This window comes from Adiantum capillus-veneris, chromosome 14 (genome assembly GCF_014529385.1).
Source record: "Adiantum capillus-veneris isolate H3 chromosome 14, ASM1452938v2, whole genome shotgun sequence".
Lineage (NCBI taxonomy): Eukaryota > Viridiplantae > Streptophyta > Polypodiopsida > Polypodiales > Pteridaceae > Adiantum > Adiantum capillus-veneris.
In genome coordinates this window covers 131,983,227-132,127,405 of record NC_140944.1, presented here as the reverse complement: position 1 = coordinate 132,127,405, position 144,179 = coordinate 131,983,227, and the positions used below count along the sequence as shown (strand labels likewise).

Genomic DNA, 144,179 nt, shown 5'->3' with positions numbered 1-144,179 from the left:
CTCTTTCCAATAGTAGATAACTCTATTTCAATAGGTTTGCCTGCATCAAGGGCATCTGTAAAATTTGTAAGACAAAGACTCTGGAGTCTAGTCTTCATAGGATTACGTAATCCTGACACGAATAGAGCTACTTTGGCCTCTTGTGTCATCTCTACTGGAGCATACTTGACAAGGGTCAAGAAATGTTGATAGTATGATTACAGATCTCTCGTTCCTTGAGTACAGTCAAGAAACTCATTCATACGGTCTGAATAATAGACTTTTTCTAATGGTTCTTCTTGAGCTGGGTTTCAAGGTAATCCCAAGTTGCAACATTAGGATCAACACTATTTTTTTTGCAATGGTCTCTCCACCAACACTTGGCTGTTTTCTATCATTTGAACCTAGCGATGATAGCTTTGTTTACTACTAACGAGTGAGTCAAATCAAAGTAGTCATACATGCGCTCAATCCAGTCTTCAAGAACTTTGCCTACATCTTTGCCTTCCCCACTAAAATTCCCAGGTTGAGACTTGTGAAGCATAGAATCAATGTCTCTATCGATAATTGTGTTCTGAGGAACAATAGGTGCATTTGCGTTAGCACTAGCCGCATTTCCTCTAGGAGGCATGGTAACTTACTGCACCATATCAACCAAGGTCACACTTAATAAAATATTCTATTCTGTTCGAAGTACTTAAATCAAATAGAATGGACAACAGATGATTTTCCACTCGCAGAAGAACCGTGAGAAGTGGTTGCATTATTGTTACCACCTTTTCTTTGAGCAGCAATAAAGTCATGTTCAACTGCACGTTGTCTAGTCCTGTTTTTTTTGGAACGCAACTCTTGCAACAACAATGTGCATAATGCATCAAACTTGACAATTTCAGGATTTCCTTGGGTCATAAGTCTCTAAGTACTAGCAAAAGTTTGATAAGAATCTGGCAAGGCATGAAGGACAATTTGCATAAGGGAACTATCTGAAATGACTTCACCTGAAGAAATAAGTTGCTCATTGGTATCCTTGACACCAGCAAGGAAAGTGTCCATGTCATTTTTCTCATGCATAATCTTCGATTCCAGCTCTTTACACAGCAATTCAATTTTAGCCTCACTGCGACTTGCATAAAGACCAGCAAGAATATCCCAAGCCTGTTTTGCAGACTTCGTTAAATGAATGTGAGCAGTAACATTGTGCTTCATAGACAATAGAATCAACTCATGAGCATGTGCATCTTTTACACCCAATGAGCTTGTTCAGTTTTGTAGACAAAACAACTCTAGGAGCAGTATTTGTTGCAGCAAGACCTGCAACATCCTGAACATCGCCTATATCCTCAAAACCAGGATGTACATCAATGCCTTGCACAATATTCTAGACACTCTTTGACACAAGAACATGTTGCATCATGTAAGCCCACATAGGGTAATTTTCCCCATCCAATCTGTCCTCAGTAGAGCAGCAAACATCTTGAACACATCTGTGTTGTTGTCGGCCATGGCAAATGCCTACACCTGATGTGAAAACTTCCCAAAAAGAGAAGAAACAAAGCGGGAACAGCTCGTGCTATATAGCACAAATCATAAAATATTGTAAGAGACCTTTTATGCAGAAAACAGCACTGACAAAAATTCTGCACAAAATGAAGAAATAGCATGTGCAATACTGCCTGTAGTGGAAACGGAGGCTGAAATGAGCCCGAATCACTGTTTTCGGCTAAAAAGTCAAGGCTATAGTGTCAAGCAACACTGGGTGTGGTTTGATGATGATGCTTTGCAATTCAAAGCAAGGCGGTCATTCTATTTTGTAGCTCGACACTGCAATATGACCAATATCGAGATGATGCATAATTTCTTTTCTTATGGCCATGGGAAGGGTGAAGATGATGGGCCTGGTGCAATGATCAAAAGAGCTATCACACATGAGTAGTCAAAATATGACGGATGGGTGATGCATAACACTTCAAGCGTTGTTGCATTCCTTAATGCAACCATCAAAAAACAAAGTCCACAGATAGGCAAGAAAGTTGACCACTCATTCTGGGAGGTCAAACTCGATGATGTCGACAGAGACACGCATTGGGATTACATACGCATCAAAGGGTCTCAATTCTTTCACTTTGTCAATGGATATAGTCAAGACTCAAAAAGATACACACATGCTAAGGCACGGACTATCGTCTTTCTATTGCCATGTGTGCATCAAAGGTCAATGGAGGAGATGAAAAAATAAAGACCACGTGGAAGGGTGCAAGTACTTGCAAATACAACCCACAGCTAGGGATGAAAGCTATGGAGAAGCATCAAGAAAGGATGAGAATGAACATGTCTCCATACATGTTTGGCCACCAGAAAGACTTGAACGATGCCTTCATGGTTGGCCAAAACTTTGTAGTGAATGCGGAGGAGCCTCGCACAGACTTCGACATCCTCAAATGCACTAAGCTAAAGCGCTTTCCATAATCTTTGAAAGGGATGAATAGCACAACTGTATTAAGAGAAAAGCATTTTTTGTTGAAGGGACTATTCTATGATAGGGTAAATGGGTGAGATGATATGTATGCCCTTTTGGACAACAAGCCCACTGCTCTAATCTACTCTCACCTGGTGTGATGCATCAGGTTTCCAATGTCCTCAACATGCAGGAGATAGTAAAAATGTATGCGTAGTGTGTTTTTTTAGGCCAAGCAGGCTCCAGAATGGGCCAATTGGGATGGGAGGTCCAGGTGTCTAAAGTGCTTGGATTGAGCTTGGAGATGTGGTGTTCAAGGTGCTCTACGAATCAATCTAGACGGCCCCTCAAATGGAGCTACAATGTGGAAGTTATGGAGGTTCAAAGAAGGTTTTGCAGATCCTTGATGGATAGGGCAAGTGAACATAGATGGACAAAGCTATTGCAAGCAGATAGGATTGAAGTGGTTCAGTTTTGAAGCATGTTGGTCTTTTCGGATCATCAATCGAGCTCGGATGGAAGATATGGACAATTGCAGATTTGCAAGGGGCAAGTGTGCTCAGTTGACCGCATCGCTAGGCGTGCCATCTATAGTTTTTTTAACCTTCACAGGTTTCTAGAGGATAGTGTGCATCATGTGGAGTTGACAGGAATTGACAGCTCGTCAAGCAGATTCCCGGGCAGCAAGAACCACAAGTTGATGTTGGGGTTCGGTGTCAAGGAGGTGGGTGCAAGTTATTTTTTCCAAATTTGGGTAAAGATACAACCCCCCCCCCCCCACTAGCAAGGTCGGTAGTGCTTGGAAGGGAGTGGGCATGAGAGAGAAAGGTGATGAAGGTGAAAGTGGAGAGAGAAAGAGGATAAGGCTAGAGAGCCCCAAAACCCTAAGAGGAGCAAATTCTAAGGTGATAAAGAGGGAGAGGGAAAGAGTAAAAATGAAATCAAATTTCAATTGTGCCTAGGGGCACTAGAGATGCCACTAGTGCACCCCCCCACTCAAGAGAAGAGAGCAAAGAGAGCAAACAACCGCCTATCCAAAGTTTCCAAAAGTGCCAGATGGACCAATGAGATTGCAATCCCCAAAAATGAGTCAGACCCCCCTATAAAAGTCATTTTTGTACCATTTTTAATGCTTTTTGGCTATAGGATTTGAGCAAGTTTATCTTTGCAAAGAGGGGCTTTTGGGAAAATGAGTGTGTCTATCAATCCCAAGCAGAGTGAGTCTGATGTATGCTTTTTGGCCAAGCCATTGAGTCATTTGAGCCTATAGACATCCAAGGTGAGTGGGTGAGTTTTTTCTGGTGGGCTTCTTTGTGCAGAGGTGTGAGCCTGCAAATCCCAAGTTGTGTGTTTTTTGGCATGGTGCCCAAGTGGGTGGAGCGTTCGTTGTAAGTGTGTTGTATATGGTGCTTTTTGTATGATCGGGCTGAAGGGGATCGAGGAGCACCACAGACGGAGAGTGAGAGAGAGAGAAGGAGACACACACACGATGTGGGTGGGGAGACTCCAAAGAGTGAGCAGCTCCCTATACACTTATGCTATGTATAAGGTATACAAGTCAGTGGGCGCCCAGACTCTGGACGGCCGAGCAAGGCACAGGCGCCTATACCCCAACAACCTCCCACTTAAAGGCGACTGTGCCTTTAAGCAAGAGAACCTAGTCTAAAGACTACAAAAGGTGAGAGAAAACCACTCTCAACCGATGCCCACTGGCTGGTTGTGATCGTGTGCATCCGGCTGTCCTACTCCCGTGTAAGTCCATACACCACCAGACGTACCACACACGTACTGCAAGTATGTACGCAATACCTGCATATCTCCCTCGTGCACTATGCCATCATCAGTCAATAAACGACTGACAACCCCAACTGCAAATGCTCCCACTGCAGCTGCGATATCCAATCTCAAGATCAACATCTCATACATGAGACCACCGAATACCGATGCAATGCTATCGGGCCCTGCTAGCTCTACGGAGCATGCATCAACATATATATCCCTGGAAATAGGCATCTCTGACTGACAAGGCATGTAAGCCACATGCATCTCCTGAATGTCCGCAAAAGACGCATCAATCTGTCGTGCAACCTCAGAGCAAACCAGCTGCTCTAGATGTCTGCTGGAAGACATATCCTGCACAACTATATCCCCATGCTCACTGTCGATCATAGAAAGGAATGACTGCATAATCGCTGACATCTCAGCCTCCTCTGCAATCATCCACTGCAAACATGACCACTCAATCTGCTGTGACTCACTAGAGCTCTCATGATGTAACTCCGTATGCATAGACTCTTGCACAACATCCTCCTTTCGTGACTCACTAGAGCAAGACCGCTCTACCTGTCTATCCTGCATAGAAGTATCTCGCACAACTGACTCTCTGCTTTGCTCAGTCACTAGCAAAGCATGCATGTCTGACTCTGTCACCTCTCTGTGTGACTGCTCAAGTCGTGCCCCAACTGTGTGCACAACGAGCTCACTACTCTGCACTCCATGCAAAGCATCCTGCAACCCACAAGCAAAAGAGACTCGCCTGCTCTCTCGCTGTCTACCTAGCTGCATGATCACAGAGACAACACCGTCTCTCTCGTGATCCACATGCAATGGGTAACCTGTACCACTCCTGGCACCTCTCGCAATCACTAGAGAACCCAAATGCATCACAAAATCTCGCTCTCGTAGCGAAATCTGACATCCACTATCCCGTAACTGTCTGACTGAGATCAAATCCCGTCTCAGACCTGGCACATAACGCACATAACGTAGGGAAAATCTCATACCACTGGGCAAGGACAAACATACGTCTCCTGCACCTTCAATGTCATACACAACACCATCAGCCATGTGCACACAACCAAGTCTCCCACTAGAAAACGTGCTAAACCACTCACGATGCGACGTGACATGGAAAGTAGCATCTGAATCTAGTAACCAATGTGAAGACAATGTGCAATCCGATATGCAATCCGTAGACATAAGATCGTTTGAAGACAAGCTAGATGTAAATGTGACATCGTTGTCACAAGCATACTCAGTAACCACCGTACTGATCTCACTAGCATCTGTCATGCCCAAATCTGCATCACGCATCTGTCGCCTCCGTTGTCTCAAACGCCTGAAACATCGACGCCTAATGTGCCCTCTATGTCCACAATGCCAACATGTCAAGTCTCTATGCCGTCGAGACTTGCGTGTGGGACCAATCTCTCCCATGGACATAGAAGTGGGACTAGACTCCCCTGTAGACATGGATGTCACATACATAGCATGTAAACTCTGCCATAAAGCATGAGTTGTAGTCTCCCTCGAGACCTGCCAGTAAACAGACTCAACCAGATGTAAACGAATCGTAGACATGGCTAACTCATCAAGATCCTGCCAATCATCATCACGCATAGACTTGGGCTTCGCCGATAAACCACGCAAGGGTTTATCCTGCCCCAAATCCGCCAATGCAACAAGCATATGCTCCTTCCAAGCAACAAAATCTGCACCATCAAACTGTGTCAGACCATAACGGTGGAAGTCAAATGAAAAATCAGCCATAATGCTCTCAAAAGAGCAACCAACAATGAGTAGCAAATGTCAACCAAATCAGCCCTAAACTGGCTCGAATCGCATCAACAAAAGTCTGCAAATATGGCTGTAAGATATGGCTGCAAATCAACCCCAAAACAGCCCCAAAATTCAGCTCTTAAACAGTTGCATAAACAAGTCACAAATGTGTCCCAAATCAGCCTACAACTGAGCCATACATGGACACCTGCAAAGAGGAAACAATGGCTGAAAATTCAGCGCCCAAATAAACCCTCAAACCTGCCTGTAAACTTGTAAGCCTGTAGCTGAAACCTGTTGAAAAACCTCAAGCCATTAGTGCTCGAATCCGGCTACCTAGCTCGTAGCCACACAAGCATACAATATACTCACTCCTGTGAGTGTGCCAAGATAATTGTACGCCTGTCAAACCCGTGAGCTACTTACCAAGCCCACAATGTGCGGTATCGATGCATACACACGCACAAATCTCCCACCTGCAGAGAACACCGCACGCAAATGCTGAGTGCAACCCGCAATCTCTACCTAGATCGCATAAATGATACGCATAAAACTCTTGGGAAAATTTTGCCAGAGTTTTGACGCACAATGGCTATCATCACAAAATAACCATTGTCCTGCAAGCTCAATACAATGAGCAATCAATGCGCATCAAACTACACTCAATATACATGCATAAGCTCTGCAAAACTATGGCAAACAATGCTCCAGATCACAAGACTCTCCCACCTGAGAGAAAACCACTGTCTCAAGCAAAGAAAGATACACAACTCTTCACTCTTGCGAGAGTGGATACAAAAAACACAAAACTGTGTCCAAACTGACAAAACCTGTCAAAGTGAGAGTAAACACTCGATCACAAACTATGGCGAGAATTTGGGAAAAATCGGACAGAATTTCCCCTGAAAACTGAGCAAAAACTCAAGTACAATCTCTACCATAAACCATAACACTACTCAATGCCAATGAGTAGAAATGCCAAAATGGCTCCACATTTTCACATACAATGGCAATCCGCACTCAACGTACATCAATGGAGTGACTGCGCATAAGCAAACGCCAAAAGATTTGCAATCCGGAAACTTGATCAATGCGAAAACAATGCTCTCAAGAGAGCTTACCGGCACTTGAAAGTGCTCACCAAAATGCATATATAATGGGCATCAACCATGTGCCAGAACCATATGCAAACCATCCGCAAAGACCATGAATCCAAGCACAAAATCACTGTCAAAGTATTTTGTGAAAACCAATGAAAGAAGCTCCACCTGTGTGCTCCAAAAACCTGTGTCTCTCAAGAGACTGCTTCGGTGGTGTGTAGACGCTTCCGTACTTCGTTGCCCAAGTCTACCAAAAAACCCTCAAACCACAAGCTTAACACAAGCTGCAATTGCATCTTCAGCTCAGAATTTATGCACTCTACTTCAAGCATCTCCCGTGCTTCCAAAAGTGCATCAAACTCGCACACAATGCGACAACAGAAAATCTGGAATTTCTGTATACAGTCAGTCTGAGCTGAATATCAGCAAAACGGTGAGGAATTTGCAAAAAGTTTCTTCTGCAAAGTTGTAGACCATGTCGAAATGGATGGGCGGCTGAAACAGAATTCTTAGATCTGTATTCTACAAGGAGAAAAACGAATCTGAAAACAGTGCTGCTGCGCACATAGTTTTTAGGGCAGCATCTTCACGTACACACAATCTTCCACACTCCTTTCTGAGCTTCCACAAGAGCATACATCACTCTCAAATGAGCTCACAAGCTCCCATTGCATTCTCACAGCAAGTCTTCTACTTTCTTAATCTCTCCACCGTCGAGAGAGAGCGAGCTATCGCCTCGAAGTTCTCAAAGCCGTCGTGCTCTCCGCTGTCACCATAGCTCTGATACCAATTGAAGGGGATCGGGGAGCACCACAGACGGAGAGTGAGAGAGAGAGAAGGAGACACACACACGATGTGGGTGGGGAGACTCCAAAGAGTGAGCAGCCCCCTATACACTTATGCTATGTATAAGGTATACAAGTCAGTGGGCGCCCAGACTCTGGGCAGTCGGGCAAGGCACAAGCGCCTATACCCCAACACGGGCTACCATATCTGTTTCGCGAGTGTGGTTTCCCCTGCTCCCTTCTCTACTTCTTCTGCTTGTGGATGTGGTCCTAGTGTGTGATCAGGTGTGCTCACATGGCTTTTTGTGTGCAGAATGGAAGTGAGAGAGTGGTTTTGTGTGCGAAAATAGTGTGCGGTTTGCAATGAGCTGGGAAATGTGTGTGGGTAACTGATCTCAATGAGTGTGTCGGTGCGTTGATGTGTGTGCGAACGATGGTCTGCTTCTGGATGTGTGAAGTTTGAAGGTGTTTTTTGAGAGGATAGGGGTGTTGTGACTGCCTGAGATGTAGAGAGGCATTGTGTTGTATGTTGGGAGCCAACGTGCAATAAATTCAAAAAATTTGATAGGTAATCCAAAAGTGGATTAGCTTTTGGGGTGCTTGTTACATGATATCTCCTTCTAGACTTTTGTACGGAGGATGTGGTCTATTCATTGTAGAGAATCTACAAATTCCACCACATTCAAAGGTGACTTTTATTTGCTTTTGTGGATCCATATATGGATGGGGTGTCTGGCATCAGTTGGCGTGCTACCTCCATATCATGACCACTTATGGTTTGTGTCTCAATGTAGCCTCCCTTTTAGATAGAGGCATTACCCACACCAAAAACCAAAGATTTTATCTAGATGGTAGGCCATATACACATAGAAACATAGCATGTCTAATTAATAGTAGTTGAGGAAAGAGTGTAAGAACCAATTGTACATATGTGGAATGCAAAAATGGGCATAAACCAGAATACATGAGTAGAGATGTTTTAAGATCTATTCTTGTAAATGCCAAGAGCAGATCATTACGTGACGGTGATGAATTATTAGTGCTCTATGGATTTTGCAAGCCAAAAAGAGCACCTACATCCTTGGATTGAAATTTTTCATGTTCTTTTCTCTGAGGATGGTCTTATTTTTAAATGTTTTCAATATATGGATATGAAACCTCTCCATCTCTAGGAAGAAATCTTCCATCCATCCTCCATAGTGTTTGTGATTATATGTATGCACTAAAGTTTGTAGACAAATGGGCAATGCATAATTGCCACAAGTCTCAGTCTCAAGTCCTAGAGGCAAATGTTATTGCAAGACATATATTTTCAATTCTTGGATTGTATGATTGTGCAGTGTGTGAGAATGACGAGCAACTTGATCGTAGATGGAATCCTTGTCATCATCAGCTAAAGATGCATATCCCTACATGTGAAATATTATTTGTATTATTGGATTACCCAACTATAAGAATATAAAGATACATATATTGGAATTAAAAACATTAACCATAGGTTGATCACTATGCTAGCATTGGTGCATGAGCATTAACACCCCAATTTGACTCATGTCAATGACACTGGCTTCATGGCTTTTGATGTAAGCCTCGACATCTATTGCAACAACATGGAATCCACTCCTCCTCATAGTAAAAGGAATGCTCGCTCTCTTGAGGTGCAAATGGCTCTTCTCCATGTCTCATCCTAGGAGCATGACCTACATGGTTGTCATACGGAGAGGATAGTTAATGAGAGGAATTTGAATTTGTACAACCAAAAATAGAGGATAAATTTGATTTGAGGGCTCTCTCGAAGTCAATCCATGCTATTGTATAGTCTCTAGTGTTGTGTGGAAGCATATATCCATGCTAGAATCAACATGCATACCCTGCAGGTTCCAATTATCCTATAATGGCATGCACTGCCCCATGATGCATCATACTAGTGTCAATCATCATGTGATTGACAGTCCCAACTGCAAACACTTCCACTATAGCTGTTATACTGGGTCTCGATACTAAGAGGTCGCAACATGAGAGTCCTAAAGGCTGATGAAAAACATGTCATCTATGTCTGCATATTTGTGGCAACAATCGCATCAATGCCATGTGCAATGCGGTTTGATAGTGGTCCTTCCCTTGTAGATTTCTTTTTCTTTCTCTCATACTTCTTGATGGAGTGGTCTTATCACTTGGAGACTCTCCAAGGACAATGTCTGACTCCTCACAATAGCACACGGTGATATCATCTCCATAAGTGAGAGTTTTGGCATAAATTGCGGTTTATTGTGCCATAAATGTGGAATTAGACTTTAAATTGCAACAATTTGAATGAGAATGTGAGAGAGAAATATTCCTTGAATCTCAAAATGTTGTTGAAGCCTTCTTTGCTTGATGAATCCGTAAAAAACAAAATTGTAAGCTTAATGTCGCCTTGAAGCTCTAAAAGGATCTTGGGATGCAACAATTTTTTAGCTCAATGGGAATAGGCCCTTAAAGGGCTTAGATCCTAGCCTTGTGGGAGTTCCTACCTTGAGGTTGAAGTCCACCATGGGAATGGGTGCTCTACAAAGCTAGTCCAAAGCATTTTCTGTGCACATGGAAATGCCCCTTTTACGGAGCCGAAATGAGCCCAAAAAAACCGATTTGAAGCGGTTTGGCATCCGGCATGGTGTAGTAAAGCGTGCCATGGGAGCCGTCCCCTGCGGACCCGAGGTGCTCCAAAAGCTGGAATTCACCGCCTCCCTCAAGTCCGGCCATGTTCCTTGACTGTCGAAATTGGACAGTCGACCCCACAACCTCTCAAAGCCTAAATTGGCTTTGCCAATTTAAGCTAGCCACCAAGGCCAATGGCTTTCGATGATCGAAGCTCTTGGAATTTATCTTTTATGCCAAGATTAGTAGGGAGAACACATACAGAAAGGCCAATACACAACTATATTTAGCAATATAATTGGATTACCTAGGGGTGTTGGATTGAGGTGCTTGAGGGTTTGTCGGAGAGACCTCAAAAAACACTTTGACATGGTGCAAGTAATGCTTGGCAATTGCGAAATTGGGAAGGCTAATTTGAAATGCAAGTTATTAAAAAATCAACACAAGAAAAAAATGCAAGTGCAATTGAAATACACACTAGTTGATCGCAAATACCTCTCATGGATGAGGGTAGTGGCTTGCAATGAGCTTGGCCGAAATCCATGAGAGTTGCATAGCGATTGTGTAGCTTATTTTCTACTAACACATGATGGAAAGAGAGGAGTTAAGTGTTATTAGGAGAGATTGATTAGAGAATGCTAATCTCATCATAGCTCTAATACCACTTGCAAGGCTAGGGTGGATTCACAAGACTATCATTCATGGTGATAGCATTGCTTAATTACACTAATAATTAGAGAGAGAGAGAGAGAGAGAGTGTAGACTCAAAAGAGAACTTGATTATGATAAATTGACAAGATGTACAAGGATAATTGGGGTTGAAAGTGTGTAAAAGAAACTAGCTACTTATGTAGTAGCTGCTTGTGACTAGATGCACCTCTTAAGGGTCACAGGTGCCTTTTCCCAAGGGTCAACGGACAACTCTCCAAAGATCAAGAGTGGCTCCATAAAATGTGGAAAAGCCATGCTGATTGGGATGGCAATTTGGACTCTTGTGCAACTCATCTGCCACATATGCTAAGTCATGTACCCTCACATGCTTACTTGCTTACTAGATTGCTTATTGTACAAGTGACGGTTCTCACACGTGCTATCAGCGTTAGGCCAAAGTCCACAAACCCAAAAAGTTGTAGGAATGTGTACTACACCTGGCATAAGTTCTCGCAATTGCAAAAGGATAAGTACTTATGCATTATACATTATAAAATGGACCAAAAAAAGATAGCAATACCGAGATTGCGGGTGAACTCAAAAGACTATGCAAATACATATCAGCTGCAAGTATCATTAAAAGGTATGATAGCACATGGGCATGGTCATGGGATGTATGGTCATTTCTCGCTTAATGGTCTATGAACTTCAGATCCCAGTTCTAAAATCGATTCCCTTGCATTATGCTTACAGAATTTGGAAAGAGCAAAAACACATGGACTAGGAGATTTATGCCACGATGGTATGCCACGCAAAAATGTAGCATTGGTCAATGCATTGAACTCAAGGACAGTTCTAGACCACCAACACAGAATGATGAAATAGTGTGAGAGGAATGCAGCAGCAATAACACCACCGTTGGCTATTGAAGGATGTAATGAAGAGATTGCTAACTTGCAATTAGCCTCTTCTCAATGTGTTGTGGATACCATGTCCACTCCGGTATTTCAAAATTGCATGAGAATCTTTTGCTACAGCTAGATAATTATGCAAGAAAGAATAAGAATTGATATTTATTTGCATACTTGTCCTTGCTAGTAGCGAAAGGTGTTTTCAAAATCGTGCATTTGGGATTCTTAATGGTCGATCATACACATGAGGACATAGATGCAATGTGTAGTAGGTTCTCAAAGATATTGAGAATAGGAATGACATTCACTTTTCCACATTTAATGTAACATTTCCAAAAATGTGAAAGCTCGGCTCCAACACTGTTTTTGATAACACAAGTTCATGACTTCAAATCATTTGTTAAAGGGCACATGTGTGATGGATATGATGATCTAGTTGGACACTCTACGCCACTTCAATTTTGTTTCTATATGCAAGATGCACCCTAGCAATGCAGTAAAAAATTCACCCCAAATCACATGATTGGACGCCAAGGGAGTCATGAATTGATTTGTGGAAAAAAGATGATCAAGGGAAACTGAAATTTCCAGTAGGCTATCCAGATGTGGTACCTATAGGAGACTATGTGAGGGATAGTCCATTGGTTATTCAATGATTAAGACATATCTTGACTTTTGGAAAAGATATTTTGTCTTAAAGGGAAAGGACCATGATTCTACAAAATATATGGAGCTAGTTATTCCTTGTTGGAAAAACATAATTAGTGAGCTTGAACAGTCAACCAATAAACACACCGGTGAATATACATCTTTTGGCCAAATACTATAGGGAGTCATCGAATGCAACATATAGAAGAAGATAGAGATGAGGTTCAAGGATATGAATGATCACTATGTTCGTCCTCAAAGTGCAAGGCAAAGCTTTTAAGCCTCAAATTGATATAGGGAAAGGGGATTTTGTTCTTGTGAGACCCGTAGATCCAAAATATCTAATATAGCTAGGAGTTGCAGAGTCAAACATTGATGTGGACAACTCATCTCCTAACTACAAGAAATTTTTCATTCAATATTGGGCACCAAAACATCAAAAAAGAAATCCCTCAATCCAAGAACAGTATGAGGATTGTTGGAAAAAGAAATGTTGCTGCAATATTGCTGACCCAAAGCATTGGGAGTGTGTTGATGCATTTGTGTGGTCATGGACTCCAAGGGGTGGAAGACTTGCAGAAATGATCCCATCCAATGTTGTGGAGAAGGCACAAGCTAGCTTAATATGAGAAAATGAATAGCATTACATATTCATATCTTGGTGTTTTAATAATTTTCTCTGCCTATGTATGATTTGATGAGGTATTCATTAACACCAACATCAAAATAAACTTTTAATGGAAAAAAAAGGTGTTCTCAACTCAACACCACCATTTTCTTGAGAATCTATCTCTTTGTCTGATGTAGTACAAGGACTGAACAACAAAGCTTATTTATAACATTCCCAAATTAAACAAAAAAATTCCAAATCAAATGGGAAATAGGACTACATATGCATTGAAATCAGTCCCAAAGTTGTGGGATTTTCCCGTTTCATCTAAAATGGTGTTAAATCCAGCGTCTTGCTTTCCCCACTTTCTGGGAGAACCTTGTGGTTAGGGCATGTGTGTTTCTGTTTTTAGACTTATACTTATACACAAAAGAACATAACAATTCAAAAGATAGCTAGCTTTAGACAAAGGACAATGATTAGCACCAAAACAATCAGTCTTTGATTCATTTTTTTACATCATAGTGAGAATGAGATATCATTCTAGTGTTTTGTACATAAGATAGTCAAGAAGAAATTATTCTAAAGTGAAAGAGTCCATGTTCGACAGTGATGGACAACAGCTTAGCCAAAACGATCATAAGTAAAGATAGAGTCCTAACCTACATCCATATAAACAAGACAACAGATTTGTTAGCCTTGAATACATATTACAAGTGTCAACAAACCGATCAGTTGTTATCCATGTCCTACTTAAAACCATTTTAACTTATATTTACGATCCAAGTAGTGTTAAATATTAGCAAATATCCATTCTCAGAATAGTAAGCCACATATGAAAGTGATGTGTGTGTGTGTGTGTGTGTGTGTGTGTGTGTGAAAGAGAGAGAGAGAGAGAGAGAGAGAGAGAGAGAGAGAGAGAGAGTTTTCTTTCCAATTAATTTGTGGATCAAGCTCACAAATAGCTTCAAGCCAAAAATCATATCACATCTTGAGAGAGAAGAATCAAAAAACTTACAACAAAAACTTATGTCTTGAATTGAGACTTGAACTTTAGGATATTCCTGCATAATTGAGGAGCCCATGACAAGAGAAAATCTAGAGACCACTATGGGATCCAGTGAGATATCTTCTTAATGTGCATTCTTCTCAAAGAATCACTAATCACATCATGCATGGTGCTAGTATCAAACAAGATCATTATGTGTGACCATTCACGTAAGCACTTCATGAGAGATCATAACAGGTGACCATTCACATGAATATAACACTTCATGAGAGACTCATCTTATTGATCATTAGAAACTTGGGGCACACTACTTGAATCATTTATGACACCCAGAGAAGATGCGGATTCTATGGGTTCTTTCTTAGGACAACCTCTTTTCATGTGACACTTAAAACATCATCCTTCTTTACCATACTCAATTCATTCTTCAAGACTTAACCAAGCTCCTACTATTCCTTGAGCAAATTTTTCACCGGGTGTCAACTTAGGGGCTCCTTAAGTTTTAACCTTTCCTTTATTATTAGTGTTAGATGAAGAGTTATGTGCTCTGGGTGTACTGGAAAATTGAGAAGGAGAGGGGTATGGATATCGAGCGAGCTTTGCAGTGAGCTTTTTCATTCTTTTTTCTTATGTTTCATAACTCGCTCCAGAAGATTCTAGAGAAAGGTTTTGGAGCGAGCTAATTTTTTAGCTTTCTTCGCCTCCCCTCTTTCTCGTTCTCCTTCAATTTCTCTCTCTCTCTCTCTCTCTCTCTCTCTCTCTCTCTCTCTCTAACCTCTATGTGCGCTCCCCACCAGGCTGCAGGGCAGTGCCTGGCTAGGGGGGTTAACCAAGCCCTGCCCTCCCCTCCAACACAAGAAGGGATATGCCCTCCATCCCCCCATAATCATACCAAGGCCCGACAAAATTTGATGGCTATTGCAAGGAGAGAATTTTGCAAGGAGACGCTATGAGGTGAGGTTTTTCGATTGACTTCTTCCAGGAGTTGCGAGGAGACAGAGCTGCTGGGTGATGTTTCTTAACGCGCTGCCGACTTGGACTTGGTGCTGCCCTGAGCATATCTTGGATTATTTCGTCTTGCCTTGCAAAGAACAACACCGGGGTTCCCACCCTCCTACAAAGGGAACCATTATGCCCAAGATACCAACAGAATTGCAACAAGCCTCACAACTCACAGGTGGCATGTCTGAATATCTTATTTTTACAATAGTTTTGCAACGACCGGCCACTGTGGGCATCCATGTGTGAATGGATCAAACTCTTATAAAAGGTTCATTTGCCTAAAAATCCTCATTCTTGGAGGGGTAAGCTAAGAAGTGATCTTGCCCCATCTTTGTCTTCTCCTCCTTCGTGTGCTCACATGTGTATGTGTGTGTGTATGCTTGAGAGAGAGAGAGAGAGAGAGAGAGAGAGAGAGCATTGCGGCGACATCGGTGGCGGCGAGGCGATTGAGCGCGGCATCGACAATGGCTCCCTCTTCTTCGCAACAGAGGATCCTTCACAATGAAAGCATTGAGCGGTGAGTGACACACCATTGTTTCTTTAAGCTTGCTAGGAATGTCTAGTTGTGTACTTGTAGCCGTTCGAGGCTCGCACACAATGCACAGTCAAGTTCCTAGCCTCCAACACGTGCGGAAAAGCGCACATTTTTGGTGCCATTGCCGGGGACTACCTTGCATTAAGCTTGAGGAGCACTCAGTGCTACCTCAGGAAGCCTTCACTTCTGCCATTTCTGGTTTTTTTTTTAGTTGTGTAAGAACTGTTAAGTGGGTGTAATGTGCAGTTTTAGCAGGCTTTGTTACCTTGTGTTAGTGGCTACAAGGTGCGTTTTGAGTAGATTTTGTAAGCTCTATTAAGTGCTGCAGTGTACTTGTTTTTGTTAGATTTGTGAGATCTGTAATGTGCAGTAGACAATGTAGACATTATAGTTAGTGTAGACAGTGTAGATCTGTTGTGCAGTTTGTTGTGTTAGGCAGTGTGTAGCTCACTGTGTTAGATAGTGTGTGAGCATAGGTAATTAGTGTTAATTAGTTTTGTTAGCTGCAAGGAGGTTAGATAGAGCTGCTAGAAGCTGTTGTGTGCGCGCATGAGCTTGGCGCCCACGCGACAACATTATCCACACAAAAAAAATCAAAAAGTTTTTTTGAAAAAAAACGCTTAGAAATATTGAGACCAATAAGAAAATTTGAAAACAAAAAGAAAATTTTAAAAATCTTATTTTAAAAGGAAGGTCCGCATAGTACCAGTGAATGCCCTAGGTTTAGAGTAAAATTTAATGGCAATTGCAATGCATGTGGTAGGTATGGTCATCAAGCCAAGGATTACATAGTATTTAAAGGCATGATGGCCAATAGACCAACGTTAGCATGGACGAACACATCTCGAGTGACTGCATTGATACCACCCTACCTCTTGAACAAACGTCACAACACATGGTCCCTAGGGCCCAAAATGTTGTTCAAACAACACCCTTACCACCTCCAATGCTAGGACCACAACTCCCACATCCAAGAATCACTCATGTGAATCAAGTGGGATGTGAGTCATCTAATGCTTGTTTGAAGGCTGTGAGGAAGATATAGACCCTAATATTTCCTATGGGATTGATGCACTTGAAGAAAGTCCACAATATTACATGGAGGACTATTGGGGACAAGTCAAACATGTCTATCAAGTAGCTACTCTTGCGGCAAGAGGCCAAAGTATCAATTACACTGCCAAGAGACCACTTCTTCATTACTATGAGTGTGGAGGTCCACATCATGTAGCCGAATGTCCCATTAGACTACAAAAGAATGCCACACTAATGCAAACTAATCACACGAGCACATCTACAATGCTGATTTTCATGTGTAATCGATATGGCATAGATCATTTGATTGCCCAATTTCCTGATATTCCAAACGCGCCAAAGATCACGCCATTGAATTTAATTGAGGTTATCGAGGAGCCCTCACAAAGTACGCCTTTGGTACCAATAAATGTACTCACACGATCGATGCTCCAAAACCAAAATTATATTCTTGAAGAAAGAGAAACATCATCAATTGCCCAATCTAACACGAAGGAAAAGATAACAAAAAGCAGCGAAGTCAAACCCCAATTCAAAGACCAACATAGGGACTGGTGATGACTCTGTATATTTGAATGACGTTGAAGAGGATTCTGATTCTGGTGAAACCATGGAGACTTAAAAGACCATTAGAAAAGGAAAAAACAAGAAATATTGTCATGAGCCACAATGGCCAGGACCCAGAAGAAGATAGGAACTTACCCAAACCCTACAGAGGAGATCGAGCAAGTCAAGCAATCAATGGGTTTGGTAGAAGAGACAAAAAGGGATCTAGAACCAGCACTATGTACACTATGTAGACACATTGTTCCCTACACAACAACAACCTCACAAAGTCCATAGACCCCTAGCCATACCTAGTGTCATCCAAGAAGAAAGTGACTTTAAGTCATGTGAAAGTGGTCGTACTCCCTTCTTGTTAGAGAGAATGTTTACAAAGGGATTACCTGACCCTATCGAAGAAATGGAGATCCCATCTTCCCCATGTCAAGGGACTGACGCTCAAAAGGTGCCGTTAAATATTGTCAAATTGATGGATTTCATGGCTTTAGAATTTAGAACCACCATCATGACCAAACTATATGGAGATCCCGAGCTATTCTTAGCTCTTCAAGCTTTCCTCAATGGAGAACTTGAAAGTTTAGGCTACCACAATTTGCACAAATGGATGGAGCTCAGGAGGTGCCAATAGAGGAGGAATGGACACTAATGTTGGGGAAGATTCTTCTTATATGGATGTTCTACCTGGGATGACTGAGTCTGACAATGTGGATTGGGTCCACCTATCAGCAACCATAGACACTTGGGGAAATAGGGGGACGACCTGACACTTGAGGGGGATGAAATGCCACCACTTGTACCTTTAAATATGATAGGAGCAATGCATATAGCTTATGATGACCTACCAGATGAAGGCTCTTGACTAACATTGGAACCAGTAGCGTCTCAAAAGACTATAGCCCACATGATTCACAGTTAGAATCATCAATTGAAATTGACTCCGAAGACAAAGAATCTAAGTTAAATCTTGATACAAATGTGGGGATGAACCACACCCAGTGGTACTCGAGATGACAATCTATTCGAGAGAGGAAAAGACACGAGTAGCGATTCATCTAGTGAATCTTCAATGGGGATTGGCCGTAATAAAAAATTAGACAAGAAGAGTAAGAGATATAAGAGGCGATGATATCAAGTAAATGTGCGTGCTAGAATAAAAAAGAAATCTATCGCAGAATGGCTTAATTATATAGGGGCATGTGATGCTCATCATAAGTTGGTAGATAATTGGGATGAATACCTTCAAAGCATCATGTGGTGTAGTCCACAACCCATTGACATCGCACAGCTAGAGGCTACAAAGAAGCCAAAGTTGAGCCGTACCGTAAGGAGACGATAAAATCAAGAGCTAGCTCAACAACAAAAGGAAGCGGATGAGGAATCACAATCCACAAAACAACAAGACCTCATAGACTTACAACCTACACCTGAACATTTCAAATTCTACACCACAGAGGTGAAGGAGTACGAGCGGAAGTGCGACGCGAGAGAGAGTGCGAGAAGAAGATCACGACGATATGGTGAACTCGCTCTACTGTAATGTGTAGAGCATAGTGAGTTCTTATTAGGTTTTTACAAAAGAAAATGTGTACATACCTGGCGGCCCGCCCACTTACCTGGGTGACCACATTGGGCTTTATACCCCAACAACCTCCCACTTAAAGTCCAATGTGGTACTTTAAGTGTGAGAGAAGCTACTATACAAGCTAATATACAAGAGATGTAGAGAAGTGATGTACTACCCTACACCTAACTGCTTGCGAAAATGCGCAAAGCTCTCTGAGGGAAGTCCTTTTGTAAGTAGATCAGCAGGATTTTCTGTGGTGTGAACTTTGAGAAGCTGAAGTTGCTTATCCTCGAGCATTTCCCTGATGAAATGATACTTCACATCCACATGCTTTGTCTTTGAGTGATAAACTGGATTGCGAGACAATTGTATAGCACTTTGACTATCACAATATAACACAGGCATCTCTTCTTTGATTCCCAAATCTGTTACTAGTCGATTAAGCCAAATTGATTCTTTGCATGCCTCTGATGCTGCAACATATTCAGCCTCTGTAGTAGACTGAGTAACACAATCTTGTAATCTAGAACGCCATGATACTGATCCACAAGCCAATGTAAAGACATACCCTAACGTAGACCTTCGGTTGTCTAAGTCACCTGCATAATCTGAGTCTGTAAAACCCTTTACACTTAGCTCTTGACTCCCATAGCATATACGCATACTCTTTGTAGCTTTCAGGTATCTCAATATTCCTTTCACTGCCTCCCAATGTTTCTTGCCTGGGTTTGACATGTATCGACTTACTACTCCCACTGCAAATGCAATGTCTGGGCGAGTATCAATCATTGCATACATCAAACTACCCACTGCAGACGCGTATGGAATCTTATCCATTTCAGCCTGTTCTTCCTCAGACACAGGACAATCTTGTTTGCTAAGTTTCACATATGGTGGCAATGGAACACTCAGTGCCTTTCCCTTCTCCATATTGAAACGTTGCAAAACCTTGTCAATATACTCTGTTTGAGATAACCAAATCAACTTCTTTGATCTGTCTCTCTCAATGCGCATACCAAGTATATGACTTGCCTCACCCATGTCTTTCATGTCAAACGATTTTTCCATCTTTGACTTCAAAGCTGAAATTTCTTCCAAGTGCTTGCCAGCAATCAACATGTCATCCACATACAAAATAAGGATCAGCCAACTACCATCCTTAGCCTTCTTTGTATATAGACAGTGATCGAACTCACTACGTTTGTAGCCTTGAGAAAGCATAAACTTGTGGAATTTATGGTACCATGCCCTCGGTGATTGTTTTAAGCCATAAAGACTCTTTAACAACTGGCATACCCAATCTTCCTTGCCTTTCTCAACAAACCCTTCTGGCTGCTGCATGTAAATTTCCACATCTACATCACCATGCAAGCACGCTGTCTTGACATCCATTTGGTGCAACACCAAATCTAATATGGCAACCAATGCAAGAAAGCATCTCAATGTAGTCATCTTGACCACCGGAGAGAAGACTTCATCAAAGTCAATGCCTTGTTCTTGCTTAAAGCCCTTGGCAACAAGCCTTGCTTTGTACTTTGGCTGACTATCATGAGCGGTGATCTTATACCTGTAAACCCATTTACAACGTAGAGCCTTTTTGTCCTGTGGTAATTTAACTAGCTTCCATGTCTTGTTTTTATGCAGAGCTGTCATCTCTGACTGCATGGCCAATTGCCAATTCCCGGAGTCCTTCATTTGCACTACTTCCTTGTAACATGAAGGCTCATTGCAATCAGTCAACATGACATAGTTCATAGATGGAACAAACCTATCAGGAGGTCGCGCGACACGTCCAGATCTACGCACAATAGGTGGCTCAGGCTCAGCCACAACCTGTGATTCCACTCTATCTTGTCCTTGCTCCTCTTGAGCTTTGACATTTTGTCTTGCACGTGCAAGTTCATCTTCTTGGAACACAACTCTTCTAATCTCCTCAACCCTCTCTGGTTTAGAATGATATTTGGATTCATTAAAGTGAACATCATTGTTGCGGACAACCTTTCTGGATTCGGGATCCCAAAGTCTGTACCCCATCTCACCAGAATTACCATAGCCTAGAAAGATGCACTTTCTACTCTTTGGCTCAAGTTTGTTCCTAAATTCCTTTGGAACATGAGTATATGCCTCACAGCCAAAGACTCTGAGATGCTTGTATGAGGGCATTTTTCCTGACCATACCATCTCTGGCACTGAATCCTTTTGCAAAACCTTGCTAGGAGATCTATTTACAAGATGAACAGCTGTTGATACAGCTTCAGCCCAAAACCCATTTGGCAGCTGTGCATTAGACAACATACTTCTGACCTTCTCTTGTATGGTCCTATTCATCCTCTCAGCAACACCATTTTGAGGAGGATTGTAAGGAGCCGTAAGTTCATGTTTTATACCTTTTGACTCACAAAAGTCCTGAAAGGCCTTTGAAACATACTCTCCACCATTGTCAGTGCGTAAGCATTTAAGCTTCTTGCCACTCTGATTCTCCACAAGTGTCACAAACGTTTTGAAAACACTAAACGCTTCATCCTTGTGCTTGAGAAAGTAAACCCATAATTTCCTCGAGTAATCATCTATAAATGTCATAAAGTAAGAAGCTCCCCCTAGAGATAGGTTAGGCATAGGTCCACACAAATCGCTATGAACAAGTGCCAACTGTGTATCTCTTCTACTGCTTCTATGCTTATGTGGCTGTTGTGTTTGCTTACCATACAGACAATGTTCACAGAATTCAAAATCATTAAATGAAAAGCCAAGCAAATAACCAGAACGAGACAAGATTTCCATTCCCTTCTTGGACATATGTCCTAACCAGCTATGCCACAAAGAAACGTTCGGATGCTCGGTTACATTGATTACATTTTTAGAGACATTTGATACATAAATCATGTAAAGTCCTCCAGACTTTGCTCCATGTGCTACTATCATAGAACCCTTGGATATCTTCCACATGTTCTGTCCAAAAGTGGTGACGTAGCCAGCATCATCAAGTAAACCTGTGCTGATCAAGCTCTTTGTAATTGCGGGAACATGTCTCACATTCTTCAGCGTGAAAGAAGAGCCATTCTGAAACTTCAATTGAACATCTTTAACACCTAAGATCTCACATGTTTGCCCATTGCCTAGCCGAACATGATCTTTAGTGGTCACATAAGAAGTAAACCACTCCTTGTTTGGAGACACATGAAGTGATGCCCCTGAGTCTATAATCCAGTCACTCAGTGCATTTCCATCAGATGCTGTAAGAAGAGCTGAGTCCATTGTATTCTTCAAGAAGTAGATGTCTCCTGACACTACTACTGTCATCCTTTTCAACAGTGTTTGTCACATTTATTTCTTGAATCTTCACTGAGGACTTGTTCTTCTCACCATGGCCTTCAGCTTTCTCTTTGCCTTTTTCTGCTTTCCATTCTCTGCAGTCTCTTTTCATGTGACCCTTCTTGCCACAATGGTAGCATTCTATGTCACTCTTGCCTTTAGCACTACGGGACTTGCTACGAGACTGATTCCTCTTTCCACCTTTGTACTTTTCTTTGGTCCTTCCCCTGACAACTAAGGCTGTTCCTTTGCCTTTGTCCATTGTCTTTCTATTGGTTTCTTCAGTAAGCAGACTTCCTTCTACACCTGCTATGTTCAAACCATCTGGAGGTGCAGAATTACTCAGCCCTGTGCGAAAAGTGTCCCAACTTTTCAGCAATGTGATCAACAGGAACATAGCTCTAACAGGTTCATCAAACTTGACACCTTGAGATGACAATTGACTATAGATTGTGTTGAATTCATTCAGATGATTGGACATAGGTGTCCCTTCTTTCATCTTCAAGTCAACAAGCTTCTTAAGCCAGTATACCTGTGAAGCTGCACTCTGCTTCTCATAAAGATCACTCAGCTTTAACCATGCTTCATAAGCCGACATCTCGTCTGCTACATTGAAGTAAACGCTTTCTGCCAAAGTCAGCATAATGGTAGAAAGTGCCAATTCATCCATTTCGCTCCATTCATCTTTGTCCATATCTTCTGGTTTTATCCCCTTGAGCTTTATAGGTTTTATTTGCTTCTTTTGTACCAACACATGCCAAATCTGCTGCTTCCACAATGGGAAATTGGTTCCATCCAGCTTCTTGATATTGTAAAGAGCAGTGTCCTGTGATCCAGCCATAGCTACGCTTCACAGTAGTTTACTTTCCTGGGAAAAATTCGGCGGAGTTTCCCCTGTAAACTGACCTCTGAACCAATATCAACCTGTCAAATGAACCAAGAAAGCTTCAGATTCTGCAAAAATTTTGGCAGAGTCTCCTTTGTAAAATGGCTCTGGTGTACTAAAAAATAGACCAAAAAACAGCTCAAAAAACACTGTCTCTCTGACACTGTAAGCTGCGGCTAAACCTATCCTGCACCTGTATTGTCTCTCGTTGTCCTGTCACTGTCCTATAAGCATAGACTGCGACAATGCCTCAACGGCAGTAAAGCAAAGATGCAATCCCAACTGTCTAACTCACAGTCAATACATCCTAGCTGCCTATCTAAGGGTGCTCGAGGGATCGCTCCAAGACCTGTATCACCGAAAGGATCTCAACATTCGAGAATCCCCCAGCTCAATAAAACCTCACTGGACCCTCAACAAAGGCTGCAGTAAATCTGACAGTACATAGACTTCCCACAAAGTCATACATCCACAAATTTCCCACTGTATGCTGTAATCGCAGCGGCGGTTGTTTGCTGCGTGACTCACAGCCAGCAAACCCTCAACAGACATACATCATCTCTGACAATACATCCCATGTGGAAGTACTTGCAATGTCAAGATGAAATCTGGAATATCAAGCAGCAAACACAAGCTACCTGATGAACTAGTGGATATCGCCTACAGTCTGTGTGTAGATGCGCCCGTGTCGTATGTGACCTCCAAGAACTATGAGCCGTCCTTCGATGTGTAGACAGCCACAAATCAACACTCTGGGAGTGTCGATATCCTCAGCACCTGTAGTCGTAGGCCGAAAACCCCAAATTTGCAGAGTCAGATCTGCACCCGTCGAGACCACGTAGTCGAAAATGGCCTGCGCAGACCTTTGTCGAAGCCGAACGGTGGCTGAGATGACCTCAGAATGAAATTCTGACGACACCAAGCCCTTTGGCCTCTCCCACGAGATTTGGGGCCGTGTCTTCGCCTGTCGAATTTCACTCCAATCTGAGTTGGTGACTCTAGCCTCCTGCAGTGCTGCCCCGAGCCTCGATCTGAGCTCTGATACCAGTTGAAGGAGTACGAGCGGAAGTGCGACGCGAGAGAGAGTGCGAGAAGAAAAGCACGACGATATGGTGAACTCGCTCTACTGTAATGTGTAGAGCATAGTGAGTTCTTATTAGGTTTTTACAAAAGAATATGTGTACATACCTGGCGGCCCGCCCACTTACCTGGGCGACCACATTGGGCTTTATACCCCAACAAGAGGAACATAAGGTTGTGTATAGAAAGGCCCAAATAACACTTATTGATGGAAGTAATGGAGTCTATGATAGTCCTGCGATAGTTAAGGAAATAGAGTTAGGAGCCCAGGAGAAGAGTTCAAACCTGTTTTCATTGCCCAAGATCTGATAGAGACTAAGGAGTATGTACTTAAAGAACTTCTCGAGGAATTCAAGGATATATTTGCTTAGACATATCATGATATGAAAGGTGTTTCACCTTCCGTGGTGCAACACACAATTCCCATGAATATCATGGCTAAACCAGTCCAGCAACGACCCTACGCAATGAATCTTAAGTATGCAAAGATTGTCCAATAAGAGATTAAAAAGCTTGTCAAATGCAGATTCATATACCCTATTGAGAACTCAGAATGGGTGTCTCCAATATTTATTGTGCCAAAAAATAATGGGAAACTCAGAGTGTGCATGGATCTCAAGAAGGTCAATGCCGCCACTAGGAGAGACCATGACCCCTTGCCATATGCAGAACATGTGCTTGAAAGAGTCGCAGGGAAGGAAGCTTATATCTTTTTAGATGGGTACTCTGGATACAATCAAATCACAATTTCACTAGAGGACCAAGATAAAACTGCTTTTATAACCAAATTTGGAGTTTTCTCATTTCGTGTTATGGCTTTTGGCTTAACCAATGCCCATGCTACCCTTCCAAAGATTAATAAACACTGCTTTTAGAGAATATTTGAGGGAGTTTTGTGAAGCTTTCTTAGATGAACTTTGTGTTTATTCTTCTTGGAAGGAATATCTATCATGTTTACAAAAAGTGTTTGAGAAGTGCAGATTGTATCACATCTCCTTAAACCCTTTCAAATGCCAATTTTGAATCAAACATGGAGTCATTTTAGGGCATATAGTGTCCAAAAATGGGATTTCCATAGATGAGAGCAAAATTAAAGCCATTTTCAATTTGCCACCACCTACAAACTCTAATGGAGTTCAAAGGTTCATGGGCCATGTTGGTTATTACCGGCGGTCTATTTTAAACTTTGCCGAGATAGCTCGCCCTTTGTACAAGATTCTTATTGAGTTCCACTAGACCACAGAGTGTGACCATGCTTATGAGTCATTGAAAAAGACCTTGACAAGCACTCCCATTCAATGAGTGCCCGATTGGAATGTAATTTTCCATTTGCATATTGATGCATTGAACTTTGCTATTGGGTGTATTCTAGCTCAAACCAGGAGAACATAAATTGGACTACCCCATATTAGCCTTGCGAGTTGTCAATTAAACGATGCTTAGAGAAACTACACCACTATAGAGAGGGAAGGTTTAGCTATGATTTATGCAGTGACAAATTTTCACTACTATCTTCTTGCCAACAATTTTGTTTTCTATGTCGATCATCAAGCATTGTTGTATCTAGTAAATAAACCGTGTTCCACATAAATAATTACACGATGGTTGTTAATTCTTCTTGAGTTTGATTTTACGGTTGTGGTGAGACCTGATAAGAGACATGTCATGGTGGATCATTTGTCTCACATACCCAATAGTGAAGTCCCTACGAGAATCGATGATGAATTGCTTGATACTTCCTTGTTCCTAGTCGAGACCATGCCTGAATGGAGTGAGGAAATTGTGAATTTTTTAGTTAATGGTTTTCCACCCAAGGAGCTTCGTAAGGATATAGCTCAAAAACTGTTAAGGGAATGTAAACCTTATTCTCTAATTGTAGGAACTCTCTACAAGCTAGGGAAGGACGATGCTCGTGAGGATGAGTATTTGTACATACTGCAAGAAGCCCACATGGGTATATCCGTTGGACATTTCTCAAGAGAACTAACTGCTAGAAAGGTGTTGCAATCAGGCTATTAGCGGCCTACCTTATTCAAAGATGCATCACTTTTTGCAAAAGGGTGTGATGAATGACAACGTTACAAGATCACACAACGAAGGGATATGATGCCCTTACATCCTATTAAAGTAACTCAACCATTTGAAAAATGGGGTTTCGTCTTTGTAGGCCCAATTAGTCCGGCAGCTCGTAACACTCAATCTCAATATATTATTGTTGCCACTGACTATGTGACAAAGTGGGTGTAAGCCAAGGCAACACGCAAGGCTGATGCAAGATCAACTGCTAAGTTTCTCTTTGAGAACATTATTACGCAATTTGGTTGTCCCTTTGAGATTGTGAGTGAAAATGGTACTCATTTCATAAATGGAGTGATAAAAGAACTCACTACCAACTTCATGATAGCCCACCATAAGTCTACACCTTATCATCCACAAGAAAATGGCCAAGTTGAGAGCACTAACAAGACCTTAATTTCTATCTTGACCAAAAAAGTGGAAGCTCATCTCACAGATTGGGATTTGAAGTTGACATCAGCTCCATGGGCTTATCGTACTTATTACAAAGTGGCTATTAATTGTACACCATTCAAAATGGTATATGGCCAAGAAGTAGTTATGCCATGGGAGTTTGTAATTTCTAATCTACGGGTAGCTTCACAAGAAGGTTGGGATGGTAATCCTTTAGTTGAGCGTTTATATATCCTTGAGAGGTTAGATGAAGAAAGTTAATTGGTGTTGGAATTAGGGTTGCAGGAAAACACACACAGCTTGGAGAAGACAAAGGAAGCTCAAAGCACACAATAGAGAGTGTTTTACTTAGTGTGAAATGGAAATATAGATAGCCCTAGAGTGATGGGAGTATATACAATGCACGGGGGAAAAAAACCTCCTATAGAGGGAAAAAATGCCCCGACGGTCCTAGTGTGTTCACACACATCACTACCACATGTTTATGGTAATAAATCCCCCTTGGAAGTGATGTGGTGAACGAGGGCTGGCATGAAGAGTAAAGGGAAGTTCCATGCCCTGAGGACAGGATCAGTCCACAAAGGGGAGCAAGCCCGAAGATTTGCGGAAAGCTTCGAACTTCTCACAAGGTAATGCCTTTGTGAAAAGATCTGCAAGGTTGTCCTATGTTGGCACATAAGCCAAGCTGATCTATCCTGCTGAGAGCCTCTCCCTCATAGTGGTAATGCACCTCAATGTGCTTTGTGCGAGCATAAAAAACTAGGTTCCTCGCAACTGCTGTGAATGCGCTCTGACTGTCCACTTGTGGACACTCGCGTGTCATAATAACCAGCCCAATCTAAGTCCAAAAAAGCATGTAAGTTTGGCGGCAATGATCCCCCCTTGGGATAAAACAAGCCAAGATGCAAAGTGCCTCTCAAGTAGCAAAAAATCCTCTTCACTTCCTGCCAATGCTTAGACCATGGGCTATGCATAAATCTAATGACCAGTGAAACTGAAAATTGAATATCAGGACTTGTGTTGCATACATAAATGAGGCAACCTAAAGAGTGACATCAGCAAGATCACCAGCATCATGTAGAATCAACTTCAAACCTGTTTCCATGGGAGTGACAATAGGTTTGCAATCCTCAAGTCCAAAGTTACATAGCAATGTCTCTATGTAACTTTTCTGACAAAGGGCAATACCACCATCACACTGCTTAAATTGTATGCCCAAGTAATGATGCAACAACCCCAAATCTTTTATCTTGAAAGTAGCATTCGAATCAGCCTTAAATTAAACAATATGTGCCTCATTGGGACCAGTGATCAACAAATCATCCACATAAGAACAACAATGAGAAGTATATCGCCCTCACGCTTGACATACAATGTGCTCTCTGCTGGACTGTTTACGAAAATCCTTGTTTGAACAAATGAGTGTCAGCTTTCTCATACCAAGCACGAGGAGATTGCTTCAGCCCATACAAAGCCTTCTTACATCTGCACACTTTGTCCTCTTGTCCTTTCTTGACAAAACCGCGAGGCTGTGTTACATAGACATCCTCCAAAATGTCACCATTCAAGAAAGTAGTACAATATCATATTGATGTACATCCCAACCAAAATGAGCTGCCAATGCACATAGAAAATGAACAGCAATCATATGATAATTGGGAGCAAAAGTTTCTTCATAATTTATGCCTTTTTGTTGTGCATAACCCTTTGCAACAAGTCGAGCCTTATAGCGATCAATCTCACCATCCTGCTTGCATTTCAACTTGTAAAACCACTTTGTACCAATGGCCTTTTCTCCAGGAGGCAAATCACATAAAGTCCATGTGTCACTTTCTACAAGTGCATCATATTCTGATTGCATGGCAGCCATCCAATTTTTTGAATTATGTGCTTCATCAAAAGACAGAGGTTCCTCAACATCATGTAAGCTAGACACAACCAAAGCATAAAAATCTGATGCATAAGATGCATGGCAAGAGCCTCAACAAGTACAACTAGACAAAGGTGCATCCAATTTATTGTCACGCAATGTATGCACCAACCATTTTGGTATACCTCTAGCCTGCTCATTTTCAGCCCTTTCCTCATCAAGTACATCATGTACATCTACATCAATAATAGGCTAATCTGTAACATTTTCAGAAACCCCCATAGGCTGTACATTTCCCTCATTGGAATTTACATTTGTACCTTTACCACTGGAAAGAGGCAACAAAGTGGCATATATGTCTGTGAGCTTACATTACTATCTCTAGTACATGATAGCAAGGGCTGAACAAAATCTTCCACAAACACAACATCCCCTGAAACCAGAATATGCTTTGTTTGTGGATGAAACAACCTGTAACCTTTGATTTCAGCACTATAACAAAAAAAAATACATTTGACAGCCTTATCATCCAATTTTTTGCATTGTGTTTGTGGCACCAAAGCATATGCCAAATAGCCAAAAACACGCATGTGCTCAATAGAAGGCTTTCTATCCTTGCTTCATATGGAGTAATAGACTACAAAGCTTTCGTAGGACACCTTTTTAGTACATAAGTGGCACACATGATGGCCTCAAGCCAAAAAGAATGCGACAAAGCTTGGCATCCGTAAGTGACCTGTTTTTTCTCTCAGCAACACCATTTTGTTGAGGCGTATAAGGCATTGTACATTGGTGTTTTATCCCATGACTAGTCAAAAATGCATTAAATTCATGAGACATATACTCCCCCCCTCGATCGGAACGGAGGGTGTCCATAGTACATTTCGAGACATTTTTAGCCATAGCTAGAAATTGTTTGAAGCACATAAATACTTCGGACTTCGCTTGAAGTGGAATACCCATGCATGCTTGGAGTAATCATCAATGAAAGTCACGAAGTAAAGGTAATTTCCCAAGGACGGAGTTTGCATGGGTCCACAAACATCACTATGCACAAGCTGCAACCTGCATGTGACCCTAACTGAACCATCCTTTGGAAACATAGAACATTGCATCTTACCCAAAATACAGTCTTCACAAACGTGTTTGACAGGTGCTTCAAGAGGCAGCAAAGAAGCAACAATTTCATCATCACTGAAACTGAGATCATGTATTATACATTTGTCATCCACAAATTTGACTACTGAGACCAAGTCTAGCAAGTGCAGATACAGACAAAAGATTCTTCTTGATCCCAGGTACATAAAGTGCATCAACAAGTGTAAAATAAATATCATTTGCAGCAGTAAGCACAATCTTTCCAACTCCCTCAACAAAATAAGAGGCATTGTTGGCACAAGTAACTGAATTCCTATGAGGGACAGACTCAAGAGAGGTGAACAAATCACAATGCGAGGTAATGTGCTTTGTAGCACCACTGTCAAAATACCGCACATGTGAATCTGCGGCAACTGACATGCATGCATCATGGACAACAAGATTATAGGTACACTCTGCACTAAAATCCCATTTTGCATCAACATCAACATCACAGCCTCCTTTCACACAAGACTCAACAATAGCTGCATTTGTAGTGGAACCACCCTCTTTTTTCTTGGCCTCTTTGGCCTTCAACTTAGGACACTGCTTGATCAAGTGATCATTACCTTTACAATAATGGCAACACATCTTCTTTTTGCCCTTATCACGAGACTTTCCAAACGACTTGTCGCCAGCAGAAAGCATTAGGAACATGTGATTTTCCACTCGCAAAAGAACCATGAGAAGTGGTTGCATTGTTGTTACCACCCTTTCTTTGAGCAGCAATAAAAGCCTTTTCAATAGCACGTAGTCTAGTCCTGCTTTTTCTAGAAAGTGACTCTTGCAACAACAATGTGCACAATGCATCAAACTTGACAACTTCAAGATTTCCTTGGGTCATAAGTCTCCAAGTACTAGTAAAAGTCTAATAAGATTCTAGCAAGGCATCAAGGACAGCCTGCACAAGGGAACTGTCTAAAATGACTTCACCTGCAGCAGAAATAAGTTGCTCATTGATATCCTTAACACCAGCAAGAAAAGTTTCCATATCATCTTTCTCATGCATAATCTTCGACTCCAGCTCTTTATGCAGCAACAATGAAATTTTTTCCTCATTGCGGCTTGCATAAAGACCAGCCAGAATATCCCAAGCCTGTTTTGCAGATTTCGTTGATCGAATGTGAGGAGTAATGGTGCAATTCATAGACAACGCAATCAACCCATGAGCCTACGCATCCTTTACATCCCAACAATGTTCTTCAGTCGTAGGCAAAACAACTCTAACAGCATCAATCCTTGCAGCAAGACCTGCAACATCCTTAACATTGCTTATATCCTCAGAACCAGGACGTACATCAATGCCCTACACAATATTCTAGATGCCCTTTGACACAAGAACGTTTTGCATCATGTAAGTCCACATAGGATAATTATCCCCATCCAATCTGTCCTCAGCAGCAAACATCTTGAACACATCTGTGTTGTTGTCAACCATGGTAAATGTTGCACCTGATGTGAAAACTGCCAAAAAAGAGGAGAAACAAAGCGAGAACAACACGTTCTATATAGCACAAACCGTAGAAGATTGTAAGGGACTTGTTATGCAGAAAACAGCACTGACAAAATTTTTGCACAAAATGACAAAATAGCCTGTGCAGTACTACCTCTAGCGGAAACGGAGGCCGAAATGAGTGTGAATCAAAAATTTGAGAAAGTAAGCAGGTGTATGCTAGAGCTGCTGGCGACTAAGCCTAGGAGGATGCAACCTGCTCTGATACCAATTGTTAGAATTAGGGTTGCAGGAAAAGACACACAGCTTGGAGAAGTGAAGGAAGCTCAAAGCACACAATAGAGAGTGTTTTACTTAGTGTGCAATGGAAAGATAGATAGCCCTAAGTGATGGGCATATATACAATGCATAGGGGGGGGAAAACCTCCTTGCCCTTGCGGTCCTAGAGTGTTCACACACATCACTACCACATGTTATGGTAAAAATTGGCTGTGCAAAATGCACTTGTGGAGACAGATAGGAGAAAGAAATGGTTTGTTGACTGTCATCTAAAGAACAAAGATATCAATGTTGGTGATAAAGTCTTTATGTATGGAGTGAAAAACAAAAAGAAAGAGTTGAAATATGCGGGAAAAGGACCATATAGAGTATGTGAAATCACCCCACAAGGTACCATTCATGTGGAAACTATTCATGGAGTTGAAACCATTGGATTCCTCAATGGGAATAAGTTTAAAAGATACTATGATCCTTTAAGGCAAGAGGAGCTACGCGCCATTCATAAAAAAAGGGCAGCCAAGGCACAAGAAGAATTGAAGAAGATACAAGCTCAAGCTAAGGCTAAGGAGCGACAACAATGTATAAGACGCCAATGAGAGGCCAACCTTGGAGTTACACACGTATTCCACGTTGAAACAGAGGATGATTGGTTGGACTCTAACACACCTCTACGATACCCTATTGAGCTAAATAACACCTATGGGAAAGTGCTATATAACTCCTTATTGGACACGAGTGATAAGTATAATCTGCTATCATATGGGGTGTGGTGTCAATTAGGAAATCCATCTCTATCTGAGAGTACTATCCAAGTCAAGGATATCAATAAGAAAAAAAACTCTGATTTTTTGAATCTGACACACTTTTGTCAGTTATGACAACGGGGCTGTAGCTCAAGCCTTTTTGGTCATGCCTGCTGGAACTCTGGAAGGTAATATAAACCTAGGACGCGTGTGGATGATAGTGACCAAATGCACTATTGATTGGGGGACTGGGAGTGTCACAACGCAGAAACCAACTCTTAACCCTACCACTCAAGCCATAGTCTCTGAGATATTACCTCCTTAGGAAATAAAACCCAAAACATTGCATGTCTAGGAGGTTGAACCATATGTCCCTATAACCCAATTCTCTAGAGATTCAACTTCTGTAGTTGAAACAAATCTTGAGACACACAAGACCCATCCTAATATAACGAAGAAAACATACAAATGGGTCCCTAAAGCTTCTTCAGGGACCATTGCTGATGCTTAAAAACAGAAGCCTTGTAAGAGACGCCCCACTCTCTCCAAGAAATGTAGGAAAATGTTGCATTGGATTCCTAAAAGACTATTGGAAGCCCAAGGCTACTATGACGGGAAAGATCAAATATGGGTGCCACAACATAAATTGTGTTCTTACCTGTCACCTGACCCATGTGAGTCAAATCATGTAACGATAAATCCGATTGAAGATTGTGGGAAGGGAAATACCACAGAACACTATACACCTGATCCGGAGCTAGTTTGGGTACCCAAGTGAGAAAGGCTTGTTTCGCTCAGATGAAAAATAGAGAAAACAAATGAAGCTTCTTGCTCTTCATGTAGTTCATATACGGAAATAGAAGCTTCGACACAACCTCCACCTACCATTGTACATATCCATACTCCCATTGTAAGTCCACCACCTACAACAATGTTGCAAATAAAATCATGGGAGATTACCTTACCACCCTTGCAACTAGATGAAACGCCTAGGGCGGTCAAAAACTATTGGTCAAAGTCTTCACCCATAACAACTTGAAACAATTGGTTTCAAAAGGTGACGGCATCGTCCCAAAAGGTATGATATATCCAAGGAAGTGGGGAGTGTTTGCTGACATCCATCATTCACTTGCTCCCCTCTTAACCTTCCTCCCTGACCTCTCAATCTCCCAATCTTAGGGAATGTATATATATAGCCCTATACTCAAGAAAACAAAAATACAAAAATAAAAGAGCAAGAGCCACCAAACAAAAATCTAGAACCTACAAAATCATAAAAACACATTATGCACAAAGACATTGTTGGGTATGCAAGCCCGGTAATGGTGTCTTAGCCTGTGGGCACAGTCACTTATAGCCTGCAATGTAGGTTCAGTGGCAAGTCAAGTGTTGCATGGCAAGTTTGGTTACATATATGTAAGGTTATTTACACAAAAGAACAATCAATCAAAGTGTGTGATTTTTGCTACTGAGTATCGAGTCTCTCCTCTCTCTCTCCCGTTTCTCTGATGCACATATTCTCCTAGCCATGGACTGCTCTCACTACCATCCACCATAGGCTATATGCTCAACAACTGGTATCAGAGCTGCCCGGTCTTGGCTTGAGTCGACATGGCACGGATACAACCGCTTACGCAGGCGAGAGAAGGCTGATCTACTTGCATCGATTGGGGTATACATTGCATCAAGAGGAACGCCTTGATCTGTTGGGGACTTTCCGACACTGCAAGCCTGCTTCATCTACCACCTACAACCCTCTACAGCTTGTAACGTCCCCTTCGTCGTCTGTATTCGCTGCCACAGACACAAAGAGCTCCTTTTGTGTTCATACTTTAATAAGTGGCTTTAAGTGGCCATACCTATTTTAAGCTTTTTGACCTTAAGAAAGGGCCTATTCACCCTCGATCATCCATGCTCATTCGTAGATCACCAAGTGCTTGTGAAGATAACCTATAGGTGCTCACCTTTCAACAAGCTTATCAAAACGCTCGTTTGGAGCAGTCCTCTACTACATTATATACTGAAGCAATATTGTAGAGGGTTGTTCCACTTTCACGAACATCTCAAAATGGAACTACAACTCACTGGTCTACCAAGGATGCTTGGACAAATTCTTATGACAAAACAACATGGATCAGATGGAAAGCCAGTGTTTCTTCGAGCACTCGGTATATTAGTAGCACAACATACAAAAACTATTTTTCATGTTAAGTATCATAGTTTTTTTCATCAAAGTTTGTCTTTTGTCAACAAAAGCGGTCAAATCCTTCTTTTAGTTTATCAATTGTCAGGTATTTCCATGTCCCAAAATTTTGTACGGATTATAGACACTGCCACATAAAAAAAAAGTGGTAAGACCACCCCTTTGCTGTTTGGTCGGGTTCTCGTATGTCTCACACTGATGGTTGTTTGAGGGAAGTGCACACACACCTATGTTATAGTCAAGGGGGGGGGACTTCTACTCATGGTTTCAAGTGATTGGACTCTGCCATGGTATGTCTTGAGTCCATTGTCAATAGTTTGGGCTTGAGGGGGGTTATTGGGTATGCAAGCCCAGTAATGGTGTCTTAGCCTGTGGACACAGTCCCTTATAGCATGCAATGTAGGTTCAGTGGCAAGTCAAGTGTTGCATGGAAAGTTTGGTTACATATATGTAAGGTTATTTACACAAAAGAACAATCAATCAAAGCGTGTGATTTTTGCTACTGAGTATCGAGTCTCTCCTCTCTCTCTCTCTCTCTCTCTCTCTCTCTCTCTCTCTCTCTCTCTCTCTCTCTCTCTCCCGTTTTTCTGTTGCACATATTCTCCTAGCCATGGACTGCTCTCGTTACCATCCACCATAGGATGTAGGCTCAACAGACACGACCTTTTGACATGATCCTTATAATATTTGCATAGTAACCATCATCTATATGTGTGTACAAATATGGCTAGTACATTAGAGTCATCCACTCCTACCTTGGGTGAGAGGTACCCTCTTTACTTTTCACAAGTGTTTCACATAGTCTACCCAGTGCTTGCATATGAATGCGATTTGGTAGATACCTTAGCGTGTGAGAATAATTTTGAGGAACTAGAATGGTTGATACGTCTCTTGACCACAACTGATCCCTACTTAGTAGAGAGAGTCTCTCCAATTGCCCAAGCTTACCCATTTGACCAAGATGATTATAGACATCTAGTGATGTTCTTAGTGAACATTTGTGCCTCTAATGATGAGGAAGAGTTACATGATTACACGGATGGTGCGTACGGTCTCACGAATGATGACTTTGTTTTTTTCGACAATGACGAGGATAGGGGTTTAGACCTAGGGCTACCCGCCCATCTATTCAATATCATGTTCCCTTGATTCTCTACGGGGGTGCAAATAATTATGTTAGGTTTTCTTATGTGTTTGATTGTGTTCAATAAAGGTTGGTGCCTCTTCCCACTGATGTGCCTCCTAGAGGTATTTCTTGTGTTTTCTAGTGTGTACAGGAACGCGTTGCCATTATTAGGATTTTGAACTTCATGGAATCTTTCTCTCGTTCACTCTTCGAATCGAGCGCGATCATTAACACAAACAAGTGTTTCTTGTCCATTAGCATTGCCTCTTATCTTATTTTTTTGCATCCATGTTTGTCTGCTTTAAATGTGATTGGTAGCACAATATTCAGCACATTTGCTTAGATCAAACATTAGATCCATATAATTTTCTATCATACACCATGTCTAGGTTTAAGAATCAAGCCGTCTGACTAAGCTAGTTTGATCAAGTAAGGCGTTAGAGATCTTCTCTTAATACCATGGGGAATGCATTCCTAATAATCAATGGTTACTTTAGGCTCTTCATCCGATTTAGGCAGCATTGTGTACAATGTACTAGGGCTTTCTAGTGGGCTTAGTCCCTATTAACCTTTAGCTTAAGTATTATAAAGAAAGTTTACTAGTGTGATGAGCGTGGGGAGGGTAACAATGTTATATGACCCCCCAGAGTTACAAAATTAACATGCTGAAAATGAACAAACAAAAAAATCAAAAGTGCCACAATGTAAAATCTTAAGCTTGAAGAGAAATCCTAGCTTGATTTGGTACTTCACTCACATGTATTGTCTATGGTACTAGAGCCCTAGAGGATTCCAATGTGGGCGCTTTTCCTTGAAAAGCAAAAATCCCAAGGCATACAAAATAAACACACACATGAAAATTGAATCAATGTGAAAAAACTTTGGGGGGTCAAACAAAGGGAATAATTCAGGAGATGATTTCATAAGCAATTCCTAGCTTAACTAGACGGTCTTCTAGGTATATCCTCTAGTCAGCCCTCAAACATGAAATACTTTGCCCTCGAACATGAAATACTTTGCTCTCATGATTAAACAACTTAGAGAAAATTGAGAAGCTTGTCCATGGTATTAATAGTTAACCTCTAGTGCTCTCGACTGTTAAATAAGCGACCCCATACTTGTTTATTTTTTGACCTTTATAATTGCTTATGCGTTTGATTATATTACAGTTTCATATTTACTGCTAACAAATTGTTTAATATTTTGTTACCAATCAATTTGTGTGCCTACAATTGTATATGCTTTTTAATTGTATATGAGAATGCAATTACTGTGCCAATTTTGGTTGATTTTGTAGAAATTGAAGAAGGCTAAGGACATTCAATCTCGGATGCTCTTCCACCTCCACGAACGGGCTTCATCTCAATAGCTTTCGAGGACGGAATCTACATCAAGAAGGGGGGACATGTTATCCCTCACAGACACCCTATCACCTTCAGCGGACGCCTTATTATTTATTTGATTAATTCATGGATCGGGCTTGTCGGTCCAATAGGTGTGTAGGTAATCATCGATGAGAGGCGCACCACTTATCTTATTTTTACAATAGTTTTGCAATGATCGGCCACTATGGGCGCCCATGTGTGAATGTGTCAAAATCTTATAAAAGGTCCATTTGACCTAAAAATCCTCATTCTTTGAGGTGTAATCTAAGAAGTGATCTTGCTCCATCTCTATCTTCTCCTCCTTCGTGTGCTAATGTGTGTATGTGTGTGTGTGTGTATGCTTGAGAGAGAGAGAGAGAGAGAGAGAGAGAGAGAGAGAGAGAGAGAGAGAGAGAGAGCGTGTGTGATCGAGCATTGCAGCGGCATCAGCGCAGTGGTGAGGCGGTTGAGCGCGGTGATGAGGCAGTGGCTCCTTCTTCTCTGCAGCACAGGATCCTTCACAACGGAAGCATTGAGCGGTGAGTGAAACACCCCTGTCCCTTTGAGCTTGCTAGGATCTTCTAGTTGTGTGCTTGCATCCATTCGTCACTCGCACACAGTGCACAGGTAAGTTCCCAGCCTTCGACACGTGCAGCAAAGCACACACTTTTGATGATGATAACACAACGATTACTGGGGTACTTGGGGTTCTTAGTACTTGAGGTATTGGGGGTGCTCAATACTTGGGGTGCTTGGTACAAGTATTGCTTGTGATCTATGTTTAACTAGAAGGCTTTTCTCTTACCCAAACTCAACTCCTTCATGCAGGTGCACACCTTGAGGACCTTGCACTCACACCAAGGTTGCTTTTTCTCACCTCACGTTGATTGGCATGTCAGAATGTGCAAGGTCCACTCTCATTGAGTGGAAAAGGGAAAAAGAAGGGGAACAAAGGGAAGTTGGACAAGCCCTTTGTTTTTGTGTTACCTTCCACTCTTCAAAAACACAACTTAGAGAGATCCGCATGCCGAAATGGTCTTGGGTTACGTGTAATCTCAAGCAAGAAAATAATTTTGTGGTTCTTTTATGGCTTAATGGCCCTTAAGACATAGCGATGAAGATGGATGCATGCCCGATGCATGATGGAACAAGGGTGGGAGTAGCTATTAAGTCCGAGGGGGTAGGGATACAAAACCTTTGATAGAAAATTTGAGAGAGATTCTTCATGTACTTTTTTTAGAGTGATGATATTGAACACTGCAAAAGAGCTCAGATACCAATGTAGTGTGCAACGAAAGTGGTGCATGGTGAATGCTCGAGATGAGTGCTCACTGCATACTCAAGGTTCCTTTTACTTCCTGAGAGAGTTCCTTTTACTTCATGAGGGAAATGTGCAGTAGACTAGAGAGAAGACATAATGATATTGTTGAGTGAAGGTTCTGTGAGTGGAGAGAAAAAGAATACTAACACCGAATGGGGTCCCAAACCTCCCTCCAAGGGTCCCCCCTCTCTATCTCTCGAAAGGTATTTACTTTAGATTGCACATATGCTAATACAATGGTCCTAAATGATGAGATGATGATGGGATCTTTCTACTGATGCTTGGATCTAAGAAGCTAAGGCTAAAAATGAAAAACACTAGGGTAACTATTGAGATCTGCAATTGATGATCACGAGACTATGGGCTAATCTTCTATTGACTATGTCAAGGGTGCTAATGATGACGTCAGAACAAGGCTCAAACCTGAAAACGTTGGCTAATCTGGGCTGAATCTGCAAATTGAAGAAACACTGGCTGATTTGTAGTCTTAGCCCTAGAAACTACTACCACCTAGGTTGATTTGGAAGTGCGGGTATAATCTTCTATCGTAGATTGATGTTGGGTAAAAACGCCATCTGCTGCTGCAGGTAGACAGAAACATCAAGGTGTTGTAGAGGGTATTGCTAGCAAAAACGCTAAAGGGTCAATATTCGTTGTCCATTGGAGATACCAATTGATGATGAGAATGGTGATTCCTAGGGTCACTTATATAGGTAATGATTGTTGGGTCTGGCAAGGCTTTTAAAACCCCACAAGCTCTACTTGTGCAGTTCACTTATTACTAAGTTTTAAAGCCCATTTAGGAGAGGTGCTTCATATGCTTAACTACCTAGGCCTGGTACTAATGCTTCTATTTGGGAGCACTCTCCAATGCCTATGCCTAGTAGACATTGACTGCTCTCATGTGCAATCAAAGTGCATGCAACTAATCTAAAGTGCTTGAACATGTAGGTCCTACATACAAGCTCACAAGGGAGCAATCCTAAATCCTAGAAATAAGAGTTAGCTTGTCCACATGCGCATAGGGTTAGATGTGCATGTGACAATATCTCCTTACATAGGTAAGACATTTCTTACAAATTAGAACCTGCATACAAAGAAGCTAGTCTATCCCATGCCTGTTTTGTTGCTTGTGCTAAGGAATATCTAGAGTAATAGAATGCTTAACCAAAAGTGTACTTTTTAACAAATAGGCCTATGCATCCTTGGCATCCGAACATGTCTACTCATCAGATGTAAAACAACCGTATCATCATAACTTCTACCACTTGTACCATCATTCACAGTACTTGTATCCGTCGAACCACACACAATGTTCCAAAGGCCCTTTGCAAAAAGGATACGTTGCATCATGTATGTTCAAAGTGCTATCCAGATTGTACCCACAAGATAGCATGCTAAAAAAATCATTATTGTCAAGCATGGCGGGTAACTCCACTTGATGTAAGATTTTTGTATAGAGAAAAACTACACAAACAGCATGTGATATATAGCTCAACCCACAATAGACTATAAAGTTCCTAGAATGCATTTTCATGTTGAACATGATGAAGAGCGTGTTGCCAAAAACTTGCATTATCAGAAACTTGCACAAAAGAATGAAATTGCCTATGCAATCTTACTAATAGTGGAAACATAGGCCAAAAGTCTTCCAAAGGTTATGTAACTCTACAACAAACACTCACCAAAAAACACCTTAATCTAAAAAATGAAATAGAAGTGTGCCTAGCAATGTTATCCGAGATACTAAAGCCTTTTTTGATAACAATTGTTGGAAATACAGATGTTGAAATGCACGAGAAGATGAAAGAGAAGCTCAAGTTCCACATAACACAAGAAGTAGCATTTCTAAGTGTGACAATACAAAGATAGGGGCTGCTCTAGACTGAAGGGCAAGGAAACTTTTTTGTCGAGGATCCTAAGTGTGTTCACATGCATCACTACCATATAACGGTCACAAGGTAGAAGATCTTCCAGGTAGCAAGCCCGACATGTTGAAATAAAGAAGCGAGGAAACACATTGTTAATAAGTTATATGTTCAACCTTGCACTTTAACATGACATGCATCATGGTTGAAGTACAAGCTAGATGAAACCTTTACATGAGGGAGAGAGGTGATCAATGTAAACAACTACCAAACTATAATGGTTGGTTCTCTTATGAAAAATTTGTTTGGATGTGTCATGGAAATAAAGTGAATGACTGAAAAGAATAATGGAAGATGTGCAATGTCAAGATGTGATCCACAAACCGCTGCGTAAATATTCTTAGTGTCAGCACCACAACGAACACATATCAAGGAAGCCAATCATCTAGAGTGAAGAAATTGACCAATTGTGAGAACCCCAATGATGCATCTCCACATAAACAATCATTTTTCTAAAGAAAACTTGTCATGCCATACTTTCATGACTTCGTTGCACCACCATGCAGTACGTTTATGCATATTCCATATTATATTACAGTGTTCCTCTATCCAAGAGGATGATTGCAAATTGCAATATACCTTTTTTTCAAATAAAGAGAGGATCCAGGAACCAACATAATGCCAATCACCAAGTCCATTTCTTGCACACACACACACACACGCGCGCGCTCGCGGAGCTCCTCCACTCCCCTTCATCGTCTCGCCAACGCTGCCTCCGGCATGGAAATCATTTCCTCGTGTTGACACTTGATCCTCTTGGCCCTTATAAATGTTAGGGAGCAGTTTTCACCGTAGCCATGCCCCTAGCTCCCAGTAATATGCATGCATGCCCCAAGTATAGGATATACCACATCCTTCTGCCCTCAAGATCTAGTGCAACGCCTTCAACTCGTTAGAGAGAGAGAGAGAGAGAGAGAGAGAGAGAGAGAGAGATAAGAAGAAGAAGAAGAAGAAGAAGAAGATAATTTTAACACCGTAGGAAAATATCCCAAGAGACCTTAAAGATCTATCCAACGAGAGAGAGAGAGAGAGAGAGAGAGAGAGAGAGAGAGAGAGAGAGAGAGAAGCTCGTTCAACCCCCCCCCCCACCCCCTCACACACACACACACACACACACACACACACACACAGAGAACTCTTCCACTCCCTTCATGGTCTCCCGGACGTTGCCTCCTGCATGGGAATCATTTCCCTTGTCTTGACACTTGGCCCTTATTAATGTGAGGAGACAATTCTCACGGTAAACATGGTCCTAGCTCCTAGTATTGTACATGTGTGCCCTAACTATATGGTATATCATAGCTAGCAACTCAATGGCAAGCAAGATTATCGCATTGCACTTACTTTCGGGGGGGGGGGGGAGATCCAAGCATCCCTCACATCAAAATATGGCAATTTAAATTGGCTTTAAGTGGTTCTCCCTTGACAATGTGTACGAGTACGACCGACTTTATTCAATGCAAAGAGGAACCGGAAGCTGCATAAAAAAACAAGGTGAAGACTCACGGTGGCCTACTAAGGAAATGTAATGCAAAAGTAGATGAGGTTGTGTTGCAGAGTTTACTTTTTCACAACAAATTTTCTGAAAGGTTGTAGACAGGGTATATTATAAATGGAGTAATAGATGTATGGCAAAAGGTGACTAATAGGTCAAATTGTTTTAGTGGTAAACATGGAGAAGTTACTTGCCAACCAAATTTGACTCAGCTTGAAACTTTAGTTTGTTGCTTTTTAAAATAAATGTTGTAGTGAACTATGTGATTATTTTAATATAGGTTGGAATTTTAATATCAACATTTTAAATGACATCAAAGTATGTCATTGATCATTGGATTATGAAAACATTCCTAACGGAATGATGGGCCTAAGTAGTTTTGGGGGAAAACTTAAGTTAATAATAATAATATTTCATGAAAACATTCCTACAAGAATGATGGGCCTAAGTAGTTTTGTGTGAAAACTTAAGTTAATAATAATAATATTTCATGAAGATGATACTAACTAAACATTCTTTTCATTATCTTTTGGGAATGTCTAAACCTAATCCCTCTTAATGATGCATGTTACACTAAAGTAACAAGGTAACATTTGCATATTAAAAACCAAAAGTTACCAAAAAAAATTGTGAAGAAATTCTTTTATTCAAGGATAATTTATAATTTTTTATCACTTTTTACAACTTACAATTCTTTCATTTTTAGTTGTGAAGAAATTATGTAAATTATCTTCAAATGAAAGAAAATTTTACAACTAAAAAATGATATTTTAAATACTAAAGTTAAAAAGAAAGTCATTAGGTCCTTAAATAAAGGGATCCATTCACAAACTAAACGAAGACAAAAACAAGGTGAGGAGTCACAAAGGCCTGCTGAAGTTAAGGGGAGATGAGAGTTGTGGTTTAGTAAGCAAGAGATGAAAATTCAATTGCCACATCTCTGTTGGCTGGCCAAGTCAAGGGCTTTTTCTAACAATATCACAACTATGTTTTGGTAATGCAATGCAGATAGGTAGTGGGAGGAGTTTTCAAGGGAGGAGGTTCTTGAAAAGAAGTGGATGTGTAGAGTGGAATGGAAGGGCAAGTCTATCTGAGAGGCTTTAAAAAGGATTTTTTGGTCCAATTTGTGTAGTCAAGCACATAAAGAACCTAATAATCAACACCACATAATTAAATTGCATTAAGGAGTGTTTTAGATCTTTTATTTTTTTTTACCACTCTCACAATTAAAAGTAGAGAAGTTATATTAACTCTACCTATGTGTCCCCAACCTTAAGGACGACCATCACCGTATGATGAAACCTTTTGTTAGTAGGTCTGAATAAGTGCCGATAATCAACCCGCTTAAATAACAAGGTGAAAAGATCTCGTTGAATCAGTTGTAAAATTAAAAGGGTGCAAGACTTTTAGAGAAGGGTTGCAAAAAATAGTCCTATGCCCTTTCACTTTGTGTAGAATGAGGAAGAGAGTTTTTGTGATGCCTTCAAAATGAAAAGTAGAGTCACACTTCAAATTCAAATTCGAGGGTTGATTAACATTTTATACAGTAAAATGAAAATGAAGTACATAAAAAAATCCATTGATAAATCAAAACAACAACAAAAATTCATGCTTTCATAAGAAAAGGGAGGTCAAATAAGCATAAAAATCAATAAAACAATTCAATAAAATAAACTTTTATGAGATTTATAAATAAAATAATTCTTTTATTAATTAAAATATAATTAAACAAATCAATAATCAATACATACTTCACAACATGGGATCAAACTTGGATGAATGCCCTCCTTAATGCCTTGTGGACTAAGGCCTTGTTTAACAAGCCAAATAGAAAGTGATAACATAATGAGGTTGAGTTTAACTAGAATTATTTAAGGTGAAGCTTCAATGTGACATATAAAAGAATAGAATGCTAGAAAGCTCTCAACCATGTGACGTGAGGTAAAGCTTCAATTAAGGCATTCTACAAGAATAGCTTGCAAGAAAGGAAAATTCAAATCAAACACCAATCCAAGGCAACATTAATCTATGGCTCAAAGTTTGCACTTTTTCTCAACCTTTCCCTATGGCCTTCTCCATGTTCAAAAATAAAATAAAAAACAAGTGAGCATTAATGAAAGGACCAAATTACAATGATGGAATGATTCATTTATATTATAAAAAAATATATAATCTTTATAATGTAAATGGCAAGATCCATTTACATTATAAAAAAAGATATAATTACTTTCTTTTTTAATAAAAAAAGAACACTTGTCCACCATCGACAACCTCTGTATTAATAGCTTAAAAGGTGCACACTTTCTCGCACTTCCCTTATGGCCTTCTAAAGACCAATAAAAGAACCTCTAAATTGAAAGCCCATGGAAGGATGCCTCTAAAAGGGTGTTTTTTGCTAATGTGAAAATGCAATCATTTTCTAACCATTCCTAGTTTCTTGATGAGCACACACAACTATGGACATGTTCACACGCACATTGAAATGACGTATTTTTATCCTCTAGTAGCAAGGTGGTGTGGCCATACACAAAAAAAAGTTATTGAAGCTTTGATAGGAAATAGGTGGGTTTATGTTATATTTCCGGCCCCTATATGATATTCGCAATGTTTAAACACTAGAAAGGTGTTTTCCCCAACATCGAAGCTGGCTCTCTTTTACGAGGCGTGAACACCATTATCGAGGGCCACCACTAACCATTCAAGGCCACCAAACCTCACAGAAAAGCACCATTTCACTCAAAGAGTAAACACGTCCTAGGGTACGCCCTAGGGTAAGGGGGCCAGCTTTAGGCCACCTAAGCCGCGAGGGGGCTCTTGATCTGTGTGTTGCACGGAATACATTGTTGAGGGGCGCATTTGAAAGAGCACCACTATTGCTATCTCCAGAAAAAATATGGTGATGAAGCGATCTCTGCAGAGAAAGTATGGCGCCGACGAACATTTCCTTTGTAACAAAAGTGGGTGTGAGAGGGAAGCCACTCCCAAGGGGAGTAATTACTAATAAGCTAAAGCGGCCAGCAAGGCTTAATCACAGATCCAACGGCCCAAACCCCCTAGACAAACGTGCTAACTAGCCTAGCAATAGCCAACTTGTGACCCATTATTGGAGAAAAGTTTTCTTAAACTTGGAGAGTCCAGGTTCCCATTACAAGGGGCCTGTTTTTTATTGGCCCCTTTACCCTATGTAATATGAGGGCTCTTAATTAAAGGGGGAACGGTGGAGAAAGCCCGGTGTGTAGCAAATGTCAACCGGCGTGGAACTTGCAAGGCACGGCCCGCGTTCATCACGATTTATGATAGGGAAAATTACCAAAATACCCTTCAAATTTCAAAAATTCCCAAAATACCCCCGATATTTTGTCATAATTTCCCAAAAATACCCCCGGTTGTGAGATTAAATTTTTCCAAAGATTAAAAAATTTGTACCTTTCATAAGAAGACTGATTGTCTATCAATACAAGATACTAAAACTAGAATTTGAGTAGGTTATGTAGGCTTTGGAGATAAATTGCTTCATTATTTTTAGATATAATTGCCCTTTTTTGCGAGGTAATTTGTGACAAATTACATGCTAAGCACTCAAAAACGGATCTTGATTGTCAGAAAAGAATAAAGGAATGATAAGCTTGAATAATTCAACCAAAATAGATACAAGGGTATTTTGGGAATTTCCACAAATTAAAGGGATATTTTGGTAATTTTCCCTTTATGATATTATCTTTACCCAATCAAATCCACAGCTCGAACAAGTATATAAAGAAGGCCACCACGTCTGTCCGACTAAACGCTCCTCCTCCTCCTCCTCCTCCTCCAGCACGAGCTCAGCCTTCCATTCACCTGCACTTGCAGACCTCATGGATGCTCCTCCTCCTCCCGCTGCAGCGCCTGCTCATGAGCTGATGTGCCAGCAGGATCTCTTCTTCAAGAAGCACCACCATCGTCATGGCATTCGCTCTCCTCCGCCACTCCCTCCCCACCACCACCACCACTGCCACCGCTGTGCCCATATTGCCCCGCTCTCTCATCCTCCCCTTCGCCCTCATCCTCATCACGCCCACTCTCTGCCTTCATTACCAGCAGTTGAGCACGGGAGTCCATGGCTATGCAGGTATAGAGCGCTGCCACTCTGAAGCTCCTCCGCGGAAAAGGCAGAAAGCCGGTGGTGGTCACCATAAGCACCACCATCGCCGCCGCTCGCACAGCGCTCCTGTTGCTGGAGCTCCTGCTGGTGGACACGAGCTGCGTAGCTCAGGGCCTGCAATACGCTCAGAAATTGTAGGGGCAGGAGCAACAGATGCAGAGCCAACCCAGCAGCAGCTTGAATTGGCTGAATTAGCTCAGCCGCTTCAGCTGGTCGAGGTAGCGTCTGCTGTCCCGGTGGAGGCTGCTAATAATATTATGTAGTCAACCACGCCTACAAAATAACTCACGTATTTTGTTCAGCAATAGCTAGACGTCTCTTCACAGATAAGTAACGTTATCCCGTGTCAGTACACAACTCAATATGATATAGATTCTGGTGACAAGGTTTCAAAAGTTCTCAGTATAGTCTTAGCTTTACCTCAATGAAATCGTAGAGCAAAAGAATAAATATTGACTCCTTGATGAGAAGACAGAATTATTGAGCCACTTTTCGGATGAGAGCCAAATAGTACACAAAGATCACTTCGTTGTGAGCAAGTTTATGTAGATATCTTAATATAAGTCACAGACACAATAGCGACCACGCATACCCTTAATGAATCTTAGCACTCTTGACATTCCAAATGATGATGTTAAAAGTGATACTACGTTACATAGTCCTTGTGTTTCTTCTTGTATACCCTTTTTTGGTGTATGAGGGGGGCGGCCGGGCGTGCCCTACCCAACTCCGAAAACAAAACAAAAAACTACGATTAGAAGAGTAACAAAATGATTGGTATGCGTGGGGTTTGTTGATGGATGGAAGAGGGCACAAAAGACTACTTAAATGAGGTTTCTCATGAGAGTAGCAGCAAGTCAGAACATATGTTCAAAAGGAAAGGGTGGTTTGCCCCATGTTTGAATGGAAACGCTTGAAGGTACTAGCAAGTCATAACATATGTTCAAAAGGAAAGGGTGGTTTGCCCCATGTTTGAATGGAAACGCTTGAAGGTACTTGTTTTCTTTAGGACAGACACCAAGTCAAAATTTCACAAAGCTTGCATAGTAGTGGGAATAATCAGTGTCCCAACCATCAAACATCAAATTCATCTAGAGAGCTTTCTAGGTGAGCTTGTGGGCCTCCTTCAAACCCCCGCATTTTGTCAAGGTTGCTTTTGTTTCCTTGTAAGAAAGAGTATATCAAGCATTCAAGTTCACCTAAGTAGGAGGTGTCAGTAATATTAGACAGAATAAGCTTGTTGGGTGACAAGCTAGCAAATGAAGAAGTCAAGTCTGGTTTGAAGAGGCTGGGAAACCTATGTACTAATGTTGATTCAAATGGAGGAGAAAATATGATGCAGATAATGCTCTGGACAGTGCAAGGACCCAACAAGTTAAAACACTTAGACGGGTCTATAGACAAGTGTGGTAACAAAATGGTGTCGGATGTAACCCCCATGAGGAGCTATGACTAGATGAAAATCTGCTAGACAGCTGATAATCACATATAATTTGTCAAAGAAGCGAGCTCGTATGCCCTGCATCAGAGAAGTGACTACATAGTTTCAAATACCTTAGAAAGACCATTCTTATGCGCCAATATGAGGTCTCCAGCTTCGTCTCAAACCCTCTTTGCTAATGCTGATTGTGGGATGATGAATGGTTCAATTATTTCTCTTCAGCTGCCTGACATTGACAATGTGTGGATGTCATGTCCAAGATTCAACCAAACTTAAACCTGGACCTTCAGAACTGTTTATAATGGGTTTCTCGTGCTTGTAATTCCTTTGGCCACTGTTGCTGCAAGTCCAAAATAATCATCCCTCTGTTTCCATTTCAGAAGTTGAAACCTGAAAACGTTGGCTAATCTGCGGCGCTGAATCTGCAAATTGAAGAAACACTGGCTGATTTGCAGTCTTAACTACTAACACCTAGGCTGATTTGGAAGTGCGGGTATAATCTTCTATCGTAGATTGATGTTGGGTAAAAACGCCATCTGCTGAAGGTAGACAAAAACACCAAGGTGTTGTAGAGGGTACTGCTAGCAAAAACGGTAAAGGGGTCAATATTCGTTGTCCAGTGGTGATACCAACTGATGATGAGAATGGTGACTCCTAGTGTCACTTATGTAGGTAATGATTGTTGGGTCTGGCAAGGCTTTTAAAACCCCTCTAAACCTATTCTCTCTGTGTAAAAGAAATTCATATCTTCCAAGATTCTCATCTTTAATCAGAGCAGTAGAACATAGACAATTGCATTAATTTTCAAGAAAAAGTACAAAAAAACCCATGGCAACGATTTGCTAGGTGATTTTAATTTCTTGAGACAAAAGGATAGAAACTTTCTTATAAGAAAAGATCATATGAAGACTCTATTTCTGTTTAAAATTCATAACCACAACAATTACAATAACTTCTTCTGTCAATAAGTGTAAGACTTTAGGCAAAGAAGGTAATTACAAATGTCTCATTGCTATAGAAACTATTGTAGGTGTTACAAGCGAAAATTTCTAGATGCTATGTTTCCTAGTCTGACAACCATTGCGTTCAACCTATTCAATTGTGACTTGAAAGATATTATTTCCCTTGACAAAGCATTTATTTGTTGTTGCATCTCTGCAACCTGGACATCAATAGCATTAAGTTGCACATCCTGCAACATGTCTTTGACACTCTGTATGCAATTGACTATGCAAGCACGGAGAGTGTCATTGTCATCTGCATTGCCAGTGACAGAGCTATCGCCAAATTTGCATAAGTACATCCTCTAATCTTTGACATACTGCATCGTCTACATTATCATGTTGGCTCTGATTCGTTTGCGTTCCCTCAGCTTCCACAGCAGGCTCCATTGACTCCATCACGCGCACCTACGAGAGCCATCATATAAAAGAAAAAGTCATCGACAAACAAAGCAAATGCAGCAAAAGGAAATTCTAGCAACATACCTAGCATGCAATAACGACAGTTTTACTTCTCTTCAGCACGGGATTAAAGTCACTTCCAATGCCAGCGTCAATATCGTCGTCCTCGCTATCAGATATGTTCACCACTTCCTTCGTTGCCGTATTCTCCCCTTGCTCCCCGCAGTTCATAAAGACAAATAATAACACCAATAATTAGGCCGTCACATTACAGGGGAGCAGTTAATGGAATACCTTTCATTGTTTTGCCATCGGTTCATGAAACAATCCAGACGGGGGTGCCAATCACCTTGGAGTACAAAAACGTCGAGTATGTCGTTGTACGTAACTGTGCTCGAAAATGCCATGCACTTCCATACAGCATTCCGCGCCCTTGGTAAGGTGTAATCCAAGTGGCCGACGGATAGTACTTACCGCTCTTAATCATGCGGTGCAAAGTTCCAAGAAAGTCATGACCATTCAAACTATATTTCCAATACATGAAGCCCTATCAAACACATTGGTGTTTGTCAAGCAGACTTTATTCTTCAGGTCGTCTGCCCCATGAAGCGTGTAAAGCTCGATCCCTTTATTAATGTCATCAGGAGATATGTTGTGGCCAACATTCTCAAAATGATCTTTACCTACGTCTTTTAAGCAGTAACCAATCATTCCCTGAAATGTGTGCATGTTCTTTTGCTTTAGTGCCCTGCAAAGAACAGTGGCACCCACAGGCGATTCTCTATCCCATCCCAAGTATGTTTTCACCTTTTTGTTGACCGCTATAATAGATGTGGACATAATACGCACGACCATTTGGAAGTGCAAGTGGAATACCGTTCCGCCACGCTCGATGGAACACATTCCAGCAATAGTCTCTTTCTCTAGGAATTCTTTTCAGCACAGGAAGCAAGCCATTGTCTACGTCTGCCCCCCAAACGGAGGTAGTGATACTTAGCTCGAAAAGCCTCGTCGGACGCCTACCCTCAGCCGCCAGCAGCTCCTCCTCGGTCTTCCTAGGTCTACCCCTACAGACCAAAGAGGCAGATGCATCCCCTGCTATCACCAACCGAACGTGCAACTTTCTTCATCCTCACCAAGATAACCTAGAGCATTGGACCCTCATAAACACAAACCAATCGAACCACATCCCGCTTCACAAATTTGACCAAGCATGAAATTCAAGTAGCTGATTCATGGAATTATACCTTCGAGACCACTTTGTCGCTGCTACAACTAATTTATGCCTGCTATTTGAATCACCTACTGTTTTTTGTTTGCATGGAACTCTGGCGTTAAACACCTCCAAGTGCCCTTGTTGTGACTACAGGAAACTATAGTTACGTTTAATTGAATCACCTACTCTACATTTACACGCCAAGACTGCATACCTCATAGACGGGACACGGCAAGCTACCTCCTGCCTGCGCGACGGTACTCCTCTTAATTTCCTTCAAAAAAATTGAATTACCTACTGTGTGTGACTACAGGAAAATTGAATCACCTACTGTGTGTGATTGCAGGGAAAAACAGTTGAGTTTGATTGAATCACCTACTCTAAAGTTACACGCCAAGACTACATACCTCACAGACGGGTCACGGCAAGCTACCTCCTGCCTGCGCGACAATAATCTGCCTGCCTAGTGTCCGCAACCCCTACCGCTATTGCCTGCGAGACGAATATACTCTGGCTGCCAACTGCCAACCCCTGCCGCTATCGACTTCCACGCCCTGCATTAAAAGCAGTACCGCATGCAGAACGCCCAGCTTACCCATGCGAACTCAGGTTCTGGCGGGAAAACTAACGTTGATCTGGTGACGGGTGGCAATTTCCACTTAGCAAACGGGCGGCAGTTTCCACTTAACAAAGCTGCAGGAGAATCGCCCTTGATTCTCCTCTTAATTTCCTTTTAAAAAATTGAATCACCTACTTGTGCAGTTCACTTATTACTAAGTTTTAAAGCCCATTTAGGAGAGGTGCTTCATATGCTTAACTACCTAGGCCTGGTACTAATGCTTCTATTTGGGAGCACTCTCCAATGCCTATGCCTAGTAGACATTGACTGCTCTCATGTGCAATCAAAGTGCATGCAACTAATCTAAAGTGCTTGAACATGTAGGTCCTACATACAAGCTCACAAGGGAGCAATCCTAAATCCTAGAAATAAGAGTTAGCTTGTCCACATGCGCATAGGGTTAGATGTGCATGTGACAATATCTCCTTACATAGGTAAGACATTTCTTACAAATTAGAACCTGCATACAAAGAAGCTAGTCTATCCCATGCCTGTTTTGTTGCTTGTGCTAAGGAATATCTAGAGTAATAGAATGCTTAACCAAAAGTGTACTTTTTAACAAATAGGCCTATGCATCCTTGGCATCCGAACATGTCTACTCATCAGATGTAAAACAACCGTATCATCATAACTTCTACCACTTGTACCATCATTCACAGTACTTGTATCCGTCGAACCACACACAATGTTCCAAAGGCCCTTTGCAAAAAGGATACGTTGCATCATGTATGTTCAAAGTGCTATCCAGATTGTACCCACAAGATAGCATGCTAAAAACATCATTATTGTCAAGCATGGTGGGTAACTCCACTTGATGTAAGATTTTTGTATAGAGAAAAACTACACAAACAGCATGTGATATATAGCTCAACCCACAATAGACTATAAAGTTCCTAGAATGCATTTTCATGTTGAACATGATGAAGAGCGTGTTGCCAAAAACTTGCATTATCAGAAACTTGCACAAAAGAATGAAATTGCCTATGCAATCTTACTAATAGTGGAAACATACGCCAAAAGTCTTCCAAAGGTTATGTAACTCTGCAACAAACACTCACCAAAAAACACCTTAATCTAAAAAATGAAATAGAAGTGTGCCTAGCAATGTTATCCGAGATACTAAAGCCTTTTTTGATAACAATTGTTGGAAATACGGATGTTGAAATGCATGAGAAGATGAAAGAGAAGCTCAAGTTCCACATAACACAAGAAGTAGCATTTCTAAGTGTGCAAATACAAAGATAAGGCTTGCTCTAGAGTGAAGGGCAAGGAAACTTTTTTGTCGAGGATCCTAAGTGTGTTCACATGCATCACTACCATATAACGGTCACAAGGTAGAAGATCTTCAAGGTAGCAAGCCCGACATGTTGAAATAAAGAGGCGAGGAAACACATTGTTAATAAGTTATATGTTCAACCTTGCACTTTAACATGACATGCATCATGGTTGAAGTACAAGCTGGATGAAACCTTTACATGAGGGAGAGAGGTGATCAATGTAAACAACTACCAAACTAAAATGGTTGGTTCTCTTATGAAAAATTGGTTTGGATGTGTCATGGAAATAAAGTGAATGACTGAAAAGAATAATGGAAGATGTGCAATGTCAAGATGTGATCCACAAACCGCTGCGTAAATATTCTTAGTGTTAGCACCACAACGAACACATATCAAGGAAGGCAATCATCTATAGTAAAGAAATTACCAATTGGGAGAATCCCAATGATGCATCTCCACATAAACAATCATTCTTTTAAAGAAAGCTTATCATGCCATACTTTCATGACTTTGTTGCACCATCATGCAGTACCTTTATGCATAATCCATATTATATTACAGTGTTCCTCTATCCAAGAGGATGACTGCAAATTGCAATATACTTTTTTTTTAAATAAAGAGAGGATCAAGGAACCAACATAATGCCAATCACCAAGTCCATTTCTTGCACAAAAACACACACACACACACACACACACACACACACACACACACACACACACACACACACACACACACACACACACACACACACACACACACACACACATGGAGTTCCTCAACTCCCCTTCATGGTCTCGCCAACGTTGCCTCTGGCATGGGAATCATTTCCTTGTCTTGACACTTGATCCTCTTGGCCCTTATAAATGTTAGGAAGCAGTTTTCATTGTAGCATGCCCCTAGCGCCCAGTATTATGCATGCATGCCCCAACTATAGGATACATCACATCCTTTCCCCCTCAAGATCTAGTGCAGCGACGCCGCCTTCAACTCCTTAGAGAGAGAGAGAGAGAGAGAGAGAGAGAGAGAGAGAGAGAGAGAGAGAGAGAGAGAGAGAGAATAAGAAGAAGAAGAGGAAGATAATTTTACCGTAGGAAACTATCCCAAGAGACCTTAAAGATCTATCCAACAAGGGGGGGAGAGAGAGAGAGAGAGAGAGAGTAGCTCGCTCAAACACCCCCCCCCCCCCCCCCCCCCCCCCCCCCCTAACACAAGGAGCTCCTCCACTCCCTTCATGGTCTCCCGGACGTTGCGTGCCACATGGGAATCATTTCCCTTGTCTTCACACGCCCCTCTTGGCCCTCATTAATGTGAGGAGACAATTCTCAGGGTAAGCATGGCCCTCGCTCCTAGTATTGTACATGTGTGCCCCAACTATATGGTATATCATAGCTAGTGACTCAATGGCAAGCAAGATTATCACATTGCAGTTACTTTTGGGGGGGGATTCAAACATCCGTCACATCAAAATATGGCAATTTAAATTGGCTTTAAGTGGTTCTCCCTTGAGAATGTGTACGAGTACGACCGACTGTATTCAATGCAAAGAAAAACCGGAAGATGCATAAAAAAACAAGGTGAAGACTCATAGTGGCCTACTAAGGAAATGTAATGCAAAAGTAGATGAGGAGAAACCAAAAAAAAAGGTGAAGAAATTCTTTTATTCAATTTTAATTTATAATTTTTTGTGTAGAAATTTACAACTTACAAATCTTTCATTTTTAGCTCTGAAGAAATTATTTCTTTAAAAGGTAATTTAAAATTTTATAGTCGTAAATTGTCTTCAAATGAAAGAAAAATTTACAACTAAAAAAGGATATTTTAAATATGAAAGTTGAAAAGAATGGCATTAGGTTCTTAAATAAAGGGACCCATTTACAAACTAAACGAAGACAAAAACAAGGTGAGGAGTCACAAAGGCCTGCTGAAGTTAAGGGATGATGAGAGTTGTGGTTAGTAAGCAAGAGATGAAAATTCAATTGCCACGGCTCTGCTGGCTGGCCAAGTAAGGGTCTTTTTCTAACAATATCACAACTATGTTTTGGTAATGCAGTGCAGATGGGTAGTGGGGGGAGTTTTCAAGGGAGGAGGTTCTTGAAAAGAAGTGGATGTGCAGAGTGGAATGGAAGGGCAAGTCTATCTGAGAGGCTTAAAAAAGGATTTTTTGGTCCAATTTGAGTAGTCAATCACATAAAGAACCTAATAATCAACACCACATTATTAAATTGCATCAAAAAGTGTTTTATATCTTCTTCTTTTTTTTACCACTCACAATTGAAAGTAGAGAAGTTATATTAACTCTACCTATGTGTCCCCAACCTTAAGGACGGCCATCACCATATGATGAAACCTTTTGTTATGGTTAAGTAGGTCTGATAAGTGCCGATAATCACATTGGATTCTTATTGTGGTTTACTATGAAATTTTATTGTCCATTATATATACATGATCACAAATGTCCTATATTTTACTAAACCCGCTTAAATAACAAGGTGAAAAGATATCGTTGACATCAGTTCTAAAATTAGAAGGGTGAAAGACTTCTAGAGAAGGGTTGCAAAAAACAGTTCTATGCCCTTTCACTTTGTGTAGAATGAGAAGGAGAATTTTTGTGATGCGTTCAAAATGAAAAGTAGAGTCACACTTCAAATTTGAGGGTTGATTAACATTTTACACAATAAAAGGAAAATGAAGTACATAAAGGAATCCATTAATAAATCAAAACAACAACAAAAATTCAGGCTTCCATAAGAAAAGGGAAGTCAAATAAGCATAAAAATTAATAAAACAATTCAATGAAATAAACAATATAGAGAAGTCAAGGCTGATCTCCCTGTCCAAAAATGACTCATTTGACCCTTCCGATTGGTCGGGGGAGATTGTTACAAAAGGGACTATTTTCAGACAACTGGAGGCCACCTTGGGGGTGGACGTAACCCACAAACAGAGATGTCAGTGGGTCCTGAAAAAAATCAAAACAAAAATGAGTAGGTGGGAGTATGTTCTTCTCCCATTCCCAAGCCGGATAAAAGTGATTAATGCCTTTATGCTCCCATATATTGCCTTCACTAGCCGGCTTCTCAAGATGGCTAAATGTCACTAGAAAGAGTTCTTAAAACCGGTAAAAATGTTTTTATGGAAAAATAACACAAAGTCCTCCAAGCCATGGCAATGGGCCTATTGGGAGTCAGCCGCTCGGACAGTGAATCAAGGAGGCCTCGGAATTCTCAACCCTGTGGCCCATGCAGAAGCTTGTTGTGCCAAACTTGTAGTCTCCTTGGCTAAACAAGACCAAGCTTGGGCTATCATGATCAGAGATATGCTAGAAGTAGCTAAACTTGGTTCAAAAGGAGGAAAGTGGAGAGGGGTAGAGTTTCATGACAAACTTTTAGCCCCGGCGTGGGCTACACTAAGTCTGGGGAGCGGCTCAGGGAAATTGATAAGGAAATGCAACAGAGCAACGGGAGTCCTAAAGTGAGGGGAAGAAACCAAATACTTCAAGAACTCCATTCTGCATTGGTCCCCCTGGCTTTCCAAAGTCGTAGATCTGCCGCAAAATCCCTATTGGATAAAAGCAGCCAGGAAACTGAATAATAAGGGTCTGAACCGACTGGGGCACTTTTGGGACAGTAACATCAAGAGCTAGAAAACCACTGACCTTCTGGTAACCCAATTTCAACTTAATAGCTTGGAGGTTTTGCTAGTCAACAAAGTGATGAAAGAGCTTGACAGTGCAGTGATGCCAATCTGTGACTCGGAGTTTGACTGGAATGCCTGGAAATGGCCCAAAAGCAGCCTCTCATGGAAACCCTACTCTAAAGGCATTTACCATACAATGATGCTAAAGAAGAATTGGTCTAGCCCCCTTAACAAGATATGGAAAAAACAATGGTCGGAGGGAAGGTGGGAGCAAGTAATGGAGAACATCTGGGCGCCAAAGGTTCCGTATCACATGAAGGTATTGCTATGGAAAGTAATTAGGGGTGCTCTTTCGACGGGGGTGAAGATTCAGGAGAGAGGGATAGGGACAGATCGATGCCTGGGGTGCAAGATGGCTAGTGAGGATCTGACCCACGTTTTTATGGAATGCCCAGCTATCAGAGGCCTTACAAGAAAAATTTACAAGTGGGTCCAAAGAACATGAAAAAATTGGTTGGTTTTTTCAAAACTGATTTACTCCTTGGAGATAAGAACTTTGGGTAGCCCTTCCATCCTCATCTGCAGTCAAATTATCAGGTTTTGATTTTTACATAATGTATGGCAAAGAAAGAACCGTCGTGTGTTCGAAGTAGTTCCTAAGGTGACAAGCTTCGTAAAAATTATACAAGAAAGCATAGAGCTAATATGATTGCTCGAGGACGCAAGCAAAACTCGGATGATTGGTCTAGGGCTACTTGCGCCTTGTTGTCAACGGAATGCTTAGATAAGGGGAAAATCATGAAACCAGAAGATTAGTGAAGAACATGATAATGAACCTAGTGTATCAAGGGCATGGAGGTAGGTCGTTAAGGGTGGCTCCCCAGATAGCTGATGTAAGTTTGGTCTCTGAATGATGTCATGGCTCGACACGAGCATGACAAGTTCTGTAATTTTTTGAGATGATCAATATAATTCACTCACAATTGTGAGTTTTGAAAAAAAAAAAAAAAAAACAAGCCAAAGAGTAAGTCATAAAATCATGAGGTTGAATTTAACTAGAATTATTTAAGGTGAAGCTTCACTATGACATCTAAAAGAATAGCATGCAACTATGTGACGTGAGGTAAAGCCTCACTAAGGCATGTTGAACCATGTTGAGCTTCGAAATGAAAGGTGAAATAAAAAAAACCTAAAATCCAAGCAACATTAATCTACAGCTCAAAGTTTGCACCTTTTCTCCACCTTCACCTGTGACCTTTTGCATGTCAAAAAAAATAAAAAATCAAATGAACATTACATGAAAAGACCAAGTTACAATGATGGAATGATTCATTTCTATTATAAAAGAAGATATAACTTTTATAATGTAAATGAAAAGACCCATTTACATTATAAAAAAAGATATAATTTTTATAAAACCTTTCTTTTTAATAAAAAAATAACACTTGCCCACCATCATCGACAACCTCTATATCAATGGCTCAAAAGGTGCACATTTTCTCAAACTTCCCTTATGGCCTTCTAAAGACCAATAAAGGGACCTCTAAATTGAAAGCCCATGAAAGGATGCCTCTAAAAGGGTGTTTTTTTTGCTGATGTGGAAGGTGGTTGAAAACACACCCCACACAAACACCCCCCCCCCCCCCCAAAAATAGAGAAAATGCAATCATTTTCTAGCCATTCCTAGTTTCTTGATGAGCACACACAGCTATGGGCATGGTCACACGCACCAAGGTTTGATAGGAAAAAGGTGTATTTATTGAAGCTTTGACAGGAAAAAGGTGTATTTATGTTATATTTCCAGTCCCTAGAAAGGTCTTTTCCCAATATCGAAGCTGGTTTCTCTTGTACGAGGCGTGAACACCATTATCGAGGGCCACCACTAACCATCCAAGGCCACCAAAAAAGCCCGGTGTGTAGGAACTGTCAACCGACCTGAAAATGTCACCTGGCGTGGAACTTGCAAGGCAAGGCACGGCCCGCGTTCATCACGAATTATGATATTATCTTCATCCATCAAATCCACAGCTCGAACAAGAATATAAAGAAGCCCACCACGTCTGTCCTACTAAACGCTCCTCCTCCTCCTCCTCCAGCTCGAGCTCAGCCTTCCATTCACCTGCACTTTCAGACCTCATGGATGCTCCTCCTCCTCCCGCTGCAGCGCCTGCCCATGATGAGCTGATGTGCCAGCAGGATCTCTTCTTCAAGAAGCATCACCATCGCCATGGCATTCGCTCTCCTCCGCCACTCCCTCTCCACCACCACCACCACCACCACCACCACCACCACTGCCACCGCTGTGCCCATATTGCCCCACTCTCTCATCCTCCCCTTCCCCCTAATCCTCATCACGCCCACTCTGCACCCCCTCCCCCTCCTCACAACCACCTGCACCTGCTGCGTGTCAAGCCGCCTAAGCCCCCCAAGAAGCTGCACAACCACCTCCACCGTAAGCTCCTCAAGCCCTGCAGCAAGAAGCGTGGGGTCCCTCGGGCTCTCATGGCACATCTAGCTGAGGACGTCCATCTTTTTGGAGAGCAGCATTATAACTGGCCAGGATACTGCCTTCATTACCAGAAGTTGAGCACGGGAGTCCATGGCAATGCAGGTATAGAGCGCTGCCAATCTCAATCTCCTCTGAGAAAAAGGCAGAAAGCCGGTGGTAGTCACCATAAGCACCACCATCGCCGCCGCTCGCACAGCGCTCCTGCTGCTGGAGCTTGTGCTGGCGGACACGAGCTGCGTACCTCAGGGCCTGCAATACGCTCAGAAATTGTAGGAGCAGCAGCAACAGATGCAGAGCCAACCCAGCAGCAGCTTGAATTGGCTGAATTAGCTCAGCCGCTTCCGCTGGTCGAGTTAGCGTCTGCTGTCCCGGTGGAGGTTGCTAATAATATTATGTAGCCAACCATGCCTACAATCCATCTTGTCTGCATCCGACTGAAAATGTTACTTTCATTGCTATGATGTTTCATTACCTACTATATTTTGTGGCGCTTCACAAGTTCACAGTTACGGTCTTGGAGCTTGATTGACACATGTCAAGACTGTTGTAACTAACTGCGGGTTCACTCTATATGTGGCAAACTCTCTCATCTTTTGTTCAGCAATAATATAGAATGTGGCAAACACTCACGTATTTTGTTCAGCAATAGCTAGCTAGACCTCTCTTCACAGATAAGTAACGTTATCCTGAGTAAGTACACAACTCAATATGATATTCTCACCTATGGAGATTCTGGTGACAAGGTTTCAAGAGTTCTCAGTAACCTAGTCTTACCTTTACCTCAATGAAATCATGGACCAAAAGATTAAATATCGACTCCTTGATGAGAAGACAGAATTATTGAGCCACTTTTCGGATGAGAGCCAAAGAATACACAAAGTGCACTTCGTTGTGAGCAAGTTTATGTAGATATCTTAATATAAGTCACAGACACAATAGCGACCTCGCATACCCTTAATGAATCTTAGCACTCTTGACATTCCAAATGATGATGATAAAAGTGATACTACGTTACATAGTCCTGGTCATTCTTCTTGTATCATTCTTTGGTGTATGAGAGGGGCACCCTGGCGTGCCCTACCCGACTCCGAAAACAAAACAAAAAACTACGTTTAGAATAGTAACAAAATGATTGGTATGCTTGGGGTTTGTTGATGGATGGAAGAGGACTTAAATAAGGTTTCTCATGAGAGTAGCAGCAAGTCAGAACATATGTTCAAAAGCAAAAGGGTGGTTTGCCCCATGTTTGAATGGAACGCTTGAAGGTATTTGTTTGCTTTAGGACATGCACCAAGTGAAAATTTCACAAAGCTTGCATAGTAGCGGGAATAATCAATGTCCCAACCATCAAGCATCAAATTCATCTAGAGAGCTTTCTAGGTGAGCTTGTGGGCCTCCTTCAAACCCCCGCATTTTGTCAAGGTTGCTTTTGTTTCCTTGTAAGAAAGAGTATATCAAGCATTCAAGTTCACCTAAGTAGGAGGTGTCAGTAATATTAGACAGAATAAGCTTGTTGGGTGACAAGCTAGCAAATGAAGAAGTCAAGTCTGGTTTGAAGAGGCTGGGAAACCTATGTACTAATGTTGATTCAAATGGAGGAGAAAATATGATGCAGATAATGCTCTGGACAGTGCAAGGACCCAACAAGTTAAAACACTTAGACGGGTCTATAGACAAGTGTGGTAACAAAATGGTGTCGGATGTAACCCCCATGAGGAGCTATGACTTGATGAAAATCTGCTAGACAGCTGATAATCAAATATAATTTCTCAAAGAAGCGAGCTCGTATGCCCTGCATCAGAGAAGTGACTACATAGTTTCAGATACCTTAGAAAGACCATTCTTTATGCGCCAATATGAGGCCTCCAGCTTGGTCTCAAACCCTCTTTGCTAATGCTGATTGTGGGATGATGAATGGTTCAATTATGCTCACTTCAGCTGCCTGACATTGACAATGTGTGGATGTCATGTCCAAGATTCAACCAAACTTAAACCTGGACCTTCAGAACTGTATATAATGATTTTCTCGTGCTTGTAATTCCCTTGGCCACTGTTGCTGCAAGTATAAACTAATCATCCCTCTGTTTCCATTTTCAGAAGCATCAAACTTGGTTAGTCTGTGATTGCGTTTTGTGGCTCCAATTGGCCAGCCATGGCGTGCAGAGGAAGCAGCCTTGCTTGTTGCCCTCCAGAAATACAGGCCCTTGCACAACCAATCTACTATTTTTCTTACCAATTTCTGACCTTTAATCTTTCGAACAAGAAAATAAGGAGCACCTTCTTGACCCCTTTATGTATAAACACTGTACAGTGAATCTTGCTAAACAATAAGCTTACGGTTGGTCCGTAACAACGCATTTATTAGATGTTCTTCTCATCTCTTTGAGCACAAAATCCGAGGGAATTGCCTGTTAAATGTGAGCTCAGATGAAGCAAGATGTTGCCCAATGACATTGAAATTTATGTCGTAGCTGCTAACTTAGTGAATGTGTCTTGCAGTGTGGCCACTGTATCCACTGTTGACTTCACAAACCAGCTTAGACCAACTTTGAGTCGGTGTTCATTTGTTGGGAGTCGATAGAGGTAAGCCAATTTTCTAGCTGCACATATTTGAAGGCAGTACATCAATACTTAATTGTGTGGCACTTTATATGATGCTATAACAGTTCCACATAAAATACCTGTGTGGCCGAGAGGTCCTTCGAGGGTGATACCATCCACAAAGCTCACAGTCACTGCTGCATCATTTCTTCCTAGGGTCATCATTTCCCCTAGATTTTGAAACCTGGAATTGGCAATTGAATTGTTCAAATCACCTTCAAAAATGTTAAGCCTTCTTGGTAGAGACATTTGTGATCACTAATAGCTAGGCAATATATAGCACGCATACTGCCCCTAAAACTCACTCCTCCCATTAACCCATGCAAATATCAATGCACACAATCCCACTAAGAAGCATTCACTCATGTCTGGTATGTCCATTACACCACCCAGACAATACTGGACCCCTCATGCCCATAGTTTCCATAAACCTGTTTCTTCCACAAAAGATTCCAGGGAAACGTTTCTGAAAACTCGCATTTCTTTGAAGACTAGAGTTTTCAATCGTGAGGTTTCCATCTAGTCTATTTGATCAAGCCATGAGTTCTATGCAAAATGATACACCTATTCATGCCGTACTCTGATATGCTGTGCCATGTGCAGGTATAGATGTCAACATTTATAGTGAAGTTTTCACAAAACCCCTTGGATGACATTTCACACATAGAATGAAACCTCTGAAACCCTTTTCCAAATTTTCTGTTTTGAAATTCCATGGCTATTTTTGCCACTACCCGAAAAAGTACACCCCCAGCCCCCAAATGCACGCATGTGTGCACACACACAACTGCTTCAATACTCTCCAATGGCCGATCTGGAATAGGTAAAGGTACACCCCCAGCCCCCAAATGCACGCATTTGTGCACACACACAACTGCTTCAATACTCTCCAATGGCCGATCTGGAATAGGCAAAGGTTGTAGGAGTCCTACCCTTTGTATCCCTCATACTTCACTTTTTAACATACCATGCAGGTGCGCACAACCTCATCCACATCCTTCTTGAGCTAAGGCCAACAGAAATAATAACTCTCAACTGCCTTGACAGTCACATCTATTTCTCTATGCCCAACAAAGGAAGGATTGTGAAACTCCATCAATACCTTTTGCCTCAAATCCCTTGTTACACACAACATGGCTTTCCGCATCAAATAACCATCCTTGAGAACATACCTTGCAACTGTCTCCCCACTCTGTACTCTGTCAAATATCTTACCAATATCGGGATCGGATCAAAGTCATGATGAAACATTGTTGTGACCACGGATATTTATGGCTCATAAGATAGCGCATCTGCAACCACACTCTTTTTGCCCTTCAATTACACTTCATGAAACTGAAACTGAGGCAAGATGTTCACCAATCTCGTTTGTTTCTCCCACAAATTCAGCTCAGACAAAAAAATCACTTCAAAACTTTGATGAAGAGAGAGGTAGGCATGGTCGGCTCTGATGGGGTTGGGTGGGATGGTGAAAGAGCTAATGAGATGTATAGCCTCCCGAGGTGCCATAATAGATTGGACTATACTCCCCCTCTCGTTTGCGACTCCATGTGGCATGCATGTCAAACCTCTAGACATTGGCCAAAATGCCATCCAATTCAGGGTTGCATCTGTACGTACGTACTGATCCATATAGTACAGTCCATCTATACGGTACGATACATCCATACGGTACGGAACCGTACATACAGATTCTTACAGTACAATCCATCTATACGGTGCGATACATCCATACAGGTACGTAAACGTACATACATATCCGTTTAGTACACTTTTTTTTAATATCATATAAAGTAATTTTGGGGTGGCTAGCAAAATTCCAACATGAGAGAGCTACCTCATTTAGGACAAGCAAAGCCACAAAACAACACTCACTCCCTATCACCTGTCCTTAGAAGTATCGGGATCAATTGGACAAATCCAAAGACATGCCCAAACATTCCCCACACTCATGGACAAAAACCCTTCCGAGTCATGATCGCTATGTAGTTGACCATGGAGCAGGATCATTGCAGATGTTATGTAATAAATACATGTCTGTAAAAAAGTAGAATTTATGTTTTTTTCTTAAGGTACGTTGTAGCAGGGATAATGTGTCGTGCTCTCTATAGTGGGTGCTCCTCAGGGCAAAGTGCGTGAAATCTCACTCCAACAGAATGAATACACAGAAGACAATGAATAACAAAGCAAACAACACGACGACTCAATAGTAGAACCTGAACAACATGGGACTCGACTAACTGAAGGAGACCATTACAAACTCTGGCATGGCAACACACTCAATTCCAGCCCAGAACTCACGGGTACAATGGGGGTGTCGAGGCTCAAATGTGCAGGGATGGTGCAGACATGTTGTGCATGAACTGAAGATGCTAGACTCGAGACAAATAACCTTACAAAGTAGATGATGATCCCATAACTCCAAACAACTACCGATATATACAACCATAAAGAGCCACCAACGGCTTACAAATATCCAATCCAGCTAAGTCTATCTCCAAATTGTGGTTGTGGTGATCCGGTCCGCGTCGGCTAGACTACCACATGTATGCTTGCCACGTGTCACTGCCCAGGTACAAGTCCGTCCAGCCTGAACTCCAATCCAACTATAACTAATTGTCTGTCCCGTGCCCGTGACACAGTAGCCTTGCTACACGTTGCCCACCACAAGATCAGTCACCGTCTCGGTGAGAGGAACACTGAAACTGCAAAAAGAAACCACAAGGCACTGCATATGTACAAAAGAAATCTAAGTAGAGCAACCCGGTCCTGTCACCCGAGGGAGAGAGTCGTCGCCACTGTTGTACCAGAAGTATCGGCCTCTAGAGGAGGAGCCATCAAGTCGATGGTGGGAGTCTGCTGTTGGACTCTGCTCTAAACAAACCGGCTCCCTCGGAATGGAGCCGTCACCTGCTGCTCAGCAGATGGAAGCACCTATGCTGAAGTGTACTCAGGCCGTCTACTAACACACCCATGGCGGTGTGCACCAGCAAAGCCATCGCAAGGAACTCTCTATGTCGGCTGCATCTGTGGCATGGGAGTCGGCTGCTGAAACCTCTGAGGGTAGCATGGGAACTGTTGAGGCTGAGCATATCCTACAGGAGTCTCTGTCGAGGGTCCCATGAAATGTGTAGAAGTACCTGGCTCTGCGTACCCAACTGGAGTCTGTACCTGTATCCCCTGTCGTGTCCATCCATATCCCGCACCCACTTGAGCTTGAAAGCCCATATCACCGTGGCGTAGCATCTCCCGAAATTCTTGCACCTGAGCTCGGAGGTCGTCAATGATTTTAGACCTTGTAATGCATGGCGCAAAGCAAAAATAGTAGCATCTCTATCTATGATCGCTCTCTCTGCGACACGTAGAGACCCTTCCATAGCTACATAAGTGGCTCAGTGGCACTGGTGAGTGTGCCGTCAACCTCTCTGCTCCAAGCTCAATGGTAGCAATAGCATGTTGGAACTCCTGCAATATCTCCTCAGAGAGCCAAAATAGCGAGGTAGAGTCCGCCTCTTCCAAAGATCCTGCAGTGGTGTTTGGCGAGGCATGGCTAGTATGTAGCACAACTGGTGAACTCGTAGCATGCAGAGTAGGGGTAGCCGAGACAGCTGGAGTGGATGTGCCTGAGATAGGTAGAGGGGAAGAGCGAGCTGTAGTCGTGGTAGAAATGAAAATGGTAGAGACAAGGATAGAGACGCACACAGGAGAAGTCACAGTTGGGACCTGCATAGTGTGATCAAAAACACCCAAGCATAGCACTCTGCAGAACAAGTTGCGAGAGTAGACCAAGAGCGTCAGGTAGGGTGCTTTACCCGAAGCTGCCGACTTTCTGATACTGGCAATGATAGTAGAGATTCCACTGGGTCCTTCACCACTTTAGCCCTTTTCTTCTTTTTCTTCTCGAGTAGATCCGTCGCACGGACAATAGATTTCTGTTTTGCCTTTGAGTGCATATGCTGCATATCCGCATCCACATCCACAGGGCTAACATGTATGTTAATGACCCAAGTCAACATAGGAGCGGCAAAGCACTGAAAGCTTGTCTTTACAGATTGCACCTGAGCTGTAAATCTTTTGGCCCGGGACTATAAAAAGGTATAGAGAATCTGATGAAAGCCACATGGTATAGCGTGGATCAAGCACTAGAGGCCATCGCAGTGAGAGAATATCGTAGGCACATCACATCTTCCTTTACCTTCTTTGGCATCTTTGAGCATAAAGTAATACTTGAAAATGGCCAAAAGCTTTTTATTCCTTGCATAGACGGCGTGATCAGCACTAAGTAGCTCTTGACATGCCTAAATTGTCACATCTTTCGAAAGTTGTGAGTAGGTTCTAATAGCAGGTTTCAAGGAGGGAAAGCTTGTCATCCCTAAGGCATTACCAATGCGTGCAGCAGTAAGTGTATGACCTCGTAGCTTGGGGAAAAGCTTCAGAACCTCGTAGACCATATCCATCGGAGCATCAATAGGTAGATATGTAGCCGTCAATGCAGTAAGACCTAGCGTTTGAAGCTGGTCGCTGGATAGAACTTCTTGAAGGGATAGATGAGGCTACTAAAGGTGAAATTTCAAGGTGAATTTGGCTTGACTCTTTGATGTTGCAGGACTGTTGATTTGATGGCTCAGCACCTGAGTGTTGGCCTTCTTTTTGTCTTTCAGATATTCGTCCTATTCGCTAGAAGACTCTGAGTCAGAGTCAAAGTCTGACTCCAACGAGGACTCTAGAGATGCTTTGTAACTCTTATCATTGTGATCACTTGAAGACAGATCTGTGAGGCCATGGCTAGTGTGTTCTACATCTTTCTCAGCAGAACTCCCAGATCTATTAGACAAGGGCCTCTCTCTCGCAAGGTCTTTTTACGGGCTTGCTTGCTTCTACCAGCCATAGTGAGTGCCACGTACTCTATGTGCGCACTGTATCCACAAAAGCGTACATTCAACATAGAGCTGAAGACTCCACACTGGCATACATCAACATGTAAAGATGCTGCATAGCTATGATTGTGGATATTGTCAAGCTTGAATCTAGTGTTGAACCTGCTGAGCAGCAGCCGCAAAAGGAGGAGTTGGGTCAATGGTAGGAATCGTCACAGGGAGAGGACGTGAGATCGCCACGGAGCCGCAGGTTGAAGAGTATGGCGTGAGGCAGATGATAGGTAGTCGGGGTCATGACGAGTAGGAAATTAGGACGAGGCTGAAGGGTCTCGTTAGAGGTGAGAGCACTGTATAGGGGCGAGGCTGAAGGGTCTCGTTAGGGGCGAGAGGCTAAAGACTAGATAGGGGCGAGGGCACTGGATAGGGGCGAGGCTGAAGGTAGTGGGTAGGGGCCAGGGGGTTGGTGAGGGGCGAGGGAAGAGGGTAGGGGCGGGGCAGAGTGGGTAGGGACGAGAGTAGACGGGCGAAATTAGGTAGTGGGTAGGGGCGAGGGGTTGTAGAGAGGGGCGAGTTGGTTTAGGAGAGCGAGGGAGAGTGGGTAGGGACGAGAGGGGAGGGTAGGGGCAAGGTGGTTGGGCAGGACGAGAGGAGAGTGGGTAGGGGCGAGGGGGGTGGGCAGGGACGAGAGCGTTATGGTAGGAGCGAGGGGGTGGTTGGGGACGAGAGAGGAAGGGTAGTCATGCTTTGGCAACAGCTCCTTCAGTCAACAAGTGAGATAAAGATCAAGGTACAACAGCAATGGGAGAGGAAGAAACCCATCTGTATGAAGATCTTGAATGCTTCTTACGAGAATCGGATAAGAAGGAAATGTTGCATCACAAAGCATAGCACTCACGCATGCCAAGCAATGATGACATCACTTTCGCTGCCAGCAACGTTGTCGATTTTTCACTACTTTTTCACTGCCTACACATTATGGAAGTTTGGTGTGAGAACTCACGCGGTCAAGGCTGCTGTTGGGGCTACAGGAGATGAATACTTGACTGGTTGTGAGGATAGAACTTACTAGGGAGATAGATGGTTTTGTAAAACTTTGAAGTAAACATACACTGCTATGTTCACAAGGGCTAACAAATAGACAGAAACTTAATTCCACATGTGAGATGAAGACCACAATTAGGGAAAGAAGAGTAAAACAGCGGCTAGGCATACTCTGAAAGAAAGGGAAAAAAAAAGGACACCAAGAAAGGGAAGTGGGCAATGTAGTTTAAGATGAGAAAGCTCCATGAAAAGGAAGAAGTACCAAAGTGAGACCTCAGTTGAACTGAATAAAAATACGCAGTCAATTAACAAAATAGGAGAATGCTTAATGAAAGAACACACTTCGTTCATTATAGAGCGGGAATCAATTAAAGAACTTGGGGACAGAAGATAGAAGTGAGCTGAATAGGTGGCAGGTTAATAGGGAGCATAAGGCGCTGGCTAAGGCCAAGCCTGAAGAGGGAGAAGGTACACTGCACACTGCAGGTTAACGTACTAGTGAGGAGAGAATATCGACTTATAGCTTATGGTGAGGGGGTAGCAGCATTTGATCCTAGAGCCATTTACCAAGGGCAAGGAACACCTTCCAGACTCACTAAGTGTACCGCACCTTGTGGCAAAATCTCATATACCAAGTATGGTCCTTGCCAAGCTAGGACCAACTTCTTTGCTTTTTTCTGATTTCAAGCTTGATAAATTAGCACTAGTGATCCTCGCATTATTTTTGGCTTACGGAGATGGCGATCATGCCATGCTTTGCGAGGGAGTTTCTCAGCTTGCAGAGCCTAAGAAGCCAATCTGCGGCTTTCTTCCAACAGGGAAAGACGAGAGGCAGAGGTAGATTTCATACCCCAATTGGCACGCTGACTGCCTACTCAAGGAGATCTAAGTTGAATTCGAGCGGAGTTGTGGATTCCAAGCCGAAGGCTAGTTGAAATGGTGTGTGATTGGTTGTTGCTTTAAAAGAAGTGTGGTATGCCCAGAGGGTGTCGTGGATAGCTTGAGCCCAAGACACCGGTTGGAGATGTCAGGCTTTCCGTAGGAGGGCGATTGGAACCTTGTTTGTGCTCTCAGCTTGCCCATTGGCTCTAGGGTGATAGGCAAAAGATTTGCGATGAAAAATCTTGTAGTTGGCCAGCAAATTTGAAATCATCTCATTAACAAAGTGACTGCCCCGATCGTTGGTGATCTGCAGAGGACAACCAAACCTGCACGATATATTTTTATACAAAAACTTGGCTATAGTATTGCCAGTGCAATCAGTTATTGTTAGTACCTCTGCCCACTTGGTTGCATAATCGGTTGTCACGTGACACATCCAACCCTATGTGTCCGTGAACAAGCTACAACATGACCAAGGTTCAATTCAGTCAAGTCAGTCTAGAATAGGAAGTGATCTGTTTTGTGAGTTTGTTCGCAAACTGTGCATGTCCAGACACTTAGACTAGATGCATATCCTCCGGTTGCACACAGCATGATCATCAGCATTACCATCAGAATCCATCAGGGGAATTTTCCAATGCATTAAATCTATTTTCCCTATTTTTGACGTTTTTCACTTATTATTTTAAGTGACTTTTGTTGGGAACTAGGTAGGGCAATTTTGCTAATGAAATATATAAGGATACCAGAGCTAGCCCTTTCTGGCAGAAGAGGCAGCATGAGCATTGCTCAACAGACAACTTCTCAAGCAAGACCAACCAACAAACCTGGCGTTTTCTTCATGAACAAAGCCAGCGATTTCAGCCTACACCATCAGCGTTTTCAGCCTTGATTTTTTGGCGTTTTTCAGCCCCTGCCCTTGGCGTGTCTGTAGAAGCATTACAGCCCATAAGGGACGTTTCTGCAGCAGTTTCATAGCCAGTAGCATAGCGTTTTTCAGCAGTGCTTCAGCACCAGCAGAGCAGCGTTTTTGCAGCAGATATTCAGCAAATAAACAACAGGAATAACGTTTTTCCTAAGCAGATACAGCCAGCAACTCAGAGTTTTTTTGTCAATAGCCAAACAGCGTTTTTAAACAGCAAACCAGCGTTTTTTGGCATAGCAAGGAGTCAGGTGTTTCCGGCCTTCAAGGCCACAGCAGCAGATAGAAGTCGTCGTCGTCACCATCGTCTTCGAAGCGTTTAGTCTCCCGCATTAGCATCGCTTAGATTTGCATCAGCATCTTGTACCAGATTGTGCAATCAATAGCATAGACCACTCTCGCCATCGAGAGTGGGACTTCGGAAGAGGGTTTTGACAACATTTTGGTTTCGTATTCTCTTCTCTCTCTATCTCTCAGTCTCAGCACCTTCACACACAGTGTCTATCCACTTTGTTTGTGATCACTTGCATTTTCTCACTAAAGAACGGAAGACTCTCCCTTCCCTAAGTAAAAAGGAACCTTGAGCACAGTTCGGAGCACTCATCTTGAGCAAAGTTCAACATTCACTTCTGTTGCACCTTACATTGGTATCAAAGCTTTGGCAGTGTTCGGTATCACTCAAGGAAAGGACCACAAGAATTGTTTTGCTTGTTGCGGTCGCACGTAACCCAAGACCTCTTGGGCGTGCCGATTCCTAATCGTGTTTTTGAAGAGTGACAGGAAACCCAAGAAAGAAGGGCTTGTCTAGCCGCCCCTTGTGCCTCTTTTCACTCATTGAGAGCGGACCGTGCACTTAGCGGCCGGCCAATCGACGTGAGGTGGGAAAAAGCAACCTTGGTGTGAGCGCAAGGCCGCCAAGGGGTGCGCCCGCGGAAAAGAGCAGAACTAAGGTGAAGAGAAGACCCTTCTCTAACACAGGTTGCAAGCGCAAGAAGAACCTCAAGAACCCGAAGACCCTCAAGAACCTCCAGCACCTCAAGACCCTCAAGAACCTCAAGACCCCCAAGAACCCAAGAACCCAAGACCCACAAGAACCCAAGTTCCTCGTGAACTTAAGAACCCAAGACTTCAAGTGTATGGTCATCACCCGAAGCGGAATGGATACTTCGCATGGAGGTGGTGAGCATGAAAGTAGTGAAGAAGAATTTCCTCACCATGGAGGTTTTCCTGACCCTCCCCCTTCGCCATCTACGCCAGGGATTGCACCAAATCCTATGGAGGCTTTCGTCAAGACAATGATAGACATGATGGCACAACAACAAGAAGCGAATCGCGTTGCGCTCACACAACAAGAAGTGACTCGCATTACTCTTGGAGCGTGAAAGATAGGCAGAAGAAAGATAGGCAGAGCGTGCGGCACAGAGTGAACAACGCATGCAAGAGTTGGTCCAACATGTTCTCGCCTCGAAGTCCGAGCCAGCCAAAGATGTTCGTAGTTCATCAAGTGGCGCAAGCCGAGATTCGGACTCCAACAACCGAGTCACAGAGAAGCTCCAGTTCAGTAAGTAAGATGGATGCTACGATTATTCATTCTTGGTTGCAGCAATTTAATGCTTATTTTGCGACAACTAAGAAGATAGGAAATAGCAAGGTTTTGACGGTAGCCATGTACCTTGCCAGTGATGCCATAAATTGGTACCACACATGGCAAGAGGCACAGTTGGCTGCGCACCTAGAGGAAGCCGACGAATTCGCGTCCCTTTCCTTCAATTGGGCCGATTTCCAAGACAATCTCAAGACATGCTTTATGCCACCTTAGTACCTCGCACGATTGAAGGACGATTGGCACGCTCTCAAGCAAAATGGTATGCTAGTTATGTCTTTCTCTAATCGTGTTTTGCAGCTCGACACTCAATTACGCAAATCGGATGCGGAGCGCAAGGAGGCATTCCTATATGGATTAGACGAGTATATCAAGTATGATGTCGAGGTGCTCGATCCAATCGATCTCAACAAGGCGGTAGCAATCGCTTTCGCACTGCAGATAAAGCACAACAAGGGAAAGCCTAAGGAAAACAAGGCTTCCACAAGTATCTCTGAGACTTCTCATAACCATCAGAACGGCAAGAATCGTAAGAATGGTAACTCTTCTAACCAATCTTCCATTAGTCTCTCAGAAAAGAACTCTCAAAGTGAACCTAAGGGTAAAGCTAACACAATTGCTAAACCTAAGGTCACTCCAGATGAAAAGGTAGCACAAGGAATTTTAGAAGGATACATCACGTCGGAAGAGCAAAGCACTTATTCTAAAGAAGGTCGTTGTTTTCATTGTCACATTAAGGGTCACATAAAAAGAACATGTCCTAAGCTTGACTCTAATGAATCTAAAGAATCCACAGAACCCACTTCCTCTGTCAATGCAATAAATGACAACACAAGTGTGCCCCAAGTTTCTCATGACCCTCCCATTGATGAGTCTCTCATTAAATGTTATGTTCATATGATGGGGCAGCGTTTTGTCATATTGTTTGACCCACGCAGTATGCATGATGTGATTAGTCCCTCTCTTGTTGAGAGAGCCCGCCTAGAGGTTAGTCAAAAATCTGTGCCGTCAATTTTGGCCTTAAAAATCATCGGCTTTCATAGGCAAACACATGGCCTTCTTACATTAAGACCGCTCCCAGACTACGACCACAAGCATCACAATATACTTCAAATGACTTTTACAAATCCGCCAAAGTCAATACTGGTCCAGTAGTCAATTTCTCTTTCAGTGTTTAAAAGGCAATCACCTCTATGGGTCCCCACGAGAAAGGGACTCCTTTCTGTGTCAAAACGTGCAACGAGGAAGCTACACCTGCAAACTTTTGAATGAACCGCCAGTACTTGAGAGGAGAAGCAATGGCCATACGCCATCTCGAGCAAATCTTATCAACCGGGTAACTCTTCAGGTGTTTCGCCAATCTCGGGTCCCTAGAGTACTTAATTAATCTGTTCATACATATGCCAATCTACAATTGACGTTTGTACTCTGTTCTGGCAAACTTGTTCGTCGAAAAAAAAATTTGCCCAAATCTTCATTCTTTTCTTCGATTCCCGCACCAGATTATCAACTTTTCTTTGCCTTCCCACTGAGAGGTGTCATCTCTGTCAAATTCTCCACGAGAACCCATGTGTAATCTGGGATTCTTTATGGCTTTATGCCCGTAAAACAAAGCGATGAAGACGGGAACGCGCCCGATGCGCGATGTATGAAGGGTGGGAGTGGCTAATAAGCCCGTGGTCAGAACCGAATAACTTTCACAAAATTCAGTGTGTGCTGCAAAAAGGATTAAATCCTTTGTAGAAGAAGAATCTTTTTGTGCTCTGATACCACTATAAACAAACTTGGACACCCCAAGTCTAGATTCTACCACGACACAACACAGATTCTTCTTCAAAACAGTTCACAAAAGACGACACGGCCCGGCGTAGTTCCGTGCCAAGAGGTATTGGCCCCAAAGAGCGCCCCTTTCGGCATTTATTTTTCTATTAATCTTTAAGCAAAGTACAACTCCCGCGGGTGCTCGCTCTCAAACTCTACGTCCAGATGCTCTGGAGAGTGAGGTTACAAGGAATGCTAAAAAGAGAGCCCCAAAAGCTTTCAAAATCAAAAGCAACTTGATCTAAAAGCTGCCAACAAAAATCAGCCAGCGCAATTTACGGATTTCTGTACAATTTTGCCACGTCATCATGTCAGCGCAAAAAGCGAAATTCCGTACTGCTGCCACGTCAGCCTATCAGCGCGGACTGCAGAATTCCGTACTGCTGTTGTGCCAGCCTGTGCGTACAGTTGCCGCCACATCATCAGGCTGCCATGTCATCAGTTTGTGACATCACCCACCCATCACGTGACGCATCAGGAATATCCGCTTCCCAGTCTCTCCTACCGTACTAAAGGTACAACCCCTTTGCGATGCTTAATATCACCCATCATATGACACATCAGAGTTGTCCGTTCCTGATGGCTTTTAATAATTCCTGTAGATCTATAGTTCCTAACCTTACGATCCAAGTGCACACATTTACATATTCTAATTTTAATAAAAAGAAATTACTCAAAAAAATAAGAAAATGGTCCATTTAGCAACACAAAGCTTTGTTCGGGGTTCTTGGAACTGAACCTTTGAACACATCCTCTCCAATCCTCCCAAGGCCACATACGCTCTAGTCAATCTAGTCTCTGCGAGAGAGAGAGAGAGAGAGAGAGAGAGAGAGAGAGAGAGAGAGAGAGAGAGAGAGAGAGAGAGAGAGAGAGAGAGAGAAAATGAAATGAAATGAAATGTTATATTAAACGTCCTCAAAAGGCCAAAATGACCTATGAGACCAAACTGATACAATCCTTGTGGGTCTAATCCCAATGTATGGGTACAAAAATAAAAATGAAGTGAAGTAAAGTGAAAGACTAAAATCATCATCATCATCATCGTCTGGGTACAAAAATAAAATGAAGTAAAGTGAAAGACTAAAAAGTCAGATTGAAAATCATCATCATCATCATCCATGCCCGAGGATGCCCAGCATTGGGCGGTGTTCGAGAAAGTATTGCATCGGTTGCTGAAGAGCTTCGTCAATGTCCGCCTCTCTAAATAGTCGTATTGGGTGTCTCCCATGTGGTGCTAGAATAGTCTTGATTCTCTCGTGGAGCCTCCGTCGATGTCGTGGTTGCCCCCGTAGACGTCGTCATCTAGCTCTCCCGAGCTCAATGGCTCTGTCCACTAATATACCTCTGGTAGAAGTGGGCTCCGAAGTCTGTTGTGAAGCATTCTCATCCAACTGCCGAGTCCTTGCTCTATAGTAGTCAGTGATCTCCCTCTGTGAATGTCTCCCACTACCTGGTCTCCTCAAGACACTCTCCCTGTGGCTACGCAGCTCTAGCAAAAACAACACGAGGCATCTCTGATCCTGATATCTCAAGACTCTGGCCAACGGTCTAAAGACCTCTCTGAATAGACACTGAAAGCGGCCTCGTATCTCATAGTATACCGGACAATGACAAATGTGATGTAACTCTGTCTCTGGCTCTATATGACACAACTGGCATATCCTGGCCTCTGTTGGTACTCTCCAAAATCTGTCAGTTTCAATCTCTGGTTGAGGCGATGATGTGCACATCTGACCAATAGCACATCGTATCCCATAGAAGAAATGAGTGTCCATATAGGCCGGTCTGATCACATATCCATCCTCTATTAGTTGGAGGAGATGCTCACTATAGAAAGCCACCTTAGTGCCCAACTCTTGTACCGGCTGTATCTATGTGCTTTTGGTATCTAGTTGAATCAAATCGTGACGTATAAGTCTAGTGGTCTCTGTCAGTGTGAGAGAAAGGGAGGGTGCATCCAAGGAGTACTAGAATGGAGGCTATATATCCATGTTGAAGCCATGTGACTGAAACCATGATGTCATCTACCCATACCAACATGTTGTCCCCTTGTAGCGCTAGATGTCGGGATGACTTGTCACAAACTGGTGACGTGGCTACCCGGTACACACACACACACCGCCTTGCTGAAGTGGTGACGTGGCAGCAGCGTACAGATACTCCCGGAAAACGTGGCGGATCCTGCAGGCTGCTGACGTGGCAGATTGCGTACGGAACTAACACGTGGCTGATGGTGTATGGAATGCCAGCTTTTGGCGTGGGCTGCTTTTCTACAGAAGGAACTAGAAATCCTACGTAATTTGAAGTTCCTTTATTTACTAAGGCATAAGAGAAAGAGAGAGAAAGAGCTTTTGCTTTATTTATTGCAAGGCTTTTGAAAGCCCTTGATTTTTGGGACAGCTTTTGGGGCTCTGCTTTTGGCATCCCTTGTAAACCTTTAAATAAGTGGGCAGGCCTCCCACTTATCAAAGCATCTGGACGCAAAGTTTGAGAGTGAGAGCCTCTCACTCACTTGCACTTTTGCAACGGATTAATACAAAAAGAAATACCGAAAGGGGCGCCAGTCTTTGGGGCCAATATCTCTAGGCACGGAACTCCGTCGGGCCAGTGTCGAATCAATTGTGAATAGTGAATTGTTTAGAAGTGATTTATTGTGGTGTCGCAGTAGATTCTAGACTTGGAGTGTCCAAGTCTGTTACAGTTGTATCAGAGCACGGCCGATTTCTCTTCTACAAGAAATCCGATCCTTTTTACGCGGCACTTATGGCTTCAAAAAGAGATCAATCGACTTCCTCTGCATCCGGAGATGCGGGAAGAGACCACAACAAAGATTCACGCCAGGAGTACGGCCCGCGTCGGCCTACTCACGCAGAGATCGAAGAGATGGAGCGTCGACAATTGATCGGCGATGAAACAAAGATGATACTTAATTTTGCGAAGGACCCAAAATTTGCAAAATATATGAGCCAGACCTCTTTCGATGAGATGCACTCACAGTGGCGGCAAACCACAAAACCACCCCTCAAACCGGCTCTCAAGAAACCTCCTACTCCCAAGATGTACACAGAGCAAGAATTAGAAGAGGTGGTTGATGCACGAATTGCTCAGCTTTTTGACGCGCAGAACAAAGCTAAAAAGCACGACAAAAAGCAGAAGAAAGGTGCTGACTTCCTAGGTTATTTGGGTCGTCAGTCTACATTTGAGTCGGCAAGAAAAACAGACGAAGCATGTTCAATTTGAAGGAGTACCCAGTTCTTCTTCTTCTTCTTCTTCTTCTTCTTCGAGTTCTTCTAGCTCCTCTGACTCGAGCGAAGAAGATAGAAAAGGCAAAAAGCGAAGCAAAAAGCAAAGCTTCAGAAAGGGCAAGAAAAAGGCAAAGAAGCCTAAATCTCCCCTTGTGGTTGACAGTTCTACAGAGGACTCGTCTTCAGATAGTTCGGACTCTGACGACAACAGCTTCTATGCAAAGAAGACAAATTTTTATAAAGCCAACCAGTATGACTTTCTAGAAGATAAAAGCAAGAAAGTCCGAGAGTTTAAGGAAGGTGGACAGTCAATTAAATTTGACACGTTTTCTGGTTATAGAGATGCTTCAAAGGCTTTGTCTTTTATACAGTAGTTTGACATAGCTTTCTCACAAGGGCGTTACTCAGAGCACTCCAAGATTCGGAGGGCTGCCTCTTACTTTAAGGGGAATGCTCGAACTTGGTGGTCCACGCTTCTATTAAACAAGATAGCGCCAGTTAAATGGCTGAAATTCAAAAGGCTTTTTATTTCTTCTTGACTGACTCGAGAGTATGAACGCGACATACGAACTGCTTGGAAGCATCTGTGGATGACCAAGAAGGATACAGTGGAGGCTTATTGCAAGAGATTCTGGAGCTCTTTTCTACCCGCCTCTTCATTTAAGAAGATCTCGTTCAAAGAGCAGATTGAGCGGTTTACCTTGGGTCTTCCTACAGAGATCTGAGATCACTGCTTAGAACAAAAGTCAGCTTCCATTCAGCTTCCATTTAGGAGTTGATAAGTCATGCAAAACGGGGTTTTGCCATTTACTCAGGCAATTTGACCCACCCCACAAATGAGATCATGACGCAAAGGGCCAAACAGACTTCGAAAAATGAAAGTAGAAAGAGAAAGAGCAACCCAGGAAAAAAAGAAAAGGATGCACGACCCAAACTCACTCCTCAAGAGAGAACTCTCTACATCAAGGAGGGGAAGTGCTTTGGATGCGGGGAAACCGGGCATATCTCCGTGAAGTGCCCTAAAAAGGCACAGAAAGAACAAAATGACAAGGACGATGAGAGGCTTGAGAGTTCGAGAGCAACTAAGGAACGTGGACGAAAAGGCAAGATGAAAACAGGACTGGTTCGAGATTGCGTGGATACTGACCCTAACACGATGGACGAGAGTACATAACTTTGCCGTGCTTGGGACAAAGTAAAAGACCAAGAAGCCTTGATCTTCTTTGATGGAGGAGTCAAGGCCAACTTCATTTCACCAGAATTGGCAGCACGGCTCGAGATCACACCCGATCGGATGGGACCACTAGCAGAGGCAGTTCTAGCGGCACCCGACAGGGATGTAGCCATTACACCTGTCATTGGCAAACTTCGGTTGCATTGTCAAGGGTATTTGGGACATGAGGACTTCTATATAATTCCTTTGGAAGGTTGTGATGTCCTCTTGGGGATTCCCTGGTACCACAAGAACAACGCCGTGGTCGACTATAAGACGAGAAAAGCGACTTTGACCACAGAGAAGGGCAAAATCATTGTACTCGATGTCAAACTTAAGGGCGAGTCTGTCCCTATTGTATCGGCTTCGGCCATTTCAAAATTAATGAAATCCAGTCTGTTTGTTTACTCGATCTTTTTGAAAGAGTTGAATGATGAGGATAGGACAAATATGTCTGAACTTGATAAAGAACGCCAAGATTTTCTCCACACTCATGCCGATTGCTTCTCAGAGGGCCTGCAAGGCGAGTTACCACCCGCTCGTCCTGAAGATCATACCATTGATCTGATTCTTGGAAGCACACTACCGAATTGGCCACCTTATCGTGTGAGCCGCGCCTAAAACGAAGAAATTATGAACCAAGTGAAAGACCTCTTGGTAAAAGGATCTTGTCCAGCCTAGTACTTCACCGTACTGCTCTCTAGTGTTGTTGGTTTTGAAGAAAGACGGATCTTGGAGAATGTGCATCGATTATAGATCTCTCAACAAAATCACCATCAAGAACAGATTTCCGATTCCTAGAATCGATGATATACTTGACCGACTTCAGGGATCCTCGTGCTTTAGCAGGATCGACTTGAAAAGTGGATATCACCAGATCCGAATCGCGCCGGGAGATGTCCACAAGACAACCTTTCGGACGGCTTTTGGGTTATTTGAGTTTTTGGTCATGCCTTTTGGCCTAGCCAATGCTCTTGTGACATTTAACCGGATGATGGACAGGATTTTTCGAGAGTACAAACTATTTGTTGGCACTTTCTTTGACGACATCATTGTTTTCTCCAAGGATGAGGCAAAACATAAAGTACATCTGCTTCAAGTCTTTCAAGCATTATGAGATCACAAGTTGGTGATTAATGCGAAGAAAAGTGAATTTTTCCTACTAGAGATACACTTTTTGGGACACATTGTCTCAGCAGCGGGAGTGCAGATGGATCCGGCCAAGATAGAGACTATCCGTGATTGGCCCGATTTGAAGAATGTCCATGAAGTTACAAGCTTCTTGGGATTGTGTTCGTACTCCAGGCGGTTCATTAGAAAGTTTGCAGAGGTCGCTTCCCCTTTGCATACCTTGATACAGAAAGGAGTCCCTTTCTCATGGGGACCCACAGAGGTGACTACCTTTCAACACTGAAAGAGAAATTGACTACAGGACCAGTTTTGACTTTGCCAGACTTGCAGAAGTCATTTGAAGTATATTGTGATGCTTGTGGTCGTAGTCTGGGTGTGGTCTTAATGCAAGAAGGCCATGTCATTGCCTACGAGAGCCAACTGTTCTCAAGGTCGGAATTGACAGCGCAGATTTATGAGAAAGAGCTTTTGTCTGTTATCCATGCTCTTACTCAGTGGCGCTATTACCTACTCGGAGCGGATTTTACTGTCTTTACAAACCATCAGAGTTTACACTACTTCTTGTCACAGAAGCAGCTATTGGAAAAGCAGATGCGGTGGGCGATCTTGTCATAGTTTCACTTCCAGATTGTCCATGTGCAAGGATAGAAGAATTTGGTGGCAGATGCTTTGTCTTGGAAGCCGTTGGTTCTGGCCATTTCCGCGATACATCGTAGGAGCTTCCAGGATATGGTCGATCAGTATGCCACAGCTACAGATTTTGCAGACATTTTCACAAGGATATGGAATGGGGAGACAGTAGCCGGATATTCCATTTCGGATGGCTAGTTGATGAGGGTAACCATGTTGTGCGTTACACAGCCGTTGAGGGAAAAGGTTATGACCGAATGCCACTGTCCGCCTTTTACGGGTCACCGCGGCATTGCTACCACCTTGAAAGAGGTAGAGAGATACTTCTTTTGGCCGAGACTCAAGAAAGATGTGGACGAGTTTGTGCGCAGATGCTTGGTATGCCAAAAGGTCAAGTTTGACAGGCATAAAGCACAGGGATTGTTACAACCTTTGCCCATACCTACCCGCCCATGGGAAAGTATTGCAATGGATTTCATTTTTGATCTCCCGAGAACTCAGAGTGGTCACATGGTATCTGGACTATTATCAAGCAGGCTCATTTCATTCCACTGAAGAAAACAGTCAAGCCGGATCACTTAGCGAGACTGTTTGTGACCCAGATCTTCAAATTACATGGCATGCCCGAGACGATTGTCTCCGACAGGGACCCTAGATTCACAAGTTTGTTTTGGAAGGCAATTTGGGAGAACATTGGCACGCGGTTGCAGTTCTCCTTATCTTTCCGCCCACAGACTGACGGGCAATCTGAGATTGCTAATTTAGTGATTTTAGATTTATTGAAGTCTTACATCTCGGATCAGAAGACTCAATGGGAAAAGTATCTACCTTTGGTGGAATTTGCCTACAATAACACGATACACTCTTCGATGGGGAAGGCGCCATTTGAGATTATTGAAGGTGATGCGAAGGTTCCACCCTTCCTAAGCACGAAAGATAAGATTTTTGAAGTTGATGAGTACACGCGCGACTTGGACACGGCTTTTGCCAAGGTCCGCGAGGCTTTGCAAAAATCTCAGGAAAGACAGAAAAAGGCAGCAGATCGCCATCGTCGCGATTTGAAATTGAAGGAGAATGATTGGATGCTCTTACGTTTTGAAAAGACACGCCTGAGAAAGAAAAAGGGAAAGGAGAGGCTTTTTCCAAAGCTTAGTATGCGATACTACGGACCTTTCCAGATCTCCAAAAAGATCAATGATGTCTCCTTCCGATTGAAGCTCCCTAACGCTTGGAGGATTCACAATACATTTCATGTAAGTCTCTTAAAACCTTTTAAAGGTGATGTGCCCGAAGATGGGGAGCCTAATGAGCAACCCCAAGTGGAAGAAAACGAGGAGATCCTTGTTCCTGAACAGATATTGGCACATAAGGACAGAAAGAATAAGGGTAAAGTGAGAAGGCGGTTCTTGGTTAAATTCAAGAATTATCCTGTATTGGATGCGAAGTGGATGGAGGAGGAGGACCTAGCAGATACTCCTCAAATTGTGAAACTTTACCTTGGAGCTTTTGATTTAGCATAGTCTACTCCAAATGGAACCCCGAATTCAGCTTGGCCGGAGATTTGGTGCAGTGGGTTTGCACAAGAGGGGAGTTACTCCGCTCCTTTGTCAACAGAAGCCTCGATTTTTGAATACTAGAGTCAGTGATGTCTCTTTGAGCTTCAGGGATACGGAGAGCTGACAATATTCTGCTGAAGACTTTATGAAATGGGATTCCGGATAATATGAAACTGATTTGTTCTTGACTTGTTTAAGTGCAGGAACTGTTAGATGAAATGACTGTAGTATTTTGGTCTGAATGATCTCGATAGACATGGTTGCAATAGGGATTAGTCAATCGGGCATCTATGAGGTCCTGAGTGGATCTAGATGCGATTGCTAATTGCATTGCTGATAAATCATGGTCTGAGATCTGAATGAATGTTGAATGTGATTTGTCATGTGATGTCCTGTGATGTGTGATGTGACTGTCGATTGGTACATGTGCTAGATGTGTGTTCCTAGCGCTCGGTACTAACAGTCAGTGTCTGCTAAGACAGTTTATGGCCTCTGTTTGTTTTGCAGGCGTAATCGAGGGCGATTACAATGCTTTCAAGAGGGGGGTATGTCACAAACTGGTGACGTGGCTACCCGGTACACACACACACTGCCTTGTTGAAGCGATGACGTGGCAGAAGCGAAAGGATACGCGGCGGATCCTACGGGCTGCTAATGTTGCAGATTGCGTACGGAACTGACACGTGGCTGACGGTGTACGGAATGCCAGCTTTTGGCGTGGGCTACTTTTCTACGCAAGGAACTCGAAATCCTACGTAATTTAAAGTTGCTTTATTTACTAAGGCATAAGAGAAAGAGAGAGAAAGAGCTTTTGCTTTATTTATAGCAAGGCTTTTGAATGCCCTTGATTTTTGGGGCTCTACTTTTGGCATCCCTTGTAAACCTTTAAATAAGTGGGCAGGCCTCCCACTTCTCAGAGCATCTGGATGCAGAGTCTGAGAGTGAGAGCCTCCCACTCACTTGTACTTTCAAAAAGAAATACCGAAAGGGGCGCCAGTCTTTGGGGCCAATATCTCTAGGCACAGAACTCCGCCGGGCCAGTGTCGAATCAATTGTGAACTCTGAACTGTTTTGAAGTAATTTATTGTGGTATCACAATAGATTCTCGACTTGGAGTGTCCAAGTCTGTTACATGACTCAAGAGCTAGCCGAGCATATCTGTCTCTGGAAAGGTCCCATAGATTATGCATGAAGGAGACTAATCTAGTAAGGACCTCAACTACGAGAGGGGGGGCAGCTAGCTCAGCTCAAATAATCTCAAGTGGCACTGAGGCCTACCTCTTGACCCACTATGGTGTGGTGTTAAACACCATGACCTTGGTTTTCCTGAGGTTAACAAACAATCCACTATCGCCCAAATCCACTATCGTGGGCAAATGTGTGCAAAGCATCTAAATGACGATACATCCCCTCCGGCAGTGAACCAAATTAGAAATCCCCTCTCGAGTGCGTACATGCCCCACTACTAACTTGTATAGAGCAACGCTCCCCCAAATAAACTCTTTGGGTAGCAGCCTACGCATCAATCTAGCTTTGAGCACTGTATCAAAGGCTTTGCGGAAGTCCACAAAGAACAATAGAACGGTTGAACATCACTGCTAGAAGCTCTGCAAGCAAATTTCTGGCATGTATAAAATGCTCTACTACCAGGCCATCGTGATCATATGCTCTCCTAATCTTCATCCTGTCAATGGCTTTCTTTACCATCTCAGCCGTAAAGAAAGCACCTGTATGGGCATGGCTCTGGTGGATCTGGAAGAGGTGGCTGCCCCGAGACTGTGTAGAGAGATGATGCATACTAACCCTAGACCTCCATAGAAGTGATGATCGGTGGAGGGGGAGTGCTCATGGAAGAGTCGCTATGCCTCGCCTGAATCCTGGCTCAAAAATACTGATACAAATCTTGCTCTAGCTGAGCTAGAAACGTCCTCTTCTTCCGTCGTACCAAACGCCGAAAAGCAATCCATGACTGCCTGCGAGTAATGACTCCTAGAAGTACCTCCCTCTGAAGTCGGGCTCTAGTCTCTCTGCACTGCTCATAATTACTCCTAGAGAGATAATATTGCCCCCTGCTTGAGAAGTTGGACCCTTCCTAAACTAGCAATCCTATCTTGAAGGGAATGCACAGGCATGGTGGTTGATTGTTTTACGCCAAGCCAAAAGCACCTCGCAGTTGGGTTGGATTTAAGAGATAAATTTCTTCTCATTGGTTGACACCCAATACGAACCAGAAATTTTGACGACACAGAATCATCTGCAGATGGAGGAGGAAGATACGCTTTCCACCTGCAGCTGGAGACATTGGGACACGTTTCTACCCGTAGCTTCTTCCTGAAAGGTTTCCCTTGAAGAACAGATGGAGCAATACTTTTGAGTCTACCTAAAGAACTACAGAGATACTGTCCAAAGCAAAAGTCTTTCAGTATTCAACAACTTGAAGACTATGCTTTGGATGGTTATTCCATGTTGACAGGCTCCTTGACATTCATTACAGATACACACGTCCAAGTCTTTGGAAATTTCCAAGGGAAAGAAGAAGAGTAAAAGTTGACTCAGAAAAAGAAGCCCACAAGTCCAAATGTCTGCTGAGCAGAAGGCAGAGTGTTACAAGTTCAGGCAGCTCAGATAGGGCTAAGAGACGGTCCAGACATTCATCAGTCTGTGGCAACCAAGACCATTTTCCATGTTGGAGCACAGTCTTCATTGGCAATATGACAGCATTCAGGGCAGGTCAGATAGGGCTAAGAGATGGCCCAAGACCTTTTCTCACTTTGGAGCGAGGCCTTCAATGGCATTACAGATCACCTGTTTGGCTTTCCCTCCTCCCATTCTGCGACAAAGCCATTGTCCATTCTTTGTCACTCGTTTTGGGAACGTCACCCCCCTTTGTCCAGTTTATTCTCATGGTAGGGGTGATGTAGCCAACAGGGTAGATTTTAAGATAAATAGAAGGATCTTTTTTGAGCAACTGAAAAAAAAAAAACCTTAAACCGTGTTCCACACCTAGATGTGCTCCTGAAAAAGATGTATCAATTACCTGAAGGGCAATAAGGGTCTGTTGTTAATGGCAGCCCACAGGTTCCATCCACAGTAATCTGCTTGTTGAAATGCGACCTGAATACAAGTGAAAAATAAACAAATTTTAGACACCATTCCAATGTAAAGGTAAGCACAGCAGCTAAACCCCATGTTCGTAAATAGTTGCCGTCGTTTTCCTGTAGTATGTTTACCAGGACTCCATAAACATGCCACCGTTAGCTGTCTTACAACAATTTTGAGCACACACAGGAGATCCCCATTGCTTTTCCTACAAATCTGGAGTAAAGGCCTAAGCACTTCCACAAATAATGGGGCGCTAAATTAAGAACAGTATGAACACCTACAAAAATCATATTACCTGTGCTGTTGCTTGCAATGGCTGGTTAGAGCTATCTCGTAAGAAAGAAGAATCTCCAACTGCAAAAATCTGGAGGTATCCTCTCACCCTTAGCGTGTCATCAGTCTCCACTTGCCCCCTTCCATTCATAGGAAAAGGGTGAGATTTAGAGCCTGAAATCTCTGATGGCAAAGCTGGCTTGCCTCCAACAGTCCAAAAGATCATATCAGCTGGCAGAGTCATGCTTGGGCGTCCAGAGCGCTTGGAAGGCTTATTTGCAGACCTCAGTTCAAGAAGGTAAGGGAATTGTTCTCCAGATGCATTATCCTCTGCAGAAACTTTCTTAATTTCGGTGGCAAAGACCCCAAGAATAAGTTCCACACCTCTGGATGAAAGAACCTGCAGCAATACGATAGACATACTTTTTTTATTAGTACCTTGTATATACAAAAAACAAACAAATAACAAAACGTTGCTTCATAAAATGCCAAGGGAACAGGATGAGCCTGTTGAAATTCAATCAAACCATAAGAAATAAAGGATTCCTTTTAATCATCAATCGATGCCAATACTTGTAAGCAGAAACTAGCAACATCTTCCATTATTAGTTGAATACTTTGTGTGTTGAGTACACTTGCCTCTATGAAAGGAAAAAATTCAGCAAATACACTAACTATGTGATTGCAAGGAGAAACTAGTAACAAGCATCAAAGGGATAACGCCCATTCCAAGGTAGAAACTTCATGTTAAGTTGGGAGCTACAGTTCAATACAGGACACTAGCCTTGTAAGCTGCTTCTCTGTTTCCGACAGGTGCTGATGTGCAAATATCCGGTGCAACATCTACCATTTGCATCTTGCCCCGATCTCCAAGCCTTTCTGCTAAGGTAGCCGCAAGTTCTACACCGCAGTATCCAGCTCCAACCACCACCAATCGTATTGGAGGTTTTCCAGACCCAAACCTCTCCCGTTCCAACTTTCTCAGCTGCCTCTCAATTTCCTGTTACCGTAATCAACCACACTCCTGATTAGGACATGATCTGCAATAGCATAAAGTAACAACTTAAGTGCCAAACACAAAAAAATACAAGCATAGATACCAGCACATCTTCCAGGGAGGAAAATGGTATTGCATACTCGGTAGCTCCTGGAACAATATCCCTCTTGCTCTCAGACCCCAAAGCCAGTACCAGCCTGATCTGTCCACCAGTTCATCAGAGGGTCAAATACTCAAAATAGTGGGCATGGAAATTACTATTAGACCCATCACTATTTTAGCATCTATGACAGCCTATTCAAGCTTACAAGCAATACTGTTAGATTGGGTGCAGTTAACTCCCAAGAATGGTTCATATCTTCACCAAAGTAGAGTCGCAATATACATTAAACAAGGCCTTTATTAAAACCCACACACTATGACCCCCAATCAGCATGTCCCACTAGAGATACTACCTCCCTGACTACACACCACATGACACACCTAAAAATACCTCGGTAAGAAACCCTAAAAATCATGCTGCTTTTTAACATCTGTAAACTCTGGCACACAGAATGAACAGTTTCACAAGGTTCATGCTAGAAAGATAATGCATGTTACAATTACCACAACAGTACGATTAATGCAAAACTAACGTATGAGAGAGAGAAATGAAATAAAATGAAATGATATATTAACGTCTTCAAAAGGCCAAAATGACCTATGATACCAAGCTGTTACAACATAGTGAAGCTGATACCATGTCCGGAATCAAAAAGAATTGAAACAAAAAATACAACTACTACAAGCTGGGACTGTGTGAATGTGCCAGCTAATACAAAAGGTGCCCAGTACAATGTGTAGAGCAATGAGAGAAAGGGGGGAGGGGGGGGGGAGAAGATATGGTAGAGATCCATCCTCATCTGCACTCTGGACGTCGAGAAAGTATGGCTCAAATCCTCTGCCATAGTCTCCGTCGATATTGTGTAGCTCCTCTCCTCAATCGCGGTCGTCTAGGTCTCCCTAGCTCCAATGCTCGGTCTATGAGAATGCTAGTAGTGGTAGTATGAGTGCGGGCAGAGCTCTGCAATGGTGGTTGCTTCTCTGGGTGTCCAATAGTGTAAAGAAATCTGTAATCTGTCTCTGGGACTGTCTCTCTCCAGCTCTCCTCAGCAAAGTGTCTCTATGTCTGTGTAACACAAGTAGGTACAATCCAAGACATCTTTGATCCTCATAACTCATGACCCTAGATAGAGGCCCAAAACCCTCTCTGAATAGACAATGAAAACGGCCTTGTATCTCATAGTACACTGTGCAATGACATATGTAATGTAACTCTGTCTCTGGCTCTAGATGACATAAGCGGCATATCCTACTATCTGCTGGTATCCCTCCAAATCTGCCGGTCTCAATTTCGAGCTGATGTGAGGATGTGCGTATCTGGCCAATGGCACAAGGCAAACCATGAGAAAGATGTGTCCCCATATAGCTAGGTCGACTCACAAACCCATCCCCTGTGAGGTGGAGAAGATGATCTCTATAGAAAGCCATCTTCGTGCCCAGCTCCTGTACCGGCTCTATCCATGTCCTCCTCATGTCCAGCTGGATCAAATCCTGATAGATGAGTCTACTAATCTCCACCCGTGTCAGAGACATCAAGGGTGCTTGTAGAGAGTACTGAAAAGGAGGTAGCCTGTCCATGGTGAAGCCATGTGTTTGAAACCATGATGTCATCTGTGCATACCAGCATGATGTATCCCTCTGTAGAGCTAATTGTCTGGAGGACTCTAGGGCCAACCTAGCATATCTATCTATGGTAGTATCCCATAGGTTGTGTACAAAGGAGACTGATATGGTACGCGCCTCAATCTCCATAGGGGGGGCAGCTAACTCCGCTCGAATGATATCATGCAGTACGGAGGCCTTGGCTCTAATCAGCCGAGAGATCGTAGATACCAAGGGCCTCTCCATACGTTTCCAACCATCCTGGCCTACAGAAGGTCTCCAAATTTGCACCCCATATAGCATAGTAGAGGCAACCAAAGTATCAAAAAGCCATAACTTTGTCCTAGGTTCCTGGAACTGAACCTGCAAACACGTCCTCTCCAATCGTCCCAAAGCCCTATAAGCTCTAGTCAGTCTAGTCTCTGCTGTTCTTCTCAAAGAAAATCTCGGCCCAATAAAGACTACCCCTAGGTAGGTGTATGCATCTGTATACTCCACAATCTCCTGACCATATGTGAAAGTAGGTGTTGATCTCCCGATCCACTGTGGTGTGGTGTTAAACACCATAACCTTGGTTTTACCAAGATTTACACACAATCCACTATCCTCGGCAAAATTGTGTAACGCATCCAGATGTCGCTGCATACCCTCTCGTGAGTCAGATATCAACACAATATCATCAGCATATACCAACAATGGGATCCACATCCCTACCAACTGGGTACCTCTGGCACCCTCTCTGTCAATGTAATCAGACACCTCATCAACATACATACCAAATAGACTAGGAGACAATCGGCAGCCCTGTTTCACCCCAATAGTAGAGTGAACTAAATCAGTTACCCCTTCCGGAGTGCGTACATGTCCCATCACTCATCTGTACAAAGCCATAATCGCCCAAATCAACTCTATGGGCACCCCCATCTCCTCTAGTCTGCGCATCAATCGAGCTCTCGGTACCATGTCAAATGCTTTGCGGAAATCCACAAAGCTACAATAAATCCGTCTTCCATGTGACCTGCCCTCCTCAATGATGGCTCTGAGTGTCAAAATATGAGAGAGAGAGAGAGAGAGAGAGAGAGAGAGAGAGAGAGAGATGAAATGAAATGTTATATTAAACATCTTCAAAAGGCCAAAATGATCTATGAGACCAAATTGATACAATCCTTGTCAATCTAATCCAATGTCTGTGTAAGGTGCAGCGGAAGTGAATGTTAAACTTTGCTCAAGATGAGTGCTCCGAATTGTGCTCAAGGGTTCCTTTTACTTACAGAAGGGAGAGCCTTCCGTTCCTTTAGTGAGAGAGTGCAAATTATCACAAACAAAGTGGTAAACACTGTAAATGAAGGTGTTGAGACTGAGAGATAGAGAGAGAAGAATACGACACCAAAATGTTGTCGAACCCTCCTCCGAAGGCCCCACTCTCTATGGCGAGAGCGGTCTACTATTGATTCCACAAATCTCTACAATGCTTTGGACTTGCCGACGTTGTCGACGACGATGAGGACGACGAAGAGACGGGCTGAAATCTGAAAACACTAATGGCTGAAATCTGCAAATCTTTATCTGCTGAATTTTGACTCTATGTCGGTGGCGACAGCGATGACGACGATGCAACAACGACGCGCTGAAAACGCAGATTCTGAAATCTGCGTTTTCCGGGCTGAAACTGCAAACGCTCGTTGATCCGACCGTGCGGCGAGGATCTGCTGCGAGAAGGTGAGATCTGCAAGGTTCGGGACTCCTACTACGGTGTCTTGATGCTGAAAACTGTGGTCTTGTCGTGGAGAATCTGCAAAACGCTAGGGGGCTGTGCTGATCCAAAAACGCTAGGCTGATTTGGGGGTCTGCTATAAAAACACTAGGTATCCTGCTGTGTCTGCGGTCGCCACGTTGGTCTGCAATGCAAAACGCTGGGGCTGATCTACAATGGAGAAAACACTGGCTGCTCTTGGCTGAAAACGCTAAGTCATCCGCAGGGGGGGGGGAAGTCTTGCTGAGAAGGTGCACTATTGGATGTCAGGTCCCTGCTGCTTCTTTTTCCAGAAAGTGCTAGCGCTAGGGTTTCTTATATACTTCCTTGTCAAATTGCCCTACCCAGTTTCCCAACAAAAGTCACTTAAAAATAATAAGTGAAAATTGGCTAAAATAGGAAAAATAGGTCTAAGCACTGTAAAAATGCTCCTGATGGGTTCTAACTGTAATCTGATGATCATGCTGTGTGCAACCAAAGGATATGCATCTACTCTAATTGCCTGGATAGGCACGGTCTGCGAACAGACTCACAAAAGTGCTAGATCACTTCCTAAGCCGACTGAATTGAACTGAACCCTAGTCATGAAGTAGCTTGTCCACGTACACATAGGATTAGACGTGCACGTGACATCCCCTCCTTTTCAAAGTGAGGTACTGGTACCAAACTGTATGGCGTCGAGGGAGATCGCCAACAGCGTCTGGAATCCTAGAAAGGACTTTTCACCGGCCCACTCTTATACTTGAACTTCATAAAGGTCTACGACGCTTGCTTCTTTGGGCCACGCCGAAAGTGACACAAAGTCACCTATGGCTCCTTCACTGCTTCAACTTCCTCTATAGTCATGCGTCTACCTTCTTCAAGAATCTCCGAGGATGAAAATTCTTGGAACCACTTACAACACAAAAACATGAACATATCCATTTCATGTAAAGTGACTGGTAAAATTCTATTCCTTCGGAAAAATTATAGATGCAATGCAGATGAACAAAGTGATGGAGTGCCAAACCGTCCATCAAACACATGCAAACAATGGGGTCGAATCTTGACTTTCTGATCTAATCAATCAACTGTGGCAAAACACAATGGACATGCCGATGCTTCATGCTCAATCGTTCTTGTGCTCTTTTGGATACTGTGTCATGCCAAGGAAGAGACATGAATGTGGATTCCTTGAATGCAAACATTTCATCTTTTCATGAGTAATCCGCATACATCCGTGCTCATTCATGAGTGAATTGTGTTCAACGTACAATATGTCATGCCTGTGAAAAGGGATCACATAAGGACGGTGACAAAAATACAAGAAAGCATCACGAATGAAACACTCAAACAATGCGTGTTGACTAATCATTCGAACATATAATACTTCCTGTGGGGGTTCTTTGGAACTCGACTCGAGAGCCAAGATCGGTTCTTCGTGATCTATCGAATCTGCAATGAGGTTAGCTTCACTAGACAAAGTATCAACTAAACCATCATCCTTGTAAACAATCACATCTTTATCCTGCAAATCATCATGCTTGTGAGTAACCACATCTATATCATGCAAATCATCATGCTCGTGCATAATCACACCGTGATTATACAAATCATCATGCTCATCATCTCGCTCGTCATTATCATGCAAATCATGTGTGTCATGCTTTGGAAAAGAAGAGACTTAGAGAGTCTCCTTCTCCTAATTATTTTCAATCTTCTCCTACACATTAGAAATGAGGGATGAAGAATGAACAACTTGCTCTCCACGAATGACAATGGGAGAGTCACTTTTGGCATTGAAAGTAAACGTATTTTCCGCCCAATCAATGAGAGGGTTATGCTCACGAAACAATCAAATGCCCAAAAGCATATCACATCCTAAAAGAGGAGAGACTACAAATTTTCTGCGGAAGGACATATATTGAACAATGAACAAAACATCAAGGCACTCGTGCGTGATAAAAGAGTCCATACCGGGAGAGAAACCTGACACCTTGAAAGGAGATGTCTTGCTAACCTCCAAGCGGGCTCTTTCGACAAGAGAGTCACTAATCAAATCATGCATATTGCATGGGTCAAACAATATGACAAAACGCTGACTCTTCACATGATCATAACACTTAATGAGAGACTCATCAATGGGAGGATCATGAGAGACTTGGGTCACACTCGTGTTCTCATTTATTGCATTGACAGAGGAAGTGGGTTCTGTGGGTTCTTTAGATTCATTAGATTCAAGCTTAGGACATGTTCTTTTTATGTGACCCTTGATGTGACAATGAAAACAACGACCTTTATCCTCCTAAAATTCCTTTTTCTGCCTTTCATATGGAGTGAGCTTAGGTTTAGCAATTGTGTTAGCTTTACCCTTAGGTTTTCTAAGAGACTATTGGAAGATTGGTTAGAAGAGTTACCGTTCTTACCATTCTTACCCTTCTTACCGTTCTAGGGAGTCTGAGTGGTACTTGGAGAAGTCATGTTTTCCTTAGGCTTTCCCTTGTTGTGCTTCATCTCCTGTGCAAGAGCAATCGTTGCCGCCTTGTTGAGATCGATTGGGTCGAGGACTTCGACATCAAACCTAATATAGTCATCCAACCCGAAAATGAAAGCCTCCTTGCGCTCATCATCCGATTTGCGTAATTGGGTGCCGAGTTGAAAAACACAATTAGAGAAAAACATAACTGGCATACTATTTTGCTTGAGTATGCGCCAATCGTCTCTCAACTGTGCTAGGTATTATGGTGGCATAAACCCCGTCTTGAGCCTGTCTTGGAAGGCAGCACAATTAAAGGAAAGGGGGCTGCCTTCCTCGGCTTCCTCTAGGTGCGCGGTCAACTGTGCTTGCCATGCGTGGTACCAATTAATGGCATCACCGGCATAGCTGCCGTCAAAACCTTGCTATTTCCTGTCTTCTTAGTTGTCGCAAAATAAGCGTTAAATCGATGCAACCAAGAATGAATAATCGTAGCATCCATCTTACCATCATACTTATTGAACGTGATCTTCTCTGTGACGGGGTTGTTGGAGTCCGAATCTCGGCTTGCGCCACTTGATGAACCACCAGCATCTTTGGCCGGCTCGGGTTTCGAGGTGAGAACTTGTCGGACCAACTCTTGCATGCGTAGGTCTCTCTGTACCTCTCGCTCTGCCTCCAAGGCCACTCGTCTTTCTTCGGCTACCTCCTTTCGTGCTTCGGCCGCCAAGCGTGCTTGCTCGCGCTCACGCTCCAAGTCGGCCTTTCTTTCTGCTTTTCTTTCTTTCTGTTCCTCGGCCGCCAAGCGTGCTCGTTCACGCTCACGATCCCAGGAATCATGTCTTTCTTGGCGCTCACGCTCCAAGGTAATGCGTTACGCTTCTTGGTGTAACATCATGTCCATCATCGACTTGACCAAAGCCTCTGTAGGATTTGGTGCAATCCTTGGCGTAGATGGGGAAGGGGGAGGGTTAGAAAAACCTCCTGGTGGGGGAAATTCTTCTTCGCCACTACCATGCTCATCACCTCCATGAGAAGTATCCATTCCGCTTCGGGTAATGACCATCCACTGAAGTCTTAGGTTCTTAAATTCACGAGGAACTTGGGTTCTTGAGGGTCTTGGGTTCTTGGGTTCTTGAGTCTTGAGGTTCTTGAGGTTCTTGAGATTCTTGAGGGTCTTGAGGTTCTTCTTTAGCTTGCAATCTATGTTAGAAAAGGATCTTCTCTTATCCGAGCTCTTCACTTTCCCGCGGGCGCACCAGTACTGGAAGGGGGGCAATCTGTCTATGCTGAACCCATGCGCCGGAAACCATGATGTCATCTCCCCATACCAGCATGTTGTATCTCCCTACATGGCTAACTGTCAAGAGGACTCAAGTACAAGGCGGGCATATCTGTCTCTAGGAAGTTCCCACATGCGGTGTATGAAGGAGACAAATCTGGTGAGTGCCTCAACCACTAGTGGGGGGGCAGCTAGCTCTGCTCGGATGATGGCACGTGGTATTGAAGCCTTGGCTCTAATGAGCCGCGAGATCATAGAGACTAGAGGTTTCTCCATGTCTCCCCATCCATCAATGCGACCCGTCCTCCAGTGATGATCCAATGAAGGTCCCCATATCTCAGCTCCATAGAGCAATGCAGAAGCCACCAAAGTGTCAAAGAGCCAGAGCTTCGTCCGAGGCTCTTGAAACTGAACCTGTGAACACATCCTCTCCAATCTACCCAATGCTGCATGGGCTCTGGTCAATCTAGTCTCTGCTGCTCTCCTCAATGAAAATGCTGGTCCACTAGAAACCACTTCAAGGTTAGTGTAAGCATCTGTATACTCCACTGTCTCCTGGCCGTATGTGAATGCGGATGCTGACCTACTGATCCACTGTGGGGTGGTATTAAATACCATGACCTTGGTTTTACCAAGGTTGACAGACAAACCACTTTCATGGGCAAACCTATGCAAAGCATCCAAGTGACATTGCATCCCCTCTGGAGAGTCAGAGATCTAACACAATATCATCAGCATAGAACAATAGTGGAATCCATGTCCCTGCCAGCTGTGCACCTCTATCACCATCTCTCTCAATGTAGTCAGAAACCTCATCCACATACATACCAAATAGAGTAGGAGAGAGCGGGCAGCCCTGCTTCACCCCAATAGTGGAGTAAACCGGTGTAGATAGACCCTCCAAGGTGAGTACATGAGAGAGAGAGAGAGAGAGAGAGAGAGAGAGAGAGAGAGAGAGAGAAATGAAATGAACTGTTATATTAAACGTCTTCAAAAGGCCAAAATGACCTATGAGACCAAACTGATACAATCTTGGTGGATCTAATCCAATGTCTGGTTACAAAAATAAAATAAAGTGAAGTACAGTAAAAGACTAAAAACATCATCATCATCATGAGTGCCCGAGGATGCCGGGCATTGGGCGTTGTCCAAAAAAGTACTGCATCGGTCGCTGAAGAGCTTCGCCAATGTCCACCTGTGTAAATAGTCGTAGTGGGCATCTCACATGTCGTGCTAGAATAGTCTTGATCCTCTGATGGAGCTTCCGTCAATGTCGTGGTCGCCCTCGTAGACGTGTGCGTCCAGCTCTCCGGAGCTCAATGGCTCTGTCAACTAATATACCTCTGGTATAACTGGGCTCTGAAGTCTACTGTGGAGCAGGCTCATCTGGCTATTGAGCCCTTGCTCTAAAGAAGTCAGTAATCTCCCTCTGTGAATGTCTCCAATTTCTTGATCTCCTCAAGAGACTCTCCCTGTGTCTGCGCAGCTCTGGCAAAAACAACCCGAGGCATCTCTGATCTTGATATCTCATGACTCTAGCCAATGGTCCAAAGCCCTCTCTGAATAGACAATGAAAGCGGCCTCGTATCTCATTAGTATACCGGACAATGACAAATGTGATGTAACTCTGTCTATGGCTTTATATGACACAACTAGCATATACTGGCCTCTGCTGGTACTCTCCTAAATCTGCCAGTCTCAATCTCTAGTTGGTGCGATGATGTGCGCATCTGACCAATAGCACATCATATCCCATAGGATAAATGAGTGTCCATATAGGCCAGTCATCACATATCCATCTTTTGTTAGTTGGAGAAGATGCTCTCTAGAGAAATCCATCTTCTTGCCCCAACTCCTGTGTCGATTGTATCCATGTGCTCTTGGTATCTAGCTCAATCAAATCCTGACGTATGATTCTAGTGATCTCTGTCCGTTGAGAGATGGGGAGGGTGCGTCAATAGTGGAATGGAGGCAATCTATCCATGCTGAAGCCATGTGACTGAAACCATGAAGTCATCTGCCCACACCAGCATGCTGTGTCCCCTTGTAGCGCTAGCTGTCGAGATGACTCAAGGGCTAGCCGAGCATATCTATCTCTGGGAAGGTCCCATAAATTATGCATGAAGGATACTGATCTAGTAAGGGTCACGAGAGGGGGGGCAGCTAGCTCGGCTCGAATAATCTTATGTGGCACTGACGCCTTACCCTGAAACAGCCAAGAGATCATAGAGGCTAGAGGCCTCTCCATCCATCAGTGCTACCAGATCTGCCACGGTGGTCCACAAAGGGTCCCCAAATCTGAACCCCATACAGCATAGCTGAAGCCACTATAGTGTCAAAAAGCCATAGCTTTGTTTAAGGTGCCTAAAACTGAACCTGCGAACACATCTTCTCCAAACCCCCCAAGGCTGCATAAGCTCTCATCAATCTAGTTTCTACTGTTGTCCTCAATGAAAACACAGGTCCACTGAAGACTACTCCAAGATAGGTGTTTGTATCTGTATACTCCATCATCTCCTCACCATATGTAAAAGTGGGTGCTGACCTCCTGACCCACTATGGTGTGGTGTTAAACACCATAACCTTGGTTTTCCCCAGGTTAACAGACAATCCACTATCGTGGGAAAATGTGTACAAAGCCTCTAAATGACGTTGCATCCCCTTTGGCATGTGTAAAATGCTCTACTACCATGCCATCGTGATCATATGCTCTCCTGGTCTTCATCCTATCAATGGTTTTCTTTACCATCTTGGCGGTAAAGAAAGCACGTGTGTGGGCATGGCTCTGGTGGATCTGGAAGAGGTGGCTGCCTTGAGACTGTGTAGAGGGATGATGCATACTAACCCCATACCTCCATAGAAGTGATGACTGGTGGGAGAGTGCTCATGGAAGAGTCGCCATGTTTCGCCTGAATCCTGGCTCAAAAACAACTAAATAAATCCTCCTCTAGTCGAGCTAGAAACGGCCTCTTCTTCCGTCATACCAAACGCTGAGAAGCAATCCGTGACTGCCTATGAGTAATGACTCCTAGAAGTATCTCCCTCTGAAGTCGGGCTCTGGTCTCTCTGCACTCCTCACCATACCAGCTATTCTGGGGTGTGCTCCCTGAACGTCGTCGCTGCCCAAGTTTAGTGTGTGGGCATGCCTTTGCTGCTCCACCTTGTAATGTCTCTGTCAATATATAAGTGAGCTCCCCAAGAGGTCTCTCCGGATCCTCTGTGCATTAGCGTATGTAGATACTATCTATGTAGACAGAATCAGGTACAATGATTGTAGGAAAGAGATCTTCTTCCAGTTAAACAAGTAGTAAAAGAACTTCCCCGGTCCTCGGTGAGTGCTTCATTAAAGTAGGGTAGCTTGCCAAAGAAAAGAAAACCCTCCGAGATAAGATAGATTCCTTACCTGCATCCATCCAAACAAGACAACAATTCAGTTAGCCTTGGATGTGTTTTACAGGTATCAATGGACCCTATCAGTTGTTATCCACGTCCATCTTACAGATTTTAATTACTTTAGACAAGCTAGGTTATTTATTAGAACTTGTATGTTAGCAATCTTTACTTATTACATCAAAAATGAGTGTTACCTTCTACCTTTTATACTGAGTTGTGAAGCCCACCAAGAATCCATATATGAAGAGTTTTTCTTTTAGAAAAATTAACCATCGTGAGATTTATTTATTTAACCATAGCTTGGTAGCTATGCTTTGCAGTAGTAACCATATACTTACCTTCAGGAGTAACAATCTCAAGGTGTCATTGGTATTCCTTTACACAAAGAGAGGTCAAGAACGACTTTAACTGTGTAAGATGCCCAATCTTTTGTTCAAGAACCAATAATACCAGAAGAGGGTAATGAATAATCTCCCTTTTTACAACAATTAAAATGACAGTATGACCAATCAACAGAGTATCGAAAACTCCATCTATACCAAGTGGACTCATAGATCACGAGCCATAGGTACTTAAAAAACACCCCAACCCTTCATCTCATATGAAATCCCGATGGTGATACTGTACATAAGCCCAAGTGTGGCAACAGTTTATCAAAGAGAAAGACCAATAGTTACCAAACCTGCTAGTCATGCCCCCCCTTTTTTTTAAACTTGAATACCCAAGAGATTTCTGCAGCGGTTACGAACAGAGCAACCCATTAGCCACCACACCTGCATCGGCAATATACTACGTAGATATGATAACCAGTTAGTGAAAACAACAACCCTTAGCGGCTAGCACAGAGTCTATAACCTCCTGCTAGAAACACTCAGACTGTGCCAGTGTTCGACAGAAACCGCCACCAAATGCAAAACAAGGTCTCAAGACCCAAGCCAACCATGCGATGGCTCAATAGTTTGTTTTTTTTTTTTAATTATTATATAGGGTAAAAAACAGCCCTTAGCAGCTAGTACAGAGCAACCCATTACCTGACACACCTGCAGCGGCAATATGCCAGGTAGATATGATAACCATTAGTGAAAACAACAACCCTCAACGGCTAGCACAGAGCCTATAACTACTTGCAAGAAAAAAACTCAGTCCGTGCCAGTGTTACAACAGAAACCGCTACCAAATGCAAAACGAGGTCTCAAGACCCTAGCCAATCATGCAATTGCACAGCAGTTTGTTTAAAAAGGATCATTATATAGTGTAAAAAGCAACCCTTAGCGGCTAGTACAGAGCCAAGTACAACCACCTGCAGCAAACTACACTCCGTCTGTGCAAGTATTCAACAGAGACCATCCCTATTTTTAATGCAAATCGAGGTCTCAAGACCTTAGTGATCCATGCCATGGCGCAACAGTTTGTTCTTCTTATGATCATGACCAAATATACAATGTATAAAACAGACGGCTCCAATCTTTATCAACCATGCATAGCATTACAACAAAAAACAAACCAAAACCGGAATTGGTAGTAAGGTAAAACATAACACCTGTGTTGCTTGAGCTGCAAGCTCCATTTCTTTAGCAAGTTCAGACAGTGACGAGAATAAGCAGAAAAAAACCTAATCCAAGGCTAAGTGAGGGCCAAGGTATGCCCTCACCTCAGTTTATATAGGATGGTGTGCACGCTTCCAGAGCACGTAGGATGAATGCATTCGTCCGCCCTCAACTGCGCGAGCCTGGGAGTGCCATCGCCTTGGGAGGGCGATAAAGAGTGGACAGGGGCGGGGCCGCCTACCCCGTATAATGATAACACTATTCTTTCACGCTTTGTTTAAGCGGGGGTATTGTCCCATTATAAGGTGGGTTTTACTGGCATAGCAAAAAAGGTATCACTACTATGCAAAATGGGGGGGGGGGGATAAGAACCAAGGGGGGGAGGAAAGTGAGTTATAACCAATATACTAGTGTATGTGTGTGTGTAAGAAATCAGTAATTTGTCTCTCTCTAGATCTCCTCAGCAAACTATCTCTGTGTCTGTGTAACTCAAGTAGATACAATCCAAGACAACTCTGGTCCTGATAGCTCATGAGTCTGGAGAAGGGTCCGAAGCCTTCTCTGAATAGACAGTGGAAGCGATCCCGTATCTAGTAATACACCACGCACTAACATATATAATACATCTCCGTCTCTAGCTCTGTATGGCATAGGCGGCATATCCTGTTAGTTGCTGGTATCCCTCTAAATCTACCAATCTCAATCTCAAGCTGGTGTGAAGATGTTCATAATTGACCAATGGCACAACATAACCCATGAGATAGATGTGTATCCATATAGATGGGTCGAATCAAAAACCCATCCCCTGTAAGTTGGAGAAGATGATCTCTATAGAAAGCCATCTTCCTGCCCAACTCCTGTGTCGGCTCTATCCATGTCCCCCTCGTGTCCAATTGGGTCAGGTCCTGGAGAATGAACCTAGTAATCTCATCCATGTAAGAGACAACAATGGTGTACCAAGGGAGTACTGGAAGGGAGGCAAGTTGTCCATGCTGCAGCCATGTATTTGGAACCATGGGGACATTTGTGCATACTAGCATGATGATGTGTCCCCCTGTAAAGCTAATTGTCTGGAGGACTCAATAGCCAATCTGGCATGTCTTTGGTAGTATCCCATAAGTTGTGTATAGAGGAGACTGATGTGGTAAGCGCCTCTATCTCCATAGAGGGGGCTGCTAACTCCGCTCTAATGATCTCGTGTAGCACGGAGGCCTTGGCTCTAATCAACTGAGAGATCATAGATACCAAGGGCCTCTCCATACTTTTCGACCCATCCTGACCCACAGAGGCTCCCCAAAGCTGAACCCCATATAGCATAGCTAAAGCTACCAAGGTATCAAAGAGCTAGAGCTTTGTTTGGGGTTCTTGCAACTGAACCTGTGAGCACATTCTCTCCAATACTCCCAAGGCCGCATACGCTCTGGTTAGTCTAGTCTCTGCTACTCTCTTCAAAGAAAACTTTGGCCCATTGAAGACTACCCCAAGATAAGTAAGTGTATGCATCTGTGTATTCCACAGTCTCCTGACCATAAGTGAATGTAGGTGCTAATCTCCTCATCCATTGAGGTGTGGTGAAAAACACCATAACCTTGGTTTTACCAAGGTTTACAGACAATCCACTATCCTCCACATAGCTATGACCCCCAATCTGCATGTCCCACTGAAGAGATACTACCTCTGTGACTACACACCTAAAAATACCTCGGTAAGTAAGCCTAAAAATCATGCTGCTTTTTGACATCTGTAAACTCTGGCACACAGAATGAACAATTTCACAAGGTTCATGCTAGAAAGATTAATGCATGTTACAATTACAACAACAGCACGATTAACGCAAAACTAAAGTATGAAAGAGAGAGAGAGAGAGAGAGAGAGAGAGAGAGAGAGAGAGAGAGAGAGAGAGATGAAAATGAAATGTTCTATTAACGTCTTCTAAAGGCCACATTGACCTATGAGACCAGAGGGTTACATCACGGGGTGAATCTGATACAAGGTTTGGATTAAAAGTAGAAAGAAACTAACTAAACAAAAACACTACTAGAGCTGTAAAAGGTGGGTATCAAGAGCCTGAGAGGTACATATACGAAAAGAGGGAGAGAATGAAATGTATATTAACGTCTTCCAAAGGCCAAAATGACCCATGAGACCAAAAGGTTACATCCATGTGTGACTCTAGTACAATGTTTAGGGAACATAAAAATAAAAATAAAGTGGTAGGTATGTAAGCCTACCCAACATCATCAGCATCACATAATACATCATCTCAAAACATATGGGGAGGGGTACATTCACATGAGGGCTAATGAGATGTACACTTGAAAAAATATACAATGGCCATCTTCCCATGAACGCTCTCGTGGGTCTCTGCAGTATGGCCTCAAAAAAAGCTATTATTAATGTCCTACGGACGCCGAAGTCAGCCTATAGGACTAAGCAGATACGTCGTCGTGATCGCATTACACATCTGAGGTGCCATAAATGGCACAAAAAAGAACAAATGAAAGCTAACTCAAAAGGCTCTCCAATAGGATGGGCAACAAATTAAAGCACATGTCACACTCACTTTGGCTGTCCAATAATGTTCAGTAATAGCTCCATTGCGATTGTAGACCATCTATACCTTGGCTAGTTCTTATTTCTTGTTCTTTAGTGTTGTAGGGGAGAGCTCATTGGCGATTCAAATTTTGGTCCTTAAAAAAAACCTTGTTCTTTTTGTTTAATTTTTTTATCTTGTCAATGATCATACCACAGTACCTACTTAATGCTGATTATTGAACCTCCAATGTATTTAATTTCCCATGAAAAACTTAGGTGCCAGAATGTTTTCATCCTTCTCAATTTCTTCTTGTTCTAATGTCTCCACTACTTGACAACCTTCAGGTAGACCTACCTACGCTAATCAGGGTAAAATCATCACATTGAGAAATTCTCTTCTTGAGTTGAGGGAAGCCTAGAATCTTATACATAGCCGTAGCTACTATGGTACAAATACTCTAGAGGGGTAGCAGAAAATGGAAAGAGCAGCTTACAAAGAGGTCAAGATGGCAAGTATGCCTATGTGTGTCTATGGAACATGAGAGCAAAAGAGCTCAAGAGGGAGCTACCACAAATGTAGGAGCAAAGAAGAGCAAGTGCTACTGCTATCTTGAGAAAAGGCTGATCTAGTTGGCTATTCTTCTCACTCCTCGCCAGCTTTTGGAGTCAACCCCTCATCTAGGAGGCTGGAGGCAGGTTGCTGCCTTCCATTAGTCCACCTTGATTTGATGCTGGACATTTTTGCAGGGTCTTTGGTAGGACCTCTCTCTCTGCCTCCAAGCCTTCCATCTGGGCAATTCGATCAACTGTTTTAAAATTTCATGTAAATTCTACTCCTTCCTTCAATGTGACCCACATTAGGCACTGAGAGTTCTCTGATCACTCATTTTCAGAAGTTAAGAATTTGAGTTATCAGTTAACTATTACCATTTCCCTCTCACAGTAGTAGCTTAAATTTGTCACCGTAAGTGAGGTCTTTCAATTAGTCACCAGAAGCTGTTTCTCTACTGTTTTCAAACAGGTACTTGTGCTGTCTTTCCTTGGAGGAGTAATTGTCCCAAAAATTAAGTGTCTATATATATTGAATTTTATAGAAAAACTTTGAAGCACTGTCAAGTTGAATTTGCAAAGCAACCTTCATGCGATTAGCTGTTAAAACATAAGCCAACAAGTGAAGTTCACCATACCCCCTTACCTCTCTAAATATGTAACAGAGAAAAGAGAGGCATTCATTTATAAGGAAGACCCATGGTACAAACAACTAGAAATAGAATGGCATCCAAGCAGTCACAATCTTCTGCCAACTGCACGTATCCCCAAAAAAAGACAAAGCTTACAAGAGTTATTTGACATGAAAAGCATACCAATCATAGTCTATTGTAAGACCACTCTCCAGCAGAACTGTCCCTCCATTTTCTTGTGATGCCAAGCTGCCATCGTGTGATCTACTTGATTCATCAAAGGGTTGTATTTTTTCCACTTTGTCCTGCTGAAAACTTATGTTTGTTCCATTTAGAAGGTCCTTGAAAGAAGGAGCTACTTCCCATACATCAACCTCTGTCCAACCAAGTTGTATGAACTTAAATTATTATATAAACGGCCCAACAATTTGAAACTACAAATAAAATTTAAAGATTCCCTATAACACACTTTGTACCTTTAGAAAGAAGCTCATACAACAATGGCTTAAACACAAATCTGTCTGATTGGTCAACAACAAGAACCTGCAACAAATATTCACACAAGAAAAACAGTGAATTTGCTGTATAGGCTTCCAGAAGGAAAAACAAGCCGTCAGTTTAGCTAATTACTAAAGGTTTAATCACTAGTAGTGCTTACCTAAATTGGTTAGAGCCGGGTCTTGCTTTAATCTAAAACAATTAGTGAGATTAAATAGGTAAAATTTTGAATACATGGTCACACTATCCCTTTAAAGTTTGAGTTGATAGGCTGCACGTCTTTGGAGTTTCTTTTTTAGCGAAGAGAACATTGTCACGTGACACATCCCAACCCTATGTGTCCGTGCACAAGCTACACCACAGCAGGGTTCAGTCAGTCAAGTCAGTTTAGATTAGCAGTGAACTGGCACTTTTGAGCGTCTATTTGTAGACCGTGCATGCCCAGTCACTTAGCATAGATGCATATCCTCCAGTTGCACACAGCATGATCATAGGAATTCCCATCAGAATCCATTAGCATCAGTTAGGGGAATATTCCAGTGCATTTAGCCTATTTTCCTATTTATTGGTTATTTTCACTTATTATTTTTAAGTGACTTTCCAACAACAGTAGGTAGGGCAATTTTGCTAAGTTAATATATAAGCAAACCAAAGTTCATACTTTCTGGCAGAAGAGGCAGCAGGAGCTTCCAGCTCAACATGCAACTTCTCAGCAGTACCTCCCCTCAACATCAAGATCCATCACCATCCTAGGCCATCCTTGGCGTTTTTCCCGCGACCAACCACCCTCAGGCCTTAGCGTTTTCAGCATTCACTAACGCTATGCAACATCAGCAGTTCCAGCGTTTCCAAACCTCAGCAGATCAGCGTTTTTGACTTCAGCCATTAGCGTTTTTATTCCCAGCAGGCCAGTGTTTTGGCAAGGAGGCAGAACCAGCCAGCGTTTTGGTTTTCATCCCTAAACCGCCTCAGATCCACAGCGTTTTCAGCCTCATGCACAGTAGCAGAACCACCCCAAGTTGATTGCAGATGATCCCCCATTTTCAGCCATAAAAACGCAGCCAAAACAGTCATTTTCAGCCACCGAAACAGTCCCCGAATTCAGCGATTAGAAGCCTACAGATTTCAGCCATCGAGTCATCGTCGTCACCACCGTCATCATCATCGGCATAGTCCCATTGCATCAGTCCATTGCATACGCATTGTACCACCTTTGTGCAATCAAGTAGACCACTCTCGCCGACGAGAGTGGGGCCTTCGGAGGAGGGTTTTACAACCTCTCGGTGTCGTATCTCTTCTCTCTCCTTCTCTCAGTCTCATTCACTTGCACGCACAATATCCACTCACTTTGTTCGTGATCACAGCACGCTTCACAAAACGGAAAGCTCTCTCTTTCCCTAAGAACTAAAAGGAACCTTGAGCAATAAAGATCACTAATCTTGAGAAAATACAACATTCATTCCGCTGCACCTAACATTGGTATCAGAGCTTTGGAAGTGTTCTGCATTACTCAAGGGTAGAACCACAAGAATTTTTTTTGCTTGTTGTGATCGCACGAACCCATGTTTACTTGGGCGTGGCGATTCCTAATCGTGTTTTGTTGAAGAGTGACAGGAATCCCAAGAAAGAAGGGCTTGTCCAGCCTCCCCTTGTGTCTCTTTTCAATCATTGAGAGCGGACCGTGCACTTAGCGCCGGCCAATCGACGTGAGGTGGGAAAAAGCAACCTTGGTGTGAGCGCAAGGCCGCCAAGGGGTGTGCCCACAAAAAGGAGTAGAACTCAGGTGAAGAGAAGATCCTTCTCCAACGCAATTTGCAAGCAAAAGAAAACCTTAAGAACCTCAAGAACCCCAAGAACCCAAGAACCAAGACCTGCAAGAACCCAAGTTCCTCGTGAACTTAAGAACCCAAGACCCCCAAGAACCCAAGTTCCTCGTGAACTTAAGAACTCAAGACCCCAAAGAACCCAAGTTCCTCCTGAACTTAAGAACTCAAGACCCCCAAGAACCCAAGTTCCTCGTGAACTTAAGAACCAAAGACCACAAGAACCCACAACTTCAGAATGATCATCACTCGAAGCGGAATGGATACTTCGCTGAGGTGATGAGCATGAGAGAGGCGAAGAAGAATTTTCCCCACCAGGAGGTTTTTCCGACCCTTCCCCATCTACGACAAAGATTGCACTAACTCCTATGGAGGAGTTACAACAGATGTTTAAGGAAAGAATGGCAGAAATGAAACGCAGACACGCAGAAGAAAAAGCAGAAAGAGAAGCTGAAAGAAAGGCAAGCCAAGAACGGTGCGACCGACACATGCAAGAGTTCTTGCGGCTCTTGTATCCCGTGCCGACACAGATGCAAGAGATTCAGGAGACGGAGACTCTCTCAGTCTCTTCTTCTCCACAGTATGATACACAAGCTTTGCACGATTGTTTAAAGCATGATGATGATTTGAATGATATTGCTAAGCATGATGATTTGAATGACAATGATAAGCATGATGATTTGAACGATAATGATTTGCATGATGATTTGGATGGCGATGACAAGCATGATGATTTACATGATCAAGATGTGATTTCTCACAAGCATGATGAGTTGCATGAAGAAGATGTGATTGTTCACAAGGATGATGTGTTAGTGGATGCTTTTTCTAGCGAAGCTAACCTCGTTGTAGATTCGATCAATCACGAAGATCCGATCTTGGCTTTCGAGTCGAGGTCCAAAGAACCCCCACAGGTCGATTCGATCATTCAGGACGAACCGTTCTTGGCTCTCGAGCCTTGGTCCAAAGAACCATCACAGGAAGTATTATGTGTTCGCATGATTGATACGCACGCATTGTTCGAGCGTTTCATTCGTGAAGGTTTCCTGTATTTAGTCAGCATCGTTATGTGATCCCTTTTCCTAGGCATGACATAGTGTATGTTGAGCACGTTTCTCTCATGGATGAGCACGAATGTATACGGATTGTGCATGAAAAGTTGAAAAGTTTGTATGTCAGGAAGTCACATTCCATGTCTCTTCCTTGGCATGACAGTTTCTGAACGAGCACATGATTGTATGAGTACCAAGCATGGGCATTTCCATTGTGATTTGCCACAGTTGATTGATTTTGATCAAACACAAAAGATTCGATCGCATTGTTTGCATGTGTTTGATGAACGGGTTGTCACTCCGTCTCTATGTTCATCTACATTGCATACACAGTCTTTAGAGAAGACAAGATTTTTTTCCTTCACTTTACATGGAATGGGTATGTTCATGGTTTTGTGTTGGAGATGGTTTCAGGAATTTTCAACCATGGAGATTCTTGAAGAAGAAAGAAGCACGACTCTAGACGAAGTTGAAGCAAGGAAGGAGCCACAGAAGACTTTGTGTCGCTTTCGGCGCGGCCCAAAAAAGCAAGCGTTGCAGACCTGTATGAAGTTCAAGTACCGCACGACCCACACATCAGAGTGGGCCGGCGAAGAGTCCCTTCCAGGATTCCGGATGCTGTTGGCGATCTCCCTCGACGCCATACAGTTCGGTACCAGTACCTCACTTTGAAAAGGAGGGGATGTCACGTGACACATCCCAACCCTATGTGTCCGTGGACAAGCTACACCACAGCAGGGTTCAGTCAGTCAAGTCAGTTTAGATTAGCAGTGAACTGGCACTTTCGTGAGTCTATTCGTAGACCGTGCATGCCCAGTCACTTAGCATAGATGCTTATCCTCCGGTTGCACACAGCATGATCATCGGAATTCCCATTAGAATCCATTAGCATCAGTTAGGGGAATTTTCCAGTGCATTTAACCTATTTTCCTATTTATTGGTTATTTTCACTTATTATTTTTAAGTGACTTTCCAACAAAAGTAGGTAGGGCAATTTTGCTAAGTTAATATATAAGCAAACCAAAGTTCACACGTTCTAGCAGAAGAGGCAGCAAGAGCTTCCCGCTCAACAGGCAACTTCTCAACAGTACCCCCCCTCAACATCAATATCCATCACCATCCTAGGCCATCCTTGGCGTTTTTCCCGCGACCAACCACCCTCAGGCCTTAGCGTTTTCAGCATTCACTAACGCTATGCAACATCAGCAGTTCCAGCGTTTCCAAACCTCTGCAGATCAGCGTTTTTTACTTCAGCCATTAGCGTTTTTATTCCCAGCAGGCCAGCGTTTTGGCAAGGAGGCAGAACCAGCCAGCATTTTGGTTTTCAGCCCTAAACCGCCTCAGATCCACAGCGTTTTCAGCCTCATGCACAGTAGCAGAACCACCCCAAGTTGGTTGCAGATGATCCCCCATTTTCAGCCATAAAAACGCAGCCAAAACAGTCATTTTCAGCCACCGAAACAGTCCCCAAATTCAGCGATTAGAAGCCTATAGATTTCAGCCATCGAGTCGTCGTCGTCGTCGTCGTCATCGGCATAGTCCCATTGCATCAATCCATTGCATACGCATTGTACCACCTTTCTGCAATCAAGTAGACCACTCTCGCCGACGAGAGTGGGGCCTTCGGAGGAGGGTTTTACAACCTCCCGGTGTCGTATCTCTTCTCTCTCCTTCTCTCAGTCTCATTCACTTGCACGCACAATATCCACTCACTTTGTTCGTGATCATAGCACGCTCCACAAGACGGAAAGCTCTCTCTTTCCCTATGAACTAAAAGGAACCTTGAGCAATAAAGATCACTAATCTTGAGAAAATACAACAGTCATTCCGCTGCACATAACAAACATTGAGAGTGAGTTTTCATTCGTTAATACTCCTTAAAACAAGGTAATACTCAGAAAATGCATAGTATTTGGAAAATTACTAAAGTTCAGGAACTTGTCTCCTTCATTCCACTAAAATGTAATTCTCAGAGCGTGACTAGGAGTGTAGCACATTAATTAAGTACCACTAATTTTATTAGTACTTGGTGGGACTGGGCTGTTAGCTGATTTTCTTCCTTATTTTCGAGTCCTTCCCTTCTTAGGTTGTTCATGTGGTGCTTATTTTTAGATAGCAGCCTACTTGTGCACATCTTACTTCTCTTGGTCTTACTAGGTGATTTGGAGGGGGTATCTGGCAACACAGTTGTAAAGAAATGAACTAATGCTTTGGATTTGTAAGCATAGAGACCTCAGGAACATAAATTAAGCATGCCTGCTACTAAATGAGACAAAGATGCATGAGATATTAAATGGCTGAGCCTAGAGCCAGTTGCGAAATGAAACAACAAATGCCAGAGATCCTTAGTGACCAAGCCTAGTGCTTCAAACTGTCTAACATTGCAGAGACTTAATACATGGTCTATTTCATACTTGGAAAGTTACCACACTCTAGCGAGTATAGCTACCATCATCAATGGGTTTAGCGTCAATGGTGTAAGTTTTCTATGGCATATGCCATTGCTTTCCTTGCTGGAGTCTACTTTCACTATAATTTCTTGAAGCTAGCAATCAAAGACTTTTACTCATTACAATCTCGTTAAAGTGCATCTTTCCATGTAACCTTCTGCAATAACTCGCAATGAAATTCCCAAGAACAGAAAATGCATGTGACTCTGTTTGAAATTAACATGCTTTGCTTCAGAGTTAAACATTAATGACACATGGTCGTATTAACTTTCCTATTTCCTCCTAGTGGAAATCTTGAGCTATAGTCACCATTACAGATCCTACTCATTTTTTGCATCCCCACTGTGACACAGTTCATGGATTCTAGTATATGTTTTAAGTTAGAAATTCACAGTAACCGGAATTTTTAACAAAACTCTGATAGCAAAGCGTAATACCTCTGGCTTCTTGTCTGCAGGCCACACGAGAGATTCAAGACGCAAAGCTGTATAAAGTCCACCAAAGCCCCCTCCCAATATACAGATTCTTGGCTTCTGAAAAGAGGGGGAACAAAAACAGCATCATTACATCAAACAAAATATTTCCCACAATTCTCCAAAAAAATTTGTAGACATGGCCAGATGGGAAACGAGGGTTAGGATTAATAGGCTTAAGAGAGCTATGACCATGAGAAGTGAAGCATGATATCAATATAGATGATTGACAGTAATATTGTAGAGAGAGGACCACTTTTGTGGCTTTTACGGCCTTTTGTAGAAAATTTGCTAATAATTCTTGAGAGGTTAGCATTAAACCCCTTTCAAGGAAACATGCCCAACACCCAGTACAAGTTGATAAAGCATAGTAAGAATATAAATCAAGGACTAAAGGTAAGTTTTCATGCCCATCTTTAAAGATTACTTTGTCAAAAGCACAAAATTTTACTAATCTACCTCAAAAGTCAAATAATTTTTAAGCAAGCTCAAAATCCTTTGAAAATCCCCTCGAAAGGTATGTAAAAGAATTGTGAGGGTCTACACTATCTAGATAAAGGCTGATAAAAAAACTATTTTTTGAAAAGTGAATTTCAAAGGTTGATGACATTTAATACTCATCCAAGTTGAGCAAATACACAAAAATTTATATTTTTTGAAAAGTGAATTTCAAAGGCTGATGACATTCAATACTTGTCCAAGTTGAGCAAATACACAAAATGTCACGTGCGCACTTCACTTGCGCTACGTGGACATGCTTCTGCCATAGTCTAGCATGAGTCTTAGCTTAGGACTGAGCCTGGCACCTTTGTGAGTCTCTAGCAGGACGTGCATGCCCAAGCCAGTCGCACTTGCATACCCTCTCTTGCACAGGACAGTTATCCCATCATGAGCAAATCCTTATTCTCTTCCGCTGCACTTGACATTGGTATCAGAGCTCTGTGCATGCTTCAACTTCGCAAACTCAAGGGAAGAACCTAAAGAAGAACCCCAGAAATAGTGCTTGCTTGCAAGCAGAGTCGGCACACAGGTTGGTATTTTGCGACAGTAGTAAGGCTACCTAGTAACTCGTATGGTCGGTGTTTACATCGCAGCAATACCTACATCCGTAGAATCCACCCGTTTGGAGGAATTTTCATTGGTGATGCATCCACAGCATCAGAAGCATTCATCAGTCAGCATCACAAGTACAGATAGAAGTTCGGTAGTTGTGCCTCACTTTTAACAGGACGTGCACACTTCACTTGTGCTACGTGGACATGCTTCTGCCATAGTCTAGCATAAGTCTTGACTTAGGACTGAGCCTGGCACCTTCGTGAGCCTCTAGCAAGACGAGCATGTCCAGGCCGGTCGCACTTGCATACCCTCTCTTGCACAGAACAGTTATCCCATCATGAGCATATCCTTATTCTCTTTTGCTGCACCTAACACAAAAATTGCTATTTCTTTGAAAAGTGAATTTCTGATTTTTGAACTTTTGAAGCCAAAGATGACTCTCAAAGTCTTCTCACATATTAAAACCATACTCAAGTAGCTTCATGAAGTTTTCACGCCATATAGTTATGGTCTATACAAAAGTTAGGGACATATTAGAAAAATCTGGCATGAGCCATTTTAGTGGCCCAGATATGAGACTAGTGTTAATTAATATATGAGGTATATGCAAGTAGCACAATTAATCACTCCAATAGATAAATCTTAGATATGCCTCTGAAATGGGCTAAGCCTTTCAAACACTTTTTAGATTATTGGTTCAACAATCTTTTTGAAATAGGACTTCATTTTTCTCACACTTCAATTTGAACATGCAAATAATCATTCATTTAGCATTCCAATGCTTGTGCTCCATCAAATTTGTAACATTCTTGCTGCTACTTGAAACCCTGCATAATTTTATACCATGTAACCATCACGGATGGAAAATGAGTTCTTTTTCGCAATCCACCCCCTATATAATGGCAACCTTGAAAGATAACATACTGTAAAGTTCCCAAGAAAACTTCTTGATACAGAGAAAGCTCAAACAAAGGGCCAGAATCAGACACCTTCGAAGATCTCTTCGTCAAAAAGTTATTGTATATTGAGACACCCAGTGGCTGCTAAAACTTCTTAGCAACACTTTGAATGCAGAGATACGGCCCTTGCCTCTAGGTCGATTGCGTAAATGCACTATGCAACTTTCATGAAAGCACAATTCAGAAAACTGAACCTCGAACGCCACCTCATTCTCAAATGTGCATATTCAAGTAGGTTCAGAGGAACTTGGTTTTCAAGATTGCCTAGCTAGACACAGGTAAGACACAAGACACTTTTCTATGTATATACTAAGTTAATCTACTAGCGAAAAAAATAAGAAAACTGCCCACCTTAGGGTCTGACACAGGTAAGACACAAGACACTTTTCTATGTATATACTAAGTTAATCTACTAGCGAAAAAAATAAGAAAACTGCCCACCTTAGGGTCTGCCCAAGTATACTTCTTAAGTGATTTGTCTTCAACTTCATGGAGATCCTCAGATTGCCCTTTATTAGCATCAGCAGTAGCAAATACCAGGAAACCCCTTTTTGCTGACCCAGCTGATTGACCAGGCAAGTATGCCTTCATTGAGGAACTGAACACCGAAGAATGGCCGCACCTTATAGCAACAGTTCCAATAGCACTATGGCAGCCTGGTATATATGAAAACTGAATATTGCCCTTGATTTGTTTCAACGATTGAAAGCTCACTGCAACATTCCTTGGGCACGGTAAACCTGCCATAGGGAATCTCTCTCTCTCTCTCTCTCTCTCTCTCTCTCTCTCTCTCAAAACACAAGAGAAGGTTAAAGCTGGAAAGTGGATCGAGGACTCAAAGAAAGTTAAAGATAAGATGCCTGAAGCCACAACGATATCCACTATCATCAATATGACAATTGAGGAGAAGCAAAAGAGAAAGACTAGAGCCCTTCATGTGCGCGTTACACATCTCAAAGACACTAGAAAAGTAGAAGAAGAAGTGCAAGAGCTCTTGAAGCGCATGGGTATTTCTGAACCCACACATACAGGTGCTTGGAGAGTTGGCAAGAAGGGAAGTGATGAGAAAGGAAGGCCCAAGGAAGGAGCACTCATTATACATTTCCCTACACGGGAAGCTAGGAAGGAATTCCTGAAGAAGAGACCAACACTCAAGCAAACAGGGATATTATTGGGTGATGACCTCACTCTAACACAGGTAGCACACATGCAAGAGCTGATGCCGGAGATCAAGGCGGCAAGGGAAAAAGGTAAAATTGCTTTCTACATGGGAGGGAGAGTAGTGGTGTTGGAAAAGCGCACCGCATGATGGTGCGAGACCTATGGGACCAGGCTTAAAATGGCAGCATGAAATTGTAATGGATCAATGAAGCTAGATGTAGGCACATTTGAGGATAGTTTTAATGGAAGAGACAGTATTTTTTACTCAGAAACGCATCAAACTCCTGGCGGTACATTACCTTGAGTGACGAGATACCATTGGGAGACTACCTGTAGGCAGGATGTGAGATCAACGCATACAATGTTACCATATACATATGGTAGTGATGTGTGTGAACACACTTTGGACCGCCGGGGTATTTTTTCCCTCACTAGGAGGGTTTTTCCCCGTGCATTGTATATACTCCCATCACTCTAGGGCTATTTTGTCTTTCCATTGCACACTAAGTAATACACTCTCTATTGTGTGCCTTGAGCTTCCTCTGTCTTCTCCAAGCTATGTGTGCTTTCCTGCAACCCTAATTCCAACAATTGGTATCATAGAAGGTTGCATCCTCCCTGGCTTAGTCGTCAGCGTCGCTAGCACATGCTTGCTCACTTCCTCAGATTTCTGTGAGCTTTGGCGAGCATCGGCAGGTCGACAAATACTTCGGGATAGCTTAAAGAGATTGGCTTGCTCAGACTTTTGATTCGGGCTCATTTTCGCCTCTGTTTCCACTACAAGCTACTGCACAAGCTATTTCGTCATTTTCTGCAGAATTTCTATCATTGCCATTTTCTCCATAACAGGTCCCTTATACTCTTCTACAATTTATGCTATAGAGCACGTGTTGTTCCCGCTTCGTTTCTCCTCTTTTCGGACAGTTTTCACATCAGGTGCAGCATTTGCCATGGCTGACAACAACAAAGATGTGTTCAAGTTGTTTGCTACTGAGGATAGATTGGATGGGGACGATTATCCTATGTGGGCTTATATGATGCAACATGTCCTTGTATCAAAGGACGTTTGAAATATCGTGCAGGGCATTAATGTACGTCCTGGTTCTGAGGATGTAGGCGATGTTGAGGCTGTTGCACGTTTTGGTGGCAGGATTGCTGCTGCCAGGGATGTTTTGCCTACAACTAAGCAAGCTCATTGGGATGTAAAAGATGTGCAGACTCATGCATTAATTGCGTTGTCTGTGAAGCGCTCTATTACTCTTTATATCCGCTCAACAAAATCTGCAAAACAGGCTTGGGATATTCTGGCTGGTCTTTATGCAAGTAGCAATGAGGCAAAAATTGCATGGCTGCGTAAAGAGCTGGAGTCGAAGATTATGCATGAGGAAGATGAAATGGACACTTTCCTTGCTAGTGTCAGGATATAAATGAGCAACTTATTTCTGCAGACGAAGTCATTTCTGATAGTTCCCTTGTGCAGACTGTTCTCGATGCTTTACCAGATTCTTACCAGACCTTTGCTAGTACTTGGAGACTTATGACCCAAGTTTGATGCATTATGCACATTGCTGTTGCAAGAGTCACTTTCCGGAAAAAACATAGCTAAAAGTTAAACAGCGTGTAGTTGAACAAGCTTTTATTGCTGCTCAAAGAAAAGGTGGTAACAGCAATGTAACCACTTCTCAAGGTTCTTCTGCGAGTGGAAAATCTTCAGTTCCTAATGCTTCTGTTAGCAGCACTTCGTCGGAGAATGCTGGTGATAAGGGAAAAAAGAAGATGCGTTACCATTATTGTAAAGCTAATGATCACTTGATCAAGTAGTGTCCGAAATTAAAGGCAAAAGAGGCTAGATCAACTACAGGGTCCAATACAACGGCAGCTATTGTTGAGTTTTCTGTGAAAGGAGATTGTGATGCTGATGTAGATGCAGAGTGGGCGAATAGTGCAGAGTGTACTTATGATCATGTTGTCCATGATGCATGCATGTTGGTTGCTGCAGATTCAAATGTGTGGTATTTTGACAGTGGTGCTACAAAGCACATTACCTCACATCGTGATTTGTTTACCTCTTTTGAGTTTGTCCCTCATGGGAATACTATCAGTTGTGCCAACAATGCCTCTTATCCGTTTCAGGTAGAGTTGGAAAGATTCTGCTTACTGCTGCGAATGGCAGTTCTTTCACACTTGTTGATGCATTGTATGTACTTGGAATCAAGAAGAATCTTTTGTCTGTATCTGCACTTGCTAGACTTGGTCTTGTTGTGAAATTCGTAGATGACAGATATACAGTACATGATCTCAGTTTAGGTGATGAAATTGTTGCGTCACGCATTTTATACCGTGGGTTGTATAAGCTGACTTTGTATGACAACTGTGGGCAGAATTTTGCAAATGCAGTTGTGGATTCAAAGGCTGTTTCAGATGCAAAACTTTGGCATGCACATTTTGGGCATCTGAATTTTGCCAGTTTGCTACGTTTGTAGAAATCTGATATTGTTGCTTGAAGGCCGTATTTCGGGTAAGATGCGCCGTTCGAAGTTTCCAAAGGATGGTTCAGTTACTTCATGACTTTCATTGATGATTACTCCAGGCATGCATGGGTCTATTCGCTTAAAGCGAAGTCCGAAGTGTTTATGCGCTTCAAGCAATTTTTGGCTATGGCTGAAAATGTCTCAATGGAAACCCTCCATTCCGATCGAGGGGAGGAACATATGTCTCATGAGTTTAATGCATTTCTGGCTAGTCGTGGGATAAAACACCAATGTACAGTGACGTATACACCTCAGGAAAATGCTGAGAGGAAAAACAGGTCACTTACGGAAATGGCACGATGTATGGTCAAAAGTCAAGCTTTGCCGCATTCGTTTTGGCTTGAGGCCATCATGTGTACCACTTATGTACTTAACAGGTGTCCTACGAAAGCTTTGCAGTCTATGACTCCTTATGAAGCATGGCATGATAGAAAGCCTTCTATTGAGCACATGCGCGTTTTTGGTTGTTTGGCTTATGCTTTGGTGCCACAAACGCAGTGCAAAAAATTGGATGATAAGGCTACATTGCAATATGCTATTTTGCCCCCAGCACATCTCATTATGCATCGCCCAGAGGACAGTCACCCTACATGGAATTTCTCTAGGGATGGAGATGTCATTCTTTTGGGAGACTTTAATGCAAGGATGGGCCAATCTCAGACAGCTATCTACAATACCTCAGAGGAAAAGTTGAGAGAATTGGATGTCAATGATATGGGATTGGCCAGGTGTTCGCAGGATGAAGAGCACATTGGATATGGGGGATATCTGACAGATTTGGGGACTGCACATGGATTGGCCATCTTGAATGGCCTCACAGATTTCCAGCGTCGAGTGGGTTCACTTGTTTCCCACATAGACATGGGGCTAGCACAGTGGATTATGTTTTGGCTTAGCCCAGTTTCATACCCTCTATATGGGGATGTCGGTGATATGGGATTGGCAAGGTGTTCCCAAGATGAAGAGCACACTGGACATGGGGGATATCTGACAGATTTGAGGACTGCACATGGACTGGCCATCTTGAATGGCCTCAGAAATTTCTAGTGTCAAGTGGGTTCACTTGTTTCCCTCATAGACATGGGGCTAGCACAGTGGATTATGTTTTGGCTCAACCCAGTTTCATACCCTCTATACGGGACTTTACGGTTGGGTCCATGCCTATTGGGGTAGCAGTAGATCATGCTCTCCTCATGTTTACCGTCTGATATCAGTCAGCACAGCTAGACTGGCACATACATCTACGCATACCCAATACACTTTTACTTCGGAGACTGATTTTGTCCATCTACAGACGCTTATGCACGATCCGGGGAGACCTCTAGGGGAGCTCACTTATTTATTGGCAGAGACACTACAAGATGAAGCAGCAGAGGCATACCCACACACCGACGACGTTCTGGGAGCATACCCCAAAATAGTTGGTATGATGAGGAGTGCAGAGAGACCAGAGCCCGACTTCAAAGGGAGGTACTTCTAGGAGTCATTACTCACAGGCAGTCACGGATTGTTTCTCGGCATTTGGTACGACGGAAGAAGATTTATATCAATTGTTTTTGAGCCAGGATTCAGGCGAGGCATGGCGACTCTTCCATGAGCACTCTCTCCCACCGGTCATCACTTCTACGAGGTATGGGGTCAGTATGCATCATCCCTCTACACAGTCTCGGGGCAGCCACCTCTTCCAGATCCACCAGAGCCATGCCCACACACGTGCTTTCTTTACCGCCGAGATAGTAAAGAAAGCCATTGACAGGATGAAGACCCGAAGAGCATATGATCACAATGGCCTGGTAGCAGAGCATTTTATACATGCCAAAGACCACCTTGTAGAGCTTCTAGCAGTGATGTTCAATCGCCATGTGTGGGGGCCTACTTGATACCTAGAGTTTGTCCACTATCGTACCTATATTCAAGTCGGGGGATCCTATGGAGCCTAGGAACTACCGCACTATTATGATTGGACACACATTGGCACGGTTGCACGCATCCATCCTTGAGCAGCAGTTGAGTAGATGGGCAAAGAGAGAGGGTACGGGCAGAAGGACAGGTGGGTTTCAGGAGAGGTTTCTCTACTCTTGATCATATTCTGACACTCAAAGCCATTATTGAGGAGGGGAGATCACGAGGGAGACGGCTCTATTGTTGCTTTGTGGATTTCCGCAAAGCCTAGAGCTAGATTGATGCGCAGACTACAGAAGATTGGGGTACCCAAAGAGTTGATATGGGGGATCATGGCTCTACATAAATCAGTAGTTGGGCATGTACGCACTCCATGGGGGATTTCTTATTTGCTTCACTCCACTATTAGGGTGAAACAAGGCTCTCCTACACTATTTAGCATGTATGTGGATGAGGTTGCTAACTACATTGAGAGGGATGGTGATAGAGGAGCACAGTTGGCAGGGACATGGATCCCACTTTTGTTATATGCTGATGATATCGTGTTGGTTTCAGACTCCCCGAAGGAGACGCAACGTCATTTAGATGCTTTGTACACATTTGCCCACGATAGTGGATTGTCTGTTAACCTGGGGAAAAACCAAGGTTGTGGTGTTTAACAACACACCACACTGGGTTAGGCACCCACTTTTAAATATGGCGAGGACACGATGGAGTATACAGATGCATACACCTACCTTTGGGTAGTCTTCAATGGACTGGTGTTTTCATTGAGAGCAGCATAAACTAGATTGACGAGAGCTTATGCATCCTTGAGAGGATTGGAGAAGATGCGTTCGCACTCCAGTTTCAAGAACCGTGAGCAAACTTGACACTCTAATGGCTTCCGCTATGCTTTATGGGGTTCAGATTTGGGAACCCTCGGTGGACCACCATGGCACATCTAGTAGCACTGATGGATGAAAATGTATGGAGAGGCCTCTAGTCTCTATGATCTCTCGGATGATTTGGGCTAAAGCCTCAGTGCCACATGAGATTATTCGAGCCACGCTAGCTGCCCCCCCCCCCCCCCCCTCTCGTGGTCGCGGCCCTAACTAGAGTCTAGATGAGTATCCTATCAAAGTCGACGATGCGAAAGCGTAGAGACCAAGGAGAGAGAGAGAGAGAGAGAGAGAGAGAGAGAGAGAGAGAGAGAGAGAGAGAGAGAATCTCTTGAGCCAATCAACCTTGGCGATGAAAAGCAGACTGTGTATACAATGGAGGCAAGGGGTTGCTTATATAGCAACCTCAGTAAATTGCCCTACCCAAACTTTGACAAATAAGTAAAGTAAATACCTAAAAGACAAAAGAAATAATGGGATCACATTGGGTAGTTCACTTGAGATGCCAAAACTCTAAACACCCTCTGTGCAGCTCATAGCGGACATCAATAGTGAGACCAAGCCGATGTAGAAGCTACCATGGACACCCCAGCACCAGCCGCGATACTGGATACACCTCAGTTTTGCTACCCTCAACTTTGTACCTAATAATAATGTCATCTGGAGCATCGGTTGCCTTTGTAGAAACTTTGAACTGTAGACCATACTACGTCCAATAATCCCCATTCGTGAACAAAATATAAAACTCCAAGATAATGAACTGTGGAACACATTCTGTCCATGATCCAACCAACAACAATGAATTGGCACGCCCATCCATAGTGTTAAGAACGTCTGATTGATTCCCTTCCAGATGCATGTGCATTGAACTTCGACCTACGGGTCCAAACATCGATAACTTGAACTCTAACACATGGGTCCAAATTAATTACAGGGAGCACTTCTTGCCCCTCTCTGCACTTTGACTAGAAATCTGACGTCGAAGCCACAGTGGCCGCCGCCACGTGTGCCATGCCGATCTCCTCTGTCAAAATCTTTATTACCGTAATCTTTGTCCAGCTTGCCTTTATCCTTGTCTATCTGTGAATTCCTGCTTTTTCCTTTGGCTTCAAACTCCCGAGCCAAACCAAGCGTCGAGTCACATTCATGACAACTGTGGTCATATCTCGTGGGTACCAAGGCAGCTAACTAGTACTGGTACGGCCATCCTTGTCTAGCTTGCCTTTGCCGCTGTCCTCTAGCAAACTCGTCCATTTTCTTTTGACTTCACAATCTCGAACCAAACAATTTGTCGGGTTCCTTGAGAACTGTGCCGATACATAGGCCGCTAACTGGATGGTGGATCCGCTATCCATAGCCACTTGTTGGTTTTGGCCGTTGTCATCCCGGGCGCTCAAGCAAGGGGGGCCCATGTTAAAGTTGCAAAATCGGGTAATCTCGTACCTTCTCGCTCTCTCTCTACACATGCCACTGCCCAGTCTACTATGAGATACGAGGCCGCTTTCACTGCCTGTTTAGAGAGGGCTTTGATCCACTCTGTAGAGTAATGGGCTACGAGGACTAGAGATGCCTGGGATTGTTTTTGCTCGAGCTGCACAGACACGGAGAGAGCCTATGAGAGGAGAGGCTAGCCAGTCTCATAGACGGATCACAGACTTCTTTAGAGCAGCAGACACTAGACCTTCGGAGGAGCTACTACCACAGCAAAGCCCACATTCTCCTTGCACCAAAAGCACACTGATCGACCGAGCAACCGATCGAGGGAGATCCAGATGCCCACGACTGTGGAGGATTACACAGCATCGACGGAGGCTGCATCAGAGGATTCGGATCATTTTGGCCCGACATGCACGACGACCAGTCAGACTACTGACCATGGAGAAGATTGATGAGATCTGCCAACGATCGATGTTGGATCTCCTATGATTTAACTCTTTCTGAGGATACACAAACATTGTGTTGTCTTAGCCCACTCAGGCTTTGTATCAGATCCACCACATTGTAACTTTCGGGTCTCGTAGGTCACTTCGGCCTTTGAAGATGTTAATGTAACATTTCATTTCATTTCATCTCTCTCTCTCTCTCTCTCTCTCTCTCTCTCTCTCTCTCTCTCTCTCTCTCTCTCTCTCTCTCTCTCTCTCTCTCTCTCTCTCTCTCTCTCTCTCTCTCTCTCTCTGGAAAATGGTATAACCTTTCTATCACCCAAGTGTGGTAGATTGGTTATGCCATTTCCCTCTTGAATAACATGTCTTGAGTTCAACTCTCCTCGTTGGATAGATGTTTAAGGTCACTTGGGATAGTTTCCTACGACATTAAAATTCTCTTCTTCTCGGGTGTGTGTGTGGGTGGGTATGTGCGATGTGGTGTGAGAGAGGTCGCGAGAGAAGTCCTGCCATCGCTCTGCTTTGCCGCGCGTTCTTTCTGCCAGCACTCCATCGCACGAGCACTTGTGGTTGCTCCTCTCCTGCGCGTGCGTCCCCAGCCCTACACAGCTCTACCCTAATCGTCCTTTGCCTGCGTACCAATGACTGCACCGGACTGTAGCAAGCGAGAGCTGTGAGAACCTGCCATTACCTGCTGTCAGAACCTTGCACGAGGTGCTGCAATCTCAGTCAAAATTCGCAAGACCTGTTGCAGCCTCTACACAATCTGCTGCCTTATGTCAACTGTGTCAATTCGGTGTGTGTGTGTGTGTGTGTGTGTGTGTGTAAGGCTGTGACGGTTGGTTTCGGGTGTAGGTGATCTCTTCTGCCACTTGTTTGTCACGCGACTCTGCCCTGCGCAACTCCAACACTACGCAGGCCCTTCTCAGCGCGCCGGTGGTTGAAAACAGTTTTCACCTACACGCGGCCATTCTGTCAGGTTTTGGTGTGAGCAGCCGTTGGTGTATGTGTGTATATTCTCTCAGTACGAGGTTTCTTTTGTCGGTGTGCTCAGCAGAGTCTTTCCTAGATAGTTTTAAAAAAAACAATATATAAAGTGGGTGCTAGTCCGGTGTGTGTTCTAGCAAGTGCAGTCTTGATTGGATATGGCAGAAGAAGCTGTATATAAGTGTTTGAAGCAAGTGGATCTTTCCTCGATGGATGCTGTGAGTATCATCAAAGAATGTTTGTCTGAGGGTTTTGTTGATGCTCAGAATGCTTGGGAAGGTCAGCAGCCAGCTACTGAAGTGGTTATTTCGGTTCAGCAGCTTATGGATCCGGTGGCACAGTATGCGTTGAATGCGGTTATTTTGTTTTTCCCTGACAAGATGCCCTCGGCACAAGACGTAGGTCAATGGGTTGATTTCTTGTTGAAAAGACAAGCTGTCCAGGGAGTGTATTTTGGTGCCCGTGGTTTTTATGAGGTGTTACTGGCTGACATGGAAGCTCGCTCGCAATTATTGGAAATGTCTCCTTTTTTTCAATATGCAAATGACACATGTATTTCCATGGGCGCTTACTAAAGACTATCAAAGCTTGATTCGACATAGGTGTCCAGTCTGGGTGGAAATAGTTGGATTTCCACGAACTTGGAAGCATTTCTTGCCTCTCCTGGCTGCTCGGCTGGGCAAAGTGATATGCCCCCCAAATTTGGATACTAATTCCAATAGATTTTGTGTGTTGTGTGATACGGATAAGCCGACACCGTTAAGAATAACGGTGGACTTCAGTGATCCAATGGTAGGCAAAAGGCCGTTAAAACTCAAATGGGGAAAATTTGTAGGTGCATGTTTCAGTTGTGGAGTGGAAAATTTGGCCATATGCAGTCTGAATGCTAGGAATCTCTATTGAAACTACCACCGTCTACTGTTCCTGCATCTGGAAACCATGTTGCCTCTCCCTCCTCTTCGTTTGTGAGACCAAAGATGGGGGATGCTAATGGAAGCATGCAGGCCAAACAAGGGAAAGATCAAAATAAAAGCATGCCTAATGTGCATCTTGCTGCAAAGGCGGATACCGAAGGTAAAGCCAAAATGTCAGACTCTACTGATGCTTAGCAAACTCCAAAGAAGCCAGCTAAGCCTCGTGTTTCTCCTGTTTCAAGAAATTATGTGCCTGCTTTGGATGCAAGAAGTGGTGGACCTTCTACATCTATATCTCACAATCGCAAGTCGCTGGTTGAAGCGGGGGACAAAGTGGTACACTCATATAAAGATGCTCTACTTGGGTCAACAGCTGGGGCGTTGCCTCTACATCAGGATGCCCACCAAGGAACGCATATGGAGTCCGCATTATTGACTATTAGTATGGAAGCGGATGTGCCCATGGGCAATACCCCTTGAGAATAGTGCCTCGTGCTTCCCTTGTAAATAGTGTACAGATGCATTCTCCTCTTAGATGCTTTACGTATAATGTGTGTGGACTCTGCAACCACGATAAGTGGAAGTTACTTTGGCATTCTGTACATACAAATAAAGCACTGTTACAGGAGCATAATCAGCATGATTTTGTAGGGCAATCTTCGTATTATGCGGAATTCTGGATTGCTTACGCTGGTATTTGTGCTTTCTCGGGTGTTTTGATGATGGTGCGTCATGAACTGTAGCCAGTTTTAGCCCATAATGATCCAGCGGGGCGTTGGATGGTGGTTCAAATGTCTTTTCCAAGGGAATATTCTGGAATTTGCTGGTATTTATTCTTAATTGCCTCAGCACAAAGAAGTCATTTGTGGCAAGAGTTGGTTAAATACCCCTGGCGTTCACGTGCTTATTGGTGCGGGGGTTCTAATAATGCACCTGCAAACACGGACAACACAACTGGTCATTCGCATATGTTGAGCTTTGAATGCTCTTCTTGGGATGCCATGGTCAGTGATACGGGTGTCTTGGATCTATGGGCCAGCACGCACTCTTCAGAGCGGGGTTATACATTTACTCATAATGCTCACTTTGGATATAGAGCACGATTGGATCGCTGGTATGTACTGGACACTCCGCAATATGATATGTTTGCATATGATATGAGGATTGATCGTTCTCTCACCTTATCTGATCATTTTCCTCTTTGGCTCTGGGTCTATTTTGAGGCATTGGATGCAGATTTCCCGCTCCTTCGAAAGCGGTTGTTGCATATTAATAATGTGTATCTTTCACATAGAGCATTTCAAACTTTGATTGAAGCAGTGATTCCTCCACTTGTCTCTCATATGTTTATTGATGTGGATGTGGCCCGGTATCGTTTTGTCATGCGCATCCAGGCAACCATAAAGGATTATGGTTCGTGGTACATGTACCAATTGAGAAATAAAGTGCAGGAAGATAAGGAGACTTGCCAAGCCTTGGGAAGTCTTGCAGTAGTAGAAGGCTTATTGATTCAGAACAAGAGGAATTATGCGTAGCTAAAACTTCGATGATGCATAATGATAAGAGAAAACTTGAAAAATGGAAAATTATATCTAGGCAACACGCTTTTATGGATAAAGGTTGTTCATCGAAACAATTCTTTAAGCATTTGCATCATTCGAGGACATTTGCCTCGAATGATTGTTCATCGAAACAATTCTTTATGCATTTGCATCATTCGAGGACATCTGCCTCTATCAAAAGGGTTAAAGACGAGGTTGGGCAATGGACGACCAAGAAAGGTCAATTGGCACACTCAATGGTGGATCATTTTCAACGAGTTTTTGCCAAGCCCGAGGCTCCCTCGACTAAGGTTTCGCAAGCCAGGCAATTAATGTTGTCTTATGTACATCCTATATTGACAATGAATGATGAATGATCTGGCTACCCTTGAGGTTAGTTTTACTTAGGACGAATTGCACGACAGTCTGTTGCATCTTGGTCGTTGGAAATCGCCTGGTTGGGACGGGCTTACAGTTGAATTTTTCCGTCGCTTTTCAGAATTCCTTAAGCAGCCTCTCCTTTTCATGATAAATCATGCATTGACCACGCAATCTTTACAGCAATCGTGGAAAGGTGGTCTGGTGAAACTGTTGCCTAAACAAGCATTATGTGAATACTTCTCGCATTGGCGTCCAATAGCGCTTATGCCGGTGATTTACAAATTGTTATCGAAAATGATAGCTACTCGTGTTGCTGAGTAATTGTTCTCCGGCATACATCCGGCTCAGTCTGGATTTATTCCTCACAGGCAAATTATGGATAATATCGCTAACGCTTTTATTGGAATTGAGTATGCAAAATACACAGGTCAAGATGTGCTTATCATGCAGATTGATATAGAGAAAGCATTTGACATTGTTCAATGGGACTTAATTGCTCAAATCGTGACAGCTTTGGCCTTTGAGCCCATTATGCGTCAGGTAGTTTATTTTCTTTATGAGAACAGTCAATCTGTCGGAATTCTTGATGATGAGCTGACTCGGTTAAGGGATCTTGGTCGATCGGTCAGGCAAGGATGTCCTTTGAGTGCCATGTATGCTATCGCGACACATCCTCTGCTGTTGTATCTGGACTCCTTGACAGCATCTGGTCGGCTGCATGGATTGCAACTGCCAACTCATGATCATTTTGTGACACAAGCGTATACGGATGACTCCATGTTCTGGCCTAGAAAACAACTTGAGGATGTTCGTTGTGTCATGGAAGCACTACGTATTTATGGGTGCAGGTCTACAAGTGAATTTTCGAAAATCTAAATTGTTGCCCTTGCATTAAATGGATTGGCATGCTATGTTATGGCCAGGCAAGATAGTGAAGCCTAATCAAATTGTAAAGCACCTTGGTTATCCGTTGGCCTGGTCGGTTAACAATGCGAATTTGTAGCAATGGGTTAAGAATAAATTGAGGCCTAAATTGCATTATTGGAAATTATCTACCTGGCCACTCCATGTAAGACTCAGAATAGTGTAGTCTATTTTGGTGGCATACATGCAACTTTTCCTGCCTTTATTGCATTGGCCACCTTGTCGTCTTCGGGATTTCATGTCTCGAATTCTGGAGCATTTCTGGTCCACTTCCTCTCACAAAAAAGGCTTGTGATGGATAAGCTTTGTACTCCAAAATGTTATGGTGGTTTGAATATCTTTCAGCTGTGTTCTCATGTTACAGCAAGGAAGGCTACTTTGTTGTTAGTGTTGGTTGAGCAAAAACAGCCTTGGACGCAGATGCTTACGTTTTTGTGCTCTCATGCCGTTTCCATGCCGACCTTCGGCCATTGGCAACCGTCGTATTGGGATGTGGTTTTTGGTAAAGTTGAGGCTACAATTCCAGGATGTCCCTTTGCTTCCAATCTAGTGGCAGATTGGAAGTTGGTAACAAAGGAATTGTTGTGGAATGGTAGAGATGACACCTGTGGAAATTCACTTCGATTGGAAAGTTTGCATTGGAGCAGAGTTTTTGCTCAGACTCTTGTTCAACGCTCTCCTAGATAGGCTTACTTTCTCTCCCACAAAGGTATTGACAGGATAGCTGATGTGATAGACGTTGAAGGACGGGTGCTCTCGTTCAAACAGGCTGCTCTTACCTTTGGACTTGAGTCACACTACAGGCGCATGTGGGACACCATTAAGGAGTTGGTCGATTCTATATCTCCCATTCCGCCGCTAGTTGAAGACAATAGAATTTGTGATTGGCTCTACGTTGGTTCTTCAATTGGTTCAATATCTGTAAAGAAAGTGTACTATCACTTGCAGTCATCTTCTTGGATCCAAGAACACTATAACAATATGAATAAGAGTGTTACTTGGTGGCGGACTCATGTTTCAGCAGATTCAAGTGGAATATGTTTCTTTCTTGAAGATATCTCTTAGACAGTGTTGGCTTAAAGGCCTAAATAACCCCTTTTTGTACATTTTTATACTTTGTCCAGGTTCATATTGAACCTGGACACATTTTTTAAAGGTCACTTATAATAAAAGTGGGAAAACCCAAAACTCACTTATTTGAGTTTTCCCCAAAAACGTGAGCTCTCTCTCTCTCTCTTCCTCTTCGTTCTGCTAGCGCTTTCCTTCTGCAGCACAGTGCCTCCACTTCAAGCCTCAAGGCCTACACATCTTCACGTGCTCTATCACTTGCACACACCGCCGCGCGCTCATCAACTCGTATCAAAGCCCAATTAGGGTTTGCTCCCAAACTTGCAAACGCTGATTTTCAGCCAAGGAGGTCAACTTTCACGCGAGATTTTGCAATTTCATCACCAAAGGACTCGTCCCCGGACACCAGAGAGCTCTCGGCAAGTCAAATTGACCTAAAACAGGCTGAAATTAGGTCAAAATCAGCAAATGACAGGTTATGACATCAAAATATAGGTTTAGCAAATTATGTATTAAGGTGTGGGAACACTTTTGCTAAGTCCCCGCTACCCGAAAACATTGAAATTGCCGAAAAACTGGTCCTAAAACAGATGTTTTCAGAAAATTTCAGATTTATGCAGGTTTTTGCAAGTGTTTTTTTTATGCGACTACATTGGGGAAAGTAAAAATTGAAGCAATCTACACACGTTTGACAAAGTTTGGCTATGTATGACCATTTGTGGCTCAATTTCATGCAATTTGATGCTATAAATTGGGGCTTTTGCTCTTACGTGCTTCTAAGGGCTGTGTATTAACCTTATGTATGTTCTGTGAGGCTAAAAACAACTAAAATTGTTGTTTCTGAGCACAAATTCGCTCGCTGAAATTTCCTACGCATAAATTTCAAAAATTGTTTTTTGTGTCCAAGTCGACCTATTTTGCCCCAAATTGCTCCTGCAACCATTTGGAGCTGTAGTGCACATCTCTGTGAGGCTATACTCCGATTTTTGTGCATTTTGCCAAAAAATTCAACGTATTAGCCCTCTTATTCGTGCAACTATGGCCTCATCTTCTTCAGATGTGAAGAATCTCTTCGAGATAAGGAGGTTCGATGGAACCGGTTTTGACCTTTGGAAAGACAAGATCCAGGGAATCCTATTTCTTAAGGATTGTGAAGGGACACTTGAACAGGTAAAGCCGCAAAACATGACGGATGAAGCATGGGTTAGCCTGAACAGGAAGGCTGTTACATACATTAAAATGGCCATGACCGATGAGACAGTCATTGATGTGAAAGGTCTCACAAGTGCTTTTGATGTGTGGGAGAAGTTGAAGGGAATGTATGAGAATACAACACCTATCAACCAAGCGCATTTGATGCGAAAACTTGTTGGCATGCAACTAGATGAGTCCAAGAGCGCTGCAGAGCACTTGTCGTTGTTCGCAAGTTTGTCACAGTTACAGATTCAGGCTTGCCCCCTTTTTGATGATAAGCTGAAAGCTATCTTCTTGCTTATGACCTTACCTGAGTCATGGGAATCATTGGTGGTTTCATTGTCCAATAACCCCAATTTGACGCTCTATCTTGAATGAGGAAATTAGGAGGAAAGCAAGTGGAGGGAGGCAGCTCTGCCAACCTGGTTAGAGATAGGACAGAAAAGAAGAATGCCTATGCACAAAGGAGTAAGAGTAAGAGTAAGGAAAGGGGAAATGGCAGCAAAGGCAAGGGTGATGTGACTTGCTATCAGTGTGGCAAGAAAGGTCACAAGAAACCGATTGCAGGTACTACAAAGCCGAGTTAGAACGGAAAAAGAATGGCGGAGACAAAAAGAAAGAGAAGAAGGAAGTCAAGACAGATGCACAGGATAGCTCAAAGGACAAAGAGAAGGCCAATGTGGCTTCTAGTGTTGTGATTGAGGAGCTGTCAGATATAGAGGACATCTTGTGTGCCACTTTGTCAGATGATGATGCTTATGACATTGATGCCTCTCTTAATGTTCATTCACAGGACATGCAGATTACCAAGAGTGATCTTATTGATGCTTTGTTGACTGTCAACGATGCATTATCCCAGACTTGGATCGTTGATTCCAGTGCTTCAAGAAGAGTCTGCTTTCTGTTGGTCAGATGGATATGCATGGTTACAGCATCTTGTTTGAGAGAGGATCATGGAAAATGACTAAAGGCTCAAGGCTGATTGTAAAGGGCACAAAGAAAGGGACACTTTACTGCATGCATGGAAAGGCCGTGTTGAGCAAGTTTATTGCATTGGTTGAAATTAACTCTCACATGGAGTTGTGGCACAAGAGGCTTGGCCATATGAGCCAAAAGTGCCTTTCTAAACTTTCTTTGAACAAGCTTGATGCTAAAGGCACAAAGCTTGACTTTTGTAATGAATGTCAATATGGCAAGCAAGTAAAGCGTTCTTATTACTCTGGTGTCTCTCGTAAATCTTGTGTGCTTGATCTTGTACATTCTAATGTATGTAGCATGCCTACTAAATCTATGGGAGGTGCATGCTATTTCGTCTCCTTTGTTGATGATCATTCTAGAAAAATTTGGGTTTATTTGCTTAAATCTAAGGATGAAGCCTTTGCTACGTTTAAGAGATTTCATGCATTTGTGACCACCCAAACAGGTAGAAAGCTAAAATGCTTGTGTACGGACAATGGAAGGGAGTTCACAAGTGCTGAATTTAACAAATTTTGTGAAAATTTGGGCATTAAGAGGGAGCTTACTGTGCCATACAGCCCCTCTTCTAATGGTGTGGCTGAAAGATTCAATAGGACACTTTGTGAGAGGGTCATATGCATGCTATCCACAGCTAATCTCTCTCATGGATTTTGGGGAGAAGCTTTGAAAACTGCAGTGCGTATATGCAATCGATCCCCTCACATGTCTTTGAAAGGTGACATCCCTGAAGAGGTTTGGTCTGGCAAGCCTGCTTCATATGATCACTTACGCATTTTTGGTTGCGAGGCTTTTGTGCATGTCAGACCCGAGTTGAGGAGTAAACTAGATGCCAAATCCATTAAAGGCCTTTTCATGGGATACGGTGAAGAAGGCGAAATGGGTTACAAAATTTGGTTACCTCAGCTCAAAAGGGTTGTAGGCAGCCGGGATGTTGTTTTTAATGAGGCAAGGCTGCTTCAAAACAATTGTGCCTCAAAGCATGACCATAAAAGGGTCGAATTTCAGCATGACCAGCCACCTGTTAGGCCTATTTTTGACCCTCAGGATGCACCACATATGGCTGAAAATGTAGATGATCCAGTGGTGTTTGAGCCAAATGATGTTGGACAGCAAATTGAGGCTCCTGGAAGGGCATTTGCAGCCACGAAACAATGCTGAAATGGTGCTGAAAATGATGTACAGCAGCCCATTGTTGATGATTTTATTATGCCACCTGATGTAGACCCATTACCGGATAATGTGGATCATTGGGTGAGGTGGTCTACTCGTCCAAGACGGACTGTGAGTAGATTTACATTACATTATGTTGACAGATAAGAGAGAGCCTCTTACGTATAAAGAGGCAAAGACATGTGAGTCAAGCAGTAAGTGGGAGCTTGCAATGCAAGAGGAAATGAAATCCTTGTATGCAAATGATACTTGGGATCTTGTGCCATTGCCTAAAGGGAGAAAGGCTCTTCCTAACAAATGGATATACAAGATTAAGATTGTGGATGAAAAACCCAAGTACAAGGCAAGATTGGTTGCAAAAGGATATGCACAGAAAGAAGGAATTGATTTTCAAGAAATCTTTTCTCCCATTGTAAAGCTTACAACTTTACGTGTCCTTTTTGCTCTCGTTGCGGTGCTTGATTTGGAATTGAATCAAATGGATGTGAAGACAGTGTTTTTGCACGATGACATTGAAGAGGACATATACATGGAACAACCTGAAGGTTTTGTAGTTCCTACACGTGAGGAACTTGTATGCAAACTGAAAAGGGCTCTGTATGGTTTGAAACAATCATCATGGTAGTGGTATAAGAAGTTTGACACTTTTATGCTGTCTCAAGGCTTTAAACGCAGCCATGCAGATCATTGTTTGTATACAAAAATGGATGAAGATGGTAGTCCCATCATACTTGTTCTCTATGTTGATGACATGCTGCTTGCCGGGAAACATAAGATTAGTCTTGATGCTCTGAAACGTAAGCTAAATTCAACATTTGCTATGAAGGATTTGGGTGATGCAGAGCATATTTTGGGCATGCGTATTAAAAGAGATAGAAAGCTGAAATTGTTGTTTTTATCTCAAGAAAGGTACATTGCAAAAGTACTTGATAGGTTTAATATGGCTGATGCTAAGCCTCTTGGAGTACCTTTACCTCCATACATTAAGCTTGGCAAAGCAGATTGCCCAAAGGATGAGGTGGCATTGAAAGCAATGAAGGGAATCCCTTATGCATCAGCTTGTGGTTCTCTTATGTATGCTATGGTTGCCACTCGTCCCGACATTGCTTATGCAGTGGGAGTTGTTAGTCGATACATGTCGAATCCTGGCAAAGCGCATTGGGAAGCTGTCAAATGCATTCTGAGATATTTGAAAGGTACACAATCAAAGTGTATCTGTTATGGCAAAAGTGATTTAAAGTTGCAGGGATATTGTGATGCAGACATGGCAGGTGACATGGATACCAGGAAATCTACCATTGGATATGTATTTGCCATTGTTGGTGGTGCAGTCTCTTGATGCTCTAGGTTACAGAAAATTGTGGCATTGAGTACTATTGAGGCTGAATATATTTCAACCACAGAGGCTTCAAAAGAGGCCATTTGGTTGGGCAGACTTGCAAAAGAACTTGGCATGCTTGCTCATACACTCATGTTGGGTTGTGATAGCCAGAGTGCTATCTATTTAGCCAAAAATGCTATGTTTCATGCGCGTATCAAACACATAGATATGCAGTACCACTTCATACGACAGGTAGTGGAGGATGGTCTAGTCAGCTTAACTAAGATCCATACACACGATAACCTTGCAGATGTTCTCACCAAGGGTCTTGCTAAGGCTCAACATGAGCAATGCATACAGCTGGTGGGAGTTGGTTAACTTAAAAGCGACATTTATGCCTTTAAGTGGGAGGTTGTTGGGTTAAAGGCCTGTATAACCCTTTTCTGTACATTTTTATACTTTGTCCAGGTTCATATTGAACCTAGACACATTTTTTAAAGGTCACTTATAATAAAAGTGGGAAAACCCAAAACTCACTTATTTGAGTTTTCCCCAAAAACGTGAGCTCTCTCTCTCTTCCTCTTTGTTCTGCTAGCGCTTCCCTTCTGCAGCACAGTGCCTCCGCTTCAAGCCTCAAGGCCTGCACATCTTCGCGTGCTCTATCACTTGCACAAACCGCCACGCGCTCATCAGACAGTCTCTTCAAGTTGCCTATGACTTGGACGAGCTCCCTGTTAGCCATTACCAGCTCTATTTTGACTATTTCTAAGTTACAGTTTTGTAATACTTTCTATGGGTTTTCCTCGCCTTGAGGTTTCCCATTGTTTGATCCTTTTTGTGGGTTTTCCTCGCTTTGAGGTTTCCCACTTGTATGTTAATCAAAGCAGATTTACAACAAAAAAAAAGAGTGTGTGCGCTAATAAGAAGAGGAAAATGGTATAACCTTTCTATCACCCAAGTGTGGTAGATTGGTTATGCCATTTCCCTCTTAAATAACAGATCTTGAGTTCAACTCCCCTCGTCAGATAGATCTTTAAGATCTGCTAATAGGAAGCGGAAAATGGTATAACCTTTCTATCACCCAAGTGTGGTAGATTGGTTATGCCATTTCCCTCTTGAATAACAGGTCTTGAGTTCAACTCTCCTCGTCGGATAGATCTTAAGGTCTCTTGAAATAGTTTCCTACCACGTTAAAATCCTCTTCTTCTCAAGTGTGTGTGTGGGTGTGGGTGTGTGTGCTAATAAAAGAAGAGGAAAATGGTATAACCTTTCTATCACCCAAGTGTGGTTGATTGGTTATGCCATTTCCATCTTGAATAACAGGTCTTGAGTTCAACTCTCCTCATCGGATAGATCTATAAGGTCTCTTGGGATAGTTTCCTACGACGTTGAAATTCTCCTCTTCTTCTTCTTCCTCTCTCTCTCTCTCTCTCTCTCTCTCTCTCTCTCTCTCTCTCTCTCTCTCATGGGAAGCATCGGAGAAGTACCAACGGCTTTCCCCACGTGTAAGAAGACGCATCCATCACCGGCCGCCCACAAAGCCTCTCTCATGCGAGCAGGGAAGAGGATGTTGGCAATAGAGAAGGAAATGAGAGAATGGAGATACGAAGTAGAAGAGTGGAGGAAGGAGAGGAGCACTATTCTACAAAAATGGACCGAAGAAAGAGATGGCATGCGTAGGAGGATTGCTTCACTCGAGGAGAAAGTGGTCATTCAAGATTCCATCATCTGAAATCTACAAGGAATAAGTGGGCGGCTTGAAGAAGGCGAAATTCATCCATCCATAATGGAAGAATTGAATACCATGAGAGAAGAAATACAGGTTATCAAGGAAGATGAGGAGAAGAAGTCATGGGCCGCGGTCATCTCCGCAACACAAAAGAAAGTAGAAGAGGCCGAAAATGGATTGAGGTTGCCAAGAAAGGGAAAGGTAAGGAAGCTCCTTGTACACCCTCTTATTAACATGACCCTCGAAGAGGAACAAAGGAGGAGGATGCGGGCTCTAAATGTGAGGGAAACCGGACTCAAGGACATAAACAATGCGGAAAAGGAGGTAACAAGCCTCACATCCATGATGGGGGTGGACAAGCCTTCTCACACAAAGGCATGGAGAGTGGGCAAGAAGAGTGATGGCCCGGGAGAATCTTCAAAAGGGAGTTCTCTCATACTACGTTTCCCCTCCTTGGAAGAGAAGAAGGAATTCTTGAGAAAGAGGCCTACTCTCAACTTTCAAGAAGACAGGTAATTTCCTCGGTGATGATCTCACTCTCTCACAGCTTGCGCATATAAGAGAGGTAATGCCAGAGATTACGGCGGCAAGGGAGAAGGGAAAGATTGCCTTTTACAAAGATGGTCGGGTGGTGATTGTAAGGCGGCGCTCTACATGACGGTGTGAGACCTATGAGACCACATTGAAGATGGCTACCTGGAATTGTAATGGATCTATGGGGTTGGACATTGGTGCCTTTGAGGACAGTTTCAAAGACAGGGACATTGTTTTCTTCTTAGAAACTCATAAGGCCCCTAGACAGCTTATGCCACATGTGGTGGGATACAGATGGGAAACAACCCACAGGACAGTCGCGAGATCTAAGCATATAAGTAGAGGTTCAGGAGGAGTAGCAGTGCTATTTAGAGAGGAGTTACAGCCACTACTACATATTGTATGGAGAGATGATCATGCTAGATACATGTGCGTTAGGTTGAGAGCTGACACATGCCGATTTCTATACATTGCCATATGTTACTTCCCCCCCAGTACGTCAGTATATGCTGCATCCAGAGGACAGTCGTCTTTCTCTATACTAGATGATGATGAATGGGAGTTTTCTAGGGATGGTGATATCATCCTCCTAGGGGACTTCAATGCCCGAATGGGCAACTCTCAGACAATCTTCTACGACACTTCAGATAAGATGCTTAGAGAGCTGGATGTGAAGAGAGCAGACGGAGTATGGGAGATATCTCACGGAGATGACGACTACACATGGGTTAGCCTTACTTAATGGCTTACAACGATTTCTTGGAGCAGCCGGTGTCAAATACTTTCCACACAGACACGACGCCAATACAGTGGACTATGTTATGGCACAACCGAGCTTTATTCCTTGTATTCAGGATTTCATAGTGGGAGCCAGACCAGTGGGCGTAGCAGTGGATCATGCTCTTTTGACATTGTCTGTTTCATTTACACTAGAGACCGACTCGGTTTATACAGAGGAGATCTATAGCCATCTATGCACAGCTAATCCTGGTCTCTCGGTGAAGGAGTGTACCACTTGACTGACTGAGATACTGCATGGTGCAGCATCAGAGACATACCCACACACTCAGCCGAGTCGGAGGCGACATTCTGGGAGCATGCCCCAGAATAGTTGGTATGATGAGGAGTGCAAAGAGACGAGAGACCAGCTTCAGAGGGATCTTCTTAAAAGTCATCACTTACAGACAATCTCGGATTGCTTCCCGGCACCTTGTGCGATGGAAATAACGAGCTTACTTGGCCCAGATGGAGCGAGACTTGTATCAGGTATTCTTGAGCAGAGACTCAGGAGAGGCATGGCGATTCTTTCATGAGCACTCCCCTCCCCCAGTGATTACTTCTCCTAATGTGTGGGGCTAGTATGCGTCATTGTTATATACGGTTCTTGCACGGGACCCCCTTCCAGATCCTACAGAGCCATGTCCACCTACCAACACGTACTTTACCACTGAGACAGTAAAGAGAGCCATTGACAGGATGAGGACCAGCAGGGCGTATGATCATGATGGTCTAGTAGCAGAGCACTTTATACATGCTAGAGTTATGCTGGTAGAGGTTCTTGCAGTGTTGTTCAATCGTGCCATGTGTGAGGGGTTACTTGAGACTTGGAGGTCGTCTACTATTGTGCCTATCTTCAAAGCAGGTGATCCTACAGAGCCTAGGAATTACCGCACTACTACGGTTGGGCACACATAGGCACGGTTGTATGCATCCATTCTTCAGCAGCAATTGAGTAATTGGGCAGAGGGTGAGGGTGTACGAGCAAAGGGCCAGGCCGGTTTCAGGAGGGGTTTCTCCACTCTTGATCATGTTCTAACACTCAGAGCCATCATTGAGGAGGGTAGGTCACATGGGAGACAGATTTATTGTAGCTTGTGGACTTCCGCAAAGCATTTGACATGGTACCGAGAGCTTGATTGATGCGCAGACTGCATGCGATGGGGGTGCCCATTGTGTTGATTTGGGGGATTATGGCTCTATACAGATCAGTGATGGGACATGTACGCACTCCAGGAGGGATATCTGATATAGTTCACTTCACCGTTGGGGTGAAACAAGGTTGCCCATTGTCTCCTACTCTATTTGGTATGTATGTTGATGAGGTGTCTGATTACATCGACAGAGAGGGTGATAGAGGTGCCCAGCTGGCCGGGACGTGAATCCCATTGTTGTTATATGCTGATGATATTGTGTTGATCTCTGACTCACCAGAGGATATGCAGCGACAGTTGGATGCATTACACAGTTTTGCAGAGGGTAGTGGATTGTCTGTAAACCTTGGTAAAACCAAGGTTATGGTGTCTAACACCACATCAAAGTGGAACAGGAGATCAGCACCGACTTTCACATATGGTAAGGAAATTGTAGAGTATACAGATGCATACATGTACCTTGGGGTTGTCTTCAATGGGCTAAGGTTTTCTTTGGGGAGAGCAGCAGAGACTAGACTGACTAGATCTTTTGCGGCCTTGGGAGGCTTAGAGAGGATGTGTTCGCAGGTTCAGTTCCAGGAACCTCGGACAAAGTTATGGCCCTTTGATACTTAACCATGTACAGGCTGCCCAGGCTGCCCCCTTTCCAGTACTCTCTTCAGGCACCCTTGATGTCTCTTACACAGGTGGAGATTACTAAACTCATTCGTCAGGACCTGATCCAGTTGGATACCAAGAGGACTTGGATAGAGCCGCCACACGAGTTGGGCACGAAGATGGCTTTCTATAAAGAGCATCTTCTCCACCTCACAGGAGATGGGTTTGTGATTCGACCCAGCTACATGGACACACATGTCTCATGGTTTGCGGTGTATCATTCGTCAGATACGCAAATCCTCACATCAGCTGGAGATTGAGACTGCTAGATTCAGAGGGATACAAGTAGACACCAAGATATGCCACTTATGCCAGCTAGAGCCAGAGACAGAGCTACATTACATCTGTCATTGCACAGTGTACTATGAGATACGGGGCCGTTTCCACTACTTATTCAGAGAGTGTTTCGGTCCTTTCTCTAAGGTCATGAGTTATGAGGATCAGAGATGTCTTGGGCTATATCTACTTGAGTTACACAGATATAGAGACACTTTACTGGGGAGAGATAGAGGGAGAGAGTCCCAAAGACAGATTACAAATTCCTTTCACTAGATATGGGACAGCCAGAAGAGCAGCCATCACTACAGAGCTCAGACCACACTCATTCGACCACTACCATTTACCGAGCACTAGAGCTACGGAGATCCACACGGCCACGATTGAGGAGAGGGGCTACACAGCATCGACGGAGACTACAACGGAGGATTCGAGCCATACTCTCTCGACATCCAGAGTGCAGATGAGGATGGATTCTAGTAGTAGTATCTTTGTTCTAGTTCTTTTGTACCCAGACATGGTCACTATTTTGTAACAGATTGGTCTCATAGGTCATTTTGGCCTTTTGAAGACGTTAATATAACTCTCTCTCTCTCTCTCTCTCTCTCTCTCTCTCTCTCTCTCTCTCTCTCTCTGGAAAACCCTTGTTCTATATTACATTATCTTACATGTTAACATCATGTTCCGGAATTCCATTCTCTCAGGCATTACACCTTCAACCTATTGATGACTTGGAGCACCCTATCCTTCAGGTCTCTCTCTCTCTCTCTCTCTCTCTCTCTCTCTCTCTCTGTCTCTACATTCGGGCACGAAGATGGCTTTTTACAGAGAACATTTTCTCCAACTCACGGCAGTTGGCTTTGTAGTCAGGCCCAACTATATGGATACTGCCCAAAGTGCAATGTAATATGGATGTATTTAATTTGTCCTATAGTTCTAGGTCAGCTTTGGCATCCAAAGGACCTCTCTCTCTCTCTCTCTCTCTCTCTCTCTCTCTCTCTCTCACACACACACACAAGGAAATACCTTCCATTTGTCACACGCCTTGAGGGGACACAAGCCAATGCAAATGTATAAAATATGTTGGCTTTAAGTACAAGAAGAGGCCCAATTAATAGGAAAAAAGCTGCTGTACGTCAGTGCACCATAACCTTCTCCCTGTTGCTCTCTCCCAGTCTCTCTCCAAATTATTAAGCAATAGAGCAATGCTTACCAGTGAAGAGACAGGAGGAAATGGCCATGGAAACGCTCCTACGATGAGTACGCTCCTCGCTCCTATGGCTTCAACGTAGCCACGTCAGTATAAAAAAGCCTTGGTCGCGGTCAACTAAATGTGTGCTTCAGACACTCTCTAAAAGACCCTAGTGTTGTTCCATCCACAACATTTGAAATTCAAACCTGGGACATCAAAAGTTTAGGAGGTTTTATAAGTCTATAGGGGAAAAGCACAAGTTTAGCGTCCCAGGAATATTAGGGAATACAAATAAAAGGCTTTCTCGATCGTGTTGTAATAGTCAAATATACAAGTAGGTCTCTAAATTTTCAGAGAAAAACAATGTGAAGAGTCACAATGGCCTGCTTTACAAAGTTAACAAAGTTGAAGATGCTACTGGGGACAAGACAAGTATTGATGAAGCATAGGGTGAGTATGCAAGAGGGGACGATAGAAAGCTTTCGTGTTGGGAGTGAGGATGTTGTATGCACCTAGTTTGTGTAGTGCAATTGATGGCTATCTAATCCATGTATAAACTACAAAGGAAGACTTAGCAAAAAAACCAAGGTAAAGGCACATCATGGCTCTTGCAAAATATGGCCTCTTGCACAAAGGGTAGACAACCATATGCTTTTCCTTAAGGAAATGTTGAGGTAAGCCCAACTTGTGACCTATAAGGGGTGCCTAACTTTGAGTTTACATAAATTGGCTAGACCGGAGGTCTTTAACACCTTAAGGTTTTGTTGTTTGATGGCTAAACCACTTTGACACCTTAAGGTTTTGTTGTCTTGATGGCTAAACCACTACGTGGAAACCTTGTAGTTAAGTACACTTGTGCAAGAACAATACTAGGATGGGTTACCTCCAAAGTAGTTGCTCCCCCATGTCACTTCAACTCGTATGAGAGCCAAGATTTACCTAGTAAACCTCGTAAACCCAAGGTTTGATTGTAAAGCAAAAACCTCATCCTCACTAGGTTGAGCTAATACACCACCAATGGCAAAGTTAGATTTATCTACATGCAAAGTGAATGGAGCTTGAATGATGCCTAAGTGCAAATTCTTTTTGGGCCAACCCTAATTATCATTGAAAGAGATTAATGACTCAATCAATGGCGTAATATGAAATATAGAAGATAATAAATGCAAACCTTGACGTAGTCACTTTTCAAAATGTGTATCGTATCAAGTGAGTGACCCTAAGAGAATTATTAATGCTCCAAAATCTATACTTTTATGTACACATTAGAAGAGGTTGCTATAGTCTTGTAAGCACAATTACTACCAAGTTTGGAGTTGTTCTAATCATCAATATAATCATACTCATATTTCTTTTTTATTGATGTAATAACCAATTAGTGAGCCTCAACATTATATCACACGGGGTCTTGAATGAAGATTGAGCCGTGGGATCGATGAAGGGCAACACGGGCATGGTTTTTGTGACAACGAGCGTCCATTGGCGGATGGCAGTCGAGTTTACTTTTTAGGGTCTTGTTCAATTTATGAGGCTACGAAGTGGAGAATTGGACAACCAAACCCACACGGGCTTGTAGTTAGCTCACCAGCATGCCATCATGGAGGTCGTGGGTTCGAGGCTTCATTGGAAAATGAGGAAGTCAACTCCCCCAACATTTTATGGTCCATCCCTTCCGCTCAAGATCCATGCAAATCACTAGCCATTGTCAATCTTATCTCTCAAGCTTCATTAAATACCCCGTGTGATATAGTGTTGTGGATTAGTGAGGGACTTGAGTGGTTTATGTTGCTAATCATGTAGAGTAGGGTCTTCAATTCAAGATTTGATTGTGAATAATCATTTTTTTATAATTCATTTTTAAACTGAAAGAGGACTATTGGGACACATATTCCATCATTATTCTTTTGGAGTACGTAAAATTTATTTAGCTACATTGCAATATGAGATTATGTCTGCATGTATATCATGTGAAACTATTATTTCTTACTTCTAAGAGTGGAGTATAAATATGCTTGCTTACAAGTGCGTGGTGTTGCATCCGTCTTAGGATTTTTCATGCAACTTTGTGCTAGATTAGAGGGTTGTTTTGCTACATATTCAAAGAATGATCAAGCCAACTAGCAGGGCTACACAAAAAGAAAGTTTTGGTATTGTTTTATGGTAAGTGGCATTGCGAAGACAAACCAATGAGATGATAATGTTCTATAATATTACGAATCTGGACTATGATTTCTAGGTTTATGTGGTATGATTCTAATAAACTCCTTAATAATTTTGCACCCTTTGAGACTTTAGCTAGCTTTGAGTGGGCATAGAGATCCATGTTTAGTGGATGAATTTGTGGACTATGGGAAGTTTAAATTGTCAAAATTATGGCATGGGTTGTATGTGTAAATATGTAAATTTTGTATAGACCCCTAGAGCGAGGATCTCTCAACCTTGCATTGATCAATGTAGTTGCCTTGGACACAATACACATGCATGCGCGCGCGCACACACACACACACACACACACACGTGTGTGTGTGTGGTTTGGGGGGGGGGGGGGGGGGGGGGGGGGGGAGGGGGAGTTTGAGGTCGTGGCAATGTAGATGACAAGGGAAAATGCAATGATTGAAATCTCTATCACTATTATATTCTAAAAGTAGATGAGGGGGACAAATCATATTAATCTAACCTTGTCATCTACATTGCCTAACCATGCAAGGAATTTTCACAAGGTTAGGATGAGTGCTCAAGTACTCTATCTAAGAGTAACTCATTTGGCCCATCTTTATGGACAGGAGAGATCATCTCGAAAGGAAAGATCTTTTGACATCTGGGAGCCCCCTTGGGGTTGACATAACACACATGCAAAGATTCCAGTGGGTCTTGGAAAAGGTTAGGTGAAAAATGAGAAGGTGGGAGTATGTACTGCTTCCCTTCCCAAGCCGGGTTAAAGTGATCAATTCTTACATGCTCCCCTACATTGCCTTTACTAGTCCGCTCCTCAAAATAGCCAAATGTAACTGGAAAGAGTTCTTGAAAGCCATGAAAAGATTCTTATGGAAAAATAATTCCAAAAACTCGATGCCTTGGCAGTGGGCGAAATGGGAGTCAATCGCTAGACCAATGGAGCAAGGTGGTATAGGGATACTCAACCCTGTTGATTATGCTAAGGCTCAGTGTGCCAAATTTGTGGTCTTGATTGCAAAACAAGACTAGGCATGGGCTATTATTATCAAGGATATGATGCATTAGGCAACGTTTCTACTTTAAAGGTGGGTAGTGGAAAGGGATTGAGGTTCACGACAAACTCCTAGCCCCTCAATGGTCCTACTTGAGGGATTAGGGTAGCTCTTGCCATTAGGACCAATTGCAGTGAGTAAAGGCCTAAACCCTAAACCAACAAGCACTAAACACATCATCTTATAGATTAGCATCATACAAGAGAAACTTATAGAACCAACAAGCAATGATCATATACATGGTCCGCAATCATGTTGTTTGCATGACTTTTCTAACTTGATTGAACGGGAACTTGTAATGGTATGGTAAATATCCAATTCTTGCTTGCACCCTAATGCAAACTTAAGGTAGAAAGGGTCCACAAATTTAGAATCAAACAAATTTTTATTTAAAAATGTGACTTTAGAATCAAGAACTTTGAATCTTTTCATTGCAATTGCATTAAGAATCTACTTCAAGTTGCAAATCTACAACATAAGTCTCATATAAGCTTCCCAAAAGGCAAATCGCTTCCAAAAATGTCTAAGAATCTGACATTTTGAATAAAAAGTGAAAACAAGTCATCCTTTGAGACTGAATCATTATGGTCATCAAACTCTCTAAGTTAATCATCAAAAACATCCAAAATATAACATATAGATAACATCGTTCTCACATCCACATGAGTTTGGAAAATCCTCTTTGTGCGATCTTCAAAATTTTGATCCAAGAAGTAAAAAACATCATTCAATAAGTTTGGTGCCTCATTATCTTGCATCTTCAAACTTTTTATCCAAGCAATAAGAAACATCATTCGATGAGTTTGGTAACTCATTATCTTGCATCCTCAAAATATCGTCTTCAACCTTTGCAAACAAGAAATTGGATCGTACATTCAAGTGCCTCAATTAAATTTTGAGAAGCTTAAATATCATGAATATATGCAACATAGAGCTTTGGAAATGCTCCTATACATCTCCAAAATCAGCTTTAGCCACCAATTAGAAGCAAATATCAGACATATTAGATTTTACTTCAAAGTGAAATAAAAAAGATTGATTATAAAAATTTACGTTTTCTAGTAACAAACAATGCTTCTTCAATATTTCCAGCATCTGTGAATATGTTTCCATTTGTTTAGAACCAAACGTAGACTCATAATCCTCAAAATATTTTATTTTTTTAGTTTGTTGACCTTTAGGTAAGAAATCAACAACTTGATTTGGCTTCCCTGCATAAACTCACGAGTTAATAAATCAAGACCTTCTCCACAAGTAGTTTAACTTAAATAGAAGAAATCTGATGCAAGGATTTCAAATCAACAACTTGATTTGGTTTTCTTGCAAAAATTGTTAAGGTTATGGGAGCATAATTAGAGTAGCATTCTGACACGATGCTCAAGATATAAACCAATAGGAATAACTTTGATTAGGAAATGAGCTAGCAACATTAGAATGTGTATAATATGTGGGTACTTATATAGTAGTAGCATGACAAGTACAAGTGGTAGTACAATGGCTGTGCATCTCTCAAGGGCCAAAAGGAGTCTCCCCAACTAAGTTGCATTTATATGTTATATATATGTATATATATATATGTATGAAACATAAATTAGTATGCCCTTATTATACGTGTATGTCTGTATAAAGCGTTTGATATATTTCAATCGAAATATACTTCAATCTCACTAATCAAAACCCGCTTGCTACATTGAGAAAAAAGGCGCGGAGAATTTAAATGAATTGTCAGAGGCCCTCCATTGTGAGCTTACCAAAGCACTTGTCAGCACCTCCTACACCCTCTTCTTTTTGTTTTCTGCTTGAGGTGATTCATAAACTCTCTAAGTTTGTCAATTGATTACAACTAACGTCTTTTTTTCTTCTAACCTTCTTGTTGTAGATCATAGCTCACACTTAGGGTTACACTACAAGAGGCTATTCATATTAGCGACGCTCACACAGCGACGCTCAAAAAAAAAAATCCCGGCGTCGCTATGAGCGTCGCAAATTTACAAAGAAATTTGCGACGCTCATAGCGACGCCGGCTGGGCTAAAAAAATAACCGAGCGCGCCCAAAAACTCAGATCTCATATCTGAGTTTTTCGGCGCCCTCAAGCAAGGAGCTGGTAACGCTCTCCCTCACTCTCTCTCTCTCTCTCTCTCTCTCTCTCTCTCTCTCTCTCTCTCTTTCTTCTCCACACACACACACACACACACACACGAGGAGAGGAAGGAGAGCCAGGTATGCTCCTTCCCTCTCCTCATTCTCATGTTTCCTTCCCCTCTTTCTCTCTCCCTCTCTCTCTCTCTCTCTCTCTTTTTCTTCTCCACACACACACACACACACACACACACACGCACACACGAGGAGAGGAAGGAGAGCCAGGTATGCTCCTTCCCTCTCCTCATTCTCATGTTCCCTTCCCCTCTTTCTCTCTCCCTCTCTCTCTCTCTCACACACACACATACACACACACATAGTGTTTTTGAGAGAGAGAGAGAGAGAGAGAGAGAGAGTACAAACAAAAACAAAAACGCACACACACATACATAAACAAAGAATGCACACACACATTGAGAGAGAAAAAGAGAGAGAGAGCATGCATAAACAAAAAACGCACGCATTGAGAGAGGAAAAGAGAGAGAGAACATGCATAAACAAAAAACGCACACATTGAGAGAGGAAAAGAGAGAGAAAACATGCATACGATCCAAAAAAACGCACACACATTGAGAGAGAAAGAGAGAGAAACTAATTTAACGTCGTAGGAAACTAATTAAAATTAAAAGAACTAAAGATCTAGCCGACGAGGAGTTGAACTCAAGACCTATTATTCAAGGGGGAAATGGCATAATCAATCTATCATACTTGGCATGGGTGATAGAAAGGTTATACCATTTATCTCTTTTTATTGGCACACACATCCACACACACGCACACACACAAGAAGAAGAGAGTTATAACGTCGTAGGAAACTATCTTAAAAGACGTTAAAGATTAGGCTATATGTAGACTTACATTAAATTAGATTTAGGTTTATTTTTAACTAGATTTACGTTTATTTACGCTAGATTTAGATTTACGTTATATTAGATTAGATTTAGGTCTCCATAGACTGCGATGCCTGCATGAAGCGGGTGAAGAAAGCCCTCAATGGAATATAGGGTATTGCTGCCTTCACTCATGGTGGGCTCCGTCGATCCAAAAGTACTGGTGAAATGTCTTCAGAAGATAGGGAAGAAGGTGGATCTTTAGGGCGGCAAGAGTCACTACATCCCCGACACAATGACCATCTAGACAACCTCTAGTCATTCAACAGCAACTTCAAAGTTAGTAACAAGAGCAAGAACGGTCTAAAGGGCCAATTGCTGTCGTCAGATGTGGATGGAGATCAGGCAGCGTCACCGCCGGAAGTTAACTCTCACATCTTTAGTGATGAGAATGCCAACTCTTGCCGAGTTATGTGAAAAATTATGTGTTAAATCAGTTTTAAGGTTCTTATAATCCCTGTTAGTTTAGTTCTTTGTTTTTAATATAACATAATTTACGTTAGATTTAGATTTATGTTATATTAGATTAGACTTAGGTTTATTTAGGTTTACCCACACACACACACAAGAAGAAGAGAGTTTTAACGTCGTAGGAAACTATCCCAAAAGACGTTAAAGATTAGGTTAGATGTAGACTTACGTTAAATTAGATTTAGGTTTATTTTTAGTTAGATTTACGTTTATTCAGATTTACGCTTATTTACATTAGATCGAGTCCACGCAAGAATTACTTACGGTTTAGGGTTTAGACGCCGGGGGTTATAAAAACCCAGTGTATTTCCGTCGCTAACAGCGTCACAAGAGCACACAACCTCTTGTAGTGTTAGTTTACAGGTTGGTACTCTATCCCTGACTGTGAAGACCCCAAAGTCACACTACAAGGGGTTAGAAAACTATACTCTTTGTCATTGTCTTTGGAGACCATCATGTCGCATTGTAGGGAGGGTGTAGGGAGTGTTAGATCCCTTGTCTGTAGTGAATTAATTGACCACTTGTCCAATATAGCTCATTACAGACTCAATGAGGAATAGAAGATGTGCACAATCGTCACATGTGCCTGTTTGCGTGTGCACACACAAACACAAACCTGCTTAAAAGGGCTACATAACTAGTTGTGCAACCCTTTTAAGCATGTTTGTGTGTGTTTTCAAATACGACAAATGTGCACAATTGTTCGATTTGCCAATTGTGAACATCTTCTATTTCTCACTAAGTCTGTAATCAATCTTTTTGGACGAGTGACCAGCCACGTTACTCCAAAGTCCAAATAAGTGTGTGTATATTCACCTTATGCCTTGCTATGCAATAGACACCTTGTCCTTGATTAGTGTAGACCTTTGTGTTGCATTGCAGGGAGGGTTGCCATCACTTTAGGTTTGTCCATCCATAACTATTTGCATCAATTTAGATCTTTCTATCTTTATGTTTGATGTTGCATCCATTTATGTTATTCACCTATTAGTTATTATGCCAATTTCATGCATTAATATGTAGGTTTGCTTCTCTAATTTTGATTTCATATGTTCTGAGCCATGGTAAAGATAAAAATATCACATGCCCATCATAAGGTCATCCACTAATGCTCTTGTCCTCTGCCTATATCATATCATATTAGATCAGCAATCAGTATTCTTGCGTCAAAGTTCGAGGACTTCATTATAGAGCTTGTGAGACACTGTTTCAACAAGCTATAAGCCTCATGCTCTTCAACATCATTTGACCAAATCATTTTGACAAATGGAGACATGAATGTAGCAATCAAGCAGCTCTTATGACAGATTGTCAAGACATTTGAGAGCATTCAACGTCCTGAAATAAAAAACACTTTAGGAATTCTAGATTGAATGCAACTTATTTCATAGCTACTTTTGGAGCTCAAGGGCAAAAATAGACAAGAAGTCTCCTCCAAACATCCAAGGATTGAAGAGGAAGTACATATTGCTTGTGCAACAAATGTTGCCCCTCTATCATAGAGACAATTGCTTTGGATGAAAGTGTGGCCCCCCTTGTCCTTCAGTTGCTTGATGAAATATCATAATTTCACCCATAGGCTCCCCCACTTGGCAGACACTGAAGTTTTTTCACAACCACAGTATACATGATTGCCACATTTTGATACACTTTGGCAAAATAAGTGTATATGCTAGCATTACTGATTCGAGATCAAACACTATCTCAAACACCAAGGAGACATTTCCCTGCTTATTAAAACTATCCCAAAGGTGAGAGCACAACAATAGAAAGACTATCTGTGAGGTCCCCACCCCGCCGTCTCCAATGGCGGATCTGATGGTGAACCTGGTGGCCACTAGATCTATTGCGGAAGCAAACAAAATGGTTCAGGGTTCGACTAGCGGACGATCTCTCATCACAAGTGAGTCGAGTTCGAGCCTACTAGCAGGGAGATCTAGCTCCACCTTGCAGGGGAAGCGTCCTTGAATTATCTAGCGATCCTAAGACCCACCTTCCAAGAGGAGAGAAACCCCGAGCGCCTTTTTCCCCATGTTTCAGAGGCACGTACACTCGAGATTTCACCGCTCTAGGGGCAATGAGTATTACTAATATCGAAGTAAGCACAATGGGGACAGAGAGTTCCCGACCAATCGGGACCACCCATCTCGTAGGCATTGGCAACCTGAGCCGAGCCCCCACTTTTCACCCCCACACTCACACTTCCTTGTGTGACCTAATTACTACCACCAAGGTTGTTCAACATAAAGATTCCTTGTTTAATTCCGAATCACATTGTTCGTTAATACAGCCCTTCAACCAGTATTGCAAACAACACCAAGACAAAATTCTAGTAAAAATTCTACTCAAACTTATTCATAAAAGCTCCAATGTTCTGGAGGTACAACATCCCCCCTCCAGTGAGAGTTCACTCCTCCCGTTGTCGCCTAGCTGCCCATACAACTAGGTATGTCCACCGCATAGAAAGCATGTCATGGACACTCCCACCGCATAGAAAGCAAGACGTGGGTTCCCACCGCATAGAAAGCAAGTCCTGGATTCAAGAGCCCTTAACGAGGAACTATGCCCCCTGTGATCAGCAGGGGGGTCAGCACTGATTCAACATTGGAAATAAAATGAACATGTCGAGCTAAATTTTCCCTAGCAGACATTCTTTCCTAATTGCAACCAGCATACCCATCAATTATTTCCTTCCTACTTTAGAACTTAATGTACAATGAATTCAATGCCGAGGTTTCCGTCGGATTTCTCCAACATGTTTGGGGATATTTTCATTCCTAACTAAACGTGTGCAATGTTTAAATTAAACAACTTGAATGAAATTATGATCTACCTCTTCCATTTCTTCGTCGATGGCCCGTGAGATGGCCGGTATTTGCTCCTCCATGGGAGTTTTTCCCTTTCCGTTCACCTTGCTCGTTCCTGCTTCGTGGTCGTGGGCTCCACCAAAGCGAGTCCTCTTAACCGGGGCCATTTTAAACTCACTACTTTAAGTAATTAACTTGGGGAAAAGAGCTAATGTCCGTAAGCGTCATAACAAGCCAAATGATAGATTAGCAACATCAAACAATGCCTGCTACATGAGAGGTTTAGATTTTTCCATATAGCAATCATTATGGATGACACATAATCCTATGGGAACCGGCTCTAAAGATAATTGCTTGGCTTACATGATTAAGAATAATAGGATTTTACTAATGGAATTACCAAAGAGATGAATTAAGCACGATTAATATCTTTCCTAGCAATTAGAGGGTGCAAAATCACCGCATGCATAGGTGTGAGAAAAACCACCACTTAGAGACTTAATGATAGATTAATCTTACCTTAATTATATCTTAATGCATAACAAAGATGGATCTAAATCAGCTACAATATCAATGTGTGATAGAAAGAGTGATTCTCATCAATCTACACAATTACCAGCTTATCGATTAATTTCTATGCTACCTAGAGAGAGAAAATTCTAATAATCGTGCACTAATCATTAATTAAGAGTGATGAATGGCTGATAATTCAGCTATGGGATGATGATTACATAATAGAATATGGTTAAGGAGAATTTAGAGAGTGATTATAGAGAATTACGACTAGGAATAAGCATAATAGACGAGAAATTTAGATAGTAATGAAAAGGATTTGCAGAAAGCATTAATTAGACTATGGTTACCGTGATTAAGGGCTGATAATCCTCTCGATTCTCTAATCTAATCGAGCTTCTTGAGGCGAGAATTCGACAGCACCTCCCTCCTTGCTTCTCCTTCAAAAGGTGTGTGTTCCGACAGCACCTTCCCACAGTGTGTGTAGGTGTGTGTGTGTGTGAGCATGTGTGTGTGTGTGTGTGTGTTTGTGTGTGTGCAGGCCTTTAAATAGGCTCCTACAGGCTGAAAATCGACCAGCCCTACTATTAGCATTTGGAGGAGCACTCAGTTCACTGCATTGGCAAGTCTAGTTGCCTACTCACCAAGTGTCAGGTTGGCTAGTTTAACTGACTCTAAGACTTAGTTACTGGCTTGGAAACTCTCTGAGGACTCCCACAAAGCAAGAGGGCGCCCCCTAGCTGCTAAAGCTGATCTGGAGTGGGCTGGAACCTATTCCCACACAGTCCCGGGTCCCCGGTACCTCCCCGGACAATTTTTAGAAAAATTGGTTCTAGGCTAAAACGGGTCATATGAGTTGGATTTTGATGCCGAAAATCGCTATAGCAAGCTCTAACTAAGGCGTACTGGCCCGAGTACTTGCCATATTTAGCAGCCCTCGGGGTTCGAAAATGCATTTTTTTGAAAT

At 42.8% G+C, this 144,179-nt stretch overlaps 5 protein-coding genes and 1 pseudogene across 7 annotated transcripts; 3 read left to right on the top strand and 3 right to left on the bottom strand.

Annotated features, from left to right (window-relative positions):
- Positions 1-35,198: 35,198 nt before the first annotated feature.
- On the top strand, positions 35,199-40,158 carry LOC147443150 (uncharacterized; annotated as a pseudogene).
- Positions 40,159-45,228: 5,070 nt separating this feature from the next.
- On the top strand, positions 45,229-46,133 carry LOC147443149 (uncharacterized). The gene has a single exon (XM_086529797.1). The coding sequence runs from the start codon at positions 45,652-45,654 to the stop codon at positions 46,111-46,113; it is 462 nt and encodes a 153-aa protein (XP_086385923.1). The 5' UTR covers positions 45,229-45,651; the 3' UTR covers positions 46,114-46,133.
- Positions 46,134-48,324: 2,191 nt separating this feature from the next.
- LOC147443148 (uncharacterized) lies at positions 48,325-50,509 on the bottom strand. The gene is given in 5 exon segments (XM_086529480.1): positions 48,325-48,561; positions 48,563-48,700; positions 48,794-48,915; positions 48,990-49,126; positions 50,403-50,509. Coding segments are annotated over 5 exon segments (741 nt in total).
- Positions 50,510-57,503: 6,994 nt separating this feature from the next.
- Positions 57,504-58,587, top strand: LOC147443147 (uncharacterized). The gene has a single exon (XM_086529062.1). The coding sequence runs from the start codon at positions 57,582-57,584 to the stop codon at positions 58,350-58,352; it is 771 nt and encodes a 256-aa protein (XP_086385188.1). The 5' UTR covers positions 57,504-57,581; the 3' UTR covers positions 58,353-58,587.
- An 821-nt stretch (positions 58,588-59,408) lies between these two features.
- Positions 59,409-133,336, bottom strand: NDC1 (NAD(P)H dehydrogenase C1). 3 transcript variants are annotated; one of them, XM_086529059.1, is made up of 11 exons: positions 133,186-133,336; positions 108,451-108,749; positions 105,959-106,054; positions 100,175-100,241; positions 99,882-100,074; positions 83,952-84,045; positions 83,636-83,851; positions 82,874-83,251; positions 82,514-82,590; positions 60,636-60,739; positions 59,409-60,554 (listed from the first exon to the last, which is right to left on the bottom strand). In XM_086529059.1, exons 1-11 carry the CDS (start codon positions 133,211-133,213, stop codon positions 60,415-60,417), a joined length of 1,692 nt encoding a protein of 563 aa, XP_086385185.1. In that variant the 5' UTR covers positions 133,214-133,336; the 3' UTR covers positions 59,409-60,414. The 3 variants fall into 3 exon arrangements, with proteins under 3 accessions (XP_086385185.1, XP_086385186.1, XP_086385187.1); XM_086529060.1 differs by lacking the exon at positions 133,186-133,336 and adding an exon at positions 132,999-133,156; XM_086529061.1 differs by lacking the exon at positions 133,186-133,336 and having other exon boundaries at positions 108,451-108,756.
- Positions 84,744-86,185, bottom strand: LOC147443146 (uncharacterized). The gene is made up of 2 exons (XM_086529796.1): positions 85,572-86,185; positions 84,744-85,520 (listed from the first exon to the last, which is right to left on the bottom strand). Exons 1-2 carry the CDS (start codon positions 86,117-86,119, stop codon positions 84,869-84,871), a joined length of 1,200 nt encoding a protein of 399 aa, XP_086385922.1. The 5' UTR covers positions 86,120-86,185; the 3' UTR covers positions 84,744-84,868.
- Positions 133,337-144,179: the final 10,843 nt, after the last annotated feature.

What these genes read in the sequence shown, in the direction of transcription:
- NDC1 (XM_086529059.1), bottom strand. Translation starts at nt 133,213, where the DNA reads ATGGCCATTTCCTCCTGTCTCTTCACTG. An exon ending in ATACTTGGGCAGACCCTAAG is followed by an intron (nt 106,055 to 108,450) that starts GTGGGCAGTTTT and finishes CCCTCTTTTCAG; the next exon opens with AAGCCAAGAATCTGTATATT. An exon ending in GTATGAGCTTCTTTCTAAAG is followed by an intron (nt 100,075 to 100,174) that starts GTACAAAGTGTG and finishes TTGGTTGGACAG; the next exon opens with AGGTTGATGTATGGGAAGTA.
- LOC147443149 (XM_086529797.1), top strand. Translation starts at nt 45,652, where the DNA reads ATGGCATTCGCTCTCCTCCGCCACTCCCTCCCCACCACCACCACCACT.
- LOC147443147 (XM_086529062.1), top strand. Translation starts at nt 57,582, where the DNA reads ATGGATGCTCCTCCTCCTCCCGCTGCAGCGCCTGCCCATGATGAGCTG.
- LOC147443146 (XM_086529796.1), bottom strand. Translation starts at nt 86,119, where the DNA reads ATGGTGTTTAACACCACACCACAGTGGATCGGGAGATCAACACCTACT. An exon ending in CAGAGGGATACATCATGCTG is followed by an intron (nt 85,521 to 85,571) that starts GTATGCACAGAT and finishes CACCATGGACAG; the next exon opens with GCTACCTCCTTTTCAGTACT.